The 144,179-nt window shown below is 36.5% G+C and overlaps 4 protein-coding genes and 2 pseudogenes across 4 annotated transcripts; 2 read left to right on the forward strand and 4 right to left on the reverse strand.

The window, feature by feature from the left end:
- Positions 1–22,326: 22,326 nt before the first annotated feature.
- On the reverse strand, positions 22,327–43,164 carry LOC148587663 (uncharacterized; annotated as a pseudogene).
- Positions 31,088–33,188, forward strand: LOC132162119 (M phase phosphoprotein 10-like; annotated as a pseudogene).
- A 6,428-nt stretch (positions 43,165–49,592) lies between the features above and the next one.
- On the forward strand, positions 49,593–50,371 carry LOC148587664 (kinesin-like protein KIN-14I). Its single transcript, XM_088512749.1, has 5 exons — positions 49,593–49,721; positions 49,818–49,961; positions 50,047–50,090; positions 50,144–50,222; positions 50,276–50,371. Exons 1-5 carry the CDS (start codon positions 49,593–49,595, stop codon positions 50,369–50,371), a joined length of 492 nt encoding a protein of 163 aa, XP_088368875.1.
- A 3,884-nt stretch (positions 50,372–54,255) lies between these two features.
- On the reverse strand, positions 54,256–54,750 carry LOC148587665 (uncharacterized). Its single transcript, XM_088512750.1, has one exon. The coding sequence runs from the start codon at positions 54,748–54,750 to the stop codon at positions 54,256–54,258; it is 495 nt and encodes a 164-aa protein (XP_088368876.1).
- Positions 54,751–106,664: 51,914 nt separating this feature from the next.
- LOC132184043 (endochitinase EP3-like) lies at positions 106,665–109,046 on the reverse strand. Its single transcript, XM_059597523.2, has 2 exons — positions 108,592–109,046; positions 106,665–107,223 (listed from the first exon to the last, which is right to left on the reverse strand). Exons 1-2 carry the CDS (start codon positions 109,007–109,009, stop codon positions 106,817–106,819), a joined length of 825 nt encoding a protein of 274 aa, XP_059453506.1. The 5' UTR covers positions 109,010–109,046; the 3' UTR covers positions 106,665–106,816.
- A 12,443-nt stretch (positions 109,047–121,489) lies between these two features.
- Positions 121,490–123,362, reverse strand: LOC132184050 (endochitinase EP3). Its single transcript, XM_059597533.1, has 2 exons — positions 122,904–123,362; positions 121,490–122,051 (listed from the first exon to the last, which is right to left on the reverse strand). Exons 1-2 carry the CDS (start codon positions 123,316–123,318, stop codon positions 121,645–121,647), a joined length of 822 nt encoding a protein of 273 aa, XP_059453516.1. The 5' UTR covers positions 123,319–123,362; the 3' UTR covers positions 121,490–121,644.
- Between the last annotated feature and the right edge of the window lie 20,817 nt (positions 123,363–144,179).

Below are 144,179 nucleotides of genomic sequence, written 5' to 3' on the forward strand. Positions count from 1 at the left end.
ACAACAATATAGACTCTGAACACGAAGAGGACTCTAAACACGAACAATCATCTTCAAGTAACAGTGCTACAGATTCTGAATATGAATCTGATGATGAAATGTGTTGAACACATAAGCTCAAATTTGGTGTAAGTACAAAGTGTATTAGCATATTTAATGAAATTGATGCTCTCTCTCTCTCTCTCTCTCTCTCTCTCTATATATATATATATATATATATATTGTGGTGTTTTTATTTTTTATTTTTTACTAGCATGATTATTGTATGTTTGTCAAAAATATTGAACATGCTATATGGTTATAAATTGACTAATATAATTTTGTGGTTTTTGACTTGTTAGCAGATTGATCATAACAATGACAACAACAGGACGCAAACGTGTTCCAGCAGCACGAGGCCGAGGCCGAGGCCAAGGTCAAGGTCGGGGCCTTATTGACGAGCATGAGAATCCGACTCTCAATTCTGGGTTTGGTGATACAGATATGCAAGTGTCGCCCTCGCCCCCCCTCCTCCTCGAGTCAGTGGATGGACATCCTTCGCATGAGTCTAATAATCCTATTCACTCAGTGGCAGGATTGGATTCACAGGGAGCCGCCCCTACTGCATCTTGTAAGTTCATGAATTTTATATTTATGAACTGTTATTTTTGTATTATTTTGGTTTGTTATAGACATTTGACAATATACTTTTCCAAATATAACTTACTATGTTACCATGTTTTGCGTAACAGCTACCACGTCTGTCAGAAGTGTAAGAGGTAAGGCCAAGTGTAAGAAGTTGAGTGACCACGTACTTAAGCATGGTCCCTTAGTGCTAAACATCCCAAATAGACACCGGGCACCTGTAGGCGAGAATGCATCATGGTTTGCAAGCAAGATTGGGGAGATTATTCGTAACATGTGCGAACTCCATCACGGTGAATGGAAAAAGGTCCCAGCTGAAGAAAAGAACAAGTTGTTGTTTCATGTTCAGGTATGAATATCAATGTAATGTTTAATAATATGTTTCGTATGGAAAATTAATGTGACACATTTTTTACCATTGTTTTCTTATCTATTATGTATCAGTCAAACTTCGCACTGAATATGGAACGATACGAGCACATCAAAGCTGTTGAACATAAATTGGGTCGTGCATATGCTAGGCTTCGTTCGAACTTGTATAGGGATCATTACAAGAAATATTTTGACGGCATTGATAAAGACGATGATGAGGGGATTGCCAGGGCTAAGGCTATTGGGAGGGAAAACGTGCCAGCAGGGTATGGTCCTCAACAGTGGAACCTAATATGTGACTCATTTGATGACGGTAAATGGAAGGTAAATATATATTATTATACTGATTAGAATATTCAAATTGATATAATTTGCATGCACTTGAAGACATTTTATGAATAATTGTGTTTTTTTTTTCTTTCCAAATTTCATAGAAAAAGTCTGAACGAAATACCCTAAACAGAAGCAAATTGGAAACAAATCACACAGCTGGGACTTGTTCATTTGTCAACGTCATTTACAAAAAGGTAAGTATCTCGTACCATAATTTAATGAAAGTAACGTTATTTAGTGTAAACTTTGATTATATGTATTATGTGTAGGAACAAGAAACAAAAGTGAAGCCTAATCCTGTTGAACTATATGAGGTTACCCATACAAGAAAAAAGGATAAATAGTTTGTGAACGACAAATGCAAAAGTCTATATGTAAGTAACTGTTTACGATCCGATTATTAAGTTGATTAGTGAAGAACATGAATAGTAAACTTGCATGAAGTATATGTTAAACTAAGGCCAACTATGACTTGTGCAGCTTCAAATGCAAGAATTAACAACCAGTGAGGCCTTAGAGGAAGGCAATGTGGAGGGAACAAGTGCGGATGACCGAATGCAAGAAATAGTCACACAAGTACTAGGGGGCCGACGAGCTGGGCACGTTAGAGGAATGGGATGCGGTCTTATTCCTACCCCTTTAAGAACTTCATCTCAAGCGTTCACCCACTTCGACAACCACGATGAGTGTAGGAAAAGACAAGAAGATACTCAAAGCGAGCTTCAACAGACTAGAATTGAACTTCATCAGTACAGAGAGAATTTGCAAGCCAACGTTGAGGAAACGAACAAATTAAAAGCCACTGTTGAGTTCTTAATGTCACGTATTGGAGGGTTAGTGAAACTATACCTATGCATTAATTTTACAAAAACACACATACTAAGTAATCGTTAAAAAGCTTATTGATCATTATATGAAATTTTATTCTCTTAGGTCTGGAGGGAGCTTGCTTGGAGGTGCATCAAGTGAAGCCAACAATTGAGGGAGCTTTGGAATAACTTTATTTAGGATGTACTCTTTGATAGCATCTATTTGTGATATATTTTTTGATACTATGTATTTGGATAGTTGTTGGTACTTTCTATTTGCTAATGTGTATTTGACTATTTGTTGATCGTGATCTGTTTGGTAATGTATATTTGTTGGTACTTTTTATTTGGTTTATATTATATTAAGATATTCGCAAAAATTTTGGTTCAACAACTTTTGAGTTAGTAAATCTCCCTTGACATGGTTATCAAGGTTAAAGAACTTTGAGTAAACAATGCAAGGGAGTAATAATATCTTTCTAAATTTTATTTTTAAGTGTATGCAGGATGACAAGAGTACAACAAAAGTTAAACCGCCCAAGCAGGTTCTCGCTTTAATATATTTCATGAAGAAACACATTTTTAGTATCTCTTTCTCTATCATTTTGGGTTTCATTTTCATTGTCTTTGATATTATATATTGGTTCATTGTGGTAGATTACTCAAATTGCTTATGAGGATGAATTGGCAAGGAAGAGAATGCAGATAAGTACTTTATTTTGGGTTTTGGAATTTTGCTGCCCATGAATTGTAAAACATATATTTAATAGTTTTCTCCCTTGGCAGGTTTGGTTAATGGGGCAGTTCTCACATATTTTTTATGATTTTGATGAGGTTAGTCATTTTGAGTTATGTTTCTTGTGGGCATTTAGATTAGTTTGATTATTTCATATATTAATTGATTCATCAAACAATGTTGTTGTGTACTTAAACATAAATGCAATGTTTCTTATAGAGGTATTCTACGTGCATTTTATTTGCCCATGCATGGAGTTATGTTTCTCCGGATAAGTTTTCCTGCTGAATTCTTTTAGTGTTGGTTTCTTCATAGTGAACTTTTTTTTTTGGCCTCAATCTTGTTATTAGGCGCACAATGCTTATCATGGTGTTGGCATTGTGAAATTGATGGGCCGTAGCAGTAGATATATAGCTATGCATGCATCCCTAGCTAGTGGACAAATTGACATATGTTTGATTCATGAGGTACTTATTACTAGCAATTAATTGGATAGTTATCTTTGTGAGCTGTTACTGATTCTACTGATATGCACATCTAAGGTATCTTTTAATTTGCACGGGCCTCATGGTGTTTTGAGTCATCTGAAATACCTGATTGAGACAAAGGGTTCGGCTGTTATTTGTGTCGCAGAGGGAGCACGGCAGGTGAGTTACGTAAGGAATTCATATTTTCGCTTTTGGGTTGAATACTATTAATTGATCAGGTGATTTAAATTGTGCAGTTCTTTTTTGGCTTCATGAAATACTGTGAAAAATTGCCTGTGTTCATTTCATTGCATTGCATAGATCTTATAACTTCTTCATTATATTTTTCCCCAAGATGAAGAGTAAAATTCAGTATGTTATTGTTTTTTGATGCAGAATTTTATTCAGAAAACTAATGCTAAAGATGCGTCTGGGAACATTGTATTTGGAGATTTCGGTGTCCACATTCAACAAGAGGTTGGTGGTTGTATTTTGACTAATTTCTTGTGGTCTTCATCTCTCCATGACTCTTGAGACAAGTTAAGTGGGTTGATAAATAATGAGCTGACTAAAAGTCTAATTTTTAACATCATTGATATGTGTTGCATGGATAAGAATGGACTACAGTTTGGCGTTTTAGTTGTCATTTGTCACTCTACAAATATGATATATTTTAAGCCATCAAGATCTTACTCTATTAGTGACTCTTTTTGCTGACTGATGATTTGTGTGAATTGTTGCACTTGAACTGGAAATCATTAGAAAACCTACTGCTGTTGCGATCGATCGCACTCCCAAGTGCGATCGATCCCAAAATTTCGAAAACCTACTGATGCTACGATCGATCGCACTTGGAGTGCGATCGATCGCAATTTTCCGAAAACCTACTGATGCTGCGATCGATCGCACTTGGAGTGCGATCGATCGCAATTTTCCGAAAACCTACTGATGCTGCGATCGATCGCACTTGGAGTGCGATCAATCCCAAAATTTCGAAAACCTACTGATGCTGCGATCGATCGCACACAAGTTTGCGATCGATCGCAGTTTTTTTTTTTTTTTTTAGGACTATTAGGGTCGACAAATGTGGACCCTAATGGTCTCCAAATTTTGAAAACCTACTGATGCTGCGATCGATCGCACACAATTTTGCGATCGATCGCAGTTTTTTTTTTTTTGTTTTAGGACCATTAGCGTCGACAAATGTGGACCCTAATGGTCAACTAATCAGCGTCCACTTCAAAGTGGCCGCTGATAGTCAATTTTTTTTTAATATTTTTGGACCATTAGCGTCCACAAATGTGGACGCTAATGGTCAACTATTAGCGTCGACTAATTCTTTTGTATACATCATCTTTAGAGTCAAACACATGTATCTTTTAGGGTCGATAAAGTGGACGCTAAAAGTCATCATTAGGGTCGACTCTAAGTAGACGCTGATAGTTAGTTTTTTTTTTTTAATTTTTTAGGACCATTAGCGTCCACTTTTGTGGACGCTAATGGTTTAACTATCAGCGTCCACTTTGATTTGGACGCTAATAGTTATTATTATTATTTTTTTAAAAGGGCCATTAGGGTCCATAAAGTCGACCCTAATGGTTAACTAAAAGTGGACGCTATTGCTTGACTATTAGGGTCGACTTTTGCTTCCGTTTACATCATCTTTAGGGTCCAAACATTGTGAGTTTTAGGGGCGATAAAGTGGACGCTAAAAGTGATAATTAGGGTCGACTTTTAAGTGGACCCTAATAATCAGACATTTGAGCATTAGGGTCGGACTATTAGGGTCGACACTTTTAGGGTCGAAAAGTGGACGCTGTTGGCAACAGCGTCCACTTTAGGGTCTTTAGGGGCGACTTAAAGTCGCCCCTAAAGACCTAATTTCTTGTAGTGAATTCCTAATTCCGAATTTGCTTTAGGTTTATTTTTTATATGGATGCATGCATGGACACGTGTATGAGAATAATCACATTACAGATTCGTATAATATGTTGCATGACTCACTATTCAGTACACTTGGATCCTTCTCCTATCTTTTTATTTTGTTGTATAAATTTAAGGATTGATTTTTAAACTGAGAGAATGGGAGAATATAAGCAAGCATTTCTCATATGTTGCTTATCAATCATAAATGTACATAATCGATGAAGAATATCAGAATATTACTCCCTATGTTTGATCCACTAATCGCTTGCATGATTTTTCTACAAAGTTACTCCAGACAAAAAACTATGCAAGACATTACTATACGTGTCTTATTTAATCACCCATACCAATCATGCATACGAAAATAACATTAATTTTTAAATAATAAATTGTAAATGCTAAGAAGATATATATATATATATATATATACTTAGGAAAATTGTCATCTTACTATATGTCTACTAAAATTCAAGACTTTTCTTTCCGAATTTATGAACATTTAGAAAATCGTCCTTTGATCATCGTCTAAATGTAATTTATATTAAAATACATTAATTTTTCTTGGATGATATTATATATATATATATATATATATATATATATATATATGCTCAGCCTTTCAAAAGATCGAAGACGTGAACATTGCCAGTCATATGTCCGATCTTCCAAAATGGTTTCAAAATACCACAAATATTTCATATACATTCCACGAAGCTCTCATGGTAGTCTCAATCAGTCCTTGTTTTTTTTTTAAAAAAAAAAAAAATTATAAAATATTTAAATTTTTTGTGTGCCTACCCACAAGGCCAAATTTTGATCTTCCTAAAATTTGACCACATGTGCAACTGATAAATTGGGACAGGGACAGAAGTGTAAGACGTACAAGAGCCCTCACCACCTTTGGATTAGTTTAATTTTATTAATGAAGGAATTAATATATAAGCTGGCTGGACTTTGTTGAAATAATCAATTTGGAAATAAGGAAATTGCCCAGGAACGACAATATTGTTGCTGTACCTGGTCGAGTTGTCGTAACAACGTACACCCGCCAACATTGATCAATTCAAATTTCTTAACCTTTGACTTAATTAACATGACACCCATAAGCAAATTTAGGCTTTTCACACTATTTCTTTCTTCACGTGATTGTTTAGAATTCCTATTCTTAATTTGACACATTTCAGCAATTTGGTATATTGATGGGAGCATTAATTCCCTTCCGGCAGCCGAGTACATGTTTAGCTAAAGAATACATTTTTTATTTTATTTTTTATTTTAACTATTTACTTTTTCAAAACACTTATATAACTCAACATTTTAATTATTTACTTTTACTATTCTATTTAAATTAAATATTTTTTCTTTTATCTATTTTTACATTTCTAAAAGAGGAGAGAGAGAGAGTCATTTTAATTTTTTATTAATTTAACTTATACATTGTTGAGCGCACTACCCTTCAAAATGCACTAAATGGAGGAAATGGAGGATTTTGAAATGGAGAGGATCCTTTTCCTAGTTGGAATAGTTAGTCGAATATTTAACCAAAGTGACTAGTCAGATAGGAATTTTTTATATAATTTTTGCTACAGGGCAGCTAGCCAAAAATAACCTTTTGACTATTTTGGCTAGCCGGATATGAATTCTCCCAACAAAATCAAGTCCATTATATTTCACCATAGCTAATGCTAGATATTAGATATATTTTCATATAATTATGATTGATAAGGATTTGGTGAGCATATTCATATTGGATTCACCTGCAACATTTTCGCTATAAAATGAATCGTTGGTATTATTGTAAATATTATCAAGAATAAGAGCGAAATGTAGCATCTAATGCTTTAACGTGTAGATATAGACCGTCATAGACCGAACCACATAACTTTTATGTGTTTCTCTCTCATTTGATAACTAATCACAATAATTTGATTATCAATAACAATTACTTGGAAATATATTCGTACGCTAGAAACCACAATTTTATCTTACAACTATTTTATGATGTAATGCGCCAATCCTCACTAACCTTTGAAATTAGTCTTTGTTAAGGAAAAAAAAAAATTAGGATCGATTGGTAATATAATTATGGGATAAAAATTGTGTAGAGTTGCACATTTCAGCCTATACATTAAATTAAAAAATCCTTGGTCAACAAGTAAGGCAGCTAAAGAGTGGGTCAAAAACCTCGAGTCCAAGACGACTCCATTATCAGACGTTCATATTTTCCCATACACATACACAACCAACACAGCGCTCTTTCCGAATTAAAAACACTAATTAAATTAACCTTCATTACTTTTTTTTCTTTTAGGAAAAAAAAAAACTCCAAATTTCAAAGCAATTGGGAGGCATTTTCAAAGACAGAGACTAGCACCATTTTGTTGATTGTTGTCCTCTTGAGTCTTGGTGGCCATTTTGTGCCACACTAGGCATACAAGCTCGACCGTTTACGATCGAGAAGACGAAGGCCAGGACCATTCTAAATTCTAATAATCAAACTCTTCAAACGTAATACCCCTTGACCCATTCATTCCTTGGAGCGCATGTGTTCCCTTTAACCAGCAAAGCCAAACTCTTTGAAAACTCCTAATTGGTCAATACGGAAGACCTCTGATGAGTCCAAAAAGACGGGGTACCAATTACTCTTAACATTATAAATACCTTCATGTTAGGAGTTTAATAATAGAGGTATTTTATGATTAAAATACCTTAGGATAATATGTTATCTTTATAGATAACATTAGATTAGAGATTCCCATTTAAATATTATAGATAAGTAACATTAGAGTAGTTAGTATAATTTAAATATTAGGGATAAATATTATCCGTAGTTTATTTTAATTAGTCTTTTATTTTATTATGCATTGTAATTGTCTATATAAAGACATCAAGCTCATTAATGAAAAAATCAGAAAATTAATCCAAAACCTTGAGTTTGAAAAGAGTTTTTTAGGTTCCCTTTGAATCTAAGGTCTAGGTTCTCTCAGAACCTATAATCTATCCCGTTACGTATTCATGTAACACTTCACCTTTTAATTCTTTGTTGTACACATTCACAAACACTCAAAACCTCTCCTCAAAGAGTGAAAAATACTTACAACTTATTTTGAGCAAAAGTTCCATCCATTCCAGCAGTTTCTTAAGATGAATTTCAGAAAGGCTATTACCCTTTTGATCATCTTTGTCATCTTTGCGGCCATCTTGAACGATGCCCGGGTTGAAGCAAGCAGAGTGTTATCAGAGGATTTTGCGACTGCTAATCACCTCGACACATATTCCTCTTTCTATGACAAGGCGAAGCGCAACATGGTGTATTGGCTCGAGCGGTTGCCGTCCGGACCAAGCCCCGGAGCCGGTCACTAGTTTTTTCTTATTTTGGAAAGTCTTATAGAAATACAAGGTTGTTGTGCCAAAAAAAACAAGCAAATGCTGTTACGTTCTTTTTTTCTTTTCTTTGTTTTTTTGTTCTTGGTCAAGTATACACTGACACTGTAACTTTTTTTTTTTTTTTTTATAGAATTTTACGAAACAAATTACTGAGCATGAGAATTAAGAGTTGATTTACTTAATGAAGTTGATATATGTTGTTTCTAATTCCTAATTTGTTTTTGTCTTTTTCTTTTGTATGGATGCTTGCATGGACACAGGGACGGAACCGGGAGTTCCTATTCGAGAGCTAGGGCCAAAAATTATACAAGCACGATAATATCATTATGACATTATTAATATTAGATAACCATAATCTCTTAATTACAAGAATCGCTTGCGTTGCGCGACTTCCTATCTAAGTAATTAATGATTAAATTTTTGGTCTGAGTGCATGTAAGAAGGGGATAAAATCAAAGAATTTTTAATAATGAACAATGGTAAGGTTTGTATTAAGATTTGTAAATGATATATCATATATGCAAAGGTTGAATGAATGGAAAGATTAAATATGAGGAATGATAGGGACCCAACTTTTTTGCCCAACAAAAGTCCAACTTTTGCCTTATTTATTTTTAAAAAATAAAATAAAATAAAAAATGGAAAAAATGTTTAAAGTAACCCTATCTATTTTTTGTCTTTCTTTTATTTGGTATTTTTTTGAAAAATGAAAAATGGTATTTTTTTCATAATAATGTCATTTTTTTTTAAGAAAATGTCATTATTATGAAGAAAAATACTATTTTTCATTTTTAAAAAAATACTAAATAAAAGAAATGCCAAAAATAGATAGGGTTGCTTCAGACATTTTTTTCATTTTTCATTTTGGTTTTTTTAGAAAAAAAATAAAAGGTAAAAGTTGGACTTTTGTTGAGCAAAAAAGTTGGGCCTTTAGCATTTCTCATTAAATATACGTGAGATGACTCGATCGGACAAGGATTCTGTATTGGAAATGAGCAAATTGGAGGGGCTCAACTCCATTTAAAAAAGGAAATTCTAATGAAATCAATATTGTTACAGTTTCAATGCCTAACTATCTAACAACCTCCTAAAAAAAAAAAAAAAGGGAAACTTCACTGTAGACCCTCAAATTTTTACCTGTTTTGAAATACACTCCATAAACTTTAAAATTTCTCAATTTAGTCATCTTAACTTTCAATTGCTCTTAATTTGGACCCCTCCGTCCAAATCAATCATTAGCCTCAGATGGAAAACAAAAAACATGACCTGCACGTGACTTTTTTCGCCTGAACTACCCATTATACCCTCAAACTCCCTCACCCTTACTAACTTAAATGTCCAAGAGAAACCCACTCGATTTGCAGGCCAAAATCCCACTTGAAGATGCACTCCAACACTGACGGATGACCTACATGAAAAACCACTGCAAATCTGAGGAAATCACAACCGCAACCCACGGCTTCCACCCTACTAAGGAAATTGCAATCGCAAAACAAATGTTTTGCAGCAGCAAAAGATCACGACCTACACTCGTTCCCCTCTGCTAGCAACGAGCTTAAGACGGTGAAAGAGTCCCACACCACGACGAGGTTACGACGGTAAAGATAGAGCACTCCGAGGGTTAGGTAAGCGATTTAGGATTGAGCTATCCATTTGTAAATGTGGGAGCAAAACAGTGATCAAAACAGCTTCCACAACTAAAAATCATGGTAAGAGGTTTTATGCGTGTGTAAATTATGTGGTAAGTTTAGGGTTTAGGAATTTTATTTGAATAGAAGTATAATTTTTGCTGTTTTAGTAATGGGTTAAATCCTAATTTGTGTGATTATGCAGAATGAAAAAAATCGAGGTTGCAATTATTTTAAATGGGTAGAACCAGAAATTTGTGTGTGCTATGATCGAGTGATGTCGATGTTGATGGAGTGGTAGCAAGATTTGAAGTATGAAAGGGCAATGGAAGTCTTCAACTACAAGATTGAAATTGCTTAGAACAAGTCGAAAATAGAAGCTGATGCTGCTAATTTTGTACTTAAACTTGAAAGGCAGAAGAATAAGTATCACAGCTTGCAGCTGAAGTTCCAAGTTGCACTTGCATGTTGTTTGTATCTTGTTGCTGTAATGATTTTTTATCTATTTTCTTTTAATGGGCTTACATCAAAGCTGATGTTGAGCAGATGAAGAAGATAATTGAAGTTGCATGTTTTTGTTGTCGTTATTTGTTAATCCAATCCAACTACTATCAAACGTGTAGTTATGTTTTATTTTGTAATTTTTTTGTATGAATTTTATTAAATTTGGAATATTTTGAATGTTTTAGAATGCTTTGTATGAATTTTGTTGGTACAATTTGACAAGCTGTTTTTGGGACTTGTTCACAAAATTGAGTCCTCTATTCAATCTAATGTCTATTAATTTCAACAGTTTAGAACTTCACAAGTTGAGTATAAAGTTTGTCACATGCTCGTAAACCCATAATTTTAAATAACAAAACAAGTGAATAACCTATAACAGCCAACCTAAAATTAAAGAATGTTTGGATAGAAAATGGCCCAAGCATCTCAAAAATAAAATATTGAAGTTGACATTGATGCTTATCAGAGTCCAACACTCACAACTAGATTGCATTATATTCTATGAGAGTTTTCAATCATGGAAAACAAGCATGACAACTTATCTTTATAAATAAAAGGCTATATTGTCAAAACAAGTTCAAAAAACCTGAATATGGACATATTACATGCATATGAACTTATGAATGTCCACGCAATTTTTGTGTCACTTTCCCAGTTGATAATCAATCACAATTATACGGAAATATATTCTTATACTAGAAATCACATTTTTTATCTTACAACTATTCTATAATGTTTATGTGGCAATTCTTACCAATCTTTGTTAAGAAAAAAAAAATTATGGATGGATTGGTACTAATTAATTATGGGATAAAAATTGTGTAGCATTACACATTTCAGCCTCTACTAATTCAAAAATCCTTGGTCAACACGTAAGGCCGTTAAAAAGTCGGTCAAAAACCTTGAGTCCAAGATGACTCGTACAAACTCCATTACTTTCGTCTTTCATAATATTTTCCCATACACATACACAACCAACACATGGCTCTTTCCAAATTAAGAACACTAACCTTCATTACATTGTCTTTGAGGAAAAAAATCCAAATTCAAAGCAATTGGGAGGCATTTTCAAAGATGAGTTTCCAAAGACAACGACTAGCACCTTTTTGTTGATCATTGTGATCATCCTCTTGGTGCCCATTTTTGTCAAATGCTTGGGTCAACCAGTTTAGGCATGCAAGAGTAATGTTGACAGGAAGATTTTTGTTTTCTTTGTGTCATCTCAAATGTGATATGGTTTTTCAAATCGGCAATAGATTCTCAAGTTTAATGATAATTTTAAAAGATATATCACATTTAAGAGGATAAATAAAGATCACGAGTCATACTTCTAACATTACTTCAACTGATCGCTAATCATCTCTAAGCACACTTGACCACTTACGATCGAAAAGGCGAAGTGCACCATGGTGTACAGGCTTCAATAGGTGCCGTTAGGACCCTGGTCACTAGTTCATCGAGTTTGTAAAATGCCTTGTTCAATTATTACATCGTTACACCCAAAAATGGAATCACAAACAATGAGCTTATAGGAACTAAAAAAACACACTAAGAGAGAGTTTGAAGCCTCAACCTATCAAATGCATGCTATTTACAACCTCAACCCAATTGATGGGGAGGAGCACCGGAGTAATGCATGAGAATTGCTACATATTCACTTGCAAGCATAATGCCCATCAACATCGACATCTGCCTAATACTATGCCAAACGCTATGGCAATGCTTGGATGCGGTACTATTTCTTATAATGTGCTTTTAAAAGCACGTGGAGGGGCGTGCCCACTATTGGGCCCTCCATTTAACATCTCCCACTTGCATACATTGGGGGCATAACCCAACCATGTATCTTTCAATGTGTTTTCCATCATATTCATTCTTGTATATAGACCGTGTGTATTACCCCAAACTAAACTAGGGTTAAAAACCCTTAATTACACTTAAAGATTAATAAGGAATCAAGTTTGATGCAAAAATTAGAAAAAATGGGTCTGAAAAGACACAATCCAATTTAGGGCTTGAGTGATCATTCAATAGTAGGGAGTGATTGATCAATCCTTGATGTTCGATCACCCCAAGTAACTATGTGATCGACCACTCATCTTTGGGTACTCAATTGGTGTCAAACAATTTATGATTTGATACATCCAAGACTTGTAGACACGATAGCAGGCCTATTTAAGAGAGAGAGAGAGAGAGAGGTAAAGTGATCGATTAGCACTACTATCCACGGATTGTGATCACACCTTACAGCATTGGTAATTGTGTGAATCACCCGAGGTTAGATAGCTAGTGATAATTAGCTATTACCTTACAGTAACACGCATAAACGTTACCGTAAGAAGGTTATAGGTTTAGACCATATGGAAGATAATTGTGTTGAATCAATCAAATATATGTTTTACATTGTTTCCCTCTTAATGTGAAAAGGCCACGTGTAGTACGTACTACCCTGCACCGATATTGAAATTGAAGTCATGAGCAAGACAATTCTAATAATCAAACTGCTCAAACGTAATAGCCGTTGACCCATTCGTCCCCTGGAGCGCATGTATTCCCTTTAACCAACAGACCCAAACTCTTTGAAAACACCTTGGTCAATACGGAATACCTCAGTGCCCACCATTATCCTCAGTCCAAAAAGACGGGTACCAACTCTTAACACTATAAATACTTTCACCTCTTAATACACATTCACAAACACTCAAAAGCTCTCCTCAAAGAGTGGAAAAATATAACAAAACCTCTCACGTACGACTTATTTGGAGCAAAAGTTTCATCAATTCCAGCCACTATTACCCTTAAGATGAATTGCAGAAAGAGTATTACCCTTTTGATCATCTTTGTCATCTTTGCTGCCATCTTGAACTATACGAGGGTTGAAGCAAGCAGAGTGTTATCGGAGGATTTTGCGACTGCTAATCACCTCGACACTTATTCCTCCATTTATGGGAAGGCAAAGCGCAGCATGGCGTATTGGCTCGAGCGGTTGCCGTCCGGTCCTAGCCCTGGAGCCGGTCACTAGTTTTTTCATATTTTGGAAAGGCAAAGCAAATGCTGTTTTCTTTCTTCTCTGTTTTTTTAATTTCTTTTCTTATTGGTCGAGTATAAAATGACAGTACTGTAACTTTTGTTATAGAATTGTAGCTATTTTTGGTATTTTAGCTATGCTATAATAACACTTATTCACTAGCATAAGAGAAGCTTAGACGGTGAGAACTGTCGAAGAGTTTTTATCAATAGTACATGAATATGCATATTTAAATACTACTCTAACCTAAAAGCCTAATCTAATACTCATAAGTTTGGGTCCGCTTAGGTATGTTAACTACTATTTTTCTTTATACTTTTTCAATGTGAGACTCAAACACTCACAAGTGCACTTACAATAGGAATTGACGAATCTCAGTCGTTTTCTCAAGTCTAACTAAACCATAACCTAACCCAATCCTAACAGAACTTCAATAAAAATCAAAATGGTTTACAGTAATCAGGCATTGAGATTTTCGTTATGAGATAATTTGAACTTATACCATAATACGTATCTAACCGCTTTAAAATTTTCTTGACAATTGAACCACCCTAAATGGTTCTAGCTATGTCTATTGATTTGGTGGTGACACACCACATAGTTTTGTTGGAGTCCCTTTTCAATTTCAAGTTTGCCTTCGTGAATAATGCAAGTGTCAAAATATGACCAGTTTCCAGCGTAAATAATTTGATTTTTCTTCGGGTCCTTTTGTTCAATCGCATGAAGTGGAGTCCACTGCAATTGGCCTCATTCAACCAAGCAAAGGAATCTAGAGCTATCGCTTTGCATTACTTAAAGAAAAGTTAAAAGGTCAACTTTAGGCTTAGCAATTAGGAGCCCACACTTGTACCTCAATCATTGAAGGCTTGTCTTGCTGGAGGGTGGCTAAGACAACAGGACTGTTAGAACAGTTTTCAACACGGTGGATGCGCTTTCTTCGGGGTCTTCAATACGTCGTCGTGCACTCCAAATCACTACAAAAAAGGCAATATTGTCAAGGGGGTCCCCGGGGAGCCGGGGACACTCCGATGCCAAAGTCAGAAAATTCTTAAGAGAAATATGGTGCTTCGGCGCACAATAATTCAATACGTTCAATAATATGTGTCAGGATATTTCAGAATTCAAGATCCCTTAGTACCTTGTGTCGGGGCCTATTTATAGGCTCGGAGAGATGAAGTAGACTTGGACTGGATCTTCTTATTTGAATTGGTTTGAAAGTCCAGAGTTGAGATAGAACTCAACAGCTATCATGTAGAGATAATCTTGAGTAGTCATCTTGTAAAGATAAGTAGGACGTCTTTATTCCAATATTATCCTAATTGGAATATAAGACTATCAATTAATTAAATAGTCCTTGCTATTTAATTAATATCTTCATGGGCCTATCCTTGGCCATTGGGCCCAGAATTTGGTGGGCCTATAGTGTGAATTTATTCTCAACAGTTACCCCCCAATTCCCTTAGCCAAGGTATTTGGGTAATGGGAATTTAGTCAAAGCCTTCTGGCGGCTTGTTGTTTGACCTTGTCCGAGACTCGTGTCTCCCTAGTGAATGTGCTTTGAGCTCGTTAGTTGGAGCTCTTCAGCTTTGTCTTTGGCATCGCCTGAGTTCCCGGGAGCACCCCCCAGCTCTATCCTTTGCTTGGGGTTAAACCCGTCCTAGTTCCGAGATACCTTTGTTCCCCGTTCGCCTTGGGGTGATTTCTTGTTTTTGTCCAAGGTTTTCTCCTTGTTGCCACGAGTACCCCCCAACTCTTTCCTTTGCCCGGGGGTTAAGCCTATTATATCCTTGAGACACCCGAGGATCATGCCCGATTCTCTCACAAATGCCTTTATTCCCCGTTCGCTTTGGCGTAGCTCCTTGTTTTTTACCGGGTTGTCTCCCGTTAATTGTTTTTACCCAAGGTCGTCTCCTTGTCCTTGTTTTAGAGGGTTGTCTCCCTATTCTTGTTTTTGTCCAAGGTTTTCTCCTTGTCCTTGTTTTAGAGGGTTGTCTCCCTATTCTTGTTTTTGCCCAAGCTTTTCTCCTTGTCCTCGTTTTTGCCCAAGGTTTTCTCCTTGCCCTTGTTTTAGAGGGTTGTCTCCCTATTCTTGTTTTTATCCAAGGTTTTCTCCTTGTCTTCGGTGGTGACATATTCGGTTCTTCTTTGAAATATATGGGGGTGATATACCCATTTCTTCTTTCAAATATCCGGGGGTGATATACCCAATTCTTCATTGAATCCCGCTTGACAAACTAAGCTTTAACCTACAGAATAATTTACAACCATGATATATGAATCTTTCAATAGATTAACCTTTGCTCACCTTTCACCTCGAAGTAGCTCATTGTTTTTGTCCAAGGTTTTCTCCTTGTCCTGTCTACCAAAGAGTAATTGTCAAAGGGGGTCCTCGGAGGACCGAGGACACTCCGATGCTTAAATTAGCATTACTCTTTATTCAAATCAAATTTATTATTGAAAGACAATCAAATAATAAAAGCATAAATAAACCAAACTCTGGGCGTACTACTGATAGTACTTCTTCAAATGCTCCACGTTCCTTGCTATTTCCTGTCACTGCTACACCCAATCCCGGAAGTAGTCTTCCTTGTTTTTATCTTCTTTTTGCCCCGGATGTCTCGTGCTATCTATTGCCTCCAGAACATCAGCCTCATTGATGAACTCTTGTACCTTGCTCATCAATTCTTGTAGATTGCTCGGTGGTTTTCGTGCCATTTTCCTCATCACCGGTTCTTTGGTCAAGAGCCCATGATAAATTGCCGAGTATATCAGGTCATCTGAGGGTTCTTCAATTTCTGTCTTCTCTAGGTTGAATCGAGTTATGAATTGCTTCAAGGTTTCATCATTGCGCTGCTTCAGAGTCAGCAAATAGGATGGTGGTTTCTTCCGGATCCGTGAAGTCATAAACTGAGTTAAGAATACCCGACCTAGATCTTCAAATTTGTCGACTGAGCCCGGGGGTAGCTTCCTGAACCAGTTCCGGGCACTTCCTGATAAAATGAGGGGGAAGGCCCTGCAAGCCACCTCGTCTGGGATGCCAAGGAGGCACACATGTGACCGAAAATCTTCCAAGTGTTCAACTGGATCTCCGACCCCATTGTAACTCATCATAGGAGGAGCCTTGAATTTTTCAGACAACCTATATTCCTCTACACGTGGGGAAAAAGGTGAACTGGTTCCCTGCAACATCTTCTCCACGAAGGTGTCCTTCCCTTTATTCTTTCGCTCCATCTCCAGGTTGGTGAACCTCTTGTCAAACTCTGCCATCCTCCTGTTGAGTTCGTCATGTCTATCTTGGGTACCACTGATTTTGCTATCATTCACCCGATTTTCCTCGTTTCGACTTGAATGCTGCTTGAAGTTCTCTTCGTGGTGTCCTCTTCTTGGTTGATTATGAGTGCCAACACGGCTGTTGTGCTCTTCTTCGTCCCGCCTACCACGGGTTTCCTTGCGATGAGACTGCTCTGATACTCGTAGACGGAGTTCTGCGTTTTGCCGTGTCAGGGCTTCGATTTGCGCTGCCATTGCCGCAAAGCGTTCAGGATCTCCCATTTCCGATCGACGGGGAGGTATGTTGTGTTGAACCGGTCCCTGCTGAACTATGGGATCAACAGGGTTGATGCTGATAAATGGATCTATTGGGTCAACCTGGCCGGCGTGGTTGACCGGTTTCGAATTAGGCTGGACCAATGGGCCAACATGGTTGGCCATTTCCGTTCGCGTAGCCACCATGGCAGAATTTTTCTTCCTTTTTGCTTTGTCCTTTTCTTCTTACCCGTGATAGAGTATCCCCAAAATGTAATAATTTGGAATAAGAATTACCTTATTCTCACAATCAATCAAAACCAAATTTGGAATTTAAACTAGAATAGCTTATTCTTAAACTAGAATAAGAATATAAGCTTAAACTAGGATAACCTATTCCTAAACCAGAATAAGAATATAAACTTAAATCAGGATAAGCTATTCTTAAACCAGAATAGGAATATAAACTTAAATCAGGATAAGCTATTCCAAAACCAAAACAGGAATATAAATTGAATAAGAAAAACCTGTTGCCAAACGCCAATTTTCTTCTCCAAATTCCTCCAACGTACTGCCCTTCACGTTTTTCTTTTTTTTCTTTACCGCGCAGCACCCTTTTCTTCTTTCTTTCTTTTTTTTTTTTTTTTTTTCTTTTTCTCTTTTTTTCCTTTCCTGCGCAGCACCCTTTTCTTCTTTCTTTTTTTTTTTTTTTTTTTTTTTTTTTTCTCTTTTTTTTCCTTTCCTGCGCAGCACCCTTTTCTTCTTTCTTTTCTTTTTTCTTTTCCTTTTCTCTCTCCTGCGGCCAGCACCTTCTCCTTCTCTTCTTCCTTTCCTTTTTTTCTTTCTTTTTCACAGGCCTCCCAGCACAGTAGCGTTTTTCCTTCACAGGTGTTGACAGATCGGAAACCCAGGGACCGCGGTCGGTGATGCTGCGGCTGAAGGTCGGCGATGCGGCAGTCCGGAGGTTGGCAGTGCTGCAACTGGAGATCCGCGATGCCGCGGGTCTGGAGTGCAACCGGTGAACGGCACTGTCGCGGGTCGTGTGTTTGGGTCTCCGGCAGGGGAGGTCACGCCGGCGTTGGGTCTCCTGCTGTGTGGGTGCGAACAGGAGTGACAATCTGCAGGGGCGCGGGTCTGCGGACGGCGGTGAAGACCTGCAGGGATCTGCGACGGGCGACCTGCAGAGATGTGTGCCGGCGATCTGGTGGTGAAGGAGTGAACGTGATTTCACTTGAAGCAGTGAACGTAAATCTGAGATGCGGATCTGTGCAGATTTGCTAGGGACAACGCAAATCGGAGAGTACTTCCGGTGGGTTGTCGCCGGAATGCGTGCTCGCACCGTGATGAATTTTATTTTTATTTTTTTATGAAAAACGAACTAATCGTTCCCACAGACGGCGCCAAACTGTTAGAACAGTTTTCAACACGGTGGATGCGCTTTCTTCGGGGTCTTCAATACGTCGTCGTGCACTCCAAATCACTACAAAAAAGGCAATATTGTCAAGGGGGTCCCCGGGGAGCCGGGGACACTCCGATGCCAAAGTCAGAAAATTCTTAAGAGAAATATGGTGCTTCGGCGCACAATAATTCAATACGTTCAATAATATGTGTCAGGATATTTCAGAATTCAAGATCCCTTAGTACCTTGTGTCGGGGCCTATTTATAGGCTCGGAGAGATGAAGTAGACTTGGACTGGATCTTCTTATTTGAATTGGTTTGAAAGTCCAGAGTTGAGATAGAACTCAACAGCTATCATGTAGAGATAATCTTGAGTAGTCATCTTGTAAAGATAAGTAGGACGTCTTTATTCCAATATTATCCTAATTGGAATATAAGACTATCAATTAATTAAATAGTCCTTGCTATTTAATTAATATCTTCATGGGCCTATCCTTGGCCATTGGGCCCAGAATTTGGTGGGCCTATAGTGTGAATTTATTCTCAACAAGGACCATCCTCCGATTCCTCTCAATATTGCTTTGTGCTAATATGTGTTTTTTTTCTTTTAAGAAAAAAGAAAAAAAAAAAGGAAACAAGGGGAGAGATCACTGGGGATCCTTGAAGATACTTCGGAGGTAAAGCTAGAGCTTCCATATATCCATGACGCACAAGCGATCACGAGCTCAAGAACTTGCTCAATTGTTGGCCTTCCGGGGTACATATATGGTAATGTCTTTGCAATGTCTAGTACTTGGCACAATACATGTATAATGTGGGCAGTACCGACCATCTTTATTCCAAATATTCAGTTATAATGTGTGTATATGTTGGAATAACACTTCAATATAATATCTTTTTGGAAAATCTTCACTTTACTCTCTTGAATTGTCATCACTTTAGCAACGTCGGCCACCCTAAAGTTCAATTTCTCTTAATTTAGTGTATCAATCTTTCAATTGTTTGCAGTCCTACCCTTCTGCTAACTTTTCTCAAAATACCTCCATTTGTTTTGAGAAAAATAAAAAAGAAAAAAGTTTCAAAGACTAAGGTGTTGATCCGAATTTAACGGTATTTGTAAAAATACCTATGCCTCAATCTTTACAAAAAAAAATTAAATTAAATTAAATATTTTTTCTAAAAAAAAAGGGGGGGTGTTTTGGAAATTTTGTTGAGATTTAACGGAAAATCCTAATAGGGGGAAACATTGAAAAAAAATTAAAAGTTCGATACCCTAAATTAAGAGGTTTTAAACTTTAGAAAAGATATTACAAAATATTTGACAATTCAAGAGGGATAAGTGAAGTTTCCTCTATCTTTGTTTTATGTAAGTAATTAATATGAGAAATACATGAAAACAAGGAAATAAAATGCAAGGGTGGAGAGCCCTAACAATCATCTAAGTATAGCCAATACAGTCCCCCGCCCCCCAAAAACAAAAAGATGGATATGGGCTAAAATATATTAGCTCAACCCAATGGGTTCTTGGCTCATAAGCCAAGAAAATATATTAGAAACCAGATTGATCAAGTCGTCAGGTGAGCTACTTGGAAAATAACCCATGGCAGTAAGAAATGAGACCTTGATCGTGGAAGATCACATTGGTATTACTTGGGCTTGAGCCACCAAAGAAGGAATCCACGTTGATATTGTTAAGCCATCACCCAATAATCAAGTAGATAATCACGCAGATTACCCCTTAATCAAAGGATGGCAATCAATGTCCTCTAGCTCAAGCTCAAGAGGTAAGTCCATCCAATTGCTTTCTAGCGCCTTACCAGGCCAGAAAAAAGCAATCGATAAGCCCATCACTTTTCTTTTTGAGAGCTCCTACCAGTCAGACCTTAAAAGTGGTGTTTTGCAGCATCCAACTATCTTGTGACACCTCATTCATTCAAGAAAAATGCAAAAAATAAAACTGAGAAAAAAAGCACCGGATCAAAATGAAAAAAAAAAAAAAAAAAATCCAAGCTGCCTGACGCATGCTGTGGGTCTGCCCAAACCCCAGCGTGGGTCCGGCAAGACCCATACCAAGGGTCTGGCTAGACCCCGGTGTTGGTTTGGCGAGACCCACGGCTAGACCCATGAAAACCCGCCAGAAAACCCACTTAACCAATCAGAAAACCCACAAAATCCAAACTAAAAAACTCATTTCTAATGCCCAAAATCCATTTTTAATGCCTCAAAACCTTAAAATTCGTTTATAATGCCTTAAAATTCGTTTATAATGCCTTAAAACTTGTTTCTAATGCTACAAAACTCATTTTTGGATTCAAATCTAAAACCTAGAGGTGAAAGGCTAACCCTAAAGGGATTTTATCACCCTAATGTCAGAGAAGATGACTGTTAAATGGAAGGTTCACTATTTCTCTGTTAAATGACAAGAAGAAGGAACAAGAAGAAATGGGAGAGGTTGTCTGTAGGAAGGAAGAAATGGGAGAGAAGAAGAATTGGAAGGAAGAAGAAGAAATAAGGAAAAATTTAGTGTTTTTGGCTGTAGGATAGTTTTGTGCATTTTGCTTATGTGGAAGTTGGTGATTGGGGGCTGCAAAAGTTGAGTTTTAAGGCCCATCTGCATTGAAGTTAAATCCCTTCTTTTTTTCTTTCTCTGGTGGTGGTGGGGATAGTCAAATTAACATCATTAGATCATGCGGACCTTGCAAGAAAGGAATGCCAAGCAATCTGTCATGCAGGAAAGGAAAACAAGGTTGTACACAACAAAAATGGGTAAAAATTGTCAAATGTATTTAACACAAGAACTTATGTAGTTTTTGTTTAATTATTTTTCAACGTAAAAGTAAAAGATAATATTGGAGACTTGAATTCTTTAAATGGTTAAAAACTCATCTATTACCGATTTCCTTTGAACCTGTACATTTTTAAGTAAGACAATAATTAAGTAAAGAGAGAGTAATTTGGTGTAAGTAGTGTCATTTTTGCTCAGTTAAATCGAGATATATAGTTGAGTATCATTTTGCTTTCTATAACAGTTTAAGGATTTAATCTTTCTTTTTTTCTTCAAAATATTAAATTCAATTTCTTTCATTTGCGTTAAGTCAAATACTATATTTCACGAAAAAAATTGATAGGAAATAGTTCAGATCTTCAAATATGTTCTTCATTTCTACTTGGAATTAAGATACGGAATTTATTCTTTTATATTAGCGAATAGTTATTATTTATTTATTTATTCTAATAACCTTACAGCCTGGGACACTAATAACCTTTGTGGCCTAATGAAACTCCTTCTTTTCTTTTGAAGGTAAAGTCCCAGGAATAGGTCGAAACTTATTTAGAGGAAATATATTGGATTAAGAAGTAATATATCTTTTGTCAAAGTAACCAAAAAATTTAGAAAAATAAAAAAATAAAAAAATAGAAAGCGTAAAAACATCTAATGAATTAGCAATTAGCAACATGAGCCAATTGCTGAAAATTCATCAATCATCCGTATAAGAAAATCAAAATAGAAAAATCATCACCTCCAATCGTTCGTCAAACATTAATGAGCCCCAATAAGGGTTTATCTTTTTAATCATAGGTATTCTTTCATGAGCAGCATGGGCAAAAAGACCATAAGTAGGTACATAATTTTGAGCGCTTCATTATTTTCCTATTGACGATACCTGGTTCGAAAGTCGAAATGGCCATCTCAACAAGAAGTGGGAATTGCATCCATATGAACAGGGTAACAGAAACACTTGCCAAACAAATGGCTGGAATGAAAGTTCATGAATATTCACGTAACATAATTCAAAGAGCAACAGAAAATGCTATCATCATGGTTGCAATGGAGAAGAAGAGTGGAAAGACCTATTATCATCTTTGACAGCAAGGATTTCAGGAAATCTTCCTCTAGGTAACGTGACGTAAGAATTCCCAAAAACATTAAGACTGAGGTCAAAGAAGAAAAGAGCGATATGGAATCGGATATTATGAATAGCATTAACAGTTTGTCCTTGGAGAACATTGGGGATCCTGTATTTTGGTTATTACTGCTTGGAACTGTAAATGCTGCAGCAAACATAATGGTGACAATAAGAGGGCCTACCACTATACAAGAAGTTTCTGTGTTCTTCATCCATTTCTCTCCCTTTTTCATCAATTTCTCGTGGCTCTCCGTAAACAATTCTTTGGGAGTTTTACCATCTTTGTTTTTTCTTTCCTTATGATAGGGACGGACAATGCTCTCCATCGCCTACATTTGTTAAACTAATCTTATAGATAAAGGCTCCCAAAATATAAATAAAATTACACTTGGTCAATATTCATATCATATTATTAGAGAGAATTTTATTTCTCGATGGAAGGAATAAATATAGTGCAGTACTAATTGAAGGTACTTAACATAACCTATAAATAAAGAACTTTTGTATGAGAATAAATGTATAATTAGACAAAAATTAGAAGAAACTTCTCTCTCTAAAATTTAACTTCGATCAGCATTTACGTAGTTAGGGATTTCTGTTTCAAATCAAGAACCAGCATCAACAAAAATGAGTAAAGGTATGTCTAAATTATTTTCCACTGCATATTCTTATGAATTTATGTTTTAATATGACATATCACCTTCATTCACTCTCCAAGTGCCACTCCCTCGACCAATAACCCATTCTCTCTTCCCTTTGCGACGTCGCTCAAAATTCAAGCTTTTGAGGAAGAAGTAGTACTATTCAAAGTCCTAATAGAAGCCTTATTGTTCCTAAAAGTCCTATTGTATCCGAATCAAACTGGGTGAAGTGGATTGGATTTTGAAGCCATTGTATGGGTATGTACTAAGTTTCATAGTTGATATATATATATATATATATATATATATATTAGTGTACTGTTTTAGAAAGTTCCAATGCTAATTTGTTATGAAAACTTCACTTGACTTCCCTGAACTTCCATTACTTTTACAATGTCTTCAAAAATTCAAAAACTCTTAAATTCGTAAAACAAACTTTAAAAAATTTGCAATCTTACCCATCTATTAAATACTAACAGATGGATGCGAAATTCTCAAAATTTCCTTGTATTAATAAAATTTTAATAATAATTTAAGAGTAATTTTGTAATTTTATTGAGTTTATAGGGGTATAATAGCAATTTTATGGTTTGTCGTTGTAATTTAACCCCAAATCGTATTGCGAGGGGTGAGATTTCAAAAAATTAAGAGTTTTAAACTTTATGAAAGATATTGCAAAAATGATAAAAACTTAGAATTGTTAAGTGAAATTTTCTCTAATTTGTTCTTTTACGGTATAATGCAAATATAACTAACTTAACTAGGTCATGGCCAGTGATGGATCTAGGGGGGGGACCCATATGCGCCCGCACCCCCCAAAAAAAAAAAAAAAAAAGTAAAAGTAAAATAGGGCCAAATTTGGCCCTATTTTTAATTTTTTTTGCCTTATCCAATAAATTTTTTTTGGCCCTATTCTTAATTTTTTTTGGGCCATACCCCTTAATTTTTTTTATTTTTATTTTTTTTGCTTTCAAATGCACACTTTTTTTGACCCTTATGGTAGTCTTTAGTTCATAAAAAACAACCAAAATATACTTTTTTTTAATAAAAAAAAATTTCTAAAGAACCCAAAAAAAAAAAAAAAATTGGTTGGCCCCCTCCCATAAAATTTCCTGGCTTCGTCCTTGGTTGTCGCAAATGTTGAGCTAGTCTAAAATTCCATGTGGTGCTCAGAGATGTAGCATATTATGATACTTGGGATTGGGATAAGTTGTGAACATATTGTATGAGCATATGCAAAGTCAAATTTTAGTTGTATTTTAGGCCAAACTAAGTAATATAAATAAAATTAGTGAGCTCTAATAATTAGTCATTTTGAGGCATCACGTAGATGTGTTTAACGAAGTCATCATATATGGTTTTAGAATCAATATAGTAATGCCATATGGACGATGGTACTGTAGCTCAGCATATTTAGCATGAGCCTTTAAAATGGCCTCAAGCATTTGTATGGGAGAGATAATGATATCTTGGATTGGATTGTACAGGTGTTGTATATAGGGGCACATTAATATTGACTTGTCCTAAATATCATATGTATGCCACAAACAAGATTAATATAAAGTGAAAATGTATAAGAAAAATATAAAGTGAGGGAGGTACCTTATACCATTGTAGTTCTTTTTGCATTTGAAAAGCTACACCAGCTGTGCGATTAACCAAAGTGGAAGGTGACAACTTTCCCACCTTATGTAGTATATTATTATCTTGTTTATCATAGCCATATGCTTGATTATTATTCTTGTCAACCCCACATATAAGGCTAAATATTTCAGCTTGACGATGAAAGATAGCTGCCCATAATGCATTTATAAAACATTCATCATCATTGCCGCTCCACTCAAGTAGTTGTGGACTTTCTTTGGCTATTTTATCAACAAATTTTAAAATCCCATCCTCCATAGCATAGAAGATGGCATCAGAACCTTTACTGTCCTCCCATTGATCAGAATCAAAATCTAACAACTGCTTGCAAATGATGCTCAGAAGTTCATTAGCTTGGACATGGATCAACTTTCTTTTTTTTTTTTGGTAACAAACTGCTTCATAGAAAACAAACAAACAGACAACAAAACACATCCCTCACTAAGAGGGGAGGGTGGGGGGTGGATCTTTTCCACTACAGATGGGGATGGAAAGGGGGGGGGGGGGGGGGGGGAGAAAGAGGAGAAAAAAGGTGAGAATGCAATCAGAGAAAACTCTAACCGCGGCCCAATAAGCCACATAATGGGCACAGAAGTTAGCACTTCTATTAACTTTCATAGCCTCCCATTGAGAAGAGGGAGGAAGAAGGGATAAAACATCAAAAATTAAACCATCTATTTGCCAATCCAAAACAGTGGAAGGTTGCTGTAAAGAGGAAATAACAATAGCAGAAACTCCTTCTAATACAAATTTTCCTAGCTTCAAAGAGTTAGCCAATATTGCAGCCAGCAAGGCTGCTTGTGCTTCACCATAGGTGGCCTCACAAGGGGGGCTGAATTGATACAAACTCTTGGTGATGTAACCATTAGAATCTCTGCATACAGTAGGTTGGACAGAAAATTGCTCTCTAGTAGCAGTGTCGAAGTTAACCTTGAAACTGCCTAGATGGGAGGGAGACCAACTTTCTCTCATAGGTTGAGAAGTGGTTTTCCAAGCTGCATAGTGATCTAAGGATAGCCTCATGATATTGTCAGCAAACTTAGAAGCTTTGCGGAAAACTCCACTGTTCATAGCTTGATTCCTGGAAAACCAAAGAGTATCACACAGCACAGTAGCAAAAATTTGAAAAAGATGAGTGTCAACTAAAGGGATACCAAAAGATTTGTTAGGAGAAAGAATTATGATGATCCAATTAGGAAAGGTAAGAGCTAACCATTTCATAGAATCAAGAGGCCAATGGGAAGATCTCCAAGAAATTCTAGCAAAAAAACATCTAAAAAAGAGGTGATGGAGGGAGTCTTCTTCTACTTTGCATAAAGGACAGATTACGTCTGCTTGGGAAATGGGAAACACAACATTGATCCTAGTCATGGAGGGGACAATGTCCCAAGCAACTTTCTAGAGGAATAATTTTAGTCTATCCATCAGCCTAAGCTTCCATAGGGCTTGCCATTGGGTGGGGGTTAAAGGAGAGGAGGCTGTGGAGATCCTAGGGGTAGTTATGAGCGTGTAAGCAGACTTAGAAGTGAACAGACCAGAGGAGGAAGGAGTCCATATGTAATCTTCAGAAGAAGAATGAGAAATCCTGATTTTCTGTATCTCCCTAGCACTAGAGGAATCAAAAAGGTAATTTAACAAGGAAATGTTCCAAGAGGCTTCAGAGGAATTAAGGGTGTAGGAAAAGAGGTCAGTGATCAAAAGATTAGGGAGAGGCTGAACCAGATGAGGAGAGGGAATGGGGAGATAAGAAGAAAGAGTGGGGATCCAAGGGGAGCTCCAGAAGGGGAGAGAGGATTGTTTGTGAATTTTGAGACAGGCACCTTTTGAAATGACAGAGATGGAATTTGTGATGCCTTTCCACAGCCAAGAGGAAGAAGAAAGGGATGAGGGGGTGAGGAAAGAGTTAGAGTGAAGATACTTACCTCTGAGCTGGGCCACCCACATCGTGTTTGCATTGCATAGGAGCTTCCAGCCAAGCTTTGAAACAAGGGCTAAACTGACCTCTCTCATTTCCTGATTCCCAATCCTCCCAAGTCTTTAGGGAGGCATAAGGAATCCCAGGAATCCCATGCTTGTAGAGATAGATTTCTGGACTTTGTAGGAGGGAAACCCCAACAAAATTTTTTGAAACTTCTATCCAACTGAGAGCAGAAGAAAGGGGGAAGCAAGAAGGTACTCATTGCATAGGAGAGAATGGTAGCAGCAACTGATTTTATAAGAACCAATCTGCCTGCTTGGGAAAGGGTTTTGGCTCTCCAACCCTCCATCCTACTTAACACCTTATCAAGGATATAATTGAAAGCACCTCTTTTCGAGTTTCCCAACAGAATAGGTAGGCCAAGGTAAAGAGATTTAGTGAGGTTGGAAGTGTATGCACTACAAGAAACTGACTCATCAGGGGCGACTTATTAGGGGCGACTTTATAGTCACCCCTAATACTCAACTATTAGGGGCGACTTTTAAAAGTCACCCCTAATAGTCAATTATTAGCGTCCACATAAAAGTGGACGCTAATAATGGGTCGAAAGGTTGACTATTAGCGTCCACTTTACAGTGGACGCTAATAATGGGTCGAAAGGTTGACTATTAGCGTCCACTTTACAGTGGAAGCTAATAAGTCGACCCTAATATACACGCGGGAATTATTAAAGGGGCGTGAAAAATTTAAGGGGCCAAAAAAAAACTTTTAGCGTCCACAATAGTCGACCCTGATAGTACACCAATAGCGTCCACTTAAGTGGACGCTAAAAGCTTAAAAAAAATAAAAAAAGAAAAAAAAAACAAATAAAAGATCAATAGGGTCGACTCTCAAAGTCGACCCTAATACTTAAGTATTAGGGTCGACTGTGTCGACCCTAAAGGGTACGTAGAAAAAATTAAAAAAAAAAATTAAAAATTAAAATTGATGAGCAATAACGCTGAAGATATATTATTAGGGTCGACTTTCAAAGTCGACCCTAATGGTTAACTATTAGGGGCAACTTTATCGCCCCTAAAGAGTAGGTAAAAAACAATTAAAAAAAATTAAAAATTAAAATTGATGAGCAATAGCGTCCACTAAAAGTGGACGCTGAAGACGCATCATTAGGGTCGACTTTCAAAGTCGACCCTAATGCTTAACTATTAGGGGCGACTTTATCGCCCCTAAAGAGTAGGTAAAAGAAATTAAAAAATTAAAATTGATGAGCAATAGCGTCCACTAAAAGTGGACGCTGAAGATGCATCATTAGGGTCGACTTTTAACTATTAGGGGCGACTTTATCGCCCCTAAAGAGTAGGTAAAAAACAATTAAAAAAAAAATTAAAAATTAAAATTGATGAGCAATAGCGTCCACTAAAAGTGGACGCTAAAGATGCATCATTAGGGTCGACTTTCAAAGTCGACCCTAATGCTTAACTATTAGGAGCGACTTTATCACCCCTAAAGAGTAGGTAAAAGAAATTAAAAAATTAAAATTGATGAGCAATAGCGTCCACTAAAAGTGGACGCTGAAGATGCATCATTAGGGTCGACTTTTAAAGTCGACCCTAATGCGTAACTATTAGGGGCGACTTTATCGCCCCTAAAGAGTAGGTAAAAAAAATTAAAAAAAAAAATGAAAAATTAAAATTGATGAGATGTGCTTGAATCTTCTGTTACTGCAATCGATCGTAGTAACAGAAGGTTCAAACCCAATATTCGAGTACTAAAATTGTGTATATATCACTGCATTTGTTTGATCGATCATGATAGGATCAAATGATCGATCAAACTTGAAACAATTGAAATTGAAAGATTGATCGAATATCCGATCAATCATAATTAATTAGTTCGATTGATCGTGATAGGATCAAATGTTCGATCAAACATCCGATCGAACCCAATGAATTAGTTCAATTGATCGTGATAGGATCAAATGTTTGATCAAACATCCGATCGATCCTAATGAATTAGTTCGATTGATCGTGATAGGATCAAATGTTCGATCAAACATCCGATCGAACCTCATGAATTAGTTCGATTGATCGTGATAGGATCAAATGTTCGATCAAACATCCGATCGATCCTAATGAATTAGTTCGATTGATCGTGATAGGATCAAATGTTGGATCAAACATCCGATCGATCCTAATGAATTAGTTCGATTGATCGTGATAGCATCAAATGTTCAATCAAACATCCGATCGAACCTAATGAATTAGTTCGATTGATCGTGATAGAATCAAATGTTCGATCAAATATCCGATCGAACCCAATGAATTAGTTCGATTGATCGTGATAGGATCAAATGTTTGATCAAACATCCGATCGATCCTAATGAATTAGTTCGATTGATCGTGATAGCATCAAATGTTCAATCAAACATCCGATCGAACCTAATGAATTAGTTCGATTGATCGTGATAGGATCAAATGTTCGATCAAACATCCGATCGATCCTAATGAATTAGTTCGATTGATCGTGATAGGATCAAATGTTGGATCAAACATCCGATCGATCCTAATGAATTAGTTCGATTGATCGTGATAGGATCAAATGTTGGATCAAACATCCGATCGATCCTAATGAATTAGTTCGATTGATCGTGATAGGATCAAATGTTGGATCAAACATCCGATCGATCCTAATGAATTAGTTCGATTGATCGTGATAGGATCAAATGTTGGATCAAACATCCGATCGATCCTAATGAATTAGTTCGATTGATCGTGATAGCATCAAATGTTCAATCAAACATCCGATCGAACCTAATGAAGTAGATCGATTGATCGTGATAGGATCAAATGTTTGATCAAACATCCGATCGAACCTAATGAATTAGTTCGATTGATCATGATAGGATCAAATGTTCGATCAAACATCCGATCGATCCTAATGAATTAGTTCGATTGATCGTGATAGGAACAAATGTTCGATCAAACATCCGATCGAACCTAATGAATTAGTTCGATTGATCGTGATAGGATCAAATGTTGGATCAAACATCTGATCGATCCTAATGAATTAGTTCGATTGATCGTGATAGGATCAAATGATCGATCTTAGGGAATTAGTTCGTTTGAATTGTAAACATTCAATTAAGCTATTAATTATTTATACAAAAAAAAAAAAAAAAAAATCGTGTGAATAGTTTTTTATTCCTTGAAAATGCCTTTTATATACTTAAAATTGTTATAAAATTTCAAATTTAACCTGCATTTAAAATTAAAATTACTTTAAAAAAATGAGAAAATTACGGTTTACTCTCCCAAAGTTGACAGCGTTTTTCAATTCAAACACCAAAGTTTCAATTTTTGCAATCTACCCCCACAAAGTTCCAATTTTTTTCAATTCGACCAATATTATCCCAAAATTCTCATATTGCCCATAATTTTTATTTTTATTTTTTTATTTTTTATTTTTTAAAAAAAAAAACAAATTTAGGGGTACAAAAATGGCTAGATGGCCAAAGGGGTGGCTACGGCTACCCTAATTTTTTTTTTATTATTATTTCATGAAAAAAAAAATATTAGGGGCAATATGGGAAGTTTTGGATACAATTGGTCAAATTGCAAAAATTTGAAACTTAACTTTGAGAGGGTGGATTGCAAAAATTGAAACTTTTGTGTTCAAATCGAAAAACGGTGTCAACTTTGGGGAGGTAAACTATAATTTTTCCAAAAAAATTGTGAGTATAATTTTTTTTAAAAAAATAATTACCCTAATCAATCAGCGGCGACTACGTAGTGTCGCCGCTGATTAAAACTCATTAGCGGCGACTATTCAATGTCGGCGCTAATTGAGGCTCAATAGAAAATTTTTGCGCCAACAAGTGGCGCGGTTTCTGAAATTTTCGAACAAAAAATTTTCCCCAAACCCTCAAAAAGACGAAAATCCCTAAAATTTTCCCCTCCCTCAAAAGCACTCAGCTCCCTCATCACTCTCACTCTCGATCTCTCTCCCGCTGCTCTCCCTCGCTCACCCTCTCTCTCACTCCGGCGAGGTCTTCGGGTCATACTGGTTTTGTTGTTCTTGTTCATTTTATTGTCATTGGTTATCATAAACTGCTCCAATTCGTTATAGTCATACTGGTATTCTTTAGGAAAATTTTCATTTTTCACAGTTTATGTAGTTGGCAAATGCAAATTCTTTAGAGTGATTCTGCTTCTATTACCAAGGATGCATCGTTGTAGTGCATGGGAGTGTATTTTTCAAACTCTAGACGAGAGATTTTCATTGGGAGTTTATTTTTGAAAATCTAGATGATAGATTTTCTTAATATTTCCCTTTTCTGGGCTTTACCCGTGGATATGTGGTTTTCAGTTATGGAGATTTTTTTGGTGCTAAGAAGAAAAAGGCTGCCAAACAAAAATAAAAATTGAAAGATGGGTCAGAAGAGTCAGACATGAATGATGAACAAGAAGATGATAAGGCATTTGAAAATAAGGTATTGTTTATTTCTTTACAGTTCAACAAAATATGTGTGTGTCTTGCTTATTAGTTGTGAAATCTCATTCACAAGCATGAATTTTAGTTGAAATAAATCTGATTTATCTATATTTTATCCAAAAGCCTGGACCGAGCAGGGAGATGTAATATTGTTATTTTGAAAATCTATTGTTAGAGGAACTTGCATGGGTTACAATTGAAGTGAATGTGGATATGACTCAAATCCTTGCATCTATGGTTTATAACAACAGGTAACTGCTGCAAGAAGGCCATTGAACAGTGCATTAGAAGTTGATCTTGATTTTGAGCACAACAAGAGACCTGCCCCTATAATAACCGAGGAGGTTACAGCAACAGTTGAAGATTTGATAAAGAAAGGATCATTGAGGTAGACTCCATTCGTTTAGTACATATTAGTTGGTATTCCACTATTATGTCATCAAATTATACTTTTATTTAGGCATTAGACAAGGTTAGTCATATGACACCAGGAAAAATAGGAAGACATTGCCTTCCGTTTTATTTGACATTACTTATTGCAGCATTAGTCGCTGTTGTGTACATCTCTCCAGGATGCTAATCAGGAGCAATCTTGCTATGATGTTTTTAAGGGCAATTTGATGATGTTCAAAAGGCTCCTGCGTTGCCCTCTAAAGCACCGAGAGAAGTTAAAGAGTTGGTAAATATTGTGTACTGAAATTAAGTCAATTTTGTGGTTTGGTTTCTATCTAGCATTAGTCATGATGTTAGAAATCACTTATTCAAGCACTTTTCCTGTTGAAATATATTTATGCAGGATGAGAATAAGTGCAAGAAGAGTCTTGCTGAAATATGAGGTTTGTATTTCCCGACATCATTCATTATGGAATTACTCTCCCTGCCCCACCTCTCCCTTTTGTTTTGCCTTAACTTCTAATTATGTACAACTGATCTGTAATTTGTAATCTTTAGTTATGAAGTCAATAATATGGTTTTTTCTTCCTTCAATTACTTAAAGTTGCAAGCATTATACATCTATCTTTTTAATTATTTGCAGGAAGAATATGTTCAAAAGACAAATCTGGGGTCTGATCCCTTGACATTAAAGGATAAACAAAAGCAAGAGGTACAAATGATGCTCTATGAAAGACTCGGACTTTGAAACTTCCCATTTAATAGTCTTGTCTTGTCATTTTTTTTTTTCTTTTCTCCTTCCATACTTGATTTTTGAAGTTGTTGTCTTTGATCAGGCAAGCATGTTGTTCAAGAAACTTAGCTTAGCTTAAAGCTGGATGCTCTTTCTCATTTCCGCTTTGCTCCCAAACTTGTATGCTTCTCGATCTCAATCATTTTAATGAACATTTTAGGCATTATGTCATGAACGTTTTGTGTCCATGTCTTTGTTTCTTATGTGTTGTTTTGGACAACTTATGGAGGACATGTCTATAAATGTAAATGTCCCTGCTCTAGCAATGGAAGAGGTAAGGAGTCTGCCCATCTTCACTTCAACATTTAATTTGCTCCTTATTTAGCAAGCAAGTAATACATGTAGGCATGACTTCCATTGGTCTCAGATGCCGCTATGCTGGCTCCTGAGGAAGTGTTTAGCGGCAAAGGTGACATTAAAGAAGAAGCTGAACTTACACAGACAGAGAGAAAGAGGAGGAGAGCTAAACAGAAAAGGGAATTTAAAGGTAAGCTTGGATATTAGGTTCTTTCTCTGATTCTTAAATGCCAATTTTCTGTCTTTCTCTTTTGGTCAAATAACTACTACTGGTCTTGACATGAATTTCCCTTCTTAATTTGGAGATAATCGATCAGATTGTTACCATTCATTACAACCTTTGTATAGTTTGATTTTATTGTCATTTCTTGGAGTGCGATCGATCTCAAAATCTCGAAAACCTACTGACGTTGCGATCGATCGCAGAATTTTATTTTATTTTTTGGATTTTTTAGGACGATTAGGGTCCACTTTAATGGTTAACTATCAGCGTCCACTTTAATTTGGACGCTGATAGTCAATTTTTGAAAATTTTTTTGGACCATTAGCGTCCACAAATTGGACTATTAGCGTCGACTAATTCTTTCGTTTACATCATCTTTAGGGTCAAAACATTGCGCCTTTTAGAGTCGATAAGGTAGACGCTAAAAGTGATCATTAGGGTCGACTCTAAGTGGACGCTGATAGTTAATTTTTTTTGAAAATTTTTTAGGACCATTAGGGTCAACTTTGTGGACGCTAATGGTTAACTATCAGCGTCCACTTTAGTTTGGACGCTGATAGTTATTATTATTATTATTTTTTTAAGGACCATTAGGTCGACAAAGTCGACCCTAATGGTTAACTAAAAGTAGACGCTAATGCTTGACCATTAGGGTCGACTTTCGCTTCCGTTTACATCATCTTTAGGGTCAAAACATTGCGACTTTTAGGGTCGATAAAGTGGACGCTAAAAGTGACCATTAGGGTCGACTTTTAAGTGGACCCTGATAATCAGACATTTGATTATTAGGGTTGGACTATTAGCGTCGACACCTTTAGGGTCGAAAAGTCAACACTATTGGCAACAGTGTCCACTTTGTCCACTTTAGGACCTTTAGGGGCGACTTTGAGTCGCCCCTAAAGACCTAATTTCTTGTAGTGATGGAAAGAGGGCTAAGATGGAGGAGATGGTAGAGGGGTTAGAATTTTTGCTAAACCAGATGGAGGACTTGGTTGTGTTAATCAACTAACCAGACCATCTACAATACTTCTCAAGGCAAGAGTTTATGCATATGGCTTCAGAGAGGTTAGCTCTACCAAAAATAAGCAAGTCGTCAGCAAAAAGCAAATGGTGAATAGCAGCATTGTTTCTAGATATCTTCAAGCCTCTAATAGAACCTGTTCTGTGCTCTCTGAACATCAGTCTTGAGAAAACCTCTGTGCCAAGGGTAAAGAGGAATGGAGAAAGAGGATCTCCTAGTCTCAAAACCCTCTCAAGGGAGAAGAAACCAAAAGGGCTGCCATTCAAGAGAATGGAGAAGGAAGCAGATGAGATGCAAGCTCTTATCCAAGTAATCCAAGTAGAACAGAAACCAAGTTTCTCCATGATAGCAAGAAGAAACCTCCATTCCATTCTATCAAAGGCCTTCTCCATGTCCATTTTGAGAAACAAAAACCTCCCTCTACCTTTCTTGCTCTAAAAAGTATGAAGGAGTTCATGAGCCAGTATGGTGTTATTATGAATATTCCTATTGGGGATTAAGGCCGACTGAGTTGGGGAGATAAATTTATAGAGAAGAGGTTTTAATCTATTGGCCAGGATTTTTGAGATGATTTTGTAGACAATGTTACAAATACTAATGAGTCTAAATTGATGAGCAGAGTGAGACCCACTAACCTTTGGAATGAGGGCTAAGAAAGTGTGATGTTGCTCCCTAGGAAGGTGATTATTCTTGAAAAGGTTCCAAATAAATTTCAGCACATCTTCCTTGACATAGCTCCAGTATTTCTTGTAGAAGAGAGCAAGGAAACCATCAGGACCCGGAGCTTTGAAGGACCCAAGCCTGGCCAGAGCTTGAATAACTTCCAATTCAGTGGGAATGGAGCAAATGGAAGAATTATCCTCCTCAGTGACAACATGAGAAAAGAAGTCCAGCATTTCTACTTCAATAATAGGGTTAGAGGTGGAAAATAGAGTGGTGAAATGATTGGTGAAAGTTCTCCCAATATCTGCCCTTGAGGACACCCAGGCACCAGAATCTAACTTGAGAAAGTTAACAGCATTAGATCTCCTTCTAATGAGAGTAGAGGTGTGGAAGTATTTGGTGTTAAGATCCTTACAAGTCAACCAAGAATCCCTGGATTTTGAACACCAAAGAGTCTCTTCATGCTTGAGAAGCTGCTCTAACTCAAGCTTCAATTGATTTTCCTTATCAAAAGAGATTTTACAATGAGGAGATTGCTGAATTAGATCAAGCTGAAGAAGAGTGGCCTTTATGTTTTTCTAATGTTTCCAAAGTGAGAAGCATTCCATTTCAGTAGGGCATTTTTGGTATGTTTAAGCTTTTTAGGAAGATAGATGGCTGGATTACCATAAACAAGAGATTTCCAAGCAGTGTCAATCACTTTACCACAAGCGGGGTCTTTGGACCAAAACTCGTCAAACCTAAAAGGTCTTGGGAGGAAAAAGGAGTGGTTGTTTGTGTTTAGGGAAATGGGGTTGTGATCAGAATTGAAAGCAGGGATATGAAGGAGGGAGTATTCAGGGTGTAAGTGAATCCAATTTGGGGAGGCTAGGCCTCTGTCTAGTCTTTCTTTAATGATAGCAGGTCCTTGTCTATGGTTATACTAGGTGTAAGGGTTTCTAGCAAACCCAAGATCAATCAAACCAAACTGATTAATAAAATTTCGGAAATAGCAATTACCAGAATTGACAACAGGCCTACCACCAAGTTTATCTGACTGATTCAAAATAGAGTTGAAGTCTCCTATACACAGCTAGGGGGCCTCAAAAAATTCACCAACAGAGGTGAACGAATCCCAAAAGGCCTGTTTGTCATTTCTGTTTAGGGCTCCGTAGACATAAGAGAGAATCCATGGAGAGTGTGGGGGATCTGAGTAACACCATGCTGAAATGTTGTTCTTGTTTGTGATGAAGCAATCAAGATCCACACCTGGCCACCAGGTAACAATTAGACCACCACTAGCACCACAAATAGCAACTTGAGACATAAGAAAGAATCCATGTCTGTTCAAAGTAGCAGAGACTTGCGGGGGGGAGATTTGGTTTCAGAAAGAAAGAGAACATCTGGGGAGTGATCACAGATTAGCACTCTCAAGCTACGAACTGCAGCAGACCTGGAGAGCCCCCTGCAGTTCCAAGATAGGATCTTCATTGATGCTGGGGAGGCTTGACACAGCCTCCCTTCAACTTGACATCAACTTCAGCAGCCTCCACTGCTGTAACCATTTTATTTTTACCTTTTCGAGCTACTTTGAACATTGTTCTAGCTGGGGTCTTTCCAGAAAGACCTGGAGCAAAGGGCAAAGAATAGTCTTTTGGTTGAGGTGTGAGAGTTTCTTGCTCAGAGGAAAACCCAGGACCTTTTTTTGAAGGGGTGAGCAGGTCAATGGTTCTCGTTCTTTTCTTGTTCTTTGGAGAGGAAGAGGGAGAGCTGGGGGAGGAAGTGGGGGAACTGGGGTTAGAGGGCTAGGTTTCATCTGTGATGGTGAGAGAGGGTATTTTAGGGGAACATAAAGCTTTTTTGGAGGAAGAGAGGAGCTTTTTGGCGGGAGTGACCAAAGGTGCTGCGGCTGTTAAAACCATTGGGATAGGAAAGGAGTTTTGAGTAGGCTTAGGCTGAAGATTTTGGGTTGAGAAGTCTAAATGGGCTATAATGGGCCTAAGAGGAGTTAGATCCATTAAAGAGGGATCAGGTGGTTGGTTGGATTCCAACGAATTGTTAACAAGGAGGGGCATGGGTTTTTGAAAAAGTGAAAGAGCATTTAATGGAATGTGGAAGGGTGTGTCCATGTTTTTGGTGGTAGGGGAGGTGGGATTGCTGACATGTTTAGTAGGATAAGCAGTTTGTGAGAGGTGGTGAGCTGACTTTGGCGTGTTTGGGGAGGGCTTGGGGTATTAGGATGTCAGGTTAGAGATAGGTTTGAGGGAATGTTCAGGTTGGCTAGCATTGGGAGGGGTGCTAGATATTTGGAGCTGGGTTGACTCATGGCCTCGGTGTAACTCGTGAGAAGAACCAGGTTGGGGTGTGTTTACTGTACGATGATCAAAGGGTTAAGTGGGAAGAAGATTGGAGAGTATATTGACTTTGAGGGAGGATTTGTACCTGGCAGGAAATCTATCAGCTTGAGCTGTTAGGCAAAAGAATTGTTTGTGCCTAATCAAACCATAATCAGTGCAATAAACATCGAGCCTTTCATACTTAAGGCTCACCCATGTAATTTCACTATCAGGTCTAGTAAAAGAGAAGCCAGGTTTTAAAGGCTTCGAAGAATCAATCTCTACCAAGATTCTGAGGTAGCTACGAAAGGTGGAGGAAGCACCATTGACCTCATCTACTTTCAAGAGATGACCCAAGCCTTTCCCAATGGCTACAGCATTTCTGGAAGTCATGTTGCAGAGAGGCAGCCCATGCACTTGTATCTAGAAAGGAACATCTTTCAGGGAAAGTTCTCCTATGGTAGCAGTTGGAGACCATTTTTGAAGAGCAAGAAGTGAACCATTGACATTCCAGGTAGTCTGGTCGAGTATCCTGGTGATATGCTTCTGTTTTGAAAATTTGAAAAGGAATAGGTTTGGTCCTAGCATAGCAAAGGAGAAGGGAACGGTAAAGGGCCAGGCTTTGATGAGAGAAGCATTGACAGATTGATTGTTATGGGTTTTCTGAGAAATGATATGCCCTACAAGGGGAAGATATTCATCAGTAACTTGCTCAAGGGGAAGAGTTTCTAACTGGGGGGAAGGGTCCTCCCAGGATAAAGCTTCTGTTTGGGCAATGAGAGATTCCATTTCTGTTTGTGGGGGATCCATGAAGGAGGGAGCAGGGTTGTGAGTAGACTGAAAAGTTTAAGGAAAGAAGAAGAAACAAAGTTTCTAGAGGAGCTCAAAGAGCGAGTTTTTTACGAGAGAAAAATTTACCCTCACAAAACTTAATGAACATGGATCAACTTCATGTCATATAAATCCTTGATTCCTTTGTCAATAATCAAATCAATGCCAATTTAACTATATTAAACTATAAATAAAATCGACAAATAAAAACAAATTCAAAAAATTAGTAAAGATATTAATCGAGTGGATGCAATTCCCTTTGTTTGTATTTGCTCAAATTAAAAAAAAAAAAAAATAAATAAATAAAAAAAAAGGAGGTATACCAAATATTTTAAGGAGCTTCACAACTATATAGTTGGTGCAATAGAGCTAGCACTGCAAAATAAAAATGAAATTTGCTCAACCAAACACTTTAAAAATGAACAATGTCAATATGTTTATTATTCAAAATAGAACCGACCAATGTGTAAGTGTTCAAAATTACATTTACTTTTTCTAACAAATTAAAATATCTAAATAACCTCAAATTTTGCTGCAAAGGAAGCATACGAAGAGATTAAATCTACCAACACATTTGACAAAATATATGGTGGCATGAAAAATTATTGAGAAGCGCAATAGAAACAAAATATCCGGATTTCATTAAATTGACTAAAGTACCCTTGCAAAGAACTCCCTCTTTTTTTCATGTTTGAACCATAAAAAGACAATTTGGACATTTCAAGTCCAAAATTTATACTGTGTGTCATGCGCTTTTTTCCATTATTTTTGTCACCAGAAACAAATGGAGGAATCTCTTTCCACCAAAATAGTAATGTCATAAATGTAAATAGGATATTATTTCTAGGTGCAGGACGAAGCCGGACATTTTGATGGGAAGGGGTCAAATACAAAATATAACAATCACAGAGTTTATCTCTTCTGTACAATTAAAGGAGCTCTGTTTTATTAAAATGATTAAATCTCATATGAAGTTAATTAAGATGAATTCAGTCATCTAATTAATATTCTAACAAAAGTTACTTTAAGGAACTATGACCAAAGTAATTTATGCATTTATATTGCCAATAGAGAAAGAAAGATAGTAATTCAATTATTCTTAACTTTGATGGAAGTACTGAATCATGATTTTAATCATCATTTAAAGTAATTATGACAAGAGATAAAAAATGAAGCTAATTCCTTAGGGAATTAAAGAAAGTTTAGGCACCATCATACATGATTCGAGAATTTTTACTGGATTACTTTGGCATTTTTCCACGCTTTGATTAATATTCATACGAATTTCCTTGATGGCACGAGCAGGTCGAATGTGTATACCTTCCACCCAATAAGGTCAATGAATATCAAGTAAGAAGTCAGTATTACAGTTTATATGTGTCTCGCATGAGCAATTTAATTTCTTTATAGCAACACAAAGAGATTAAATAAATAACTAATAGACCTCTTACATTTGGCTTTGCCCTATTGTCTATATATGTACTACCTCTCAAGGCGGAGTAGCTTGTCTACTCGGTGCTTTTTTGAGGCTAATTAATCCCAGTATATTAAGTTTAAAGAAAAGCAAAGAAAAAAAGAGATTGTACTAACACTTGTGGATCCATCGTTTCCAAAACACCAGCCAATTTTCACTCAAGAATGCAAAAGGACTAGAAACCAATGCATACAAAGGTCTGCGATCATCTTCATCCCTAGCAAGAGCCAAACTTGGACAACGCTCAATTAAATCCAAAGCAAAATCTGGGGTGTAGAAAAAAAAAAATCAAAACAAAAAACAAAAGGTGAAGTATATATATTGAGAAGATTTTGAAATATCATCCGAAATAGTGGGCCAACATATAAATAGACGGAGAATTGTTACCTAAATTTCGGGTGTATATCGGTAGTTTTCCTTATCAATTGCATCAACTAGAGCTGTGTCCCCATATTTATCTTTTACTTCCAATTCTTGTTCCGACATTATCGCCACTAACTTCTCCACTATATGCTCATGCTCAACATCAACAGCAACGTGAAGAGCTGTTTCGCCGAATTTGTGATTTTCAAACCCGCAGAACCGGGATGGCGCATAAGGAATTCCTCTACAGTGATCCAATCAGCCCTCCGCACAACCTTTTTGAAGTCCTTTTGGTCAACATTAATTTGGTTCCAGTTTTGCGCAGCCTTTTGGAAGGCCTCACGGTCAACATGAATTTGGTTCCATTCTGAGATTAATATCTAAAAGGTGATTAGAATTAGAATTAGAATTAGTAGCACTATTAGCTCAAAATTTAAGTATGATTTATCTAAAATCTAATGGTGATTTTAAAAGACACATCAGCTTTATAAGGATTTTAGGAAGATTTTAGGAGGATAAAAAGATTGTACTTAGCATTATTCGCTGAGTAATTATATTTTACTAGATAATTATTCATTACCCGACCATAAAACCTGGGAGAAACAATTGTAATAAAGATTTTAATAAAAAAAATATTAATAAAATCGACACATTGAACAAGATTAAACAACAATATTAATTGTTATTATTCTAAGTGTTCCAGATGACTTGAATACAATTCTAATTATGTATATATAATCTCATGGACACCCTTAACCATTTTCTTGCACCTCTATTATACTACGTGGCAATTTTTTTTTTTTTTTTTTTTTCATGTGTTTTAGCTGTGTTTGTTTAAAGACACCACTAATGCTACTTGCAATTAGCGGGAGTTTCGATTAACCACCACTAATTGAAATTAACAGCATTTGCTAGAAAAAAAAAAAATGTCCCAAAAATGTGGTTGAGTATATAATATTTTTTTAATATTTAAAAAAATAGGCGAAAGTCTACCTACCTCCTTTAAACTAACACTCAATTTATAATATCCCTCAAAACTTTCAGTACTGATAGTATCCCCTTAAACTACCAAAAATTGTCAATGTTCCCCCAATGACGAAACTACCCTTAGTAAAAAAAAAAAAAAAAAAAAACTTAAACATCTAGAAAAAAACCTAAAACTAAAATAAATAAATAATAAAAAAAACCAAGGGGTTGCCAAATCTAAAAAAAATATATATATATATATATATATATATAAAGAAAAAAATTAAAATTTTCGATTATTTTGTTTTATAACTTTTCTAAATAAAAATTCTGCTTAAAAAAAAGTTCGTTTAAGAAAATAAAATTTTTGTTTTTTTTAAAACAGAATTAGTAAAAAATCGTTTTTTTAAACAAAAATTTCCGTTTAAAAAAAAAAGTCGTTTTAAAAAAGTATTCGTTTTTTTAACAATTGTTTTTTTTTTTTTAATATAATTTTTTTTTTATTATTTTTTCTAATTTATAGGAGTATTTTTATCTTATTGAGAAATATATAGGGGCATTTTTATCTTTTTGCTAACCTTGGGAGAACATTGACAATATCTAGGTAGTTTAGAGGGACATTATCACAATTGAAAGTTTGGGAAGGGACATTGTCAATTGGATGGTAGTTTGAAGGGGGTATGTGGGCTTTATCCAAAAAAATATTACATTTATATATACACTTTAGTGGCATTTATAAAAAATACTGCTAATTTTATAAAATTTTAAAATAGTATTTTTCAAATGCAAAGAGTGTAAGCCAGTGATAGAATACGTACAAGATGTAACAACAAAGAATCAATATAATTAATGGCAAAAAGTGATCGATCAACTAAACCAGATTATGAGCTTACAACAAATTCATTCATGCTATTCAAATTGAATGATTTTCAACAAACCAGATTATGAGCTTAATAACACATGCTAAAACCGATTGAACTAACGGTTTTCAACTTGTGTAATTAGTAGTCTTCATGGTGAACCCCCAAGTGTTAATGATTAAAGGAATCATCATTAAATTTCAAGACCTTATTTAACAAGATAAATATTATTTTTTTAATACATGTTCATAATTATTATTCACTTGTAGATTTTTTACAAAACACTAAAAAAAGAAAACTCAAAACTTCATTTACCTTTATAAATGCTTTTTCAACCAAAACACATAAACCCCCACTTAAGAAGGGTTATCAATAGACATCATATTATCCTCATTTCATCCTCAAAACAAATGTGGCATGCATTAGTACATGAAAAATCGATTTTTTGATTGGAGAACCACCTTACATCAATTTTAGAAGATGAGAAAGTGATATTGAGATGACTAATATAGAATTACTTTATCAAACAACACCAAAGCTTTCTTTGACTAACTTTTAACAGGTCACGGTTTCAGGGTAGAGCTTCCAAAATTTTAGTTTTTTTTTGCGGTACTACTCATTTTAATACTAGAAAATGTGTCCCTTCCACATGAAATCTGGATATATAACATGTAAGGCCATGAAGTTCTTTTTGCTCCCAAGCCTTAATAGCATCATCTTCATGTCCATAAGGTTTGCTGGTTTCTTCAACTATGTCCCAAAGATCATGGGCCATCAAATGGTCTTTTACTTGAACACTCCAATTCACATAATTATCTTTGTTAAGAACTTGAAGAACATCTGCACTCAAAGCCATCTTTGTTTTGAGCATGTATGTGCATTAATGAAAGAGAGAGAGAGAGAGAGAGAGAGGGAGAAAGGGAGAGAGAGAGAGAGAGACCTGAGCTAGTATTTTTATGGAGATACTTTTTTGCCAAAGTATTCCATACAACTTTAGCAGAACGAATCTCCCTAATCTCAAGTGATGTCTCCGGCTCGCATGAATTCTTGATCACATGTAAAGCCTTGGAATTCTTCTCACTCCAAGCATGACAAACAATGTAGTCATCTTCTTGGTTAGGAAGTTCGGTGGTTGCTTCAGCTATGTCCCAAAGATCATGGGCCTTCAAATGCTCTTTTACTTGAACACTCCAATTCTCATAATTATCTTCATTAAGAACTTGAAGAACATCCGCACTCAAAGCCGTCTTTGTTTTGAGCATATATGCATGTGCATTAATGTGAGAAAGAGAGAGAGAGAGACCTGATCCAGTATCTTTAGGGAGGTATTTTTCTGTCAAAGTATTCCATGCAACTTTAGCAGAACTAATCTCCTTAATCTCAGATAATGTGTCTGGCTCGCATGAATTCTTGATCACATATAAAGCTATGGAATTCTTGTCGCTCCAAGCCTTGAAAGCAGCTTCACCATCTTCTTGCTTAGGAGGTTCTGTGGTTGCTTCAACTGTATCCCAAAGATCTTGGGCCACCAAATAGATTTGTACTCGAATACTCCAATCCACATAATTATTTGATCCGCAAAGATATTCAAGAATAGCTGCACGCAATGTATCCTTTACTTTCATGTTTAATCTGTTGGTACCCATATCCAAATGGTGTTAGGATCTAATGATCAATTAAAGACATTAAGAGGAAGATTGATGATAAAATATTTGTTGGGAAATACCAACTTCAAACCGTTACATGAAATGTCCTGATGGGTGAAAATACATATTTCTCATATATTTCGCTCTTCCTATTTAAAGCTTAACTCAAATTCTGGGGCAGAAGAAAATTATAATAAATATAGACTACAAAGAGAAAAATAAAGGGAAGCCATTATGCTTGCCTCCCGGACAACATTCACTTTTTCTTTAGGAGTTTGATCACTACTTTTGTTGCTCTTCTAAAAATAGTGTATAATTTTTTTTTATCTATTTTCTCCTTACTCATCTAGTAAACCAAAAACCTTATAATGAGATAATTAATTTAACTATACAAACACAAAATTTGATGAAAAAGATGAAGTAATTACTTACGGGGCTGGACGGGCTGTCTTCCAAAACTGTTGCTTGTAAGTTGTAAATCTCTGTGTGAGGAAGTGGTCGCATAATTCTACGAATTTAAGGAAAGGATTGGATAACAAAAGTGGTGATGCCTAAGAACTACATTCTCATTTTAAAGGGCAAGATGCTTAATTAATGTCGTGTGGTGCCTTGATTTTATTGCTTTCTTTTTTGTCTCTTTATTTTACTTCATAGAGAAGTCTTGTTTCACTTTACCTCATGGTGAAGGCTTCCAACATTTGGGCATTTTATGAGAGCAAAAGCAGCAGCAGCAGCTTCGTGTGCGAGAGAAAAAGGAAAAAGAGTGACTTATAATGTCAGAGGCAACGTCTTTTGTGTAAGTGAGAGATACACCATTTTATTCTAGTTCCACGAGGAGATTTGGGTTGAACGTGGTTTTTTGGGTTTGATTGGTTTATTTGTAAATTTTCTTCTAGTTGTCTATTATTTTGATAGTAACTTTGTTTTGAGTTGTCCAATAGATATAAGTTTGTTAAGCCAAATCACTTAATTTTTGGTATTTTGTATGATTGTGTTATTTCCTATCCTACTATTTTTTGTTTCATTGGGATCCTTAAAATTATTTTATCTCAACAAACTCATATGAGAACTTTGAGTAATTTTAAAAGTCTTTTCTATATCACTTTTACGTCTCTAAAAAAATAAGTGGCTTTAAGATTACTATTTGATCCAAAATTCAATAATGATCAATTACAAGTCTAATGATAATTTTATGAGCTATATTATTATTAAAATGACACAAAAGTAATACAAAAGTAACTTCTAGCATTACTTCAGAACTTGTGTCTTTATTTTGCGAGATGGTCCACAGTCGAATCTTCGATGAAAATTAAAAAGTTGGATACTTTGGTTGCTTTTAAATAAAAAGTTTTAAACAAATTTACGGAATGGTTGCATTAATATAAAAGTAGTTAATGCTTAGGAAAATGTATTTTGAATTTTAAAATTTTGAGGTAGCACAGTTACCTTATTACGTGGCGACGTGTGCCTCAAGCCGGACTTTGCCAGGTGGGCATGCTTGTTGGCAGGCATGGGTTTGGGGCCTTTTTGGTGGCCCAAAACTCGTGCCTAGGTGGCTTGGATATTGGGCCAACAAGGTTATGGCCCTGCCATTCCAGTAGCCCCCAATTCCGTAGGACTACTTGGCTGAGCTTGTTGTCCTATGGGAATTAGATGGGGGTGCCCTTAGGGCACTAATCCCCTTCCAGACGTAAAATTCTATTCTCATTACAGAACCTTTTAAATTCATTAATAGTACATTTGGTTCCATTATCAGTTTTCAAACATTTAATCTTTCTCACTGTTGGTTTTCCACGACAGCCTTAAAGTCTATAACACATGCAGGAAAAACATCACTCTTCCTTTTAAGCATGAATTGTCAACAAAAGAAATAAATTAATTCGAACCACAAATAGATTCAACAAGAAACTCTCAATTATGAGAATGAATTAATCCAAAACTTTTAGTTTCCGGTTTTCTCTAGACAAATTTGTAGCAATATTCGTAAAAATAATTGTTAGATTTTGGAAGGTTTCCTTTGACAACAAATATTTTCATATTTTCCAGAACTGCCTTTTGTTGCGCATTTTTGCATGCCCGGGTCCTCTGTATTCTCTTATGCCTTTTTCATCCTCTTATTTTTTTTTTTTTTTTTTTTTTTATAAAAAAAAAAATCAATTATAAAATTTTTAGGACCTATATATACCAACAAAATAAGAGTATAGAAAATATTAAATAGCATTAGGGAATAGGATTCTCTACAATTTTAAAGAAATTGTATATTCTAGAATTATGAAATTCAGGTTGATTCTTGCATCAAACTACTTGAAAAATATCACCTACTAAAAAGAGACATATTACGAAGTCATCTAAAAACAATTCATCTCTCAAAATGCTTCTTTTTCATTTTTGCTTGTAAGGACAAGACACTTCTTCATAAAACAAAAAGAAGGAGAAGAAGTGGTCCAATATGACCATCTAATTAATGATACACGGTCATGCTAAATTGATTACAAAACTGGAAAGTGTCTCATGTGACACTATAAGAAATTTACTCATTGGGGGCGACTTATAGTGGCCCCTAATACTCAACTATTAGGGGCGACTTTGAAAAGTCGCCCCTAATAGTTAAGCATTAGCGTCCACATCCAAGTGGACGCTAATAGCCGACCGAAAAGATGAATATTAGCGTCCACTCTACAGTGGACACTAATAACTCAACCCTAATGTACACGCGGGAATTATTCAAGAGGTGGGAAAAAGATCAATAGGGTCGACTTTCCTAAAGAGTAGGTAGAAAAATTAAAATAAAAAATAAAAAAATAAAATTGATGACCAATAGCGTCCACTCAACGAGGACGCTGAAGACACATTATTAGGGTCGACTTTGAAAGTCGACCCTAAAGAGTAGCTAGAAAAATTAAAAAATAAAATAAAAAAATAAAATTGATGACCAATAACGTCTACTAAAAGTGGACGCTGAAGACCCATTATTAGGGTCGACTCTCAAAGTCGACCCTAAAGAGTAGGTAGAAAAATTAAAAAAAAAATTAAAAAATAAAATTGATGACCAATAGCATCCACTAAAAGTGGACGTTGAAGAGCCATTATTAGGGTTGACTTTGAAAGTCGACCCTAATGAGTAGGTAGAAAAATTAAAAATAAAATAAAAAAATAAAATTGATGACCAATAGCGTCCAAGTCGACCCTAAAGAGTAGGTAGAAAAATTAAAAAAAAAAAAAAAAAAAAAAAAATTGATGACCAATAGCGTCCACTAAAAGTGGATGCTGAAGAGCCATTATTAGGGTCAACTTTGTCAACCCTAAAGAGTACGTAGAAAAATTAAAAAAAGAATAAAAAAATAAAATTGATGACCAATAGCGTCCACTAAAAGTGGACGCTGAAGATTTATTATTAGGGTCGACTCTCAAAGTCGACCCTAATACATAAGTATTAGGGTCAACTTTGTCGACCCTAAAGAGTAGGTAGAAAAATTAAAAAATAAAATAAAAAAAATAAAATTGATGACCAATAGCGTCCACTAAAAGTGGACGCTGAAGAGCCATTATTAGGGTCGACTTTCCTAATACTTAAGTATTATGGTCGACAAAAAGAGTATGTAGGAAAATTAAAAAAAATAAAATTGATGACCAATAGCATCCACTAAAGTGGACACTGAAAACCCATTATTAGGGTCGACTTTTAAAGTCAACCCTAATACTTAAGTATTAGAATCGACCCTAAAGAGTAGGTAGAAAAAAAAATAATAAAATAAAAAAAAAAATTGATGCCCAATAGCGTCCACTAAAATTGTGTATATATCATTGCATTATTTAAAATTTTCAAATAAAGTGACACAATATGCACCATTAAATATAACAAAATAAAATTTTAACCGTAAAAGTAAAGCTCTCCCTTTCACTTATTCCATATGTACAGTTGTTTCAATATATATATATATATATGTTTTTTTTTTAAAAGAAAAAAAATAGAAAAATTCTTCTATTTCAATTCCATCCTCCTAAAGAAAGATTTTAATTTGTATATATTTGCCATTTGGTTAAGAGTTCCATTTGGAGGATAAAGTTTTCATTCGGACTAATTTGAAGACTTAATTCCCATTTCATAATTCATATTAAATTTTACAGATCTAATAGTGTATATATATTATATGATGAATATATTGATACCTTATGGAAAGATTTTACACTATTAAATATAACAACATAAAATATAAACCGTAAAATCTAGCTAGTGCATTTGTTCCATCGATCGTGATAAGATCAAATGATCGAACAAAATTCAAACAAATTAAATGTTCGATCGAACATTGAATTGAACTCTATGCATTTTATATTATATTAGTGCATTACTTAAATTGATCGGGATACAATCAATAAAACTTGACATGATTGAAGGTTCAATCAAACATCTGATAAATTAAATCAATTCCGATCAATACTATTACATATTAGTTTGATTGATTGTAATGGGATCAAATGTTCAATCAAACATCCGATCGATCGTAAAGAATTAGTTCGATTGATCGTGATATGATTAAATGATCGATCAAACATCCGATCGATCCTAATGAATTAGTTCGATTGATTGCGATAGGATCAATCGTTCGATCAAACATATGATCGATCATAATAAATTGGTTTGATTGATCATGATAGAATCAAATGTCCGATTGATCCTACTGAATTAGTTCGATTGACTGTGGTATGATCAATTGATAGATCAAACTGGATACAATTGAAGGTTCAATCGAACATTCAATTGAACTGTTAGCTTTTTATATTATCTTAGTGCCTTAGTTATATTGATCTTATCGGATTGATCAAATATCCGATCAATCATAATGAATTAGTTCGATTGATCGTGATAAGATCAAATGATTGAAACAATTGAAATTGAAATTGAATTAATTCGATTGATCGTGATAGGATCAAATGATCGATCAAACATCCGATCGATCCTAATGAATTAGTTCGATTGATCGTAATAAGATCAAATGTTTGATCGAATATCCGATCGATCCTAGTGAATTAGTTCGATTTATTGTGATAGGATCAAATGATCGATCAAACATCTGATCGATCATAGTGAATTAGTTCGATTAATCATGATAGGATCAAACATTCGATCAAAAATCCGATCGATCCTAGTGAATTAGTTCGATTGATCGTAATATAATCAATTGATCGATCAAACATCCGATTGATCCTAATGAATTAGTTAGATTGATCATGATAAGATCAATTGATCATTCAAACTGAATACAATTGAAGGTTCAATTGAACATTCAATTGAACTATAAGCTTTTTATATTAACTTAGTGCATTAGTTATATTGATCTTATATTATCTTTGGATTTTGTATTGATCTTATAATTAATTATAAGATAAATATCAACTTAATGATCTTTATTCTTTAACATAAAAATTTATTAAACGGAAATTATTAGTTAATATTATAATAATAAAAACATATTACAGGAGAAAATAAAGAAAAACAAAAATAAATAAAAATTAAAAAATTATAAGTATAATTTTTTTTAAAAGAAAAAAAAAATTGAGGCTAATTAGGGTCGCCCTTATTGAGTGCAAAAAATAAGCGCCATCCAGTGGCGGGGTATCTGAAATTTTTGGACCAAAAATTTCATAAACCGCGTCTTTTTTTCCCCAAACCTTCAAAACACCAGAATCCTCCCTAACACCCCTCTCACTCACCTCCCTCATCACTCTCACTCTCAATCTCTCTACCGCTGCTCTCCCAAACTTTGACCGACGAAAGCTTTCATACAAGGCTTTGCTAAGAAGCTGGAAGAGGGAGAGAGAGCGAGGGAGAGAGAAAGAAAGAGAGAGAGGGTGGATCGTTCGGGGAAGCCAGAGAAGAAAAAGAAGGGGAGAAAAATCGTCGAGGTAACCTCTTTAAACTTTAAAATTTTTGTAATTTTTGTGGCCGGTGTTCTTCTTGTTGTAGAAGTTTTGGATTAGTTTTTGATAATATTGAATTTGCTTGAGGTGGATTTCGGTTGCTAAGAAGAGTGGTGTGAGCTTGATTTTTATTATTTCTCATTTTTGTTGGGTTAGATTTTGTAGTTGACTTTGATTTGTGTTTGGAGATTTATGTTGAGTATCTCAAATCTGAATTGGGTAATTCTAATTTGGAGTTGTCTAGTGTTTGGGTTGTGATAGATCGATGAGTCTAGAAAAGCTGAGGAAGCTGGTATTTTATTATTTTTATATTATTATTTTCTTTTCGTATCTTGTTTCATTTTCTCAGCATCCAAATAGAGGAAAATCAGTAAGTTTGTGTTAGTTGTGGTGAATGAATGGGAGAGATTGGTTGATGGGTTTTTTTTTTGTTTTGGTGATTGATAGCGTCGAGAAGGAACGAAGCGGCGGGGTGGCTGAGGAAGATGGTGGGAGTAGTGGGGGCGAAGGATTTGCCGACGGAGCCGTCGGAGGAGGAGTTCAGGTTGGGATTGAGAAGTGGGATCATTCTCTGCAATGTGCTCAACAAGGTTTACTCTGGAGCTGTGCCCAAGGTTAGCCTTTTCCTCATCCTTATCTTCATTTCAATTCTGTGTCTTTTTTGTTTTTTCAATTTGGGATGTTTAAGCAGTAGTTTGATTTCTTTTCAGGTGGTGGAAAGTCCATGTGATTCTGCTCTGGTTCTTGATGGGGCCGCATTGTCCGCATTTCGGTACTTTGAGAATGTGAAGAATTTCCTGGTGGCTGTGCAGGAAATGGGAATTCCTACGTTTGAGGCGCCTGATCTGGAACAAGTATGTATTCAGGGATCAAGATTCTCAAAGAATTAGGGAATTTAGTATCTCTGTTTTTCATTAAAATAGAAATTTCTGCTTTTAGCCCATTTTGCACATACATCAGATGCTGAGGATAGAACATATATGGTTTACGGATAGAAATTTGTATAGTAATTCAAAATAAATTTGTTAAATTTCAGGGAGGGAAATTTGGTTGAATCTGTGCTAAGTAAGGTTGTGGAGGAGTTTGAGCATTGCATTTCAAGCCAATTTGAGCTGGTATGTTAGCTTTGGTTATCCAAAACAATCATTTTTCTTTCTTTATTTTTCAGCAGAAGGAAACAATTTGGGCAGACAGATCCTTTTTCAATTTGGAATTTCCTTCAGGCTTTCGTCATGAAGGTTTGAAGCATCGATCTGTGGTCTAATGTTTGTTGGGATGCTTTGCCTTTAGTTGCATTAATGGATGCATTGTATCTGAATTTTGTAATACTCTTTAGCTTGTGATATATATATTTATTGATGCAGCCTGACTTTGTGGGATGCAAAGAACACAGTAACAAGAAGAAATATAATTAATTTTAGATCTTGAGTTTATCAAAGATTTGAGAATTCTTTTCAAAACTATAGAGTCTATCTATGGCTTGAAGGAAAATATGATGAAAACTCAACTCTGAGGCTTCTTATTAATGAAAAACTGAAATAATAATGAAAGCTGCATTCTTAGGATTACAAACATATATTTATAGCCCCAAGACTCCAAACCCTAATTGAAATATGAAATAAAATCGGAATTGAAAAGCTACGATGGCCATCCGGACGGGACATAACGCCGTACAGACAAGCATGGAAATAAAATAGGAAAAAAAGGAGAAACTAACATAGCCGTCCGGAGGGGACATAAAGTCATTCGGACGAGCACGAAAATAAAACAGGAAAACTAGGAAATTAACATAGTCGTCTGGACATGCGTCAGACGAGCAGCGGACGAGGGCTCTCGGGTTCTTGAGATTAACCTTTTCCGAACAATCCTTCTTCAGAGGCTTTATGTTCTTGGCAGGTTAAACTTGAAAAAGTGCCTTAGTTATGCTTGCCAAGTTTAATCTCGGGAGAGCTCTTTGGCTTTATTCTTCAAACTTTGAATGCTATTGTAATCTTGGGAGACTCTTTTATTTAATGAAATGAAACTTACAACATAAAACGGGTCCCATTATTACAATAACTTAGACAAAGTATTTTTTGAGGTACTCGGCACTCTATGGCCTAGGGAGTGCTTTTCCTTCAGAATCTTCGAGGTAATACGCTCCCTCTCTTCGGCTCTCGATCACCTTCTAGGGTCCTTCCCAGTTTGAAGCTAGCTTCCCTTCAGCTGGGTCCTTGGTAATGATGGTGACTTTTCGTAAAACTAGATCTCCCACCCTAAAGCTTATATGCTTGACTCTCTTGTTGAAGTACCGAGCCATTTTTTCCTGGTAAGCTGACATGGTTACTTGGGCTTGATGCCGTTTCTCCTGTAGCAAGTCCAAATGCAGTTTGATACCCTCATCATTAGTGTGAGGCCGAAAGGTTTCTACTCGAAAATTGCCCAACCCCACCTCGGTTGGAATGACTACCTCTGTTCCAAAGGCTAAAGCATATGGGGTCTCTAGGGTTGGAGTTCTTTTCGTAGTTCAGTACGCCCATAAGACTTCTGGAAGATCATCTGCCCAATTTCCTTTACGATCTCTAAGTTTTTTCTTCAAAATTTTGAAGATCGTCTTATTGGTGGCTTCTACTTGTCCGTTAGCCTGGGAATGCCTTGAAGATGAGAATTAGTTTCTTATGTGGAGTTTGGCACACTATTCTCATAATGAATCTTAGTCGAATTGTTTTCCATTATATGTGACGAATGCATGCGGAATGCCTTATCGACAGATGACGTTCTTCCATAGAAACCGCTCTATACTCTTGGCTGTGATGTTAACTAGGGCTTTTACTTCAGCCCATTTGGTGAAATCATCCATAGCCACGACTACAAATCGAACACCCCCTTTCCACGAGGTAATGGTCCGACTATATCTACCCCTCATTGTGAGAAGGGCCATGGTGAGGAGATTGAGCTTAATTCCTCAGGGGCTGCTTGGTAACGTTGGCGAGGCGCTGGCACTTGTCAGAATTTTGGACATCTTGACCGAGTGTCGACTCAAGTTCGGCCAATAAAAATCTGCTCGGATTGCTTTGTGCGCCAGCACTCTTGCTCCTGAATGATTGCCGTAGATGCCCTCATAGATCTCATAAAGGATGTAATCACCTTCTTTCCTGTAGACACATTTGAGGAGTCGTAACGTGAAACCCTGTTTGTATAAGGTCCCATTTACCATGGTAAATCTAGCAACTTTAGTCCTCGATTGGGTCACCAGTTTCTTTTTTGACGGGAGGGTTCCCCTCTCCAGGTATTCCACTATCTCCTTTTGCCATTCGAGTATCACCTCGGTTGCCGATACTGAGATTGTCTTAGCTATGGTAGGTTGTGTTAGGATCTGGACTTGTTCTTTAGGTTCTCCCATGTTGTCACTTGTCGTCGACGCCATCCGAGCTAGATGGTCGGCTCTTTCGTTCTCCTCCCTTGGGATCTTTATGATGCAGAATTTTTTGAAAGAGTTCTGCATATCTTATACTTTCGATAAGTACAGCTTCATCTTCTCTCCCTTAGCTTCGAATTCACCTTGGATATGTCTGACAATTACTTGAGAGTCGCTTCGTAATTCCACGAATTCGGCTCCCATTTCACGAGCCAAGCTAAGTCCTGCCAAGACTGCTTCGTACTTGACTTCATTGTTGGTAGTCTAGAGCTCCAACTTCAACGATACACAGCTCTTCTCCGTTAGGTGTGATTAACACTACTCTGGCTCCGCCATGTCTTCTTGTTGATGACCCATCCACATAAATCACCCACGTCTCATCCCTTAGCCATTCTTCAGTGTCGGTCAAATTGGTGAATTCTGCTAGAAAATTCGTCAATGACTGACCTTTGATGGCATTTCGTGTGAGGAATTTAATATCAAATTTCCTGAGTTCAATCGCCCAATTAGCAGATTTGCCAGATAGATCTAACTTCTGTAGCACTTTTTTCAATGGGTACTCGGTTAGAACTCTTATGGTGTGGGCTTGAAAGTATGGCCGAAGCTTCCTTGAGGCAATAGTTAGAGCGAAGGACAACTTTTTCTAGGGATACCTTTCCTTGGCCCCTCTCAAGGCTCGGCTGACAAAGTATACTGGCTTCTGTATGCCTTCTTCTTCTCGGACGAGAGTTGCATTGATTGCCATTGGAAAGACAGCTAGGTACAAATATAATGCTTCTCCGAGAACAGTTCAGCTCAACAGAGGTGGACTAACTAGGTACTTCTTCAGATGTTCGAAAGCTTCTTCACATTCTTCAAGCCACTCAAAGGCTTTCCTCAAAATTTTAAAGAATGGAAGGCATTTGTTGATTGAATGAGAGATGAAACGGTTAAACGCCGCAAGTCTACCTGTTAACTGCTGAAGCTGCTTCGTGTTCTCAGGGGATTGTATATCCAGGACTGCTTGGATCTTTTCAGGATTGGCCTCTATTCCTCGGTTTGACACCATGTAACCGAGAAATTTTCTTGATGATACTCCAAACACGCACTTCGCGGGATTCAGCTTCATCCCGTACTGCTTCAATGTCTTAAACGTTTCTTGTAAGTCATATATATGATCTTGCGGTAGCACACTCTTGACTAGCATGTCATCAACATAGACCTTCATGTTGCATCCGATCTGGTCTTGGAACATCTTGTTTACTAGTCTTTGGTACGTCACCGCTGCGTTCTTTAGGCTGAAGGGCATGACTTTGTAGCAGTATAAGTCTCGGTTCGTTATGAACGCGGTCTTCTCTCGATATTTTGGATGCATGTAGATATAGTTGTAACCATAAAAGGCATCCATAAAACTAAGCAAGTTGTACCCGGCTATCGAGTCCACCAACTCGTCAATACGCGGTAAGGGAAGTTGTCTTTCGGACATGCTTCAATGAGGTCGGTGAAGCCCATGCACATTCTCCACTTCCGATTGGATTTCTTAACCAATAAAACATTGGCTAACCAATGGGGATAGTAGACTTCTTCGATGAACCAAGCTTAAAGTAACTTCTCTACTTCTTCAGCTATAGCCATAGTTTGCTCTGGAGCAAACTTTCTTCCCTTTTGCTTCATCGGCTTCATACTCGGATCCACATTGAGCTGGTGAAGATGTCCTTAGGGCTGATTCCTGGCATGTCTTGATGAGTCCATGCAAATACCTCTATGTTTTCTTAGAGGAAGGTGACGAGACCGTCTCGAACTTTTGGGGTGACTTGTGTCCCGATCTTCACAACTTTACCTTCCCCCACAACTACATCCTCCAATGGTTCAGCCAATTCACCTTTCGGTTCATCCTTGCTTCTGCTACCCTCTGCGCCGATTGTTAGAGTGGGGTTCGAGGCCTTCTTGAGAGAAGTGTTGTAACATTTTCTTGTTGCCACTTCATCTCCTTTCACTTCTCCCACTCCCTCTTTTGTAGGGAACTTCATCATCAGGTGATAAGTCGAAGTTGCAGCCTTCAACTTGTTCAAAGCTGGCCGACCAATGATTGCGTTGTAGGGAGACGGTCTGTCAACCACCAAGAAGTCCACCATAACAGTTGATTGCTTGGGGAATGTTCCCGCTGTTACAGGGAGGGAGATGAGTCCTAGGGGTTGGACTTGCTCTTTTGCAAATCCGATCAAAGGTGAACCAAACGGTTTGATCCCGTCACGATGAATGCTCATTTGTTTAAAAATTGGCCAATAAAGAATATCGGCCGAGCTTCCATTGTCCACTAAGATTCGATGGATCACATGGTTAGCTACCGTTAATTTTATCACATCATCATGGGGCATCACTACTCCCTGGCATCTTCCTTAGAAAAGAACAAACAAATGAATTCTTCTTGGTGACCTTAGGAGGCCTTTGCAAAGAGAAAACCTCTTCGTGTTGCATGCTTCTTGCATGTGCCTTCCTTGCTGAATTAGACTTTCCTCCACCAGCTATCCCTCCAAAGATAGTGTGGATCTCATCTACTACATCCTGATTTCGAGGCGGTGGATGCGCATCCCGATTGTTTATTGGTTTAGCCTGCCGATTGTGTATCGGCTCAAGGTACCGATCATTCCTCTGACCAGCATCCTATCTCTGCCTCATTGATAAGTGCTAAAATATTCATATTTTCAGCCCTTAACTTGCATGTTTTAATCATTTGGTTTTAGTTAATTAGGAAATTTTAATTCATTTTTGTGTTTTTCATGCTTTTACGGCCTTTTAGAAGAAAATAAAATAAAACTAGGTGATTTGGGCTCAAAAGAGAAGATTGAGAAAATTGGAGCTCCATGACACTGTGATCGATCGCAGGATCCTTACGATCGAGTGCACGACTAGAGAAAATATGCATGATGCGGCTACGTGCGATCGAGCGCACAACAGTGGAGGCTCGATTGCAGACGTGCAATCGAGCGCACACGGGTTGCGATCGATCGCACCCGTGCACAGGAGACAAAGTCAAAAGTGCGGCCAGCTTGTTAGTATTTCCATATTAGGGTTTTCCAACTTCAACTTGTAATAGGATTAAAACCCTATGACATTCCTAGGTTTACTTGTGTAACAAGGACTTCTAAAGCCTATAAATAGACCTCTTAGCCTCTAGGAATTGGTGTGGAGAAAAGAGGCACAAGCTCTGGAAAGGAACTGAAGGTTGAATTAAGAGGAGTTTGGGTTTTTCTTCTCTTCCACCTTTTATCTTTGTTATGTACTTTATATTTTATTTAGGGCTAGATTGAAGCCCTAGTTATGTTTAATAAATATTTCAATATTGGCGCCTTTGTGATGATCTTGTTGTGCTATTTAACTTGATTAATACCTGCTTGCATGAATTCCTCACATGTGTATGCCTAATCAACATATGCATGTGGTATGAACTAGTTAGTTAAATCAATTTGGATGACCAAGTCCTGGGTTTAACATAATTAACAAGAGATATCCACGCCGGATTCTTGGGTTAATCAACATGAGGAACCAGGAGTATACACCCATGCCCTAGGCCTCGTGTGTTTGTCGATTTCCATAGAACATATGCTTTTCTAAAGAACAACTTAGTATATACCATGCTAAATCCTTTAGGGAAGAAAAGAGTTAGAGTATACACCATGCCTAACTCGTTGCTTAGGAAAATCTCTAGCTTAAGGAGTATACACCATGCCCTTAGGTTGACAAACATTAGATAGACATAACTTGATCAAAGCATTGGCATATTGATATATTAGCTTAATATAATTAGTGGTGGATATCAAAACCCTAATCCTTTTAGTTTTTGTTTATTGAATTCAATCGTGACAATTGAATTTTATCTTTTAATTAAATAGGAATTTACTTCTAAACATAATTTACCAATCCTTGTGGGAATGATCTCGTATTTGCCTACTATACTACTGTTTTGATCTAGTGCACTTGTGAGTTAAAAGGTACTAAATATTATCTATTAATTTAGGTAGTATTTTGCACATCACTCATCTCCTGGTCTCTGAGAGCCTCTCGGTTTCCTTCAAGCAATGGGAGCTCCTGAGGGTTTCTACCCCTATTCCTCTCATCTGCCAGGAATCTTAACAGCTAACCACTCCTGATCTGGTTTTCAATCTCCTAGCGTAGGGTTACGCATTCCTCAATTAAATGACCGTGGTCGTGGTGGTATTCACAGAACTTTTGAGGGTCACGTCTTCTCAGACCCCCTCTCATTCTGGTTGGCCATTTGAAAGCAAGATCTCTCCTGATCTCCATGAATATCTCGGTCAAACTAGTGTTCAATGGGGTGATCCTCTGGCCTTGCATTCTCTGAGGCTCCACCTATGGAAAAGAAGGAGCAACTTTCTTCCCTGACTTCTTCAGGTTCTTCTCTTCTTTTTTCCCGGAGCTTACTGGTACTACCTTGTCACTACTGGTTTTGACATGGGTGGGTTCCTTCTGAGACTTCATGAGAGCCCCAACAGTTTCTTCCTGGTTGATGTATTCCTCAACCTTATTTAAAAACTAGCGAAGAGTTAGATAGGTAGATTTCTTCGTTAGTTTAGCCATCAATGGCCCCTCAGCTCTCATCTGGAGTACCATGAAGGACAAAATGTGCGCGAAGACTTTCCATATGCTTCGCAGAATCTCCGCTGCCATCATATTTATCTATATGAGACATCTTAAACTTGTTAGGTAAAAGGTAGCTCATCACTCGATCAGTGAAGGGTAGATTGGTACTCTCCATGAGTTCCAATGCCATTGATTTATCTCCATCTCCACCATCAGCCATTTGGCAGGCCATTTCATCGTACTTCCTCTTTAGATCTTCCACATCGGCATTAACGTTGGTCTCGTTATGCCTGGTATGGTGAGATCTCTCGTTTTGTACAGTCGTATGATGGCTGCCATGAACAGAACTTGCATCAACTTCGTGATGGTTTTGAGCCCGCTTCCCTCTACAGATCTCTTCGCGTCTCTCTCTTTCACGTCACTCTTCATGCTCTTTCGCTCGCCTCTCTATACGCGCTTGATCCGTCCGGCTATTATGGCCTTCAGCGATCGTGAGCCTTGTTGCAAGATCTTCATTTTGCTTCTTCAGTACATCCATGGATTCAGTCATCTGTTTCATGAATTCGGTGAAAGTATGAGGCGTTCCAGTTGCGCGGGGTGCACCGGCTTGAGTCTCTGGTTGAGGATGTGAACGTGTAGTCACCATTTCGGATTGTAGATGGTAAGAATTGATAAAAATTGAGTTCCCACAGACGGGGCAAAACTGCTTATGCACAGTTTTCTGAGGGGTAACGTGACACACTCGCTAGAAATCTGCTACTGTGGCCGAGGAGGAGTCGGGCTCCAAAATGAACAAACAGGGAAAGAATCAAGGCTACCAGCGGTTGCTCCGACGGGGAAGCTCTGATGCCTAAATTAGTATTTTGGAGGAAGAAAATATAAGCAACAAAGAGCTAGAAAGTAAGAGTTGCGATCACCTGAAAGTTGAGATCTGACTTGCATTTTATAGGCATTCAGTAGTTGTAGTTCCGTGATTGATGACCTCCATATCCCTCAGTATTTGCTGTACAGTTATTGGCGAAGGATATAGGTTGTTAGCCGTTCCTCAATCTTAGGAGTTTGAAATTATAGGATAAGAGGTTTTATCTAATAACCTCATATTTAAATGCTTGAGTTGTTCTCGGATAATCATATGGGCTTCTATGTTGACAACTTGTCCACGTTCTGATTGAAGGTGGATAGCCTTTTCAAATATGGGATAAGATTACCCGTTTATCAAGAGTGTATTGATATTTGCATTGTAAAATGACCGACCTATCCTCATCACAAGACCGTTTTGCCCCAAATGAGTTGGGTCTCGGACTGGGCCGTCCGAGACCTAATCAGGCTAAGTTGTTCGAAGCCTTAACAATTCTGTTAGCTTGCTGGATCGGGCCTATAAGTCTATTGGGCCTTATGAAGCTGATCCATGACCCAACAATTCACGAGAAAAAATCTTGTCACTGATAGAATTTTGACACAAACAAGGATGGAGGTAACAATTAGTATCGACAAGACCTAAGGGCCAAAAAATTTAATTAGTAAGGACCAATAGGCCAAAAAAAAAAAAAATTACCTGGTGAATTTGGGGGAGGCCATGGCTTATACCGGCTCTATTCCTCTGTCTCTGGACACAAAGATGAACCCATGATGATTTTGATGCTATAGACCGAGAAGATTGGAATGACAAATAAGATGGTGTTTGTTTATCTAAACCGGTTCTTTTTTTAATTTTTTTTGTGGATGACTTGGTATACTTATTTAATGATGTGGCATTGATATTAAGTGCTAACATAGAGGCTGGGATGTCAAATGACATGAACGAGGCACATGATAAACCGTTAATTTTGATGATAAAGTGACAAATTGATTTATTTAAAATTTGAGCAAAACCTAAATACCTTATTTTTGAAATTGAAAACTCAAGTACTAAAATTCAAAGCAAATAATGATTTTAACAGTCTAAATTGTTTGTCTCTCATATGAAAGTTTATTAAGTAACATTAATAAATTAAATTATAAAATAAAAATTATTTTTTTCTATTACATCATTCACATCATTTTAATTGTGTTGGGTCAAATTTCGGCTTACTTGGGCCCAATTCTGATCTATCGGCCCATTCCTCATACTCGGTCATTTTTACTATTTAAAACAAACTCATGTTCGGTAAAGCAGCTTTATTTGATTGGGCTATTGATACTCAACTGTCAAGCTTGGTCAACCGAGCTTAAGGCAGGTACCGAGCATTACTCTTAGAAATATTAGAATGTCAGAAATAAATATCTTGTTTTAGTATATTGTCAACACGTGGATACTCGGTAAATCCACGGTGTTAGATGAACAGGAACAATTCGATGCCTATAAAAGGGGGGTCCCCTCTCATTATTTCGGTAACTTCTTTTCACCCTCTAAAGCTGAATACTTTGCTTATCCTTTCTTTGATCTATAATCTTCAAGTTCATTTTTCCCTTAAACACTGTGACTAACTTAGGCATCGGAGCTTCCTCTGGCCGGACAACGCCGGCAGCCTTGATGCTTTTTTCCTCATCTCTTATTTTCAGCTCAGCTTTCGGTCATCAACTATTGTGCTAACCCCTTTCCGCGTCATCATTCGGAAAACTGCTTCAACAGTTTGGCGCTGTCTGTGGGAACGATATTTTATCGGTTCTTACTAAATCTCATATACTCCGATATGGTGAACACACCTCCACACTCTGGCACATCTCCTCATATCATCCCAAACATCCAAACAGATATACCCGGAACCTCACATGATCCAAATCCACAAATAGCTGTCATGGTGAATTTTATGAAGCAAATAGCCGAGTCTGTTGAGGCTATGAGGAAGCAGAATGAAGAGATCGTCTCTAGGCTACCTCCTAGAGAAGACTCGGCACAGAAGAGAAGACGAGAAGAGTCTCACAGGAACCTACCACCATCAGCCCGACGTCAGTCAACCCAACCAGACACTAGAAGCTCAATACAAGGCAATTCTCATACTGTTCGAGCTAAAGCAAACACTAGTCGACAAGAGCTTGCCAAGCATTCACAGTCGGTTGGCAGGTCACGCCATGGCGAGTCCAGCCATGCCAAAACCCACCACGGTAACTCTTAGTGTAGCCATTCCCGTCATGTTCGGTCGTATCTTGATAAGCCTACAGAGACTGCTGTGCACAAAGACATTAAAGATCTCCAGCAGAAGGTCGAAAAGATGGCTTTCTTAATTGAGAATGGGGAAAATTGGTCTGCTACTGAAGATCTAATGCAATACACCAACTTACCTTTTACCGACCGTGTGATGAGATTCCCCATGCCTGGTAATTTTAAGGTTCCACGAGTTGGCGAATATGATGGAAGTGGAGATCCTTCCGACCATATGGAGAGTTTCTGAGCTCATATCATCGTTCATGAAACTCTTGATGAAATTGCTTGTCGAGCCTTCCCTTTAACTTTAAAGGGAGTCGTAAAGGAATGGTTCAGAAGTGTGAGCCCTAAATCGGTTGACGGCTTTGATTATCTTGGGCAACAGTTCCTGGGTCAGTTTTTTGCCACTAGAAGAAGGAAGAAGAACCCGGTGTATCTATTGTCTCTAATGCAGGGAAAAGATGAATCCTTGAAAGAATATTTGTCGCGATTTAATCGGGAGAAGCTGACAGTGGAGAGTACTGATGAGCAAACCATTCTCTCCGCATTGATGCATGGTATACAAACCGAAGTGCCTCTGATGGCCGAGTTGTCAAAAAGGCCAAAAACAGGAACTTTGCGACAGTTCAACAGCAAGGCCAAGGAATTCATCAACCAAGAAGAAACTATCTCGGCATTGCTGAAATCTAAAGCTGTTGAGAGTAAGTTTGCTACTGATCCGGTTATGACAAAACCGAAAGTTATAATCGAGAAGAAGAAAAAAGACGGTCAAAATCTTAACATTCAGGATAAGAAGGCCGGTCTTTTGCCTCATCCAAACCAGCATCAACAATATGTGGGATGGACGCCTTTGAATACAACCGTTTATAAGGTGTTCATGGAAGTTAAGAAGGACCCGAGTTTCCGATGGCCAGGAAGGATGAAGTCCCCTCCCCAGCACCGCAGTACTCAAAAGTTCTGCGAGTATCATAACTATCATGGGCATCAGACCGAGGATTGTATCAGTCTTCGGTTTGAGATTGAAAAATTTCTGAGAAATGGGAAGTTACTGAATTTCTTGGCTGAGGAGAACAACAAAAAATAGAATGTTCAGGATGTACAGGGACAGCATTCGGGTTAGGGTAACAACCGATCACGTAACCAGAGGCAAAGGCGAGATGGGCCGAGGATTACGCAGAATCAACAGCAAAATCCTTAGAATCAAGCTATTATTGGCGAAATTCACACCATCTCAGGAGGTCTGGCTGGCGGAGGAGAATCAAGCTCGGCAAGGAAGGCTTACGCCAAGCAAGCTGGAATGGAAGAAATCTTCACACTGGAAAAACCCTCCATGATTCAGAAGAAGGAACCGAGTGTTCTAACATTCTCGGAGGAAGATGCAAAAGAGGTCTCGATGCCACATGATGATGCTTTGGTGATCATTCTAACGGTAGCTAACCATGCCATTCACCGAGTCTTGATAGACAATGGAAGCTCGGCTGATATTATTTATTGGACAGTTGTTCAACAATTGGGCATTGGCCGAGAAAAGTTGAAGCCTTTCTTGTCACCATTGATAGGATTTGCAGGTGAGCATGTCCAACCTATTGGCTTGATTTCTCTTCCGGTTACAGCAGGGACTGCTCCTAGACAATCTACTATCATGGTGGACTTTTTGGTCATTGATTGACCATCGGCTTACAATATGATCATTGGTCGCCCGGCTTTAAATCAACTGAGGATGGTCATTTCAACCTATCACTTGAAAATGAAGTTTTCAACCATTGAAGGGGTCGGAGAGGTTAGGGGAGACCAAGTTGTTGCCAGAAAGTGTTACAATACATCTTTGAAGAAGTACCCATAATCAGCACTATTAACGATCGGTAGTTTAGCTGATGAGCGAAAGATGCAGTTAAGGAAGGAGCCAGTTGAGCCACTGATTGATATACCTATAGCTGAAGGAAAGGTTGTCAAGATTGGTTCGCGGCTAGCTCCTAGAGTTAAAGAAACTCTTGTTCGGTTTCTCCGGCAGAACCTTGAAGTTTTTGCATGGTCTCCAGAAGACATGCCAGGGATTGACCCTAGGGATATTGTTCATCACTTGAACATCGATCCAAAGGTCAAACCAGTAAAGCAGAAGCGAAGAAAGTTTGCCCCCGATAGAAACATGGCGATAACCGAGGAAGTAGGCAAACTACTGAAGGCGCAGTTCATCGAAGAGGCACATTACCCTGATTGGCTATCCAACATAGTAATGATTAAAAAGTCCTCTGGGAAGTGGAGGATGTGCGTAGATTTTACCGATCTCAACAAAGCTTGCCCAAAGGACAGCTTTCCATTACCTCATATTAGCTCCTTAGTTGATGCAACAGTAGGGTATGAATTGCTGAGCTTCATGGATGCCTTTTCAAGCTATAACCAGATTTTCATGCATCCATTTGATCACGAGAAGACAGCCTTCATTACTGACCGAGGCCTGTATTGCTACAAGGTCATGCCATTCGGTCTGAAGAATGCCGGTGCAGCTTACCAAAGGCTAGTAAACCGGATGTTTCAAGAACAGATTGATAAGAATATGGAGGTTTATGTTGATGACATGCTGGTCAAGAGCAAGCTGCAGATGAACCATGTTACCGACTTACAGGAGGTGTTCAAAAGATTGGAACGTTTTAAGATGAAGTTAAACCCTACAAAGTGTGCATTCGGAGTTTCATCTGGGAAGTTCCTCGGTTATATGGTGTCTAGCTGAGGGATTGAGGTTAATCCAGAGAAGATCCAGGCGGTATTGGATATGCAATCTCCGAAGAATGTGAAGCAAGTACAGCAGTTGACAGGAAGAATCGCAGCCTTGAATAGGTTCATCTCTCGGTCAACAGATAAGTGTCTTCCGTTTTTTAAAATTTTACGCAAGGCTTTCGAATGGTCTGAAGAGTGCGAACACGCGTTCGAACAGCTTAAAAAGTATCTGGTTAGTCCACCTCTTCTCAGCCGAGCTATTCCTGGTGAAACATTGTATCTATACTTGGCAGTATCACCAACTGCTGTCAGTGCGGCTTTGATCCGAGAGGAAGAAGGAGTTCAAAAGCCAGTCTACTTCATCAGCCGAGCGCTGCATGGCGCTGAGGGAAGATACGTACAGATGGAGAAACTCGCTTTCGCCTTAGTAATTGCCTCTAGAAAGCTCCGACCGTACTTCCAAGCTCATACAATCAATGTCCTGACCGAGTATCCGTTAAAGAAAGTACTTCAGAAGCTGGATTTGTCTGGTCGGCTGGTCAACTAGGCAATCGAAATGAGTGAATTCGACATTCACTTTGTCCCACGTAATGCTGTCAAAGGTCAAGCCTTAGCAGACTTTGTGGTAGAATTCACTAACATTCAGGACCAGGAAGATTGGCCGAAAGAGAGCACATGGGTAATTTATGTGGATGGTTCGTCTACCAAAAGAAACGGCAGAGCCGGGGTCGTAATAATTACGCCGGATGGAAGAGAGTTGAAGAGCTCATTGAGGTTAGAATTCAAAACTACCAACAACGAAGCCGAGTATGAAGCTGTAATAGCTGGGCTCGGTTTAGCTCAAGAGCTAAAAGCAGAATTGGTGGAAGTTCGGAGTGATTCGCAAGTTATAGTCGGCCATATTCGTGGCGAGTTTGAGGCTAAAGGCACCAAAATGAAACTCTACTTGTTCGAAATTCAGGGTATGCAGAAGTCTTTCAAGAAGTTTTGCATTGTTAAAATCCCAAGGGAAGAAAACGAGAAGGCCGACTATCTCGCCCGTTTGGGCTTTTCAACCGAGTGTGAGGTGGGAGAATCTGATCAGATAATACAAGTTTAGCAACAGCCTTCCATTGCCGAGAAGGTTTTTATTCTAGCCATCGAGGTTATGCCTGCTTGGGCTAAGGAAATTGTTGGTTTTCTTGAAAGAGGAATTTTGCCTGGGGAAAGGAAAAAGGCTGTACAGTTAAAACGAAAGGCTGCTCGGTTCACACTGGTCAATGGAGCTCTTTTCAAGCGAGGTTTTATGTTACCACTCCTTAAATGTGTCTCAAAGGAAGAGGGTAATTATGTTCTTCAAGAGATTCATGAAGGAATCTGTGGCAGTCACTCGGGACCCCGCATCTTGGCTCACAAAGCAGTAAGAGCAGGATTCTTTTGGCCAAGCATGAACTAGGATTCCATAAATATGGTCAAGACTTGTGATAGCTGTCAGCGCTTTGCCAATGCTATCAAACAACCCCCAGAAGAATTGAGCTCGGTTTCATCACCATGGCCATTTTCACAATGGGGGGTGGATATAATAGGGCCATTACCTACAGGGAAAGGAGGAGTCCGGTTCGTGGTGGTCGCTGTAGACTATTTCACCAAATGGGCATAAGCCGAAGCTCTGGTGAATATTACCGCTAAAAACATCGAGAAATTTCTTTGTAGAAATGTTATTTGTCGATATGGGATTCCTTATGCATTTGTCACTGACAATGGTAAGCAGTTTGACTGTGAGTCCTTTCGAAGTTGGTGTGCCGGACGTCATGTTTGGCAATACTTCTCATCTCCGAGACATCCTCAAGCAAATGGGCAGGTAGAAGCAACGAACAAAACCATATTCAAGATTCTAAAGAAGAAGCTCGGCCAGCATAAGGGTGAATGGTCAGAAAATCTTCCCAAAGTTCTATGGGCATACCGCACAACCAGAAGGACTCCAACCGAGGAAACTCCTTTCGCCTTAGCCTACGGAACCGAGGCTGTCATCCCTACCGAGGTCGGATCAGGAAGTTTTCGCGTGAACACATTCAACCCTGATTTCAACGACGAAGGTCTAAAATTACATTTGGACTTGTTGCAAGAAAAACAAGATCAGGCCCAGGTTACAATGGCAGCATATCAACAAAGGGTAGCTCGGTATTTCAACCGACGAGTGAAGCATCGGAGTTTCAAAGTCAGAGATTTGGTTTTGAAAAAAGTCACCTTGGCAACCAAAGATGCAACCGAGGGAAAGCTCGCACCAAATTGGGAAGGACCATACCAGGTGATCAAATGTGGCAAAGTAGGAGCTTACCACCTTGCAAACTGCGAAAGAAAACAACTCTAACGACCATGGAATGCCGAACATCTTAAGAAGTATTTTGTATAAGATTATAATTCTCAGAGCATCACTTTTGTTATATTCTTTTTATAGTTGATCGAGATATATCAATGAAGGATTTTCTAAGATTATAATCGTGCAAAAATCTTAAGTATGTGGCAGACCACGCATTTGATGAAAAACTGCCCTAGAATTATCGAGCATCACTCGATTGGTTCTTTCCAAGGCATTTTCATTAAATCAAACGCAAATCTTTTATTAAAAAAGATTTAAGCTCGGTGAAACAGAGTTGGAGAAATCACCGAGTTTCGCTCGGTCCAAACTTCGCTAAAGCACTTTCCCGAGGAGGAAGAATGTCTTAAGTATGCCGATCTCAATAACTAACAAACTTGCGATTCAACGCTTCGGAAAATATAGCTGCACTAAGCGCTTTTCCGAGGATCATCCTTTGGAAAGTATTTATAACACTTTCCAACCCTTTGGCGAGATATAGCCTGAGACTTTCCCGAGCGTAACTCGGCGATACGTTGCTAGGGCGCTTTCCCAAGGAAGAGTTCGGAAATATAGCTGAACAAAGCGCTTTCCGAACTTAACCTTTATTCAAAGGTTCCTCAATGGAGAAATATAGCTAGAGAAGTTCCCGAACGTATTTCGGTAAGCTTCACTAAGGCACTTTCCCGATGATGAAGTGCATATATCCCTACAACTACAAAATCCACCGAGCATTAAGCCTTCATACCGAGCATATTCCTCAAACGAGCATACATATACCAAGCATTTTCCTTAAGCAAACATACACTTATCATGGTTTAACATAATTTGCTCGCAAACAGCGCATCCTCGGTTGAACATACGGCGTATTGTGATATTAATTCAAGTTTTACACTCGGTTCAAAGTCTTTTACGCCTCGTTAAGATTCCCATCGGTATAAATTACATTTAGAAATTGTGGGAATCGGGGGGGTATACATAGTATGTTATATGTTATGTTTGCAAATATTCATGTGCAAGTTTAATATGAACCGAACAGAACAAACCAAACATAAGATTTTCTCATGGTGATTGTTAAAAATTTCTTTCATTTACAAAAGTTCGTATAAATTAGATACAAAAAGAGAGATGTTCTCTCGGTATTTACAGTTAGCAGACTTAAGAAGAGGCGCAATCCCATTCATCGTCAGATGCAGCCACCGACTCCTCCGAGTCATCCTGAGCATCAGCATGCTCGGCCGCAGTAGAAGACTCTCCAACTTGACACCGAGCAAATGGGTCAAAACCAAAAATTGAAATGCCTTTGCAGTCAGGCATTTGCTCTTTGCCAAGTACGGAGATTTTTGAAATGTCTTCTTCGGTGGGAGGAACATCTTCAGGTTTTATTGTGTTAAGGCCGACACCTTCGGGAGGATTCCTCGACCATCTTCGGAAAGTTTCAAAACCTGAGATGAAGCCCGTGCCCCAACCGTAATCTCGGGCCCAGGAAGCGAAGGAAAGCTGCTTGTAGAAATCCCGAGCTTTGTTTTTGTATTTGAACACTTGTTCCTTCGTTCGCAGGAATTTCCCTTTAAGGCCCTCAGCCCTCTTAGCAGTAGCTTTGGCTTTCTTCTTATCTGACTTCCGTTTTTTCTCCAAAGCCAGAAGCTGCCCTTTGATGGCCATCACTCTCTCTTCGGCCACCTCGACTCTGGAGTTATGAAAGGCCGACTCTTTCTGAGCTACTTCCAGCTCTTCAGAAAGTCGTTTAACTCGACCCTCGGCGGCACGATGTTGAAACGCGGCCTCAACACGTTTCTTTTTATAAGAATTAACCTTGTTCCCCAAGGCCATGATGTCGAGAAGTAGCTGCCTAATTCGGGATCTCTCAGCAATCCCCTGGACTTCCTACTTTCGAATCCTAGAGAGGTTCTGAGAGCATTGAGCCTCCAGGTCGGCCACTTTTCGCTCGGCCTCCTCAAGCTTCCTCTGGGTGCCTTCGGGCTCTAGAGCCGAGAGTTCGTCAAGATTTTTCCTCAGAAGGGTTGTTCCTTCCTAAAGGGTCGAGAAGTCAGCCTTTAAGCTGGCATGCATTGTTCGTTCCGCTGCAAGCTCGGATTCCAACTAGCTTGACCGAGCAACAGCTTCCGCGCCTTGAGCTTTCAACCGAAGTATCTCGGCTTCGGCCTCTTCAAGTTTCTTTTTAGCACACTTAGCTTCTCGAGCTTGGTTCTCAGCAAATTTTCTATAGTGAAGGTAATAGTTCATGCTGTTCATCGAACCCTACAAATGGAAAGAAATTTATTAGAACAAAAATACTACCATCAGAAATCAGGTGTACGGGAATATGGTTACCTCAAGCTAATGGTATAGCATGTGCTCTATCACTTCCTTCGAGAGCTGAGTATTGACTTCCAACGGGCTGTTGCCCGGGATTGCACCAAATAGGAGAACGAAAGGGTTGGCCAACCATTTGTCACTTAGCCGAGTGAGGGGCTCCCCGAACGACCAATGAATCGAGTCAGGTGCGCGTTCTGCAGAGGAGCCCGATGCCCACCACGACCCGGCAGGGTTCTCCTCAAAGACGAACTTTGGAAGCTCAGAAGGACCCTCCATTGGCATGGTCGGCAGCCCACTCTCCGTTGGATGGGATGACTCCCCAAAATGTGGGAGTTCGCCGCTAACTGAGAACTTGAAGCCAACCTCTTCTTCAGCAGTTCCGCCAGTAGCTGCAGCAAATGCTGCGTCCATCTGCTCGTTATCTGTGGACACTTCAACCAGCCCTTCGGCAAAAGCTTGCTCAGCAACTATTGATCCAGTAGAAATTGGTGCTCAGTCAGCAACCCCAAAAACCGAGGGACCCGAAGCTGCCAATTCTTCGATGATAGGTTGGCTATTTGCAACCTTGTCAGCCAAAGGCTCGGTTCGGTCAACATCACGATGTTCGGAAGAACTTATTTGCACAACCTCGGCTGGAGTTGAGGGATGAGCAAAGACCGAGGGAGGAGTTGCTTCCGGAGCCTCAGAAAGTAAAGCTTTAGCTTTAGCAGGCGCGCGAGGAAAAGTTGGAGGAGTTTGTTGTGAAGGAAGAGCATCTTGAGCCGATCTTTCCTGTCTATTTAGGAACTCCCTGACCCCTCCAAGGACATTGGAATATGCCCTAATATGTGGAGCGATTGTTACAGACTCGAGGATTTTCGAATCAGATGCACCTCCACTTCTCACTTCTTTAGATGCAGAAGCTGAGTGTCCCGTCACCCCTTCTGGTGCGGGTTTGGTCGCAAGTTCAGCTGTCTGCGAGCTATCCTCGGCAGCCTTTGTTTTCCTCTTGATTCTCCCTGCCAGGGTCTTTATCCGTTTCCTACTCTTTTTTGAAGAGGGAATGTGAAGGTCTTCAGGATCACCAGCAGTAGTCACTGAGACTCTTGCGCTAGTCGTTAGCTTCACCGATTGTTTTTCGAGAGGAACATCTTCGGCTTTCCTCTTGCCTTTACCTTTGGAAGGCTCGGTGGTCTTCACAGTCTTCTTCCTTGATACTTTAGCAATTGGTCTTCTCGGCACCTCGGCCACTGGGGCTCTCGGCGGAGGAGCTTCTACAGCTTCTACCAACCTTGGAGGTGCCGGGGTCCACAAGTACCGAGCTTTGTTCTCCTCGGTCATAACCGCATCATAATCCATTTCTAGTGGACTACGCTCGGCATGCCGAAGTATCTTACCGACATGCTTCTCTTCACTGTTGGTCAGGTTTGGTTCTTGTTGACCTGGAAGCAAGTTCTAGATTAGTTTCGCCAAGAAAAAAAGAAGAAAAGAGGCAAAAATGAGTAAAACTAAGCTCGGTTCATACCTTTGATCGACGGAGTAGTAATCTCCCGAGGAACACTTGGGTCCCTTATAACTTCAACAGGTGAAAATTCCCAATCACCTCGGATAAAGAATAATTCTTCCTTCCATCCTTTATTACTCATATAAGTAGATCGGAAGGTAAGAAGTTTATTCTTCTTCCGGGTTTGGAAGGTAAACAGAAACTTGGTTCTGGCGCATTTGGTAAGTTTATGAACCTTGAGGAACTTCGGCACTGTCAGGGGGTGGTCTTCCCCAAGTATGCTTGGCCAAGCGATCATGCTGGCAAAGAACAACCTCCAGCCATTCGGTGCTAGTTGGTGGGGAGCAATCCGAATGTAGCTCAACAATTCCCGAACTACCCTGGGGAAAGGAAGCCTCAGCCCTGCTCAGAACATCTCTAAATATACGCAAATTTCATTACTATTTGCATCCGCTATTGCTCCGACACGGTCAGTGTCGAAGTGTAGTTGAACCAATTCTGGGATTTGCCATTCTTCACGTATCTTTGGCTCGTCGTGTTCGAAGATCTTTGCCCGCCATGTAACCGGGTGTGATTCGCCCAGTTCCATGGGAACTTCTTCAGCCTCGAGACTCATTTTCAGAGAAGTAAAGTGTTAAGAGAAGAAAGAAGATGAAATTTCTTGAAGACAGAACGGTTTAGAAAGATGAAATGCCCAAAACAAGAGGGACAAACTCAGCCGAAATTCTGGAAAAACACAGTTTTTGGAAAAAATATATTTGGGCAAAAATGTTTGGTAACAAGAGAGAAATCAAGTTAAGAAGAAAAGAAGAAGGTCGATGGAAATTCTGAGAAACAACAATGGCTTCTGCGAGACGACAGTAGGGTTTTTTAAACGAGGAAGGAGGAGGGTTTTATAAAGGTCTGAGAAAGGGGAAAGCCGAGCGACGCATTTAATACCCTAGGGCCTAGGGTTCGGCGAAGCAGCGACTTTACGTTTTCTCGCTCAGTGTAGAAGCCTACACGTGGTTCTCAAAAGGCGGGAAGCCACGCCTTTACGTTTCTCGCTCGGTACAGAAGCTGACGTATGGCCATGACGGGAAACGTAAAACCACCCAGAAGCCTACACGTGGTTTTCGAAAGGCGAAGGTGAAATATCTCAAACGCTTCAGTTTATTTTTTTTGAAAATTTGGAGTTTAAAAGCCCGCTCGCATCGTTTTACCGAACGACAAATCCGAGCTTGTAGAAACTGACCTATGTTTGGTTTCCTACATATAATTTCCTTATTCTGTTAAAAAGAAAAAGGAAATTGGGGGGTAACTGTTGGGTCAAATTTCGGCTTATTTGGGCCCAGTTCTGATCTATCGGCCCATTCCTTATACTCGGTCATTTTTACTATTTAAAACAAACTCATGTTCGGTAAAGCAGCTTTATTTGATTGGGTTATTGATACTCGGCCGTCAAGCTCGGTCAACCGAGCTTAAGGCAGGTACCGAGCATTACTCTCAGAAATATTAGAATGTCAGAAATAAATATCTTGTTTTAGTATATTGTCAACACGTGGATACTCGGTAAATCCACGGTGTTAGATGAACAGGAACAATTCGATGCCTATAAAAGGGGGGTCCCCTCTCATTATTTCGGTAACTTCTTTTCACCCTTTGAAGCTGAATACTTTGCTTATCCTTTCTTTGATCTATAATCTTCAAGTTCATTTTTCCTTTAAACACTGTGACTAACTTAGGCATCGGAGCTTCCTCTGGCCGGACAACGCCGGCAGCCTTGATCCTTTTTTACTTATCTCTTATTTTCAGCTCAGCGTTCGGTCATCAACTATTGTGCTGACCTCTTTCCGCGTCATCATTCGAAAAACTGCTTCAACAAATTGTATGATATAATTACTCTTTTCAAGTGAACTTTTTTTTTTTTTTTTTAATGTTAACATCAAATGATTGTTGGTATAATGTGTCGTGGCTGCTATTAGAGTGCACTTTGTGAAAATGCATATTGCATGGGACACGCAACCAACCGAGGGAATAGGTGTCGTGAAGTGGCAGCGAGTATCGTTGCACGTGGTAGGGGATTGTGCAACAGCCTTCCCCCTTTTTATTTTTTATTTTTTTTTATGTCATGCAACATATTGCTACTCAAATGGCAACATAGCGAAGTGGGGATCTTACAAACCCTGGAGACCAAAGACCAAACGACATAATGATCATTAAAAAATGGTCAGCTGTCTCGATCAGTTCTTTCCTTTAAACAATTTTCTCTAGTTTTCGGCATAGTCCATTCAAAAGTAAAGACTTGAATATTTCCCATTAATCTTTCAATTTTGTTTAAGGAAAATATGGCTTCAAGAATTGGATATGAGTATTATAGCATCATCACTTGGCCTTGAAGGTAAAGACTCTTGATATTTTATATATTAGTTTGAAGAAAATTCATACCCAAGGACTAATAAGTTATAGGGTATAATAGTACTGTTGAGGATCTTAGGAAACCGTACAAACCAAACAAATCAAAATGTGAAAAAAAATTAATGAGAAATGTTTGGTTTCATTAAAAAATTTATCTTTTAGCTATTTTAATTCTAAGTGGCATGGTCCATTTTTCAAAAAAAATATTAATTTATTGTTTAAAATCTATTAATTTTAAAATGGACCATATCACATTGGATTAAAATGGCCAAAAAATAAACTTTTTAATGAAATCAAGCATTTCTCAAAATTAAAAACAGACCAAAGAGCATTATGGCCATTATTTTAGAGAAATTAAACACGTATCATTTGGTGATTTTCTCAAACAAATTACTTGGTTTATGTAGAAGTCGAAGAATTACAAGACAAGCGATCTAAGTCGATCTATTCAAACTTTGGACTGAATTAACCGGCCAAATCATATTTCAGTTTTACAGAGTTACCCACTTAATTACCCGCCGGTCAAGTTGGTTAAGTAAATAAATTGACGAATGCTTTTTCTTGCTCTCCACCTATATTGACTTCTTGTGATTTCACAAGGCCATTTTCGTAAATTACAATATTCATGGTAAATGATTCAGCCGTTGAAACATTCATACTCGGGAGGTGGGGAGCCCATGTATGAACTTTACCCACCAAAACCAAGTCCCTCGATCATTTCAAAAGTCAAAACTTGTTGGTCAACACGAAATCCCCACTGCCGGTTCAAAACTCTGCCACTATATATAAATCCTTTCGCTTATTCATACTTTGTCATTTACTTCCACAAGTACTCATCGAAAGCTCTTATTTATACCAAATATCGATTAAGTTCATTCATTCCACCAACTTCTTCCCACCCAAGATGAATTTCAGAAAGACGAGCACTCTTTTGATCATCTTGCTCATCTCTGTGGCCATCATGAGCCATGCCAGGGTTGAAGCAGCCAGAGTGTTATCCGAGGATTTTTCCGGTGCTAATCACCTGGAGACATATTCCTCCATCTATGAGAGGGCCAAGCACAGCCTGGCTTATTGGCTCGAAAGGTTGCCGTCCGGTCCTAGCCCAGGAGACGGTCACTGATTTATTCAAATTGTGAAAGCTTTTATAGCAGGTTTACACCCAAGAAAACAAGCATAGACAAATTTTTTCCCTTTTTTTTATTTTTGTTGCTCGAGATATAATGTGGCTTTTGCTATATATATATGGATTATACCGAACAATTGTAAATTGAAAATAAGATTCATTTATTTATTCAAATATGATGATAAGTCATTCTTTATATTTATAATTCTCATATTTTGTTTCGAGTATTAAGGGTACATTTAATATCGGTTAACATGATGTGTTATAAGTATTTTTTATTTTTTATTTTTTTTTTCATTTTTTTAAAGCAGCTAACATGAGAAGTCACTAAAAAAAAAAACATGCAGAGTAAGCCATATGCATCTTACTTAAACTACATGTACCCATCTTTCTAATTTATGTGTGTATTCACATACTTTTATACTCAAAGATGCTCATAACTTGACATTATGTAAAGAACCCAAACGAGTTATAAGGTGTTGAATGGCCCGTTCGAAAACATGATAAACTAGGGTTTTAAATTACATTCCCTTTAAACAATTGAACGGTACTATGTTGCATAAAACAATTGTTCGTTACTTTAAAACAATTGAATGGTGGCACTACATATGCAAATGAAATGGGCCGAGGTTGAATCCTAGACCCCCATTTCCCCGATTTTCTGATATTCGACCTTAGACATAGAGAGAGAGCGAAAGGCCGCTTTTAAGAGTGTACTCCTACAGCTTGGAAAGCTCCCACCTTTAACATATAAAGCTTAACGTAGTCCTAACCTATGGTTTACCTCTTCTGTTTAAGCTATGGTTTTATCTCTCATAATTAAGCTGTGTTAAATTGCAATAATAGTTGTCTTTCCATTATTAATGGTTTAAAGTTAGGTCATTTAAGTCTATAACGTTAACATTTGCATGAAAAGTGTAAACTTTAAAGTCTAGCATTCTTTTAACTTTAAAATAGTGTTAAAATAGCATTCATTTAAGTCTATATTGGTCTGGGAATCCCGACAAGTTGTAAGGGTTGTTTGGTCACTAGGATTCACCAGGAAGTGAATGGCCAAGAATCTCAGCAACCCTACCTACGCCTGTCTCCAGCGTGGGAACTTGGTGCAATGGTGGAACCATTTGTGGGTACCAATATGAACTAGTGCAAGGATAGTGATGCAGATTGGATAATAGTCAATCATTTGGTACTGCGATCTAGCGCTCGGTCTGCGATCGATCGCCCGCATGTTGCGATCGAGAACACGCGGGACCATTATGTTATTTCCTACGTTTTAATTAGGTTAAGCAGTCTTTATTTCCTTGTTTTAGTAGGATTAGGGTTTTGAGAGTCAATATTTCGTTATTTTATTAGATTTTGGGTTTTAGGGGTATTTATGTTATATTTTATTAGGTTTATGAGTCTTTGGGCTATAAATACTTGCTTATAGCTTCTAATTTATCGGTTGTTGTTTATTATTGATTTTAGTAATGAGAATATTCAGAGTTGAGTTTATTCCTCTTTTCCTTCAAAACCTAGAGAGTATCTAGTTTTGTCAAGAAGAATTCTTAGATCTTTGATAGAATCTAAATCTGGAGTTATTTATCCACTGCTTATTGATGTTCTTCGCTGCAGCCCACTAAGTCATGTTGTATCAGTTGGTATCAGAGCTCAATTACTTTCCATGAATGGGGAGGAGCAACCGCTTTACAGACATGAATGAGGTGCACGTGCGCACGGAGGTAGAACGTAAGGAGCAACCGGCGATTCGTTTGAGGCACATGGATGAGAGGTTTGGTGGTCTAACCGTGCAGAAGAAGAGGCATGCGCGCACCCAACATGGGGTCCCTACCGATCACTTGACCGATATGGATGGTCCGAGCGTTCGTTGTCGTCAACCAAGATAGCGGTATGCGAGGGCGGGAGACAAATTTATCATTGAGGATGAACCTGTCAATCCTTATGTGTGGCGCGGAGTACGGAAGGAATTTCAAACGGCACAAGCCCATGCTATATCATGGAACGCAGGCGTCAAGCTCGACACCCAAAAAGAAAAGATAGAAAAGTCCAGAAAAAAAAAAAAAAAAAAAAGGGTGCCTAGGGAGGCGACGGAGATGACGAATCAATCAGCGATTCGTTGGCAACGCATGAAGGATGATGTGAAGATACTACAGAAACAAATAGAGGTCTTCATGACCCAAGTTAACAAGATGGGTGGCTTTAAAGTTTGTCACCATCAAACAATCCCACGCTTTGTGGATGAAGAAAATGTGGTTGTCACTTGTAGGGCGCAATCTCAATGACAGAGGGCATGGATTGAGACGGAGATGCCGCGACAGGCCAACTTGACCATTATTCGCGACCCTCAAATCCATCAACCAAATTCATATTCTATGGACGAGGAAATAGAATTTGTGGATGAAGAGTTTCAAGAATCCGAGTTCATTGATGAAGAGTTCACACATGAAGATGTTGAAGATCCTTCGCAAGGATTTGTGGATTGGAATTCTCCACCAACCTATGATGAGAAGCTCGAAGAAGATGACTCATGGGAAGAGGAAAGACCCACGGAGGAGCACGAAGAAGATGGGTTATTTTCCATGTTTGGCGGTTTCTATCCCGAAGAAGATGACCCATTGGAAGAGGAAGAACACATGGTTCACATTGGCGATTATAAAGAGGTTGAAGAAGATCTTCCAGGTGAATTACCTAATTTTAGTGATGAAGAATTAGGTTAGTTGATTTCCTTGGTGTAGACAATATCTTATCCGATTCTCATAACAATGATTGTGGTGAGTTTTATGCTGATGAAGAAAATTATATGCTCACAAAGAAAACAATGGTTGACCTATTCTTGAGTATTTTCATGGCACGTGGAAGGGAGAAGGAACGAGAGAAGTACGGCAAATCCTAGATATTGCAAAGTGGTGTGTGGGGCTTTCATGACAACCATCAAGGTATTTCGATGAAGAGAAGTGTCACGTTTATTTTGGGGTGTTTCCTTTTTGTGATTTTAAGAAGGGGCGAATAGAATGAGTTGACTAGGCATCCGAAGGACCGTGGAAAGAACCACCCGAATTCGAAGACGAATTCTCTCCAACCAGGGGAGAATGATGCAGATTGGATAACAGTCGGGCGTCTGGTACTGTGATCAAGCGCACGCTGTGACTGCGATCAAGCGCTCGGTCTGCGATCGATCGCCCGCGTGCTACTATCGAGCACACACGGGACCATTATGTTATTTTCTGCATTTTAATTAGGTTAAGCCGTCTTTATTTTCTTGTTTTAGTAGGATTAGGGTTTTGGGAGTCAATATTTCATTATTTTATTAGGTTTTGGGTTTGGGGGGTATTTATGTTATATTTTATTAGGTTTATGAGTCTTGGGGCTATAAATACAAGCTTATAGCCTCTAATTTATCAGTTGTTGTTTATTATTGATTTTGATTAATGAGAATACTCAGAGTTGAGTTTATTCCTCTTTTCCTTCAAAACCTAGAGAGTATCTAGTTTTGTCAAGAATAATTCTTAGATCTTTGATAGAATCTAGATCTGGAGTTATTTATCCACTGCTTATTTATGTTCTTCGCTGCAGCTCACTAAGTCACGCTACATCAAATAGGGTTTGGAGGATGAGAATTTTGGGATATAAAGGGTTTGAAAGTTTTTACTAAGAGAACATTAATATACATATTTGGACACAACTGTAACCTAAAAGTCTAAACTAATGAGCTTAAGTCCACTTAAGTATAGTAACTACTATTTTTCTTTATATCTTCTCAAAGTGTAACTCAACACTTACAACAAATGACCTGGAATGAATTTTTGAGGTTGGTTTGGCCATCCCCAATATGACAAATGAGGGTAGTGGGCTCCACCATGTAGTACTCTTCCAACTTTTTTTTTTTTTTTAGTTTATAATTTTTATAAATCATGTTAAAAATTATCATGCTAAGATCATGTTTAATAAAGTATCAACCTCCTCATAAAAAGCCAATATATAATATTTTGATTCGTGAGCTTAAATCATGTTAAAGGTGTTAAAGGATATTGATACTTGAGAAAAACTTCAGGTTAATTACACCTCAGCTTAACTTGATCAGTTATCATATTTTTAATTTGACTGAAGCTGTAAAGATTGACTTTTAATTAAGCTGTGTTGTCACTGCTTCCATTTTCGAGTCTTAATTTCTTATTGAAATTCAAGCCACGAGCAAACGCCACTCTAATTATAATAATCAAAGTTATCAAACTGCATGTTCAAACGCTATAGCCGTTGACCCATTCGTACCTTGGAGCGCAATCGCGCATACACGTAAGCCAAACACCATGGTCAACACGGAAGTTGAAGACGTCAGTGCCTACCAATGACGGAAGACGTCAGTGCCCACCACCACCCTGATGAGTCCAAAAAATCGGGTACCTGCAGCTCTAACACTATAAATATATACCTTCACCTGTTAATTATACATATCCACAGACACTCAAAATCTCTCCTTAAAGACTACAAAAAAAACATATAACAAAACTTCTCACGACTTATTTCATATATTTCACCAACATATATAGGGCGTTAATTTTTAAGATGAATTTCAGAAGGAGTATTACCCTTTTGATCATCTTTGTCATCTTTGCGGCCATCTTCGACCATGGCTGCAGGGTTGAAGCAAGCAGAGTGTTATCAAAGGATTTTGCGAGTGCTAATAACCTTGATACATATTCTTCTATCTATGAGAAGGCAAAGCGCAATATGGCGTGTTGGCTCGAGCGGTTGCCGTCCGGACCAAGCCCGGGAGCCGGTCACTAATTTTTTCTTATTTTGAATGGCCTTATAAAAATACACGGTTGTTGCGCCAAAGAAAACAAGCAAATACCGTTTTCTTTCTTCTCTTTTTTTAATTTCTTTTCTTTGTCGAGTATATATATACCGACAGTAGTACTGTAACTTTCGTTATAGAATTTTAGGAAACATACTAATGAACATGTGAATTAAAAGTTGATTTATTTAATGAAGTTGATCATATTGTTTCTAATTCCGAATTCGTTTTATGCTTTTCTTTTATATTGATACATGCATCGACACGTGTATGAGAGTCATCACGCTACAGATTCGTGTCATATGGCGCTTGTCAATCATAAATGTATATGATCGATGAAGATGAGAATATTACTCCTTATCTCTAATTCAGGTTACATGTCTTATTTAATCGCCCATAATAATTAGGCATGTAAAAATAACATTATTTTTTAAATAATAAATTCATTAAGTCGGTTTTTAAGGGCAATAACAAGTACTGCAAAATTTTTTGTTATATATATATATGAAAGGATCAAATTGATCAATTGAAGTATAACGCTCGATAAAGATAATGTCAACAATACAATTTGGAGATTTCTCAATAAGGATTCGTTCCTCACTAAGAGAGAGTGCTTCCTTTGCCATGCCTCATTTGCTATATATGCGTTTGACATGCATGATTGAATAACTATGTTATAATGTGACACACCAATCCTCAAAGGTAGGTACTGTGATATTAACATTGTAATATAATTATGGGATAAAAATTGTATAGCATTACACATTTCAGCCTGTACATTAAATTAAAAAATCCTTGGTCAACAAGTAAAGCCGTTAAAGAGTGGGTCAAAAACCTCGAGTCCAAGACGAGTACTCGATTACTTAGACGTTCATATTTTCCCATACACATACACAATCAACATAGCGCTCTTTCCTAATTAAAAACACCAATTAAATTAACCTTCATTACTTTTTTTTTTCTTTGAGGAAAAAAAAAACTCCAAATTTCAAAGCAATTGGGAGGCATTTTCAAAGACAGAGACCAGCACCATTTTGTTGATTGTTATCCTCGAGTCTTGGTGGCCATTTTGTGCCACACTAGGCATACTAGCTCGACCGTTTACGATCGAGAAGACGAAGGCGAGGAGTCGAGGACCATTCTAAATTCTAATAATCAAACTCTTGAAACGTAATACCCCTTGACCCATTCATTCCTTGGAGCGCATGTATTCCCTTAAACCAGCAAAGCCAAACTCTTTGAAAATTCCTAATTGGTCAATACGGAAGACCTCTGATGAGTCCAGAAAGACGGGGTACCGATTACTCTTAACACTATAAATACCTTCACCTTTTAATTCTTTGTTGTACACATTCACAAACACTCAAAACCTCTCCTCAAAGAGTGAAAAACACTTAAAAAACTTATTTCGAGCAAAAGTTCCATCCATTCTTAAGATGAATTTCAGAAAGGCTATTACGCTTTTGATCATCTTTGTCATCTTTGCGGCCATCTTGAACGATGCCAGGGTTGAAGCAAGCAGAGTGTTATCAGAGGATTTTGCGACTGCTAATCACCTCGACACATATTCCTCTTTCTATGACAAGGCGAAGCGCAACATGGTTTATTGGCTCGAGCGGTTGCCGTCCGGACCAAGCCCCGGAGCCGGTCACTAGTTTTTTCTTATTTTGGAAAGTCTTATAGAAATACAAGGTTGTTGTGCCAAAAAACAAGAAGCAAATGCTGTTACGTTCTTTTTTTCTTTTCTTTGTTTTTTTGTTCTTGGTCAAGTATACACTGACTGTAACTTTTTTTTTTTTTTTAATAGAATTTTACGAAACAAATTACTGAGCATGAGAATTAAGAGTTGATTTACTTAATGAAGTTGATATATGTTGTTTCTAATTCCTAATTTGTTTTTATCTTTTTCTTTTGTATGGATGCTTGCATGGACACAGGGACGGAACCGGGAGTTCTTATTAGAGAGCTAGGGCCAAAAATTATACAAGCACGATAATATCATTATGACATTATTAATATTAGATAACAATAATCTCTTAATTACAAGAATCGCTTGCATTACGCGACTTCCTAACTAAGTAATTAATGATTAAATTTTTGGTCTGAGTGTAAGAAGGGGATCAAATCAAAGAATTTTTAATGAACAATGGTAAGGTTTGTATTAAGATTTGTAAATGATATATCATATATGTAAAGGTTGAATGAATGGAAAGATGAAATATACGTGAGATGACTCGGACAAGGATTCTGTATTGAAATGAGCAAATTGGCTCAACTCCATTTAAAGAAGGAAATTCTAATGAAATCAATATTGTTACGGTTTCAATGCCCAACTATTTAACTACCTCCTAAAAATAAAAATAAAAATAAAAAATTACACTTTACCTCCACAAAGTTTTGGGAGATTTACAATTCGACTTTCAAAGTTTCAATTTTGACAATTCACCCTCCAAAAGTTTCAAATTTTTGCAATTCGACCACTATTACCCCAAAATTCTTATATTACCCCTAATTTTTCTTTTTTCTTTTTATTTATTTTATATATATATATATATATATATATATATATATATATATATAAAAGGGAACACGTTTGGGAGTGCAAAAATGCCAGATGGCCAAAGGGGTGGCCGTGAATTTTTTTTTTAATTTTTTATAAAAAATAAAAAAATTAAAAATTAGGGGCAATATAAAAATTTTTAGATACAATTGATCAAATTGCAAAAATTTAGAATTTTGGGGAGCTGAATTGTCAAAATTAAAACTTTAAAGGTCAAATTGTAAATTGTCCCAAAACTTTACGGGTAAAGTATAATTTTCCAAAAAAAAAATAAAACTAAACAAAAAAAACAATCTAAGTACTACTTGGTCCAATCGATAAAGTTGTCTAAAACGCACAGTATTGACTAAGTATACAAAACGCATAGCTACGAAATGAAACGCAATAGCTCTCTTTATTTGATTGAAGTGGATGCCAGCTACTCCTTGTTATTTGTGCTTATGAGTTCTGACTTGTGAGACATCATTCTCAATCACTTGCCCGCGTGTTCGGCAAAGGGTTTGAAAAATAAAGTAACCCTGGAACTGTAATAAAACTTGATTGTGGGAAGAAAAAAGTAAAAAGTATTTTGTATAAACAAATAAACAAATATTTATTTGTAGTAATTTTTTATTTAAATAATAATAAAAAGTGATTAATGTAATATAAAAGTTAAGAATATTAAAATTAAATTAATTTTGAAATAAATTTTTTGTGGCTTTCGTGCGATCTAATTCACTCCTTTGCCAAACTCACCCGCTTTTCCTTACTCCTCGCCCAATTTCCCAAACTTCCCACCTAATTTCCTGAGCTTTCCCTCTGATGAACTCGGATACATTGAGAACATCTTTCTCTTTCAAGGTTGGCCTTGTAATCCTCTCCATCGCCCCTTCGAACAGTTTATGGAGCTTCGGCGTGGCTTATATGGCCAAGTACTGCTAATGTCCTTTTACCCATCTCAGCAATCTAGGTTATGTCTCATGCAAAACACATGTACTTGGTTCAAAAATTAGGAACAACTAATTTTCGAGTAGTGCAATAAAGTTACACTAGCCCAAAGATTCACAACCAAAGGTATAAGAAATATCAAAACTAAAGAGAAAAATATACTTCTTATTTATGAAATATTACAACCTTGTATGTGATGTTCAAGTACCAATAGCACATACAAGGTCGTCATTGTCATTTCATTGCCACTATGCGTAAGCGAAGTAATAATGTGTTCTCATGATAGTGGAAAACTATTAAATATGATTGTAACTTGCATTTTGTTAGAGAGATCAAATGACCCGTATCAAATAACTCATTTACGATCAATTTCTTAAAAGGAGACACAAGATTTTATATAATTCGGTCTATATGACATAGCCTTAACGATTAGATAACAAAATGAGAATAACAAAGAAAGAATGTTTTGTATTGTAAAATCATCATATATATATATATATATATATATATATATACAAAGTAATGCAAAGGGTCATAAATCTCATTAGAGTGTTTTTTCACACACCCATTCCCAAAAATATACAACTCTTCCAAGAATTGCATCTCAATCAAAAGACACTTCTCATGGAAACCTATGACCCATATATAGAAGATAATTGTATATATATGTGAAAGTTCACACTATTAATATAGTGTGATCATCCCCACATAAACCTTCACATACCATTCAAGCAAAGAGAGAGAGAGAATTTTGGTCATCCGCGTACATCTAAGTTACTACTATGACCAAGCTCAGCACTGACGTGCAAAGACCATAGAATTAACGTGGGTGATTTTCCCAAAAACATTTATAATTTTCTCTGTCGTCCATTCAAAAACAAGAACAAGACTAGCTAGCTAGCAAGCAATCCAAGTCAATTAAAATTTTCCAAACCTTGAACGTCTGAATTAGTATGTGTCGACCATGCCATATCAAATTTATGTTTTACATTCATACCCTTTTAATCAAAAAAGGCCAATATTGAAATTCATGTCATCATGAGCAACGCCATTCTAAAAATCAGACAGCTCAAACTTTATAGCCGTTGACCCACATTCCTACATTGGAGCGCATGTATTCCCATTAACCAGCAAAGCCTAACTATTTGAAAACTCCTTGGTCAACAAGGCTACCCTCAGAGCCCGGCCACCAACACCCTCATCAGTCCAAAAAGACGGGTGCCAAGTTACCAACTCTTAGCACTATAAATAGCTTCACCTGTTAATACATTAAAACACTCAAAGTCTCTCCTTAAAGAGTACAAAAAACATATAACAAAACCTCTCACAACTTATTTGATTCATTTCAGCAACTTAGGGCGCTTCTTAAGATGAATTTCAGAAAGAGTATTACCCTTTTGATTATCTTTGTCATCTTTGCAGCCATCTTCGACCATGGCTGCAGGGTTGAAGCAAGCAGAGTGTTATCAGAGGATTTTGCGAGTGCTAATCACCTCGACACATATTCTTCCTTTTATGACAAGGCAAAGCGCAACATGGCGTATTGGCTCGAGCGGTTGCCATCCGGACCAAGCCCCGGCGCCGGTCACTAATTTTTCCCCATTTTGGAAGGTCTTATAGAAACACACGGTTGTTGTTGTGCCAAAGAAAACAAGCAAATGCTGATACGTTATTTTTTTTTTTTTATTTTTATTTGTTTTTTTCTTGTTCAAGTATACACTGACGCTGTAACTTTTGTTATAGAATTTTACGAAGCAATTACTAATAAGTATGAGAATTAAAAGTTGATTTATTTGATGAAATTGTTGATATTAATGTTTCTAATTCCAAATTAATTTGTTTTTATCTTTTTCTTTTGTATGGATTCATGCATGGACATGTGTATGTAAATCGTCACGCTACAGATTCGTATCATGATATGCCACGCATCAATCATAAATATTGTAGATGATCGAGGAACATCACAGAATATTACTCCCTATCTTTGATCCATTAATCAACGCCTCACCGGCATAAGTTTTCTACAATGTTACACCTGACAAAACTCTGCCTCGTTAAACAAAAACAAAAATAAAAACTATGCAAGACATTACATGTGTTAATATTTAATCACCCACAATAATCATGCATGGTTCAATAAACATTAATTATTAAATAATAAATTGATAAGATTGGTTTTTGATCAGGGCATATAATTCTAACAAGTAGTACTACTGGTTCTAAAGGCTAAGAAGATACTAATTAGGAGGGTTGTGAATCTTGTGATCATCCAGTAAATTAAACTCAAGGCTATCGTTTTCCAATCTACATACGTCCTTAGACCGTGAAATCATTTTTCTAAAAATGAAATGATTTCAGTTAAAAGTATTTTCGGTATTATGATTATACAAAAAATAAACACATATTTTTTATATTTTCATTCAATCATATTAACCTATGAATATCAACTTTTATTCACAACATAAAAATATTAATATTATACAACTGAAAAATATAACCTAAAAGTTATGTTTAATTAAAATACACACATATTGACTAACAATGGTTATATATTTGCGTATAATTTGATGAGCTACAAGGAAGAGAGAGACCGTGAAAAGAAGTTGCAGAGGAAAAGGGTATGAGAAAATAGAAGGCCTTTTAAGGTGGGATTGAGATTCAGTATAATTGTCTGCTCGTATTGTTTGCAATTTTGGTAGACAATTGTGAGCAGGCCCTTGTAGGCTTACGTGCCCAAGCAAGTGTTTGGGCAATCCGAGACCTATCAAGCAGGTAGGCCCTATAAGAAGCTCTCTCACTCGAAATGTGGGAGAACACCAAAAAATAATTTATATAGATGAGAAGTGTGAACCATTTTACTCCTCATGAAGGTTCAAAAGTTGAATAATGCCATTCACATGGACGATCTTCCATGGTTTCAAAATTAAAATATTAATAAAGGAATTAAAAAGCTGGTTGGACTTTGTTGAATATTCAGTTTGGAACTAAGGAAATTGCCTCGCAATCGAATTTATTTATAACTAAAAGCGTTTGGAGGGAAATATTGGTCATTCACGTAAAGAAGGAAATTTTGATTAAGGATGTCATGTTAATTATTAAGTCAAAGGTTAAGAAATTTGGATTGATCGAGCGGCGGGTGTATATATTGACTTCCATGTCAATACTCATGCGTCATGGCAAGGGCAATTGAGTAAATTGGTTGTTTAGATTTCCTAAGCTTTGACACGTTAGGTTTTGCCAACCCACGTGTAGCTGTAACCGAGCAAAAGTCAACACGTATGGGTGAAAAAGTCAGCCAACATATACATGTGCAACAGAAGTTTGATTGGAGAACTGTCTACGTGTTCATATATGACTATATGAGTCATGTGCTATACTGATCAATTAAATCCACGTTCTCTTAAAATGTTAGATCTAATCCTATATGTAGTGGCGGCGGGGAGCGAGATTTCGGTTCAAATTAAATAAGATTAAGAAATAGTTGTACAAAAATTTGTTAAAAATATTAAACAATATAATTAACTAAATAAATACATAATTTCACCAAATTTAACTAGCATTTAAAACATATAAACTAAATTTGTAATTATTTAGTTATTTTGTAATTATGATGTAAAACATATATAAAAATTTAATTTACATAATAAATATTTGCACTAAAGTAGCGGCCTTGTTATTAGAGATTGTGTAAATTGAGAGCAAAACTATTTAATTGGTAAGAGACAGTAGATGGGGTAGTTGAAAAAAAGGGAAAAATATTAAAAAATCCTTTCAAACTACCCGCGGTTTGTAATATAGCCACCCAATGTTGAAAAGGTAGTAAAATAGCCCCTTAAACTATTAAAATGTATAAAAAATGTCACTTATTTTTTTATATTCCTATAATACGCATATTCTTTTAACAAATAAAATAATAAAATAATTGTTAAAAAAAACCCAAACAATTTTTTTTTTGTTTTAAAAAAAAAACCCAACAATTTTTTAAAAATACAAGAAAACCAATGGGCAAATAAAAAAAAAATAGAAGTTTTTTGGAAAAAATAATAAATAATTAGTCATTGTAGTTGGCTTAAATTACAAATTGCTTTATGTCGTATTAAAGTCAAATCAATTTGGTAGTTTGATGGGCTACGTTAGTACTTTTATTTTTTAGAATATCTCAAGAACCAACATTAAGGGGGTTATATTGAAAACAGCTGGTAATTTAGAGAGCTTTTTTTATATTTTTCTCTTGAAAAAACACTACATGCTAAAAGGGGGAAAAAAAAGAAGTTCCCTCTGTTTTTATTTTTTATATTGGTATATGAATAATTGGGGATGCAATCGAATTATGCAAAGTCAACGTTTCTTACCCCCAGCTGCTCTTTGTGAAACTTTTGATTTTGATATCTTGTGTGATCAAACAACGGAACAATTAAGGTCGCATGGAATTGTCCAAACGTTTGTTTTTTTGTGATAATTTGTAGCTTTTAGCTCTATAGTAAGGCTCTGCAGCAACCTTTTACTTTTGACAAGTATGAAAGCTATTTCAATTTTACACTACTTTTTATACTCACCTTATAAGGTCTCATGTTTTTTTTTTTCTAAAACATATATAAAACTCTTGTATATATATAAAAGTAATTTCAGTTACTGATGTTAGGGGATCAATACTATCATTTTGTATAGCAAGGTTTGGGGCATTTAAGTGATTGAAGTCAGTAGTCAAATTACATGGGGCATTTTTTTTTTGCTAAGGGTTAGGAGGATAGCTATGTGTACGTATATGTAAGCGGTAGAGAGTCATTTACCCTCTCTCGACCCTTTTTCTCTCTAGTGACTACACATTTTGGCCTGATCTTAAGCCCTGACTCACCTTCTATGTGTACCTTGCGGAGGAGTCCTTAAATTGATTTTGAGTCTTCTTAATGGTAGGAAATCATATGCCTAGTGATTTAAAGCCCAACATTGCGATCAGAGATCGGATTTACTGAAGTTGTTATTGGTCGCAGAACAAGCATGAAACTCGAATGGAAGCCAGAGGTTTATCATAGTTAGTACCAATAACGGTGAAATAATCACTCTTTGTCAAAAGCACATTCGTAGTTAATTAATGCTTATTCTCCAACTAATAATGTTATGCACACTCTCATTCTTTCACTCACATTCTAGAAGAAAGTAATCGAACCCTTTATAGACATCTATTATTTTTGGGTAAAGTCCACATACCCCCCTCAAACTGCCATCCAATTGACAATGTACCCCCCAAACTTTCAATTGTGACAATGTCCCCTCTAAACTACCAAAATATTGTCAATGACCCTCCCAAGACTAGCAATAAGACAAAAATGCCCCTATAGATTTCTCAATAAGACAAAAATACCCCTATAAATTAAAAAAAAATGATTTTTTTAGAAAACGAAAAATTTTAATTTAAAGATAATATTTAAAAAAAAAAAAAACAATTTTTTTTAAACAAAAATTTTTATTTATTTTTTTAAACGGAAATTTTTATTTAAAAAAAAAAACTATTTTTTTTATTTAGTTTTTTTAAAAAATTTCATTTTATTAAACAAAAATTTTATTTTTTTAAACGTAAATTTTTATTTAAATAAAATTAAAAAAAAAAATTAAAAAAAAAAAAAAACTAAAATTTTCAATTTTTATATAAAAAAAAAATTGAATTTTAAAAATTTTTTTCTTATAAAATTGATTTAAAAAAAAAAAAAATTGTCCATCGTTTGGAGATTTTTTTTTTTTTTTTTTTGGTTAGTTTTAGGTTTTTTTTTTTTTTTTTTAAAAAAAATTTACTAAGGGTAATTTCGTCATTAGGGGGAACATTAACAATTTTTGGTAGTTTGAGGGAGGACATTGTCACAATTGAAAGTTTGAGGGGGAATATTGTTAATTGAGTGGTAGTTTGAGGGGGTTATGTGGACTTTTCCCATTATTTTTTAACATAAATTTACATACCATGTTGCATAATTATTTCCAAGTGACACGTTAAAAAGGTTACGTGTATGATACGGCAAAAATTCATCAGCCATGACATTGTGATCGAACAAAGTTCTCAACCTTGGACTTGATAAACATGACACATTGACACCCAAAATCAAATTTCAGTCTTTGACTTTCTAAGATCTGTTGAGTATTGGCACCAATATTTCCCATTGACATAAACCAATTCAGACTTCATATATATATATATATATATATATATATATGAGGGTATCCTAGTTTCACCTATGGGTCAGGCAGTACCTAGGATCTGCCCTACTTTGCGTGTCAGCTGCAATCACTAGCGTAGAGGCCCAATCAGGATCTACCAGACTAATCCCTCAGCCCAATACCCCGCACCACTTAAAGCATTGAACGTTAAATCGCAAGTCTTTGGTTAGGGTGGCTGACCCCAAAAAAGAGGTAGCACCCAATAAGATTCGAACTTGAGATCATGAGTGAGCACACCTTAAGATCTCAAGCTTTTCACCATCTGAGCCAACCCTTTGGGATTGAATTCATACATATTTCTCCTTGGCAATTCCACTTAACATGGCTCCCTTTTCTTTCGGTCTGCATGACTCTATAACATACAACTCCTTAGTCAACACGTAACCCTAGCTAAAATCCCACAAAACATCATTTCACGAAGAAAAATTGACACAATTCTATCACTATAAGTTCACCTCTCCATTCCTCCTGACTCATAAAAACCTCCAACACTCCCTTCAGATCAATAAAATTCTAAACTTGCAGAGATGAATTTCCGCACTCTTTTGTTCATTTTTGTAATTCTGGCGGCCAGCTTGAGTTGCATTAAAGGGGTGGACGCAAGCAGGGTATTGTGTGAGGATTTTGGTAGCGTTAATCACCTTGAGAAACGCTCGTCAGTCTACCAGAAGGCGAAGTACAGCATGGCATGTTTGCTGGAACGGTTGCCATCCGGACCAAGTAATGGAGGCGCCGGGAACTAATTCGCCTACAAAAGGAAATAGATGCAGGGATAGAGATCCGATTTTATGTAAGCCGAAATAAATTGCTTTGATTAATACTTCAAATTAATGAGTAATCGGAGTTTGTAATCTTCTTTTGGGTTTTGTTTATTTATTCATCTTCGTCTCTAAATTTATTTTTCGAATATATATATATATATATATATATATATATATGTATGCGCGTTATTGGTTCAGCATGGAAGCTCTTATGGATCCGGATCCTCAACAATAGTTGGGGAATTGTCCTTTTTTTGTAGTGTCGCCAAGTTTTTTGTCAATCTGGACCGTCTAATTTCATCCAACTATCTAAAACTCCCCACGTATCCCACTCAATATAAAATAATAAAATTATTTAATTTTAAAAAAATAAATGTAAAATAAAATAATTAATTAATTTTTTTTTTTTAAAAAAAAAAAATTAAAAAATATGGGGTGGCTGGCCACCCCAGCTTAGCCATAGGGGTGGCTTCGGCCACCCCCAACCGGCCCTTGGGGGTAGCCGAAGCCACCCCCATGGGATGGCTGAGTTAGGGTGGCCAGCCACTCCATATTTTTTAATTCTTTTCTTATTTTATTTTTCATTTTTTACAAAAAAATTAAATAATATTTTATTATTTTATATTGAGTGGACACGTGTCGAATTTTAGACGGGTGAATGAAATTAGACGGTCTAGATTGACAAAAAATCCGGTGCGTAATTCTCCAGCTATTGCTGAGGATCCTGATCCAACTCTTATGGGATTGAGTTGTGATACAGTAAACCTAGCTAGGGGGTTGCCCACATACCAACTTGGAGAAAATAATAATTAAAAAAACACTTTTAAAGTTTAAACACTTTTACAATTGTACTTTGAAAATTTAAAAAGTTGAAATGCCTTATGTTATGCTGTTAAATCAAATAGTATATAAGTGAAATGACCTTTATACCCTTGTAAACCTTATAAAAATACAAAATTACCCTTTAACTAGAAGATTACAAATATGAAGAAAAAAAAGGGGGGGGGGGGGGGGGGGGGGGGGGTGGGGGGTGAGGCCAGGGGTTTGGGGTTTTTGACATCCTCCATTAGAATTTAATGGAAAATAGTAATGAACGGGGTAACATTGCAAAGTTTTCAAACACAATGACCTCACATTCTAACATTTTAAACTTTAGAGATACAATTGTATAATGCCTAAACATCATAGGGATAAGTGAAGTTTTCAAAATAAAAATAAAAATGATAAATTTGTTTTGGCACGCAATTATCTCAATATTTGAGGAATCGTGTCCACTTGATATATCCAAGTTCTCCATGTATAAGTCCAAGTCGTCTGCATGTCACCATGTGGACCTAAATCACATAAACTCATCATATGTCAAATGAAGATAAAGTTGCGTATTCAATCTTTTATTCAGGGTGTTTAAAAAACAAACCATATGAAAAATCTTTCTTTGGATTAGAAGTAAATAAAACTAGTTCAACAAAAATTGGTTGAGCAGCCCGCTTGACTTGCCCAGATGAACCCAAAATTTAGAGTTTGGGTGAGCCAACCTTGAATGACCCATTCAGTTATTGGGTTGGGCTTCGGTAATATCAAACTTTCGTAAGTTTAAGAAATGCTTGGCACTATTCTACTTATAATTTTCAAAAATTACTTTTTTTTAATTAATACATGTGATTGTCCTTAAAGGATAGTTCAATCAACAGGAAAAACTTTTGTTATTGGGTTAGCCATACACTTCACATGTTTCTAGCTATTCACATGACATCATCATATGATCAAGTCTTGAATAATAATCTATAGTGCCTCTCTCACTTTCATTTTACCATTGTAAGTATTCTCTTTGATTTCTTTTTTAAAGTCTTAAAATTTCAGTAAGTATGTTGTCTTGTTTAATCTTTTCATTTTCAGGAAGGGCCGAATTAAACATGTAGAGGATTCTTAATAGTTTTAAATGGCCAAATGCATGAATAGTTTTTGTTAGCATATAAAAATAAATGCTATCAAATATGCAGCAAAAATAAGGATTCAAAATTACCTTCAATCATGTTTGCTCGATCAAGCAAATTAGGAACAAAAACCCTACAATAAAAAAAGAGAGATCTTCTAACCACGTGTACCAGTGCCAATGATAGAATACACATATTTTATTTATAAGTAGGTTAGAAACCCTCAATCTGAATTGTTACCTTATTTTACTACAAAAAAAGTTAATTTTTTTTTTTGACGGCCCGTTAGTGATATGTTAAGCCTGTTGACATGTCACTAACGGTTAGTGACATGTCATTAGCAACATGTGTGGCGGGTTAACAAATTGGAAGCCACTAATGGGACATTAGTAACCTGTCAAGTTTCACACGTTACTAAAGTTTAAAAAATAATTTAAAAAAATTCAAAATTTTTTCCGGAATTTTTTTTTTTTTCAAATAATATAATGGAATCTGATTTTCAAAAATCCAAACCCAACAGCAAATCAAAATTTAATTGAAAAAAAAAAAAATCAATTGAACCCAACAGCAAAAATCCAAACCCAGCAACAAAAATTAATTTAAGCAAAATTTTTCAAAAATTTCAATAGATCAATCAAAAGTTTTGAACTTGGAATCTAATTTTACTACTCATTCACTGTGTGGAGTTGGAGAGTACCCAAAATCAGAAATTTGCAACACTAAAAAACCAAAAAAATCAATATGTTTAAAAGCTAAGACAAATGACAGAAAAATCAACCAGAAAAATTAGAAAAATTACCCATTAGAGTATACGATGTCCGTTCCCCAAGTGGATTTAACCTAAAAAATCAAACCAAACCAACTAGAAAAATTTCAAACACCCGAACCCAGCAGCAAAAAAAATTTCAAAATCTCAAACCTAGCAAAAAAAAAAAGATCTTCTCTTCTCTTTTTCATTTTCTTCTTATCTTCTCTTCTTTTTCTCTTCTCCTTTTCTTTTTTTTCTTCCCATTTGAGAGAAAGGGAGCTGGCGTGGGGGGTATATTGGGCGTGAGAGCGCAGAGACAAAAAGAGACAAAAAGAGAAGTAGAAAGAAGAAAGTAGTGCGCGGCCGGGAAGAAGAAAGAAGAAGGAAGAAGAAAGAAAAAGAGAAAAAGAGGGAAGCAACTGGCGTATGTTTCCAATGCCCATTGGTGACATGTGTCTAGTTGGCACGTCACCAATGGGGTGACGTGGCACTTGTGCCATGTCACTAGTATCTTAATTTCAAAAAAAAATTCTTTTAACAAAAATAACACTTTGGCAACTTTAGTATCATGTCAACTTTGACAAGTTACCAATTCGAAAACTAAAAATTTGACAACTTTAGTAACGTGTCAACTTTGACACTATTGTTACCGTACACAATAATTGATAAACAATATAGAATCAAAAAGAGAGAGATTAAGAGAGAGAGTCGAAACACAGATTTAACGTGGTTTGGCAATTAATTTGCCTACGTCCACAAAGAGGTGACTGTATTTTTACTCGTAATGGTTCAGAGTTACATCATACATATATATAGGAAAAACCCTAAACCCTACTTGTGGCTTTTCGGTTGTTTGATATGAATGGCTTTCCCATTGTTTTATATATATTTTTCCTCAATTTTCTATAGCAACCAAATAGAGGTTTGCTCATATTTTAATTGCTTCAATTTTATTTTTTATTTTTTATTTTTTTTATTTTTTTTAATTATATCCATGTAGAAGTGTTGATGGCCATTTTATGTAATGCGTTGAAATTAAGAAATGAAGTGGATTAACATATTGTATGAAGCTTTGCTACTAATATTTTATTTTTGGTTTTTCTTTTTCTAAAAATTGCCCACTTATGTGCAATTAAATAAATTAAGTATATGAACAATTTTTTTGTCCAAACCATTTAGCATGCAATATTATATTATTATGGTCATATGATTAATCCACATTTGTTTCGTGTTGTCTGTAGATCTATCATAGCAACTAAAAATGGTGATAGGCCAAATCCAAGGTCAAGGCCGTGGCCAAGTTCAAGGCCAAGGCTGAGGCCTATGTCATGTCGAGGACCATGACAGACTGACTCTCGTTGATGTAGTTGACGATACGGACATGCTATCACTGGTGCCCCCCGAGTCGGCGGAGGGCGATCCTTCCCAAGAGCCGTCTGATCATGTACACTCAACGGGAGTTGCACCCACTACATTCTGTAAGTGAATATACGGTCTTTGTCTTATTAATTTGTTGTATACACTTTGCAAACTACTTTGCCAGATAAAACTATGTTTCCATATTTTGATTAATAGTTAGCACGCCTGTTAGACGGCCAAGCGGTAAGAACAAGAATTTGAGGTACAATGCTATGGTAGATAAGGATGGTCCTATAACTTTGGAATTTGATGATAAGTATCGGGTACCTCTAGGCGAAAATGCCTCGGCGTGGTCGAGTATAGTTTCTAAGATTGCGTACGACCTCCATTATGATAGTTGGAGCAAGGTCTTAGATGTAATGGTGAAGAGTTTGGAAGAACGTGTGAAGGTATAAACGAAACCTCATTGTTTATGTGTATTATGTCACTTGCTACAAATAATGTGACGAACTTTTGATCATTGTTTTTGTAATTACTATGTCTCAGGGTAAGTTCGCTTTAGATATGGGGCTAAAGAAGCACAAGGAGGCCTTAAAGCGTCAATTATGTCTTAGCTATGGGAGGATTCACTTCGATTTGTACATAGATAACTACGAATTTTATTTTGAAGATGTGGAAAGTGAGGATTTGGCAGCAATGGCCAATGCTAAAGTCAAGGCGAGGGCCAATGTTCCTGATGGTATTTCTCCGGACCAATGGCCTGCTATATGTGATTCATTCGAAACCGACTCTTGGAAGGTAAATATATCTTATTCAAATAAATAGTCAATTATTATTTCTAAGATTTGTATTCAGCTATAAAAAATGAAATGAATATGTTTTTTGGTTGAATTTTTGCAGAAAAAATATGAGCAAAATAAGAAAAATTGAGTAGAGATGAAAACAAATCATCCCGCTGGCACCTCGCCGTTCATCAATGTTATTCACAAGTAGGTAAGAATATATGGTGTTAAGGTTTTATAGTAATGTTCTTCAGTGTAACCATTAATTATATGCATTATGTGCAGGCAAAGATTACTAAGGCCATACCCAATCCAATCGAAATTTACAAGGACACGCACATTAGAAAGAATGGGCCTTTTGTGAGTGACTACAATTAGAACGCATATGTAAGTGAATGAAATGTTTACTGATGATGAATATGTCTAATGAACTTGCATGACTTATTTACTTGAGGTTTATATGGCTTGTGCAGAATGAAATGAAATAAATATCAAGCTCCGACAACGTGAATACCAACCAAGAAGACATTGTCTTAAAGGTGCTTGGTGGACACCACTCAGGACATGTTAGGGGAAAGCGTTGTGGTGCCATACCTACTCTGTTAAATTCCTCATCAGCCCGCTTGGGGGAACTAGCTGAATCACTAAAGAAATGTGAAAAGTTGGAGGAATCACAAGCTGCTGCGCAGACAGAAATTAAGGAATCACAAGCTACTATGCAGGTAGAAATTAAGGAATTAAAAGCATCTCTAGCTGCTCTGTAGGCACAAATGGATAGGCTACTAAAACATATTGGAGGGTATGCAAGAATCATAAGTTGCTATGCAGACAGAAATTAAGGAATCAAAAACATCTCAAGCTGCTCTGCAGGCACAAATGAATAGGCTACTAAAACATCTTGGAGGGTAAGAGAATCTTGCCTATCACTTCTTTTTTATATTTTTTTTAATTTTAATTTTTTTATTTCACACACACATATCAAGTAATTGTTAGAAAGATCACTGATTATAATATGAATTCTATTATTCCTAGGCTTGGAGCGAGCTCTTATGGATTTCAAGCAAGCAAAAGCAACATCTGAGGGAGCTTTTGTTGTATTTTGTTTTTGACTTTGTTTTAATATTATAAAGATTATAACAAACTTGGTTTGTATTAGAGGGCAAGAACTTCAAATAGTTTTTTTGTTTAAGAACTTGGAAGGAGCTTTGGTTGTGCTTCGTTGAAGAAGTTGTTTTAATATTATAAAGATTATAACAAATTCGGTTTGTGTTAGAAGGTAAGAACTTCAAACAGTTTTTTGTTTAAGAACTTTGAGTTAGTAAACCCTCTCTTGACATGTTTATTAAGTTAAGTAAACAATATAAGAGAGTAATATTATATAACAATATTTCATTTTTAAGTGTATACATGATGGCACGAGAGGAAGATATGCAAGGAGTTGTGGCACTAAAGGACTCAAATAACAATGGGTAAGTTAATAAAGAGGAGAGCATTTGTATGGCATCTTCGACTCAATGTCATTTGTCTTAATTCTAAGAACCTAAGACTTTGCTCCTTTCTTTCCCTTTAAAAGAAGTTATATATCAAGCAGTATCTATGAAGTGATGCATACGTATACAGGTTTAGAGTTAGGAACTGATTTCTTCATTGTTTGGTTATTCATAGTGCCAGATGTTGAGTGACAATTCAATTTTTTCTTCTCTAGATTTTAGTGTCAAGAGTTGGCTCAAAGGGGATCAGTTTTGTTGGGAAAATTGTCCAGTTCAATGTTCTCTTTGTAGGGGAAAGCTGAAGTGCCATATTTTATGGTCAGAAATTTCCTTTACTTACTGAGCATTAACTTATATATTATTCCTTTACTTACTGCAGGTAGTTCCAAACCTAAGAGCTGGTCTTGCTCTTGCAGAACGCGCATCTTCAATCTTGCCAGCAACAAAAACATACCATCTGGGTCAGTAAAGGTTCATGAATGGCGTCAAAGTAGTGGGAATTTGGGGATGAGGGTGTTTAGAAATTTTGTTAAGCTTACTGCTTTTCAAGTTGTCCCCTTATAGCGATGATAGCTGGCTCTTTTACTCACTTAGTTTAACCACCTGATGTTAACTTTTATCTATCAAGTGTTCTTTAAGACTAGAGTTCATGTCTCTCCAGGTTTTCAATGTTATTGACTACTTCGGTGGTTTTCTTTATGTTTTGCAAATAAAGGGATAAGTAGAGACGAAGAGACACTTCAGCCAACAATATATCTGAACAAGAATTCCCTGTCATTGAAATATAATTTTTCTTTTATGCCTTTGAATGCTGAAACAAGAGTCAAGAGGAACTTTTCATATTTATTCTGTTGAATGAAGCATGATGCAGTTATTTTTCATGATAGTTCTAAAATTGATGAATCAGCTCTATTTGAATGTTTGGCATGGTTTGGTACTTCTTGAAGATTCACTGGATTTTGTCAAGTTCTGTTCATAAAAGGAGTGAGAAAAATCATTTGAATAATAGGCGTTACTTGGCCTACAGCCATCAAATCCTTTCTCAACCATGTCATGTGCACCAACAGTGCCAAAACAAACTTTGTTAAGGATCACCAAGATGGGCATTTGAAATTATGTCATTATTCAATTGCCTCTTCATAGGATGTTATGCTTAATGATAAAAACATAATGGATGTACTCCGTTTTTAGGCTACAATAGGAAATCAGCTCACAGGAGACTATCCAGGGATTCCAGGATGGGATGATAATGCAGCCACATTTGAGATGACGCGCGACAATATTAGCAAATAATTTGCATGGGGATTACCAGCTTATTGTAAATGGATATGGACACAAAGAGGCCCAAGAGGTTCTTAAGGTAAGTCCATATTTTCTGAAACTTCTTTGTTTATGTTGTGACAAATGCAAATCCAATGTCACCAAAGAAGTAGAAAAGTGCATAATGGAAAAATAACACAACCACACAAGACACCAAGATTTAAGTGGTTCGACTTAACAAGCCTACATCCACTGGCGGAGACGATCCAGGAGAAATTTACTAACAAAAAGTGGAGTGCAAAGAGTACTAGTACAAACAAAACCACTCAAACCCTAAAGCCCCAATACATTCCAATCTCACTCAACAGAGAATTAGATACAAAAGAGAAAAATATTTTCTAAAATTCTCTAGGCATTTCAGCACTCCAAAAGTGAGATCAAAATGAAGAAAAATGGTGTATCTCTTTTTCTCTACAGCACACAAGTCTCTCTCTCTCGGCAAGCTTTTCTTTTCTTCTTTCTCTCTTTTTTCTTGCTAAAGTTGCTGCTGCCCTCTCCTCCTTCTTGATGACCGAATCGCTTCAATAATAAAACAAAGCCAGCCTTTTCTCAAAGCTTCTAGAAGAAGCTCAATAGATGGAGAGAAAGAGAGACGTGTGGGAGAGAAAAAAACAAGACAAAGAGTATGGGATGCCATACTGCTGTGGGGCCACGGTAAGACTTGTGAAAACAAGTCACAAAATCTGACAGTTTCTTTTCTTGAAATTTTTTTAAACTAGTGTAATAGGTGGAAAGGCACCCTCTGTATAATTGATCTGCGCATTCTCAAAATTAGGTATTTTCAAAGTTGTCAGGATCCAAAAAGCCAAAATTGTAATATTAAACAGAAAACAAAATGACTCTAAACATATTATGAGTAGAATCTAGCACTTGAATATTTTTTATATGACTAATTCAATGAATATTAGTGATAACAAAGGGAAAAGATCAATCATAACATGTCAAATATTCAAAATATCATTTACCAGTGCAGCAACAGCATTTGCCATTGCTTAAGTATGAGCATTAAGGAAGACTGCTTTTGAGTACATGTTCAGCAATTAATGCAATCGATTCCTAGTATGTTAGCCATGTGTTTATCATCACATCTTTGTCTGCACTTATCTGACATATTCAATGAATATTAGTGATAACAAAGGGAAAAGATCAATCATAACATGTCAAATATTCAAAATATCATTTACCAGTGCAGCAACAGCATTTGCCATTGCTAAAGTATGAGCATTAAGGAAGACTGCTTTTGAGTACATGTTCAGCAATTAATGCAATCGATTCCTAGTATGTTAGCCATGTGTTTATCATCACATCTTTGTCTGCACTTATCTGACATATGTGCTTGACTATGTGATGTATTTTTGGCATGCTTTAGTATTCTTGTCTAACTATCTTAGGATGAACTTTGTTAAATGGTCTGTATTATATGGTGTAAATCATGATAAACACATGTAGGTCTTGTATGGCTTGAAGTTTATGATTCTCGTTTCTGTAGACATTGTTTTATTGGATATAAATTTGGGGACATGAAATTGAACTCATGCTTAATCTCACTGATATTCTTTCTTGTATACAGATCCATCAGCAACAACACAACAAGCAGATGAGCTGCCCTGCTATGGGTCAACTGCTCTCTAACACCCTCTATTATAAGACTTTTTTTTTTTTTTTTTTTTTTATATGTCAATAGCGGCGACCACAAAGTCGCTGCTTATGACATGTCATTAGTGGCGACCACTGAGTCTTCACTAATGGACAATCATTAGCGGCGACCACCTAGTCGCTGCCAATAACATATCATTAGCGGCGACACAATTAGGCCCATGTCAAACTATTTTTAGCATCGACGAAAAAAGTTATTAGCGGTAGAAAAAGTCGTTCCTGTTGAGTGATCATTAGCGGCAACACATAGATGTAGCCGCTATTGATCATTACCATCGGATTATTTGCAACCACAAAATAACGGCAACAATAAGTCGCTGCTAATGAGCCCTAGTCTTGTAGTATACCATTATCAATATATTATTAGGAGCCTCAAAAATAAAATCCATGACACATTAAAGATATGAAATTACCTTTCTATCCGAGTCACTTTAGATATTTCTAACAATCTTTCTTCATATGCCACTTTTCTTGCAAAAGATCAAATATCCTTGTTGCCATTACGCTTGATTGGCACCTCTATTTTTTTATTTTTATTTTTGTGCCTTGAGCGGTTAATAACCTTAATAATCGCTAACTGCCTTTTAAATAATTTTTTTTTTTTTTTTTTTTTTTTTTTTAAACAAGGTTAATTTTTTGTTAAAAAAAAATCAAAACGACGTCATTTTTATGGTAGTATGATAATACTCTACTACATATGACATTGATTCATGCTATGCGGTTGCTAAATTGAGGCAGCCTAGCATCGGCCAAATATTAAAAAAAAAAAAAAAATGCTGTAATTTTTTTTTGTTAGTTAAATTTCTATGAGCTAATATTTAGGTTCTAATGCCTTAAAATTTGTTTTTGAATTCAAAACTAAAACCTAGGAGTGGAAGGTTAATTAACCATTTAGGGATGGTATCACTCAAAAGGAATTCGATCATCATAAATTTGGTGCTAATGCCTCAATTTTGGTGCTAATGCCTCAAATTTGGTACTAATACCTTAAATTTGGATTCCCATTGTAACATATTTCTTCTTCAATTAAAACAACAACAAAAAAAAAAAAAAAAAAAAAAAAAAAAAGGAAAAATGGTTGATGCTTGGCTGACAATTTTGGCAACCGGAAATCTCTACTCTATGACATCATTTCTAAATTTTTACATATATTTAAACACAAATGACGTGGTTTCATGTGTGTGTATATATATATATAAAGAAGGTTCATGGTTAACGGTTAGCGGTTAGTGGTCTTTTTAACTGTCTTCAAAGCAGTTAGCAATTTGTGCGGCCCTCCTTTTGACCTGTAATTTTGTCAAGGAACTAACCTTCTTCGAGCCCATACAGTTAGGGATTAGATTTTATTTAAGATTAGTTTAGATTAGTTTTGTTATTAGTAATATTAGATTAGAGATACTAAAACATCAATTTATTTATATTTCAATTATCTAGTTATTTATTTTAGAATCAGTTCTAGGGGTTTATCTCCAAATGAGTGTTTATTCCAAGTCTAAGTTGTTGTAATGTTTTCATTTAAAGGATGCTTAATTTAATAGAAAGAAATCAGAAAATTAACATAACACATACTAAGTAAAAAAAAAAAATGAAAAGAAAAAACAAATCTTTTATCACGACCCAAAAAACGCTAATCATAATATGGTTAAATAACCGCTTATTCTAAACTAATACGCAATAATATTGACTACTATTGCTCATCCAATGCTACGAGCTGCTCAATTAAGTGGTCGTGCTTCACAGATGAGGCAAATAAGATTTTGACCCCCAACTATATATACCTGCTTCTTAGGCTTTGAATAAGCTCATTTCTAAAAGTTACCTACACTAGGCAAGTAATAACTCGCCCGAGTGACACCGGTTTGATTAATATTTACAATTATTATTATTATTTTTCTTTTTTTCTTTTTTTAATTAATTGATTAACATTTACAATTGATTGTTAGCTAGATTTTTGAAGGTATGGGTGAAAAAGCAGTTGCGATAAGTGGTTATTGCCAATAACTGCTAATCGTAACCGCTTAGGCAGTTACTAAATTTCACTAACCGCATTTGTTAGGCAGTTAGCGTTAGTAAACATATAATCACCCGCTATAGCCATTTTTTTCAAAGTTGGGCCGGACCAATTTTTTTCAGTTTTTGGCCTTCCTTTGATAAACCACATTGGGCCAAATTGCTCCAAAATGAGCCCATATTGAAAGAAACTAAAATATTTGACCTCAAATTTATATTAATTTACATTTATTTGTACTTCAAAAAAAAAATAATAAAAATTCCCTAAATGTAAATCATAAGTTGTTACGAAGACAAGTTATATTAATAGCACTACAAAAAATCAATTTTTTGCTGACACAAGTTTCCTGACGTATTAGATGGTCTAACACGTCAGGAAATCCTCTTGACGGGACATTTTTGACGTGTTTCAGGCGTGAAGAATATGAGTGTCAGGAATGGAAAATTCCTGATGTGCCAATTTTAACACGTCAGAATTTTCGGACGTGTTAAAATTGGCACGTCAAAAAAATTTTCTGACTTGTCACTTTCTGACAAGTCAAAAAATTTTCTAACATGTCAAATTTTGACACGTCAGTAAATATTTTTAATTGAAAAAAAAAATCTAGAAAAAATTTGAAAAAGAAAAATTATTTATTTTGACACGTCAGGAAATTTAAAATTATTAAAAATAAATAATTTTTCTTTTTTAAAATTTTTTCTAGATTTTTTTTTCAATTAAAAATATATATTTTTTTAATTCTGGAATAGTAAGTTCTTCTCCCTCCAGCTCTCTCCCTGATCTCTTCCTTCCTCCATTTTCACTCTCTCTCTCTCTCTCTCTCTCTTCTTTCTTCCATTTTCACTCTCTTTTCTCTCTTTTTCCTTCATTTTCAAAAACCCAAACCCAAAAAATCTTCAAAAAATCAAAAACCCAAATCAAAAAATAAACCTTATCCTTCTTCGATCTTCTTCTCTTCAAATCAAAAACAAAAAATCTCTCAAATCAAATCAAAATAAACGAAATCAGAGATTCTTCAAATCAAAAATCTCTCTTCTTCGATTCTCTTCTCTTCTCCTTTTTTTTTTTCCTTTTTTTTTTTTTTCTTTTCTTTTCTGCTGCTTCTCTTCTTCGATCTTCTCTTCTCCTTTTTTTTTTTTTTTTTTCGCTGCTTCTCTTCTTCGATCTTCTTCTTTTTTTTTTTTTTTGCTTCTCTTCTTCGATCTTCTGATCTTCTCCCATTTTTTTCTTTTTCTTCTTCTTCCTCGATCTTCTTTTTCTCCTTTTCTTCTTCCCTCTAGAGGAGCTGGTGGCCAGCTGCATGTGCAGAGAGAAGAGGCTAGGGAGATTGAGAGAGGAGAGAGAGAGCTGAGTTTGGAAATAAAAAAAAAGGGATTAAAGAAGATGAATATATAATAGAATTATAAAGGGAAAGAAGAGGGAAATTAAGAAGATAGAGAAAGATAGGGAAAAAGTTGAAAATCCAGCTTGTATTTTGATATCAGGTTTCTGACGTGCTAGAATTAGCACGTCAGAAACCTGATAGAAAAAAAAAGAAAATAGATGAAATATATATAATATATATAAACTTGATATAAAATATATATATATATATATATATATATTTTTTTTTTTTCATTTTTGACGTGCTAAAAACAGCACGTCATAAATTTTTGACGTGCATATATATATAAACCTGATATAAAAAATATTTATTTATATTTATTTATTCCTGACGTGCTAAAAATGGCACGTCAGAAATTTCTGACGTGCCATTTTTAGCACGTCAGGAATGTGACATATAAAAAAACAAAATGTAAAATATATATATATACAAAAGACATTGTTAGATAATGTTTCTCATTCAAGTAATCTTGCAGGAAGTGTCAATGTAAAATTGTCGACTGTGTAAAAAAAGATGAAACCTGGATGCATGATTTTCTTCCGTTGTGAAAGTTAGAAAATGGAATTCTTCTTGGTAGGCTAAGCTCCCAATCTTCATTAATGAATAAATAAATAAATATATCAGAATATCATATTCGTGTATATTTCATCTTCTTTTTTATTTTTTTTTTATTTTTTTTTATTTATTTATTTATTATTTATTTATTTATTTATTTATTTTATGCATGATTCCCGAGCTAAAAATAGCTCGTCAGGAATCATGCATAAAAAAAAAAAAAAAACCCAAAAGATGAAATATATTGACGTGTCAAAGTGACACGTCAATAAATATTTAAATATTAATTTATTTAAATAAAATTTTTAAAAATTAAATTAAATTTAAATTTTTTGACGTGTCAAATATTGACGCGTCAGGAATTCCTGACGTGTTGAATGTAACACGTCAATAAATATTGACGTGTCATATTCAACACGTCAAATAAAAAATTGTTGACATGCCACTTTTGGCATGTCAATAATTACTGACGTGGCAAAATTTGGTTACTGTTTGCCACGTCAGTAACCATCCTGTTTTTTGTAGTGAGAAAAAAAAAAAAAGATAATATGATTATATATATATATATATATATATAATGATAATACATTAATACTTTAATTGTGGTTATAAGTAACACATTTATGCTCATATGGGAGGAGCTTCTTCAACACCTAAACATAAAGGACATGGAATTAATGGCGTTTGTTGTACAACAAATATAGTTTCGTCAGAATGCCTTTGTACATAGGAACAAGATAAGTCCATCTATCAATGTGGTAGGGAGTGTTGTGGAGTCTCTCGAGGCTTATCAAGAAGCAAATTCTCGGAAGAATAAAGTAACCAAAAGGAGAAATACACAAGATCTCCGCTGGGAAGCCACGAAAAATGACTTTGTTAAAGTTAATTGGGATGCCGCAGTAGACTTGAATAGAAAGAAGATGGGGGTCGGGGTGATCATAAGAAATGGGATGGAAGAGGTTTTGGTGACTCTGTCATCGCTAAGAGTTTACATTATTGAGCCAAATATAGCAGAGGCAATTGTAGCTTTGAGGGCTGCCCATTTTTGTCATGAGCTAGGTTTCTATAGGGTGGTTATGGAAGGCGATGCTCTCCAAGTGGTGCAGGTTATCAGGAAAGATTGGAGGAGTTGGAGTCAGTATGGTCATCTTATTGAGGAAGCTCATGGGGTCTTAAATGGCCTTCAAAGTTAGGAAGTTAATCATGTTAGATGACATCTTAATGAAGCAGCCCATTGTCTTGTGAAAGAAGTGCTTTTCCTTACCGTGGAGTAAGGTTCTATTGGGGAAATCCCACATTGTATTTTAGATATTATCTCGGTGGAACATTGTGCATAATTTTGTTTTGCTATTTATAAAAGTCGCTCTATTTTACTCAAAAAAAAAAAAAAAAAAAGTAACACATTTAATCTGATATCAATTACTTAATTTGATATTATATGAATCACATTATCATTGTACATGAATATTATGATTAATTATTTTAATTTAATTTGAATCATATGATTAGGTGTTGATCTTATACATTTATATTATTCAATATCCATATATGTATAATTATAATTTATAACATATATGGACTTATAAGTTTATAACATACATTGGAACTAAGTCTCTAGGTAGTTAATTGTTGTATTAGTATGAATTTGTATACTTATAAGTTATGTCATATTATATATGTATAATTTGTTATTATATAATCATTAATTGATCATGTGATATAATCATATAATTATAATGATACTACGTTAATACTTAAATTGTGATTTAATTATCTCAAAAAAAAAAATTGTGATTTAATGATCAATTGATCATGTTATATGCATAAATATTATTATTATTATTGTTATTATTATTATTATAAAAATATATAAATATATATTATATAATATTGGGTCATGGATCAGCTCTTAAGGCCCAACGGATCCCAAACCCGATTTCAGCAAGTCAACATACCAGATAAAGCCTCGGACAACTTAGCCCGAGGAGGTGTCAGACACTGAGGATGTCTCGGATACCGAGTCCAAGACTCAACTCCTCGGGAGCAAAATAGTCAAGAGCCGATGATAGACTAGTCATTCCACGTAGAGGATATGTAGATATTCAGCTTAAAACAAATGATCTTATCCCACATTTGAAAAGGCTCCCTACAACGTAGTCAGTATATCAATTATCCCTATACAAATAGGATAGGTAACTATTCAAATTCAAAAGGTTATCAAACTCAAACAGAAGCCTTATTGCTTATCCTGGGATCTTAGGTTACTACGATCATAAAGTGGCGAACAAACCCTACCCGTTTCAAATAACTACGAAATAGATATTGAGAGATAGGGAATCCAAGAAGTACGGGGAACAAACTTTGCTTCATGCTTATAAATACAAGTCTTAAATTAAACCAAAGGTAAGTGCAATCTTGGCTCTAAAATGTTGGTTGCTTATACACTCTTCCCTCAAAACTCTAACTTAGGTATCGGAGCCTTCCCGTCGAGGCACTACTAGGGACTCTAATCCTATTATTCTTTTTTTGTGTAGCCTGACGCATCCTCGCAACTCCCAAAACCTCCCGGAAGGCGTGCCAAGTCACCACTTGGAAAACTGTGCATCAACATATAATAAAGGTAGTTAGTGGTTAGTGGTTAACAAATTCAATAATCGCTAACTGTAACTACCTAGGTGGTTGAATAATTTTAGGAGGCCTACTGTGTCCTACTAAGAATGATATGGCTATTAAAATCACCATTGGGCTTATGATTGATCATTATTGAATTTTGATCAAATAATAATTTTAATAGCCACATTATTCTTAGTAAGACATAAGTAGGACTTCTAGAATTACTCTAGGTGGTTAGAGGTTTTTTATTAACTACTTTTAAGGTGGCTAGCAGTTATGGTGGTTAGCGATTAACTATCTGCCTTTTCACCCCTAATTAAAGACTTTTCAAGGATAAAAGTTGCAAGAAAATACACGCAATCATATGAAAGTATCACTTGTTATTATGTTAATATTGACCATTGACTTGATTATTACCCTTAGATGTAGGATATACCTTTTATTTGGATAATTTCGATTGTCCATTACTTAAATATCACATATAACGAAGGATAACTATATATATGATATTTGGTATGACACAAACGTTTGATAAAGTTTTATACAAAGTTCAATCTTGATTCATATATATACCAGAGTGTGGTTATTTACATACTATTAATCTAAAACTTCACATTGAGTATTATTAGATTAACTCCATTATGCAAGACTACATTTATCAATATTTTAAGTGAAAACAAAAAGGACAGAAATTTCTTTCAAACCGAGGAAATATCTTTCAACCCGTTTAAAATAGTGTCAAGTGTCTATAAATATTTAAAAGGGACATTAAATTTAGTCAAAGTTAGTAAATTGTTATTAATGACGTTAATAATTTATTATGCCTTTGAAATGTTTGTAGACATTTGACACTATTTTAAATGGGGTTGAGGATATTTTTTCTAGACTGATTTGGATGAAATTTCTATCCGAACGAAAAATAGGAAGAATGTCAAAAAGCATATTAGAGTAATGTTATTTGATCAGAATTTTATTTGTTCTTAGACAATAATTAAAAGTATAGAAGGAATTTTTGTTTTTGTTTTTTTTTGTTTTTGTTTTTGATTTTTGTTTTTGTTTTTGTTTTTTGTTTTTGTTTTTTTTTTTTTTTTTTCAGGATCAGTGTTGATTGTTAACCATATTTTCTTGACGCGAAAGTCAATTTTATTGATTTTCTATTTTAAGTTAGGATCTTACCAATTATTTTATTTTTCCATCTTTAGTTTATTTTATTTGCTTTTAAGATTTAAGATTTTGTAATATTTTCCTTACGTGATTTAGTTGCTTATTAGGTTTCAGGGATAATTACCTTTTAACTATCACGCTTGGTCAATATGCCCTATGAACTACCACACAGCCACATCAAACTATCGTTTACTTACCAAAAACCCCATTTCATCAATCAACCACATTAAAAAAACTTGAAATGAAGCAAATACTCTAACTTTATAAACAAAAATTACATATAATACCCTTCAAATTAAACAAATACTAATAAAAAAAAAAAAAACATATTATTAATGTATCAATACCAGTTTCAATAAAAGAAAAATTCAAAAATTAAAATTAAAAATAATAATAATAATAAAACAAAAAATATAAATATATAAAATTAAAAAAAAAAACTGATAAATTAATTTTAAAAAAATTAAAAAGTCAATATAAAAATAAAAAATAAAAACTAAAAAACAGTTAAAAAGGACTAAAAAAATGTAAATGAAAAATCAGTCGTGGTTGACCTAAATTACAAATCCATCCATGTGATATAAAAATTAAAAAAAAAAAAAGTAATTATAGGAATAGGCCAAAATAACAATTTAGTTCATGTAATCAAATTCCACAAAAATACTTGACGGATTCCATTACTATAGCATGTCATCACCAATAGAATGATGATACCTCTGTCATTTGCCACTCTCTCTCCTGTGGGGCTGGCAACCAACCACTATATATATATATATATATATATATATATATATAAAATTAGGGGAGGGGTTGATCAGGTTGTCAGGGGTGGTCATGCGCCACCCCAACCACCTCTAGTGGTGGCTTGTTGGCCTCCCCCTCCTCCATGTGGCCGGTAACTACCCCCAAGTTCCTTTTATTTATTTTTATTATTATTATTAATATTTTTTAAATTAATTTAAAAAGTGTATGTTCTTTTATTTTTTATTTTTAAGTTCTATATATATATATATTTTTTGTTTTAATTTTTCAATTTGGGGTATTTATATCTTTTAATGAGATTTATTGCTGAAAAGAGAATATTCCATTCGATTTAATGAGGTTTATTGATGGAATGAGGTTTTTGGTAAGTAAATAGTAGTTTGATGTTGTTGGGTGGTGAACATCATAATTCAATTCATGGGGGTATATTGATGGAGCATAGTAGCTCATTGGGGAAAATGTAATTACATACCCCTAGGTTTTAGTATTCGCAGTTAGAATATTATTAATATGTGCAGAATTATCTTTATTTAAATTTTATCTTTTAAGCTTTGTATTTTTTATTTAAAGAGGGCTGATTGTATATAATTAGAAAGTTTGCAACTCTGATAATGAATATTTGAAAAAATAGAGAGATTTCTGTGTATTTTTATCTTTTAAGCTATGAGTAGCCTGTATTCTTTATAGAATTGAAGACACAGTGCTTCTATTCTTTTTATCCACACTTCTCCAGCCGCATCATCCATTCAAGCAAAATAAACTAAAAGGGCAAATTTAGTATGGATTTAGATTTTCCAATGTATGAGCTCCACAACCTGTTTCTTATTACCTAAATTTTTGTAAAATTTGAAAAGTCTAATAATAAGAAATCTCAATCTTACTGAGATCTCTAGTAATTCGCTGTTTAAATTGTAAGATAAATTTGGATCTACTGGACAACTTATTCGGATAAGTGGCCCCACTTGAGAGATCATAAATGATCTATAGAGAAAACCAAAGACTTTAGGGAGCAAAAATTGATAGATGACCATAGAAAGCAACCACTGCAAAAATAAAAAGCAAATGAGAATCCTCTTTATTTCCTTTATTTATGAGGCCATCGAATGCCCATAAAGACTCTGGGCAATACAAGAAGAGATAGTTCTCTTTCATCTAGTTTGTTTAGCATTCTTTATTTATCTAAGAAAAGAGAGATTTATGGATCCTAGCAACTGAGATTATCACCAGGAGCAACACCCAGTTGGCTACAGTATTGATTGTAATAGTTGATACGAGATTGGACAGCACCAGGGTTTCCACCATTGCATTCAATTGCACCGTTAATCGCCCGAATAGTTGCCCCAAACCCTTGGTTTAGGACTTGGTGACAATTGTTCATCCAAAACCACAAGGCTGTTTTAAATGAAATAACGACATCTGTGGCCACTGTTTCAGGAGAGTTTAATCCGTCGAACCCAATGCTATTTCCAGCTGCTCCGTAGTTGTAATTCCAGGTTAGCTGAAGTGGTCCACGGCCAAAGTATTTTTTGGCTGGGTTGCATGGATACTGTGTGTTACTCTCGTCACAGTAGTCCTGGGAAGCACCATTTATCTCTTCTATGTAGCACAGAGCTGCCAAAAACACAAACAGTTTGCTTTAATATGTGATTCTATAAAGAATTAAACTTTGGCCCGGATGGTCTACAAAATGTCCCTTTTACAGCCCTCAATTAACAATTGCCACATTAGCTAAATCACAACAATTGCACAGAATTAAAATAAAACCACATTCATTGAATGATAAAAAGAGAAAGAAGAAAAGAGAAAGAAGAAAAGGGGGTCTTGCAGAAACAGCCATGGCCGTGACCCACAGCTGGCCCGGCCTTTAGGGTGATAAAATCCCTAAGGGTTAACTTTTCACCTCTATGTTTTAGTTTTGAATCAAAAAACGAGTTTTGAGTCATTACAAACAAGTTTTGAGGTATTAGAAACGGATTTTAAGGCATTAGAAACGAATTTTAGGCATTATAAATGGGTTTTGAGGTGGGTCACAGTAGGTTTGAATTGGGTCATGGCGGATTTGAGGCTTAGACATGTGGGTCACGCCCCACATCGTGGGTCTCTGGGTTCGCCGGTGATTTTTTTTTTTTTTTTTTTTTCGTTTTCGTTTTCGTTTTGATTGGATGTAGGTGATCTCAATTTTATTTTTTGCATTTTTGTTAAATGGATGATGCGGCAATTGTTGATTGGGGGCTGTAAAAAGGGCCTTTTGCAAAGCATCCGGACCATAGATGCTCTCTTCTTTAATTTCTTTTCACAGTGTAATATATAGCTCAAGTTGCACATCCCATTGAAATCCTTTGCGAATTACTTGGTAATAATTTATGTACATAGGCGTTTTCATTCCAATTAAATAAATCATATATAAACAATAATCTTTTATGCAATCGTATGTACTACTTGATATGTAATTTATCTGGTCATAAGGAAATGACCTTACGTTTTTGTGAGTAGTTATGAAATAAGGTCTATTACTATAAATTAGAGATTAGAGATGCAATCTAGTATCGTTTAAAGTGACATAATGAATATGAGATGATTTAGCCTAACAACTCAGATGACGTCGCATTAAAAAAAAAAAAAAAAAAAAGTCTCCTGTTGTTTTTTTTACTTAAGTACTAATTCAAAGTTTGATTTTTAGTACTACATATAGCAGTCTATTAAATAACATTATGATCATATAAGAAATGAGTAATACTATTTTGTAAACTGTTAAATGATTGTTATACAAATGAAATAACGCGGCAGTGAAAATTAGTCATTAGATCAGTATTTGTAAAAAAGAAAAAATAATGACCGAGACATGAATCGTATAACAATCTACTAAATAATATTATTCATAAGATATTAGGATGTTTAGGTGCATGAAGGTTAATTTTATGAAGTGAAAACATGTAGAATTGAATAAGTTATAGAGAGAAAGAGTAATTAAGATCTTACATCCAGTCTCATGGGTGACATGGGCAAAGAAAGCTGCAATCTCACGCTTAGAATCATCAGCAGTACCAGTTGTGCCAAACTGAGGGTAGGAATTAAGAGCATCAAGGAAAGCAGCCCTGGTGTAGAAGCTCTTTCCTGGACAGTCTCCAGTGGCCTGATTAAGTATCCCATTAAAGAAATCCTGTGTCACAATATCAGCCACCGAAACACCACTTGAAGGTGGAGCAGGGGATGTAGTACAAGGGCCTTCTCTGCACCCCTGCCCACAGTATTCACTGCTGGTGCCACAATACCCAAATTCGCTGCAGCATTCGTTTGCTGCACATCCACAATTTTGAGCATTCACATATCCTGCTAAGATTAATGCGACTACAACAAGTGTTAGAAGGTTTTTTTTCACACAAAGTGCAACGTCCATCTTGGTATTTTACTGTGAACAATGAGTGAATGAAGAAGATGATTGTGTGGTGAAAAACAAAGTGAGCATGCATCTCATATTTATAATGCAACATAGCTTGGACTATTTCAAGATCTTGCTTGGAAAATGGTAGTTTCCGTGTAAAATCTGCATTCTTGGTAACAAAAAGGCTAAGCTATATATGTATGACATCTAAAGAGAGATAATTAACCACCAAGGTGGTAGTTGAGTTGGTAAAGTAGTAAGGGGGAAGTCCCCCCTTCTTTTCATCCTAATGGTCGCGTGTTCAAATCCGCTTGTGGTAGTAGATGCGTGAACCAGATGCTACTATGAAGGGGCTTATTGGCTCAAACCGGACATTCTACAGCGGGTGGGAACCCTGATGGTAACGCCCAAGGGAAAAAATTACACTGGTTGCCCCTTCCCTAATTAAAAAAAAAAAGAAAAAAAAGAAAAAAAAAGAGAGATAATTAGATTACATATTAAATGCATAAATTCAACTGCTGAGTATTGGGTCGGCTAGATACTATTTTTTAAATTTCCACTGTATGCCCCAAGCTAATATCGTCTTATCTATCTACCATATTTTTAACGCGTAATATTCAACCACTCCAAGCGTTGAAAAATTTCGATTATAGTACATAAATATGGTTTTTGTCCCTAGTTGGTTGTCCATGCATGGACCTTGGCCATTATTAAGTGAATTGACAAAATAAAAACTCAACAATTTAGCAAGATTAAAAATAGTCAGAACTAGCTAATTACAAATTAAAAGATATGAATCTAGACCTAGCCATGGGACTCCTCAAAAGATTTTTAAAAAAATTTAATTTAGAGGTATTTTGATGTTTTCCCATGTCTCATTGCGAGTATAACAGACATTTCACGAGTTTTTCGTCTAAGTTATCAGAAAATCCTAACAACGTGGGTTAAGTAAAATGGGCTAATGGTTTGACGGGTCAATCACAAATTAGGGTTAACTTCACAAAGGCCCCTTCGAATTTTTAGGCGTTTTCAAAGATTCCCAAAGTTAAAAATCTCATAGTCAAACTTCTAATTTGATGCAATCTACTCCATTTGTTAGGATTTGGCGTTAAATCTTAACGGAGGCTATGAAAAATACCAAAATACTCTAAACTTTTTTATTTTATTTATTTATTTTTAATTTTTAATGTGAAATTAAAGGTAAATTTAAAATTTTATAAATGTTAGGGGTATAAAAGTTATTTCATTTATTTCAATGTCTGTTTAATGCCAAACCCTAACGGAAGGGGTAGATTGCATCAAATTAAAAGCTCGAGGAATGAACTTTATGAGGTAAGCTTCTCAAAACGCATGAAAATTGAGGAAGCTTTTGTGAAGTTTCTCCATAAAATTATTTTAGTTTGGTGAAAAACATTAGAAGTGTGGTGAAAGTTTAAGGAGGTGGCCAACAATCGGGCCGGGGTGGCTTACTTGTTGAAAACCAATAAGAAGAGGGGCTTAGAAGGAAAAATCACATGCCCTCTCCCAAATTAGTTAAATTATAGTCTGAAAGTACTATAATAAACACCTAGCGGGTGTTTGTTAAACCCCCTCACATTCCCCCACATCCACCACGCTATTCACTTCATTTTTTTCCCAAAAAAATATTCTTACTTTTATATCAAATCACTCACTTTTTATATCACATTATTTACTTTTTATTACTATTCAAATAAAAAAATCACTACAAAACAAAATTTTTTACTTCCCAATACCACTTTTTCATTTTTCCATACCAATTATTATTATTATTATTATTATTATTATTTTTATCCATGAACAGTGCCATGGTCCATGAACAGTGCGGTGTGGTGGGGTGTTGTTTAACAAACACCCCCCTAAATTAGAAATAATATGAAGCCATTCACATGGTGAGAATCAACCTTAATCAAGCCTTATCACTCACCAAATCACTTGAAGAGGAAGGAGCAGGCTTATCAATTCAAGGTTGGCATGAATTAAGATGAAGGCCATAATGGAATTGAGTTTTTTTTTTTTTAATTAATTAATTAATTTTTATTCAATAATGGGACAAGGGTTACATGGACAAACACAAATGAAACTGAGTGGGTTCCCCAACATAATGGAATTGAGTTTTAATCGTGTACGGTAGTGACCGCCATCAACGGCTAAATTGATTGCTTGTCATGAAACCGGGACAATTAATCGCATTGCTCGTTGGAAACTGCTTGTCATTTGTCAACAATGTTACTCTAGTAGGGGTGCAAAGGCCGTTACGGTTAGCGGTTAGTGGCAATAACCGCTAACCGTAACCACCTTAGCGGTTAGTAGATTTCACTAACCGCAACCGCTAATCGCTTAGTGGTTAGCGGTTAGCGAAATAGATAACCGCCCGTTAATCACTTTTTTAAAATTGAGCTTTTTTTTTTTGGACTTTTTGGGCTTATTTTTTACCCTCATTTTTTTTTTCTTGTATTTTTAATATCTTCTTGGGCCCAATTGCTAAAAAGAGCCCATATTGAAAAATCAAAAATATTTGACCCAAAATTTAGGATCACCAATCCTAAATTTATACATTTGTTATTGTTTTTGTTTTGACTACAAATTCATATGCAAATGTTTGACCCAAATATTTGGGTCAAACAGAAAAATCAAAAATATTTGACCCAAATATTTGGGCTTATTATATAATCATATGATTTAATGATCAAGTCATCATGTGATATAATCATATCAATTATAGTGATAATATATAAATGACTAAAACTATAATGATAATACATTAATACTTAAATTGTGTTTATAAGTAACACATTGGTCATTGTTTAATCCAATGTCAATTACTTAATTTGATATTATACGAATCATATCATTATTCTATATTAATAATATGATTCACTTGAAGTCTTGAATAAAGTATTTGAATTGTCATTGAATCATACGATTAAGTATTGATATTATACATTTATATTATTCATATGCATATGTAGACTTATATAGACTTATAACATATATAGACTTATAAGTTTATAATATACATTGGAAATAAGTCTCTAAATATTTAATTGTTGTATTAGTATGAATTGGTATACTTATGAGTTATGTCATATTATATATGTATAATTTGCTATTATATAATCAAATGATTTAATGATCAATCTCATGTGATATAATTATATAAATTATAATGATAATATATTAATACTCAAATTGTGATTTAATTTTTTTTTTTTTTTTAAATTGTGATTTGATGATCAAGTAATTATGTTATATGTATAAATATTTTTATAATTATAATTATAAAAATATATTATATAAAAAGGCGGTTAGCGGTTACGGTTAGTAAACCCAATAACCGCTAACCACTAACCGCTAACCGCTAGGAGGTTATAGCGGTTAGGCGGTTAGCGGTTAATACGATTAAGCAGTTAGAGTGGTTAGCAGCTAAAGCAGTTAGCGGTTAGCGGGCGGTTTTTAACCACCCCGCCTTTGCACCCCTAGTTACTCCAAAACCATGTAAACATAACAAAACTCCGGTCCAACTTCACCAATACAAATTGATCAATGCAGTGGCGGCTACATCAATGTAGCGGTGGCTACATCAACGGCTAAAAGAAAGAAAGAGGGTAAAGTTCACGTACCCATTCAAACTACCACCCAATTGACAATGTCCCCCCAAACTTTCAATTGTGACAATGTACCTTCAAAACTACCAAAACATTGTTAAAGCTACCAAAACATTGTTAAAGTTCCCTCCCAAAGCTAACAAAAAGATAAAAGTGCCCCTATATATTTCTCAATAAGACAAAAATACCATTGTAAATTCAAAAACGAAAATTTTAATTTAAAAATAACGATTTTTTTTTTTTTTTTTTTTTTAAAAAAAAATGATTTTAAACGAAAATTTTTATTTAAAAAAAAAAAGGTTGCAGCAAAGAACAACAATAAAGTAGGTAATTCTAGATCTTGAGTCTATCAATGATTTGAGAATTCTTCTTAAAAAGTTAGATACTCTCTAGGTTTTGAAGGAAAAAGAGGAATACACTCAACTATGAGTGATTCTCATTAATAAAAATAAATAATCAACATAAACTCCCTTTTCTCTGGAGGTTATAAGCATATATTTATAGTCCAAAACCCTAAACCTAATAAAATATGACATAAATACCCCCAAAACCCAAAACCTAATAAAATAACGAAATAAAGATTCTCAAAACCTTAACCCTAATAAAATAACAACATAAAGTCGGCTAGAAAATAAAACAAATTGACGGCGCCCGTCCGAAAGGGACATATGGGCACCTGGACAGCCACGACAAAAAAACATAAAGAAACATAGGTCATCCGGATGGGACTCTGAACGGGGTCTTCTGCTAGCCTTCTAGAACTGCACGTTCGGACGACCACCCGAACGCCCCTGCGGACTCTTCTGTCCGAATTCTTGAGCGACCTGATCTGCATCATCCTCCCTTGGTTGGAGAGAATTCGACCTTGAATTTAGCCGGTTCTTTCCACGGTCCTTTGGATGTCTTATCAACTCGTTCCACTCAACCTTCCTCAAGATCAAAACAAGGCAACACCCCACAATAAGTGTGGTGTTCTTCATCAATGAAATACTTTGAGGGTTGTCGTGAAGGCCCTACACACCATTTGACAATTCTTAGGATTTGCCGTACTCCTCTCGTCTCTTCTCCCTTCCACGTGCCACGAAAATACTCAAGAATTGGTCAACCGTTGTTTCCATTGTAAATATATAATTTTCCTCATCCATATAAAACTCATCATAACCATTGTTAAGAGAGTTTAAAATATCTTCAACACCAAGGAAATCAACATAATCAACCTCTTCACCATTAAAAGTAGTATATTCACCTGGAAGGTCTTTATCAATCTCTTCATAATTGGCGATGTCATCCGTAGGCTCTTCCTCTTCCAATGGGTCATCTTCTTCGGGGTACGTAGATGCCGTCAAACAAAGGAGACGGCCCTTCTTCTTCGTACTCTTCCTCTAGGTTGGATGGCAAAGGTCTTTTAATGGGATCTTCCTCACCGACATCGTCATCATAGGTTGGTGGGAAATCCCAATCCATGAATCCTTGTGAAGGATCTTGATCAATGCCAAATATTGCATTTTTGGATTCCTTCATTTGCATTTGCTAAGCCTTTAGTTTTATTAGTTTCTGATGTTTTGGTTAGTTTTAGTGTTTTCTAGATTGCTAAGGGAAAAATGCGCCTTTAAACGGAAAAATGCAACTCATTCCATCAATTATGGGGCTTAAGACACTTTGGAAAGCATTGGTAGCAAATTTGGATTAAGCGATTATTCGCACCCGACGAGTCCCACTAAAATGGTCATATCTAGAGTTGTAGAGCTCGGATTGAAGTGATCTTGGTGTCATTAGAAAGCTAACTAAAAGATCTACAAAGTCATGTTAGAGTTGTCTAATTCTGAAGGTAGTGCAATCGAGCGCACATTTAGTGTGATCGAGTGTACACGCGCCCATCGAAAGTGGAAAGTGATGCACGAGTGCGATCGAGCACACTCAGCCAACTTCGCAGCGTTGAAACCCTAAAATTACTTTATACATATCATTCTTTTCTATTGTAAACATATGGAGACGCGCCGGAGGAGCCATACTTTGTCAAAATTCGTGTTTTCTGGGTTTTTGGAGATTTGAGCTCCAATTCTATTGTAAGTTTTACGTTTTTTCATGATGTCAATCCATTTTGTTATAACTTTTGTTATCATGAAAGACTAAAACCTTCAATTAAGGTTGAAGATGAAGCCTCGTCATTGATAAACATTCATGTTCTTGTCGTTTTATGTATACAATGTGATTTTTAATTAAGTTGTTGCTCAAAGTCAATTCAATTGTTTGATTAATTTCATTTGATTGAATGGTGTTCTTTTATTCATGCTAAATTTTATATTCGTTGCGTTTCGTCCGGGGGTACATCGAATGATTGGATTGAGACTAATATCCATTGTGATTTACGGATACAATGGATGATTTGATCTCAATTAAATATTCGTTGTGATTCTTTTAACGGATGGATTCATCGAATGATTTAATATGCGTGTTTACGACTTTTGAACAATGTATAAACTTTTTGGTTGTCTATTGTGTGCATAAAATGCAAGAACATGTTTGATTTGGTGAGGTGGATTTGGATAACCTTAGTATTTTTCCATTAATTGTTTTAAAATCATTTAGTTTACTTTATGTTTTTGCACGACAAAAATACGAAATTTGGAACTAGGTTAAGATAAAATTGGTTTAAATTAGAAAATTGATTTTTACAAATACGACTCCATGTGGATTCAACCTCGCACTTGCACACACACTTTACTGCACATGACTCGTGTGCTTGTGAGTACAATTAAATTTGTACGTCAAATTTTGGAGCCGTTGCCGGGGAGTTGTTTGTTTGTAAAAAATGATTTTATTTTTCTACTAGTTATTTTCTTTTTACAATTTGTTTCTTTTTATTTTTTTTATTTGTTTATGTTTACAGTTACTAACAAAAAAAAAGGGGGCGGGGGCGGGGGCGGGGGGGGGGGGGGGTAGGTTGGTTGTTTTTGTGTTTTTTTTTGCAGTGTCGGCAAAAATCAGTCCTTGCCAGTGTGATCGATCGCACCACACCTGCGCTCGAGCGCACTCGAGCACCCTGGCAGCAGGTAGTCGCACCTGTGCTCGACCTATCTCGCGCCTGCGCTCAATCGCATTGCACACTTGCGCTCGATTGCATTCATCTGTGCTCGGGCGCACTTCCAGAATTAGCCTCAATAGACCAAAAGGTGCTACGTAAAAAGAAAAAAAATTTGCAAATTTTTTTTGTCCATTTTGTGTTTTGTGTTTTGTGTTTTTATTTTTATTTTTTTATATTTTTGTTTATTCTATTGTCCAAAAAATAAAGAATAAACACCAAAAAAAAAATATTTATATTTGGTTATTGTTTCACGTGGGATATTTGCATGTTAAATAGTGAGGGTAAGTATGAATTTTCCGTTTAGTAATTTTAATGCTACCCCTAGTTGTAGGACATTCGCTCCTACCAACTTCCTTCACCATTTCTACCCACATGGACCATGTTCATACTGCTCCAGCCCTTATTATAGTTCAGGTAATTGTCCATCCTGGGGACAATTTTCCAAATTTTCATATGAGCAGATGAACACCAATTTCTCCAGTCCGGGGTCTGAATCAACTTCCAATTTCTATACCCCAGACTGGAGCAACCATTCTGATTTCTCGTGGCAAGCTCATGCTAGGGGAAATTTTGGTCCCCAATCTCATGAATTGCACCATCCTGAATATCCGCAGTTCAATAACCATTCTTCCATGCCTTCACCTTGCAATTACCCTCTTCAAGAGTCATTAGTGCAACATTTTCCAATTGCTCATGTCGATGACTTAGAGGAGAGAGTAAACCAACTCATAGCAACTAGGCGTGCCCATACCCAACCTCCTTACACTCACGCACCTTATAAGTCATGCTCATATTGTTATCATCCTTCTCATCAGATAGATGATTGTTCATTCGTTAACCATTACATGATTGATGAGGAAGATGCTAGCAAATCTGCACATGAGCATGTTCAAACCACCACCATACTTGGGAGTGATCAAAAAGATGAGGAGACTGTTGATGAGCCAAGTCTGGAGGACCCATTGGGAAAGTGCTTTGCTCAATTTGGATGTGACCTAGACCTTGACAAGTTACTTGCGCAAGCTGATACCTTACTGGACTCCACTCCTAAGATGTGAAATGAAAATGGGGAAACCACTGAGATATCATCATCTAAATCATCTTCATCAACAGCTAAGCCTTTCACTATGGATAACCATGAGGAGGAAGAAAAAGAGGAGCAAGTTGAGCACATTGAGCCCCCGTCAACTCCAAATCTGTCCAGTGACAAGGAAGTGAGTACCGAAGCTCACTCCTTCATCAAAATCCCTCTTGAGACAATTCATGAACCCCAAACTTCAATTCTTCAATGTCTCAGAGAGCTGTCTCATGCTGAAATTCTCAAGGATCTATGCACAAAAGGTCCCAAATCTAGGAACCATGTTCCTAAAAATATCCTTCGAAGCGAGCAATTAGGCTAGGTGAGACGGCTAAACATCCTTCCAGAGGGTTATCAAATTTTTAAGAAGAAAGGGTGGAAGGGATTGGTCAGACACCCAAAAGATCGGGAAAAGTGCGGTATTTTGTATTTTTTATTTTCCGCATTTTATTTTTGAGTCTTTTTCTTTTGTCATTTTATTTTTGTGTCATTTTATTTTATTTTATTTTATTTTTGTTTCTAACAGCAATTAACCTTTTGATGCTAGTTACTGTAAGAGAATATTGCTATTAGTTTTTGACAGATGTTTTGGTGTTCAAGTTTGGAGGACGCCCTGACCTTTGCACACTCTGATTGCCTCATCCCATGGTATTGTATCTCTTGACAGACATTGGAGACAATGTGTCATTTAAGTTTGGGGGTGTAGAACAATACTCTGTTTGTTTGTTTGTGTTATTTGTTTGTTTTTATGTGCTAAAATATATATATATATATATATATATATATATATATATATATATATATATATATATATATATATATATATATATATTCTATGTTGTTGATTGAGCATGAGTTACATCATAACCGTGGTTTACATGTCATTGGTTTGTTTAACTTATTGAACACATCATGTCATTAGAAATCAGAGTCATTTGACTCATTTGATTTGATTAGAAAGACTTCACATGTCTAAGTTGATCATCACAAGCACACTAGTATAGAATCTGTGAGGTATGAGATTTGAATTGAGTAGGGTGTGTCTTGAGATTCGTAGGATGAATTTTTGAGGAAACCATGGCTTTAAAAAAAAAAGAAAAAAAAAAATCAGTTTGAGCTTCTCATTGAGTAACCGGACCTCATGCCTCACTAAGCATTGAGTGTTCTCGTAAAAAGATGAGAAATTCAATTTGGTTGATTGTATGGCTAGTTTGGCTTTGTAGCCTTGTTGATTTGAGTAATTAAGCCCTTAGGGGTATTTCTACATCTAAAGCCCTAAAACCATCTGGTTTGGGATTCACTAGCCCAACACTCGTTACATAGGTCAATTAGAAAGCTTAAGGGAGCCGAGCATTGCACAACCTACACAAGAAAATGCATGCCTTGATTTAAGCATGGGTTGTGTTCATTTGAGTGAATTTATATAACTTTTGAGGTACACCTAACTTTGAGAAAAATTGAAGCCTCATGATTGTATGTTTGTCTCACATTGCACTTATTAGAACATATGTTGTCTTAAAAATTTCCATCTTTGAGTTGAATGATTTGTGGTTGACTTGATAATGTGATTGTGGTGTTCACTTTGTTAAACCTATTCATGATGTAAGAACCATGTATTTGTGTGAAAATTTGTGTTTGTCAACGACATAGTGCTAAAAAATGTTAGTGGGTATCATTCCTATTAAACCCTTACGAGACTTCACTCGTCCTCTAGGGATGCTTAGGGGTTTAAAATGCTTGTTGCATACACTAAATGCAATCGTCTCTCCCACAACAGTGAATTTATGTTTCATTTTTTGATTTTGTTTTGCTAAGGGACTAGCAAAATGTAAGTTTGGGGGCATTTGATCAGTCACAAAATATTGCATATTTGGACCCCTTCATTTGCATTTGCTAAGCCTTTATCTTTATTATTTTCTGATGTTTTGGTTAGTTTTGGTGTTTTAGTGTTTTGTAGGTTGCTAAGGAAAAATGCGTCTTTAAAGGGAAAAATGCAACTTATTCCATCAATTTTGGGGCTTAAGACACTTTAGGGAACATTGACAGCAAATTTGGATCGAGGGATTATTCGCACCCGACGAGTTACACTAAAAATGTCATATCTAGAGTTGTAGAGCTCGAATTGAAGTGATCTTGGTGTCATTGAGAAGCTAACTCAAAGATCTACAAAGTCATGTTAGATTTGGCTAATTCCGATGGAAGTGCGATTGAGTGCACATTTAGTGTGATCGAGTGCACATGCGCCCATCCAAAGTGGAAAGTGATGCACGAGTGCGATCGAGTGCACTCAGCCAACTTCCCAGTGCTAAAATTCTAAAATTAGCTTATACATATCATTCTTTTCTATTGTAAACATACGGAGATGCGGGCGCGGGGGGGGGGGGGAGCGCCGTTCTTTGTCAAAATTTGTGTTTTCTTGGTTTTTGGAGCTTTGAACTCCAATTTTATTGTAAGTTTTACGTTTTTTCATTATGTCAATTCATTTTTTATGATTTTTGTTATCATGAGAGGCTAAAACTTTCAACTACGGTTGAAGACGAAGCCTCATCATTGATAAACATTCATGTTCTTGTCGTTTTATGTATACAATGTGATTTTTAATTAAATTGTTGTTCAAAGTCAATTCAATTGTTTGATTAATTTCATTTGATTGAATGTTGTTCTTTTATTCGTGCTAAATTTTATATTCGTTGTGTTTCGTCCGGGGGTACATCTAATGATTGGATTGAGACTAATATCCATTGTTATCTACGGATACAGTAGATGATTTGATCTCAATTAAATATTTGTTGTGATTCTTTTAACGGATGGATTTATCAAATGATTTAATATGCGTGTTTACAACTTTTGAACAATGTATAAGTTTTTTGGTTGTCTATTGTACGCATAGAATGCAAGAACATGTTATTTATTTTTATTTTTATTTTTGTAGGAATTTTCTATTTTTCTTGTCACAGTCATAGACCATTGTCTCTAATTTTTTGATTTTTGGCCCATGGTATACTTATGGGGCAAGAAGGCGACTCACATGTATTTCAATAGTTTATCTCAACTATTGATCTTCAATTTGCCTTGCCATATCCTATTTTTTGCTTCAGTTGTTGCCACCATGTAGCAATTCTTCTCCGGAATGTGTGTACCACCAAAGAAACTCGTCGTTCATTGGGCACCCTTTTAAAGTCAAGAACCTCTTCAATAGCCAACACCCAATCCAAAAATTCTTCTAGTTGTAGATCCCAGTAGAATTCCGAAATATTGAGTTCAAACCCGTTTACCCACCTATTGGCATGAGTTTGCGCATGGTGCTGACGTCCGTGCATTCCGCGCTCCGCAAAATGGTTTTCGGATCCATTCCCATGTTGACCACACCAGTCGGATACTTGGGTAGTTAGGTCTTCAATTTGATCCCTCATAGCCCTAAGTCGATCCTCCGTGTGTTGCCAACGTTCAGTGACGGATTTGCCTTCCGCCTTCGCGAATTGCGGTCTTGGTTGGCGATGACAACTGTTCAGCCTACCACTCATGTGCCTCAAGCGAATTGCCGGTTCCTCCTTACGTGCTGTCTTCGTGCGCACGTGCACCTCGTCCATGTCTGCACAACGGTTGCTCCCTCCCATTCATGGAAAGTACTTGAGCTCTGATACCAAGTGATATAGCCTGACTTGGTAGTTTGCAGCAAAGAACAACCATAAAGTAGCAGATAGGTAATTCTAGATCTTGAATATATCGTTGATCTGAGAATTCTTCTTGAAAAGCTAGATACTCTCTAGGTTTTGAAGGAAAAAGAAGAATAAACTCAACTATGACTGATTCTCATTAATAAAAATCAATAATTAACATAAACTCCCTTTTCTCTAGGGGCTATAAGCATATATTTATAGTCTAAAATCCTAAACCTAATAAAATATGACATAAATACTCTCAAAACCTTAAACGTAATAAAATAACGAAATAAAGACTCTCAAAACCCCAACCCTAATAAAATAACAAGATAAAGTCGGCTAGAAAATAAATCAAACTGACGGTGCCCGTCCGGATGGGACATATGGGCGTTCGGACGGCCACGAAAAAAAACATAAAGAAACATAAGACGTTCGGACGGGACTCCGAATGGGGTCTTCTGCTAGTCTTCTAGAATTGCAGGTTCGGACGGCCGTCCGAACGCCATTGTGAATAGACGCTTCTATCTGAATTCTTGAGCGACCCAATCTGCAACAGTAGGCAATGTGGGATGCCACAATCACTCCCTCTTGGTACCCAGCATTCTCGGTGGCGACCCTCATGGGATTATCCCATTCTTGACATTCCAGTGAGTGCCCACTAGCGACCCCAATGGCTTGTGTACGCTCCCTCTATCTCATGTTGGGGAATGATTTCCACAACCTTTCTTTTAGGCTACTTAAACTTTTGTGAAAGTCAAAAAGTCTAATATGAAGAAATCTCTATCTTACTTGGCAAGCCCTTTGTCATGGAGGATATATATATATATATGTGTAATGAAGATTGAGATCTCAAGCAATTTGCTGCTCAAATTGTAAAAACCTATTTACCCAAATAAATCTTGAGTTGCTTAATCACTTACTCGGATAGATAGCCCATGCAAGCTCTCTCACATTGTTCAGAAACGATCTATATATAAAGAAAACCAAAGACTTTAGGGAGCTAAAATTGATAGTTGACCATAGAAATTTGCAAACACTGCGGAATAAAAGCAAATGAGAATACTCTTTATTTCCTTTATTTATGAGGCCATCAAATGCTCATAGAGACTATGGGCAATACAAGAAGGGATAGTTCTCTTTCACCTAAGTTATTTGACCTTCTTTATTTCTTTGTATCCAAGAAATTAAGGTTAAGCATCCTAGCAACTGAGATTATCACCAGGAGCAACACCGAATTGGTTACAGTATTGAGTGTAATAGTTGATACGAGCTTGGACAAGATCAGGCCTTTTACCATCACATTCAACTGCACCATTAATCGCCCGAGTTGTTGCCCCAAACCCTTGGCCAATAACCGAGTGAACATTGGTCATCCAAAACCACAAGGCTGTCTTAAACGAAACAACGGCGTCTGTAGCCACAGTTTCAGGAGCGTTTAATCCGTCGAATCCGATGCTATTTCCAGCTGCTCCGTAGTTGTAATTCCAGGTTAGCTGAAGTGGTCCACGACCATAGTATTTTTTGGCTGGGTTGCATGGATACTGTGTGTTATTCTCGTCACAGTAGTCCTGGGAAGCACCATTTGTCTCTTCTATTTTGCACAAAACTGCCCAAACACAAACAATTTGCGTCAATATATGCTTCGTTTTACAGTGCAATATATAGCTCGATCAAGATGCACATTCCATTTAAATCTTTTGCAAATGACTAGTTAATAATTTATGTACATAAGCGTTTTCATTACAATTTAATAACGATATATAAACAATAATAATATATATATGCAATCATATACTTTATATGTTTTTCTGATCATAATGAAATAACGTCATGTATTTGTGAGTCGTTTTGAAATAAGGTATACTATTATAAATTAGAGATGCAATCTAGTTTAGATTAAAGTGACATGCATCAATGAATATGACATGACCAATGCTATTTAATTAGCCTAACAAGTCAGATGACATCGAACTAATAATCAGTTTTTTTTTTTTTTTTTTTTTTTTTTTTTTTTCAACAAGTGCTAATTCAAAGGTTGATTTTCAGTGTCGCAGCACCAGGTTATATGGCAGTCGTATTGCTGTAGAGACGGATTTAGAGGGGGACCGGCAGTGGCCCTGGTTCCCCCCAAATTACAAGGAAAAAAAATTTTAAGGTAAAAAAATAATTATATAAGGTATTTTTTGTCAATTGATCCATCCCCAAAATTTTTTTGTTTTTGGGTCCCCCATAAATTCAAAGCTAGCTTCATCCCTACTATCCCAGTATATTAGTTAAATATGATCATGAGATATGAATAATACTATTTTGTAGACGGTTATATGACTATCATGATACAAGCAGAAAAACGTAATAATAAAACTAGTCATTGGATCATCTCTGGTATAAGTGCATGATGGTTAATTTTATGGTGTGAAAACATAAATGAATAAGTTAGTGAGAGGGAGAAAGATCTTACATCCAGTCTCATGCGTGACATGGGCGAAGAAAGCAGCAATCTCACGCTTAGAATCATCAGCAGTACCAGTTGTGCCAAACTGAGTATAGGAGTTAAGAGCATTAAGGAATGCAGCCCTGGTGTAGAAGCTCTTCCCTGGACAGTCTCCAGTGCCCTGATTAATTATCCCATTAAAGAAAGCATCTGTCACAATATCAGCCACCGAGACACCACTTGAAGGTGTAGTAGGGGATGCAGTACAAGGGCCTTCTCTGCACCCCTTGCCGCAGTATGCACTGGTGGTGCCACAATACCCAAATTCGCTGCAGCATTCGTTTGCTGCACATCCACAATTTTGAGCCTTCACATATCCTGCTAAGATTAATGCGACTGCAACAAGTGTTAGAATATTTTTTTTCACACAAAGTGCAGCCATCTTGGGATATTGTTGCTGTGAACAATGAATGAATAAAGAAGATGATCGATTGTGTGGTGAAAAACAAAGTGAGCATGCATCTGATATTTATAATGCAACATAGCTTGGACTATTTCAAAACATCTAGAGGGCGTGTCTAGTACGGGTCTTGACGATGTTACAATATTTGACCTTTTAGTATATGGGACAATTGATTTCGGTGTTACTTGTGCATTTGGTCATATAATTTTCAAACGTTAATTATTTGGTAGTCTCCATTCGCTGCATATTGGCCGGTTCATTCGCTAGTTTAGACGGTGTTTTTGACTTTCTAGTTGTGATGTAATGTAAAAGATTTTGAGTGTCAATTGTTTGTTATAGAGTTTTTCTTTTTTTGGTTGCTAAAAAGTTTTGCCAAACTAGCCTAATTTTTAATTTTTAGATCCATTAAGTTCACCATACCTATGTGGAAAATGGTACTTTCCGTGTAAAGTCTGCATTCTTGGTAACAAAAAGGCTAAGCTTTTTATGACATCTAAAGAGAGATAATTAGACTACATATTAGAGGCATAAATTCAACTGCCGAGTGTTGGGTCGGGTAGATCCTATGTTTAATTTTCATTGTATGCCCCAAGCTAATACCGTCGTCTTATATATCTACCATATTTTTTAACGCATATTCAACCACTCCGAGTATTGGGTCGGGTAGATCCTATGTTTAATTTCCACTGTATGCCCCAAGCTAATACCGTCGTCTTATATACCTACCATCTTTTTTAACGCGTATTCAACCACTCCAAGTGTACACATGTAATTAATTGAACCGACAAAATATGGTTTTCGTCCATAGTTGGTTGTCCATGCGTGGACCATGGACCTGCAGGTCCATGGCCATTAATTGAACTGGCAAAATAAAATCTCAACAATTTAGCAAGCTTAAGAATAGTCAAAACTAGGTAATTACTTTTTCAAAAAAAAAAAAAAAAAAGCTAGCTAATTACAAATTAAAAGATATGAATCAAGACGTAGCCGTGGGTATTTATTTATTTTTTTAAAATTAAATTTAAAGGTATTTTGGATGTTTTCCCACATCTCACTACGAGTATAACGGACATTTCACGAGTTTTTCATCTAAGTTATTAGAAAATCCTAACAACATAGGTTAAGTAAAAGGGGCTAATAGTTTGAAGGGTCAGTTACAAATTATTTTAGTTTGGAGAAAACATTTGAATTGTGGTGAAAGTTTAAGTGGGTTGACAACAATCCGGGTGGCTTATTTACTTGTGTATTATCATAATAGTATTTGCTCGTTGGAAACTAGTAAGAGAAAGGTTCTAGAAGGAGAGACTGTTGCAATTTATTTGTAGTCTGAAATCAATTTAACTATAGTCTAACCTAACCAGTGGCTACGACCCTGCATAAGTTCTTTTAAGGGAAAAATATAAAAAGGTACTAAGTAGCCCATCAAACTGCTAAAGTGTGTTAAAAATGCCACATATTTTTTTATATTCTTATAATACCCCTATTCTTTTAAAAACTAAATAAAACAAAAAAATAAACTAAATTATTTTCTTAAAAAAAAAAAACCAAGGGGCAAATAAATATAAATTTTGTCTTTTTGGAATAAATAAAATATTAGTAATTGTAGATGGCTTAAATTACAAATCGTTTGTGTGGTATAAAAAAATATAGATAAATGCAAAATCAAACCATGTGGTTGGCTCAATTGGCAACCACCCCTTTCATTTTTTTCATTTTTTGCTTTATATATATATATTTTATTTTAAAAAATTAATTTTTAATTTTTTAATTTTGTTACTTTATTAATTTTTTATTTTAGTTTTTAAAAGAATGGGGGTATTATAGGAATATAAAAAAATATGTGGCCTTTTTGACACACTTTTGTAGTTTGATAGGCTACTTTAGTACTTTTTGAACATTGTAAAATTCTATCGCAAACGGTTGTTAATTTGGAAGAATTTTTTATATTTTTCTCCTCCTCTTAAAAAAATTTATTCATGAGGTTCAAGAGCTATATGTATGTTTGACTTTTCAAAATGGCCGCCCAAATAAAAATTCTGAAAAAATTTTATTTTCACACTTTCATCAAAATCTTGAAACGAAGAGTAAAAACAGGTTTGTAACTAATGGCCCACATCTTGTATTTTTTTTTCTTTCCTAGGAGGATAACTACAAAGAAAAATAGTATTTAGAGGCATTTTTTAAACATGGCTAATTGTAGAAAAAACGTTGTGAACTTTTTCTTGGCGTTTTCATTGGGCCTACAATACCTGTGTTGGGAAGTTAATTTTCTCAACACAAAGTGAAACACCAAAAATATTTTTTAAATATTCTAAAAGGCCACAAGCTGCAATTTTTTTTTTTTTTGATGATTTTGTTCTTTAAAAGACAGCAATATGCAATTTTAGAAATTTTTGTATATCTCTTTTAAATTTATATTAATGTGGACATGTTACCTAGCTTGTTGAGATATCAATTTTGAAACATATTTAATTACTTTTATAGATATATTTTTTGTTAAACATATATTAAGTGATAAATTATTTCATTTCTGTCATAAATTGTGTTTACCATATTTTTAATTTAGCTCCTACAATAATAATTTTTGTGACCTATAATAAACACCTAGTCGGTGGAGTAGAAATAATCAGAATCAACCCTAAGACTTATGACTCACCAAATAACTTGAAGAGGGAGGAGCAGGCTTATGAATTCAAGGTTGGCATGAATTAATGGAATTGAGTTTTAATCGTGTACGGTTGTGACCGCTATCAACGGCTAAATTGATTGATTGTCACGAAGCATTGCTCTTTGGAAACTGCTTGTCATTTGTCAACAATGTTACTCCAAAAACACGTTAACAAAACTCCGGTCCAAAATCACCAAGACAAACAGAATGCAGTGGCGGCTACTGGATAATATATATATCTCACAAGAAAGACCAAAATTGAGCACATTTTCAAGCCCGTAACTCGCGTGGCAGGATCCTCGTATTATGGGCGGCGTGACTTTGAAAACACCCCGTTACGAAATCTAATCCCAGCTGATGAAAATCTTATTTTTTTTTGTATTATAATTTGTGCTCTAGGATTGGGAATTTCTCTCTGCCTCTCTCTCTCTTTCCTCTCTAATTAACAGCACAAACAGACCGTGAAATAGCTTTTAATATGCTGGGCTATAGCAAATTAGATCATGAATAGAAAAAAAGAAAAAAAAAAAAAAGATCATGCTAGGTTTTGTTTCTACTGGATAATTCTTCATTGTATATATTGAAAAATAAATAAATGCTAAAAAAAGAAAAACAAAAAAAGACAGAGCTAGGAGTGTATATGCGGACCAATATTAATTGCATGCCACATCCACTATCTGCAACTATCCATTATCTGCTTCCGCACATAGTTAACAAAAATCACTATATGCGGATGCAGATAACGGTTTTAGGGTATGCTTTTTTTTTTGTTGGTGGAATCCTTCATATTCATTTCTTGAAAAAATATCAAAAGCATAAAGCTGTGGTAAATCATAGCCAAAGCTATGAGTTTACAACACTACAAGAATCAATTTTTTTGGTCACGGACCAGTAGTAACGTGTATATAGTGTTAACACATTACTAAAGTTTAACAACGTGTCTATGGTAACGTGATTGATGGGTTGTGAAATTGGACGTAACTATTACAACGTACTTTTGTAACATGTCAGATTCTGACACGTTACCATTTGGTAACGTGTTAGAAAATGACAAGTTACAATTCCATTGGAACATGTCAGATTCTGACACATTACAATTGGTTGTAACGTGGCAGATACTGACATGTTACCACATGGTAACGTATTAGAATCTGACACGTTACCACACATGGTAACATGTGAGATTTTGACACGTTACCATGTGGTAACGTGTCAGTATCTGCCACGTTACTAAAGTTAACAGGTAAATTTTTTTATTTTTTATTTTTTCTAATTTTCTCCGGTCGTTATACTAGAATTTTTACCGCTCAACACCTGATATACGAGTTACATATAATGACAATTCAATAATCTAATCCAAAATCCAATAATCTAGTCTAACATCATATAGATAATCACAATTATCTATCAATTCAACTATATATATCCACAATCCAACTACCACAAATAATCCAACTCTAAATGTATATATACACATCAACGAAGGAAATAGTAAAATACAATACAACTAACGTTATACACAAATATAAAAAACATAAGCCTTAAACAAACACTGGAGACCAAAGCTGAGTGAACATCATCGTGACCCCATACGTCTTCTCGACTTCTCCGCACTAACTGCAAAAGATAAAACAAACAATCAATTAGCTAATTGACATTTGTGATATAATATTTTAAACTCCTAATAGATGAGCAGTGTCAAAGTAAGTGAGAAGACAATCGAATAATTGTCACATATACAACCTCGACATACATATTTGCACGACCTATGCACAAACACATATACATCTACATATACATTTATTCAATGAGGCGGCTTCAACAAATATGGTAAGATTAACTATACAAAGCTCCAATCACAACCAAACCAACTAGGAACAACAAAGTAGATTATTTTGAGTTTATATATATATATGCTAGATTATATATATACTCACGAGGTGCCTGAACGACGGGTATAATATCTTGACAAACAAGACTTCTGTCCAGCCGGCGTCTGGTGTTGGGTTTCATTGTGATCATCGTCCTCAGCTTTTACTCTTACGTTGTCTACACATATTACGTTGCAATTGTGTTATATACAATTGTGTTAGATACGTACAAAGTTTATTTACCAAACAAAATTACTAGTCCTTAAAATGATATTCATCTCGTAAGATAACCGTGTTAATCAAATAGAAACAATAAGAATATATTGTTACCTGATCGGCTATCAACTGAGGATCTTACAATCACTCGGGCTAGGGACTCTGCATCTTGCAGATTCTTGATAGTCGTCACCTTCGGCTCTGACCCCATACATCTCGACCCCTCAAGGCTGTGAATCCGGGCCTCATACGCCGCCATCTGAGCAGCCATTTGCTCAGCCATCTGAGCAGCCATCTGCTAAGTCACCCGCGCGCGTCACTACCATAGTAATCTCCTCACTCTGCTGCGCCAACCTCACATCCATTTGCTCCCTGTACTTCTCCCTCTCAGCTTCAATGGCTCTTTCAAGTTCTTTATGCAAGACCATCGTCCCGCCACGGTTTTACGACCGTGTTTGGGATTGTGTATAGTATGAGTAGATGGTGTCGCGTGCAGGCAGAATATTCTTACTGACCCCTTGAACACGACCCGCAATCTCAGGCTTATTGTCGTGCGCCTGAGCATAAGAGTCATTCGGAGTCCACCTAATTGTCCCTTGGGGCCCATCTACCTGCTCCGCAGGGTCATTTTCCAATAACTCCTCCATCCGTGCCTATACATGAGCATTGTTATATATATAATTCTTAAAACTCAATAAGTTAATACATAAATAAAAATTCATGACAAGGTGTCTGCCACTTACAATTCTCGCTGTGGCCACCGGATTTGGGCAACTACCATCTTTCTTTATATGGGTCTTCATATACACCTTCATTCGCGTAGGAGCCTTGCCCAAACTAATTACCTGCAATAAATTCAAACCATCAATTAAATGTTCGTATATATACTACACAATATATGACAAATATATATAGTTATGGTAAGTTAGAGTAGAACGTCCTCATGTGCGACCCTTGCAAAGCTCTTCGAGCCGGTGTAGTGTGGTGTTTGATTCTGTGCTCGTATGTCTTTCATGTGCGCACAATAAGCCTACGAACACAATATGTAGACATAATTAATCGCTAAGCCATCGAACAATTATAATTAACGAAATACAAATAGTTTGAAGTCATGACCTACTTGATAAGCGGGATCACACCATTTCACCAATAATATTTCCACATCTGTGGGGTTGTACTTTGAAATGGTCTGACCCATCCTTGCCACCACTGTCGCAGGAGTGTCGTCGCTCTGAATCAAGAGCTTTTTCCTTAACTTGTGCCTCAAAAGCTTTTGCTTCTCACCTATGTCTTTAAAAGCATATTTTTTAATTCCGTCATATCCGACCCAGGCATGATGTAGAAGTAATTCTGCATCAATTAAAAACTAGGGTATTAAAGCACTTGTTGTTTTACAAAATTTAATATACAATTGCTACAAATCATAAATTACGAACATCTAATCTACACTTACCATCAATGACTCAAATAAATCTTCCTTGCTTTGTTTTGGTATATCCTTCTAGTTGTCGGATAGCTTGATAAAAGACCCGGTCTTGCAAGTCTTGCCCATCATTCGTCTAAATTTTTTGCCGCTTTGTCCTACGGGCTGCCACGCGCCATTATACTCCATGATGACCCTTTTTCCATCAGGAATGTCCCACAACATGTGCGAGTCATTTACGGTCAACACTTCAAAGTTACCCGCTCTATCTGCAATGATGAAGTATATATTAACACACAAATGGTTAAACATATATTATTTGAATTTATGTACTAATTAACTACATGTACCATCATGCGTAAATATGTACATATTTATGGTTCGGAATAGCATACATACATACCTATCGCGCGAACCTGGCCAATAGTCTATACTGGCCATGCAGGGTCATCGTGTGGCTCATTGTGCGCATCACCTATCCCATCATCCATGTCTTCGGTGGCCTGTGTCTCACTATCATCCACAGGTGCGCCGTTGTGTGGCTGCTGATCGAAAAAGCCATGCGGCAATATACCCCTCTGGGTCAATGTGGGTGGCGAGGATGGCAAATGCATGGAGGCCTCATGGTCGCGAGGACTAGGCTCATAGCGATACCCAAACTGGGTAAGGCCTGTCGGACGGGATTGTTCCGCGAGTTTATGGGCTATCTCAGTCGAAGTGCCGGGAATGTCTAAGACATAATCATCTCTCGCAGGTATCTGCCCTTCTACATACTCCGAAAGTATCGATCGATATCCTGATTGCTGCTGGAGAAGCATTGCAGCTTCTTGCGACTCACTGTCCGTAAGGCCATGACGCAATCTCGACCTAGAAGATTGTGCCCTCTGATACCTTAATTGCTGCTGGAGTAGCATAGCATCTTCATGCGACTCACTGTCGGTGAGGCCATGGTTTGATCTCGACCCAGAAGAAGCTCCCCTCCGTCCTTTTGACTTCCCCTGAGTACTTATATCAACCTACAAAATACAGCACGCATCCAATTAGTTATGTGTATAGTGTAAGAAATATTCACAGCGTATATGACGAAAAATTGACAATCGATGCACAAATAAATAACAACAAACCAATAAATGTAAAATATTTAATTCATATGGAATGATGTACGCCTCGATTGGTGTGAAGCCGGGTCAGACGTATTGGATGTCATCATGCGGATCGTACAGTTGATTATTGTTTAAAGTTAGTGGCTCACTCTCGTGCATGATCATCATCAGGCGTTTGACCCTGACCAACGTCGTATACGTTTCTAGGTTTCGTTCTCACCGCGCAAGCCCAATCTAGGTTCCTTTCATCTTCGACGTAAAAAACTTGTTCCACTTGGGAAACTAGTACATACGGCTCATCACTAATCAGCTCCTCCTTATGGACAAGGTTTTTGAAGTTGACAAGCGTTATGCCATACTCATCCACCTTGTATCCCCTGTCCCTTGTGGTGTCCACCCAATCATACTTGAACACAACATACTTTGTCCTGTCGTAATACTCCACCTCAAGTATTTAAGTTACCTTCCCGTAGTATGTTTCACCATCAACAGTCGGCACACACACGTCACTATGCTGAGACCTCTTTCCCACATCATGTTCGACAGTTCGAAAGAACTTTCCGTTTACCACATATCTGTTATATTGGACTGCTGAGACCATTGGCCCTTTACAATGCATTACTACTTTGGCACCCATATCCTTCCTGCGTCGATCATCCGAACAATCAACCTACGAGTCATACACAATGATGAAGTGTTGTTAGTGCAATGAGGAAACATTATGAAATTTACAAGGTGTGACATTAGTCTTACGTAGTCATGGTACCAATCACAGAATTGCTCAAAATGTTAGGTTTCCAAATGATTGTCCATGATCGTTCGCCCCCTGTTTGCAGTTTGTCTTATCGAATCCTTGTGCAGCCTACATTTTGAAATAAAATCAATTAAATTTAATTCACAACTAACAATGTTGCAGGATATGAGCATGCATATCTTCATTACACAATACTCACGTCCGCAATTGGAGGAACCCATCTGAGTTAAACAGAATGTAACGGTGAATCTGTGTCAACATGAGTCGGTCGAGGACGACTCGGGTTCCAGCCCCTTTAGGCCCATCCGGGTTTCATTACAGCCTATTGTGGAATGTCGGTGCGTTCTCTAAATACATTGAACAGAACGTCACCAACTCGGTTGCTATGTAGGCCTCCGCAATGCATCTCTCAGGAGCCGCTTTATTGCGCACACTTGATTTGAACCCCCCGAGTGTGACAATCTTGAGTCCCTTCAGAGTATTTTTAGTTGACTTGTAGATTTTTTTTTTTTTTAAAAAAAAAAAAAGAAAAAAAAGGTTGGCTTAGGTTAACAATGAGAATGGACAAATTAATAATAATAATAATAATAATAATAATAATAATAATGATAACAATAATAAGTAAATAAAATAAAAGAGTAAAATATAAATAATAGTAATAATATATATATATATATATATATATATATATATATATATATATATATATATATATGGGAAGCCCTAGGCATCAACTAAAACAAAAAAAAAAAAAAAAAAAAAAAAAATGAAAACCCTAAAGTCTAAGCTCCGCCTATCTTTTCTCCTCTTGCCAAACTTATTTATACAAATAAGACAAACCCTGGTACTACGTCTCTCTCTCTCTCTTAGTAATCCACGCACACCAAGTCTAGGTGCAATTTCCTCCTCAACGTGAGTGTCAGCCCTGCAGGTATGACCTTGGACTCACAAGTTTTCTTCTTATTATTACATATACTCATTCAAAAGCAAGTGGAGTGAAAGTTATTGTTCATTGTAGCCTTAGTTACCGTGTTGACTTGTAGTGGGGAAGAGGGATTGATTTTTTACTCTATATGTGATTCCATTGCATGTCTCACACCTACTTGTCCTTAGAGAAAATAAAGTTATGACAATGTGCCAAACTCATAGTTTTTAAAAACCAGCCCTCTTAATTGTTGTTTTAACAAGTTCTCCCATTAATATTATTTTCTTCTTTTCCACTCTAGCCGTAGACTCTCACTGTCAGCTATGGTTATGTATGAAATATATATATATATATATATATATATATATATATATATATATATATATATATATATATAATGATTTTTAATATATACGTACATCTAGATTGTTCCAAAATATGTAAATATATATAATGAGTTGAAGGATTTCAAATATATGTACATCTGATTGTTCAATATATTTATAATGATTCAAGGTATATATATATAGTATGGAAGAACTTAAAGTATATATATAAAGGAGTAATACTAAATAAAATAAATTATGGAAATTTTATGAGAAGACGTACCTAAATACCTAAATAAGTTCATTCTCAATTGATTAGCAAGCCAACTCATAATAGTAGTAGAATGTTTTGGTTGTGACATGTATGAGGGTAGTAATGTGTCTATATTTCCTTCAGGAGATTAGTTAACAGTCAGAGGAAATGTTTACTGCAGTCAAGAGGTAAGTGAATTTAATATCCCTTCCAGAAAAATTATCATGTCATGCTATTTATGCAAATTTTGTTTCAAACTGCAAATGATTATTTTGTTTATATTATAAAATTATGCTGCATGTATGACAAGTTTGAGAAAAATAAACTTTGTGAAAATAATGATGTTTATAAGAGATTTTGAGAAAATGATGATAAACCCTCCTACATGTTGCCCTAGAGAAGTACGAGAAATGAGAAAAGAGTGTTATAAAATGAGGGCACATGTAGGGAGGAGTGTATTTTTGGCCCCAAGAGAAACAAGAGAGAAGTACGGTACCGATGCTAAGGATGGAGGCGCAACCGCTGAAAGAGGCTCTGCCAGAACGTGGTTCCATCATAGTTGTTTTTTTTTTGCCATGCTGAGTGCAACCAGAGTTAATCGGCTGGCCAGGGGACGGGGCTGCGACCACAGTATCTCATCCTAAGTCGCAAGGACCGCGCAACCCTAGTATACGGGGGTAACAGTATACATGGGCCCTAGCATGAGATAAAGATTATCATAAACTTTATTGATGATAATATATTTTATTTGCTTTCTGTTTTCTTTAAAAATATACTAAGAACATATGTAGTTATGAGTTCCATTTTTCAAAACGAGACAAGGAGTAAAACTGCTCATGGTTGTGGATTTCACTTACTGGGCCCCCTTTGGGCTCATAAGTTTTTATTTCTTGTTTCAGGTGGTGACCAGGCTGCACTAGGAGGCCGGAATGGGGGCGGGCGTATTTAGGATTTCTTATGATTTCATATTAGTCAAGTTAACAAGTGCGTTGGCACAGTTTTCTTTCAGAGATTGATAGATTTATTTTAATAAGGATCTCTATCTCATTGTGAGACATATTTCTGTTAAACAAGAATATTTCAGTTTAGTTATTATCTTTAGACATGATATTCTAGACTTTCATGCATTCATTGTTATACTAGTATTGTTAGTTGATAAACCTTATAGATCTTTGCGAGTAAGAAAATCATTAACAAACCTAAACTTAACGGGCTGGGGATGTTACAATTTTGGTATCAGAGCAAAGGTTATAAGGTTCTGTAGAATTTAAGAATTAGAACTATTGATAGAAGTAGTGGGGTAATGGGAAGCCACATTCCAGCCAAGTAGAGTCTGTCTTTGTAGTCACTTATAGATAGTACATGAATACATTCTAATTGCTTATTATTTTCTTCTCTTTTACCTCGGTCATAGAGCAATGGCACCCCCGACTCGCAGCCGTACTAACAACATCGAGGAGGGTCATACCGAGGGCAACGAGGCTGGGAACGGAGGAAACACCACTGCCAACCAGCAACCGGAAGCTTTGACTGCGTTGGCGGCGCAACTTGTGAGCTTACTGGCAATGGGTACCAATACCAAGGGAGGAACAGTGAAGGGCAGCAAGGGTGTACTTTCGGAAAGTTTAATCGGCAACGCCCTCCTGTTTTTTAGGGACAACACGACGCAATAGCTGCCGAAAACTGGGTCTTACAAATAGAGAAGCTGATGGATGTGATGAATTGCACCGAAGAACAGAGGGTCAAGTATGCTACCTTCTACCTCACTGAGGGAGCTGAACGGTGGTGGACCACTCAGAAGGAACACCTGCAACAACGACTAGGAGCAATCATTCCCTGGATGGACTTCAAGGAGGCGTTCTTGGAGCGATTCTTTCCTCAAACTACTCGACAGGCCAAGGCCCAAGAATTTACAGATTTGATTCATGGATCAATGACGGTGGAGCAATATGCCGCCAAGTTCATTGAACTTTCTCGCTTCGCGCCTTACTTGGTGTCCACAGAAGAGTTCACAACAAGAAGGTTTGAACTAGGGTTACAGCCGCGCATCATGAATCAGATTGTGGGATTCGAGATTTGCAAATTGACAGACTTGATCAACAAGGCGGCAGTAATTGAGCGGACATAGAGAATGAACTCGGAATACTTTAATCAGAAAAAGAGAACTGCACCGCAAGGAAACCGCTCAGGGGGACAATCATTCCATGCCAATAAGAGGAGACTTAACCAACCAGCAGAGAGGAGTTACACACCTCAGCAATTCCATAACCAAAGAGGGGGCGAGCAACACCCTTCCTGCCAGAAGTGTGGTAGGATGCATAGTGGGAATTGCCTCTACGGGCAATCAGGCTGCTTTAAGTGCAGGAAACCTGGACATATCGCGAGGGACTGTAGGACTCCTACCAACAACCAAGCCAATCAGAACCGCTCAGAGGGACAGAGAACCATGGCACCTACTCGGGTATATGCTTTGACACCAAGCGATGCAGCGGCGTCAAACGACGTAGTAACAGGTACTCTTCCTATTTCGTCTGGTATAGCTTCTGTTCTTTTTGATTCAGGGGCAACACACTCGTTTGTGTCGTATTTCTTTGTTAAAGCCTGTTGTCTGGAGTCTGAAGCCTTAGATGTAAATTTAGCAGTTGCTACACCGATAGGGAGTACAATTTTATGCACCTTAGTAGCTAAGGATTGTCCTATTTTAGTTGAAGGCCATGTCATGCCAGCGAATCTCGTTATCTTTGAGATGAGCGGGTTTGATATTATTTTAGGCATGGATTGGCTATCCATGTATCATGCTTGCGTGGACTGCTTCCACAAAGAGATCGTGTTTAGACCACTGGGAGCAGCAGAGTTCAAGATACGGGGGAATCAGAATACCGGCACAGTCAAATTGATATCTGCACTACGGGCGACCAAATTACTGAGAAGTGGGTGTTCAGGATACTTGGCTTGCGTGACAGAAGAAAAATCGGGATGGAAGCTTGAGGAAATACCTATAGTACGAGAATTTGCAGACGTTTTTCCAGAATAGTTGCCAGGGATACCGCCGGACAGGGAGATCGAATTCACCATTGACTTATTACCAAACACTACACCCATATCCAAGGCTCCGTACAGAATGGCACCGTTGGAGCTCAAGGAACTCAATGATCAGTTACAAGAACTTCTGGACAAGGGTTTTATCCGCCTTAGTGTTTCTCCATGGGGAGCACCGGTCCTATTCGTGAAGAAAAAGGATGGGTCGATAAGACTATGTATCGACTAACGGGAACTGAAAAAGGTGACAATCAAGAATAGATACCTATTACCGAGGATTGATGACCTCTTTGACCAGCTCCAAGGGTCACAGGTATTCTCAAAAATTGACCTTCGTTCTGGCTATCACCAACTCAAGATTTAAGAGAAGGATGTACAAAAGACGGCATTCCGAACAAGGTATGGGCATTATGAATTCTTAGTTATGCCTTTTGGGTTAACTAATGCTCCGACAGCTTTCATGGATATGATGAATCGAATTTTTCAAGAGCTTGTCGATCGGTGTGTGGTGGTATTTATCGACGACATCTTAATCTACTCAAAGAGTCGGGAGGAGCATGAAGAGCATTTGCAGATGGTGTTGAGCGTCTTGAGGAAACACCAACTCTACGCGAAATTCAAGAAATGCGAATTCTGGTTGGACAATGTGGCGTTCTTGGGGCACGTTGTTACCAAGGATGAAATTGCAGTAGACCCAGGGAATGTGGAGGCGGTGGTCAATTGGGTGAGGCTGTCGAATGCCCATGAGGTGCGAAGTTTTCTGTGTCTTGCCGGCTATTATAGGAGGTTCGTTGAAGGGTTTTCTCAGTTGGCAGCACCATTGACCAGACTTACAAGGAAGAACGAAAAATTTCAGTGGTCGGAGGAGTGTGAACAAAGTTTCCAAGAATTGAAGCAACGTTTAGTCACTGCACTGGTCCTCACTCTCCCATCAGGATTGGATGGATTTGTAATTTATAGTGACGCCTCACATAAAGGGTTGGGTTGCGTACTAATGCAGAAAGGGAAAGTAATCGCCTATGCTTCGAGACAGTTGAAGACTTACGAGCGCAATTATCCGACTCACGACCTTGAGCTTGCTGCGGTAGTCTTTGCTCTTAAGATATGGCGACACTACTTATACGGGGAGTGTTGTGAAATCTACACAGATTATAAAAGCCTGAAATACTTCTTCACCCAGAAAAAGCTCAATATACGCCAAAGATGTTGGCTAGAACTCCTAATGGACTACGATTGTACGATCAACTACCACCCAGAGAAGGCGAATGTAGTTGCTGATGCTCTCAGTAGAAAAACTATTGCTGGAAGCATATCTGCCATGTTCACCATGCAAAAGGAACTACTCCTTGACTTGGAGAGGGCCAGAGTAGAGATGATGGTGGGAGAGATCCAGTCTTACATGAGTAGCCTAAGCTTGGAGCCGACCTTAATGGAGCAAATTAGAACTGCCCAGTTATCAAATAACGAAATTATTAGAAGCCGTGAAAAAGTTGAAAAAAGGGTACAATCGGATTTTCACATTGGTTTAGATGGGATATTAAAGTTTCGCAACCGAGTGTGCATTCCCAAGGACGCAGAACTAAAGAGAGTCATCTTGTCAGAAGCCCATCAGTCCCTATATACAGTCCATCCAGGTAACACCAAGATGGACGCAGAATTGAAGAGAGTCATCTTGTCAGAAGCCCATCAGTCCCTATATACAGTCCATCCAAGTAACACCAAGATGTATTGGGATTTACGTAGAAATTATTGGTGGAAAGGAATGAAGAAGGATATCGCACGGTATGCAGAACAATGCCTCACTTGTTAGCAAGTTAAGGCGGAGCACCAGAGACCTGCAGGACCTTTGCAACCCCTACCTATTCCTGAGTGGAAATGGGAAAGTATTTCGATGGATTTTGTGTCAGGCTTTCCTCAAGCCCCTACTGGCCAAGATACAGTATGGGTCATTGTTGATCGATTGACTAAGACTGCGCACTTCCTACCCATCAAGATGACCTACAGTATGGACCGACTTGCCGAGCTTTACATCAAGGAGATCGTACGATTACATGGGATTCCTGTGTCGATTGTGTCGGATCATGATCCAAGATTCACCTCTAGATTTTGGAGGAGTTTACAGGAAGCATTGGGAACAAAACTAACCTTCAGCACAGCGTTTCACCCTCAAACAGACGGACAGATTGAACGGACGATTCAAACCTTGGAAGACATGTTGCGACTATGTGTTTTGGACTTCAAAGGAAGCTGGATTCAGTACATTCCATTGATAGAGTTCGCTTACAACAACAGCTATCATGCTAGCATCGAGCTGGCACCCTATGAAGCCTTGTACGAGAGGCGGTGTAGGTCGCCATTATACTAGGACGAAGTAGGAGAGAGAAAACTACTCGGACTAGAGATCATTCAAGACACCTATGAGAAGATAGCAGTGATTAAGCAGAGATTAGCAGCTCAGAGTAGACAGAAGAGCTACGCCGACATTAGACGACGAGAACTGGAGTTCGAAGTCGGAACAAAAGTCTTTCTCAAGGTCGCCCTTATGAAAGGAGTAATGAGGTTCGGAAGAAGAGGAAAGTTGAGCCCCAAATTTGTGGGTCCCTTCGAGATTCTCGAGAAGATTGGCACGGTGGCATATCGTTTGGCACTACCACCAAACTTGACAGGAATTCACAATGTATTTCATATATCCATGCTAAGGAAGTACGTACCGGACCCCACACATGTATTGGAAAGCGAGCCCCTGCAGATTCAATCCAACATGACTTATGAGGAGACATCGACAAGAATACTGGATAGAAGGGAACAAGTCCTCAGGAACAAGACTATCTCTTTAATGAAAGTCTTATGGAGTAATCACTCCATGGAAGATGCTTCATGGGAATTGGAGGAGAGCATGCGGGAGAAGTACCCGTATCTGTTTGAGTGAAAGCTGACAAGCCTCAAAGCAACTCTAGCACATCGGGTACTTCCTATGGTTAGTGGGTTAGTTGTTCACCAAATTCCAAGGACGGAATTTTTATAAGGGGGGAGGATTATGACAATCCTGAGTCCCTTTAGAGTATTTTTAGTTGACTCGTAGATTTTTTTTTTTTTTTTTTTTTTAAGAAAAAAAAGGTTGGCTTAGGTTAACAATGAGAATGGACAAATTAATAATAATAATAATAATAATAATAATGATAACAATAATAAGTAAATAAAATAAAAGAGTAAAATATAAATAATAGTAATAATATATATATATATATATATATATATATATATATATATATATATATATATATATATATATGGGAAGCCCTAGGCATCAACAAAAACAGAAAAAAAAAAAAAGAAAAAAAAAAAAAGAATGAAAACCCTAAAGTCTAAGCTCCGCCTATTGATAAGTGCCAAATATTGCATATTTGGACCCCTTTATTTACATTAGTTAATCCTTTAGCTGTGTCGTTATTTAATATTTTGTGTTAGTTTTGTGTTTTTAGTATTTTGTAGGTCATTGAAGAAAAACTACAGGTTTAAAGGGAAAAATGCGAAGTTTGGAAGAAAGCATACTTTGAGAAGACCTAGATGATGTGGTTAAGTCTAACCAAATCCAAGAAAAAGGTTAAATCAGATTAAAGTTCAGATTGGATAAGATTTCGGATCGGATTCAAATTCAGATTCTGCATACGTCTTAGTATTTTGACCATAACTCTCCGCTCAAATATCGGATTGAATTGATTCAAACGGCATTGGAAAGATAGCTCAAAATAATACAATTTGTTGTGAAATAGGATTTTCGTAATTCGTACAGTTTCTATGCCAAAATCGCCCCGCAATTAAAGGACACAAATCTGGACGAATCCTATTCCGATTTCAGACTTCTATTTTAACTGGGAGACAGACCTCCGAATTATCTAGGTTTACTTGGGCTTCTAGGACTTCCCTAAGCTTATAAATAGACTTCTTTGCATTCAAGAAAATATACACAATCCCAGAGAGCAAAATTCTTTTGTTTAGTTTTTCTTTAGGTTTAGGTTTAGGTTTAGATTTTATTTTTATGTGGAGCTAAATTCCCAACTAAGGTTGGGGATGAAGCCTCACCGATGAAGAACAACATCACCTTTATGTAAGTTTTTATTATTCTGATTTTATTGGGTTTTTTATTTCAATTGTTTTACTTTTAATCAATTGTATTGATTGATTCCTGGATATCTCTTGTGATTCAAGGATACATGTGATGATTTGAGATAATTTCATATGATTGATTGCTTGGCTTTTAACTCATAAAAATTGGATATCCCTTGTGATTTGTTCTACGGATACATCTGGTGTTTCAATTGAATTTGGATTCCTTTTGTGATTTGGTCAATGAATGGATACATGGGATGGTTTTGATTAATTCTTTGAAGTATAGTAAAACATATTTATGATTTAATTTGTGAGAACTTCGGATTCATATTGATGAACATAAAGTATGTTGTTATGATTTGGTGAGTGTGAATTCCCAAACCTTAGTACCTTTATCCTTAGATTTACTTATTTTATTTAGTTTATGTTTATCCTTTAATTTTCAAAACTCAAAAGTCAAAACCCTTTTGGAACTAGATTAGGATTTAATTAGTTTAGATATAAATTGTTCTTTCAAAAATACAATTCTCTGTGGGATCGACCTCGCACTTACAATCCATTAAACTACAATTGATTCGTGCACTTGCGAGTTAAATAAATTTGCACAACAAGTTTTTGGCGCCGTTGCCGGGGAATTGTTCAATTTTTTAAACCAATTTATTTCTAAATTAGTTTTATTCTTCTACTAGTTATAATTAGGATTTTATTTTTCTGCAATTTGTTTTGTTCTCCTCTTGCCAAACTTATTTATACAAATAAGACAAACCCTAGTACTACGTCTCTCTCTCTCTCTTAATAACCCACGCACACGAAGTCTAGGTGCAATTTCCTCCTCAACGTGAGTGTCAGCCCTGCAGGTATGACTTTGGACTCACAAGTTTTCTTCTTATTATTACATATACTCATTCAAAAGCAAGTGGAGTGAAAGTTATTGTTCATTGTAGCCTTGGTTACCATGTTGACTTGTAGTGGGGAAGAGGGATTGATTTTTTACTCTATACGTGATTCCATTGCATGTCTCACACCTACTTGTCCTTAGAGAAAATAAAGTTATGACAATGTGCCAAACTCACAGTTTTTAAAAACCAGCCCTCTTAATTGTTGTTTTAACAAGTTCTCCTATTAATATTATTTTCTTCTTTTCCACTCTAGCCATAGACTCTCACTGTCAGCTATGGTTATGTATGAAATATATATATAATGATTTTTAATATATACGTACCTCTAGATTGTTCCAAAATATGTAAATATATATAATGAGTTGAAGGATTTCAAATATATGTACATCTGATTGTTCAATATATTTATAATGATTCAAGGTATATATATATATATATATATATATAAAGTATGGAAGAACTTAAAGTATACATATAAAGGAGTAGTACTAAATAAAATAAATTCTGGAAATTTTATGAGAAGACGTACCTAAATACCTAAGTAAGTTCATTCTCAATTGATTAGCAAGCCAACTCATAATAGTAGTAGAATGTTTTGGTTGTGACATGTATGAGGGTAGTAATGTGTCTGTATTTCCTTCAGGAGATTAGTTAGCAGTCAGAGGAAATTTTTACTGCAGTCAAGAGGTAAGTGAATTTAATATCCCTTCTAGAAAAATTATCATGTCATGCTATTTATGCAAATTTGTTTCAAACTGCAGATGATTATTTTGTTTATATTATAAAATTATGCTGCATGTATGACAAGTTTGAGAAAAATAAACTTTGTGAAAATAATGATGTTTATAAGAGATTTTGAGAAAATGATGATAAACCCTCCTACATGTTGCCCTAGAGAAGTATGAGAAATGAGAAAAGAGTGTTATAAAATGAGGGCACATGCAGGGAAGAGTGTATTTTTGGCCCAAAGAGAAACAAGAGAGAAGCTCGGTACCGATGCTAAGGATGGAGGCGCAACCGCTGAAAGAGGCTCTGCTAGAAGGTGGTTCCATCATAGTTGTTTTTTTTTTGCCATGCTGAGTGCACCCAGAGTTAATCGGCTGGCCAGGGGACGGGGCTGCGGCCACAGTATCTCATCCCAGGTCGCAAGGACCGCGCAACCCTAGTATACGGGGGTAACAGTATACATGGGCCCTAGTATGAGATAAAGATTATCATAAACTTTATTGATGATAATATATTTTATTTGCTTTCTGTTTTCTTTAAAAATATACTGGGAACATATGTAGTTATGAGTTCCATTTTTCAAAACGAGACAAGGAGTAAAACTGCTCATGGTTATGGATTTCACTTATTGGGCCCCCTTTGGGCTCATCAGTTTTTATTTCTTGTTTCAAGTGGTGACCAGGCTGCACTAGGAGGCCGGAATGGGGGCAGACGTATTTAGGATTTCTTATGATTTCATATTAGTCAAGTTAATAAGTGCGTTGGCTCAATTTTCTTTCAGAGATTGATAGATTTATTTTAATAAGGATCTCTATCTCGTTGTAAGACATATTTCTGTTAAACAAGAATATTTCAGTTTAGTTATTATCTTTAGACATGATATTCTAGACTTTCATGCATTCATTGTTATACTAGTATTGTTAATGGATAAACCTTATAGATCTTTGCGAGTAAGAAAATCATTAACAAACCTAACCTTAACGGGCTGGGGATGTTACACCGAGGCTCCTACATATCAAAACTAGTCAATGATTATATCTAATAATTGTTTTTGAATAAATAAATGGCAATGAAATTTTAGTTTTAATTTTTTATGGGAAATGTTACCTCTCTCCCGGATACATCCACCTATACTGTACCGGTACACCGAGTCAGCATTCATAGATAAGATGCATCCCAACATGCACCATGCTGGTGAAAAAACTAGGGGGGAATATCTGTTCCATCTTGCACTAGGTGATATAGATGCCAGCCTCAAGTTGGGCCATATCCTCTTGGGTCAACGTCGTTGAACATATGCTCCTAAAAAATGCAGACATCTCAACTAGCGGTCTAATCACGTTATCGGGCAGTGATCCACGCAATGCAATCGAGAGAAGCTGTTGCATTAATACGTGACTGTCATAACTCTTCAAACCCGATATTGTCCGGTCCTTAAGTTTTATACATCGAAAAATGTTCGAGGCATATCCGTCTGGCACCTTTATATTTTGAAGCACTTTTAGAAAACTAGTTTTATCCTCTTTCGACATCGTGTGGCAAGCATGAGGCATATACATTCTCCCATCATCACCTGTGAAAGGAAGAAGTGCTGGTCTCAAACCCATTTCTTGCAAGTCTTTACGGGCTTGAAGGTTGTCCTTCGTTTTTCCCTTAATGTCGAGTATTGTGCCAATTATATTGTCCATCACATTTTTCTCTATGTGCATGACATCAAGGTTGTGCCGTAATAAATTATCCTTCCAGTATGGCAACCGAAAGAAAATACTTTTCTTCTTCCACAATACATTATCAGTCCTATTCCTCTTTGCATGTGAATTAGCAAAGTTAACTGACTTACCGGTACTCTCATCCCCAAATACCATCAATTCTAACTGTTTTAGGATTTCATCTCCATCTGGCACATTGGAGGCACATTCTAGTTCTTGGTTACCATCAAATGTACTTTTATTCCGCCTCCACGCATGATCCATGGGCAAGAATCGCTTATGCCCCATAAAGCAAAACTTACTTCCGTGTTTTAACCGTCTAGATCTTGTTGCATGCATACAGTAAGGGCGTCAAATATGTACCCAACCTCAAGTATACGTACATCACTTAACGATTACCTGCAAATGATAAAACAAAAAAAAAAAAATATTAAATTACAAACCTATATCTAACTATTTTGAAAGTGTAAACCTATATATAATTAGATTATATTACAAGTAACTACGATATGAAGATCTACACATACTTTGTGATGATCCACGATGATCGCCTTCTGCATCAGCTGCATGCTCATCTTCATTTGTTAATCCATTCTCACCTATATATAAATAGATGCAAATGTATATTTTGCAATCCTATATATGTTTTTAAGTCAACGCTAATGAATTGTGTTTAAGCAGCTAGTTCCCCTATAAAAGGATAAAAGATAAAGGAAGAACAACATAAAATAATTTTTATTGTGTTTAAGTTATATAAGCTAACATTAAAGGATAAAAGATAAGCAAACATTAGAATTTCAAATTTTATGTTGTTCTTC

The sequence above is a fragment of the Corylus avellana genome, chromosome 2 (genome assembly GCF_965113065.1).
Source record: "Corylus avellana chromosome 2, dhCorAvel1.hap1.2, whole genome shotgun sequence".
NCBI lineage: Eukaryota > Viridiplantae > Streptophyta > Magnoliopsida > Fagales > Betulaceae > Corylus > Corylus avellana.

Excerpts from the sequence above, each read along its gene's own strand:
- LOC148587664 (XM_088512749.1), top strand. The coding sequence starts at position 49,593 with ATGGTGGGAGTAGTGGGGGCGAAGGATTTGCCGACGGAGCCGTCGGAG. Across the intron at positions 49,722-49,817 it reads ACTCTGGAGCTGTGCCCAAG|GTGGTGGAAAGTCCATGTGA; the intron begins GTTAGCCTTTTC and ends ATTTCTTTTCAG. Across the intron at positions 50,091-50,143 it reads CTGAGGATAGAACATATATG|GGAGGGAAATTTGGTTGAAT; the intron begins GTTTACGGATAG and ends GTTAAATTTCAG.
- LOC148587665 (XM_088512750.1), bottom strand. The coding sequence starts at position 54,750 with ATGAGCATTCATCGTGACGGGATCAAACCGTTTGGTTCACCTTTGATC.
- LOC132184043 (XM_059597523.2), bottom strand. The coding sequence starts at position 109,009 with ATGGACGTTGCACTTTGTGTGAAAAAAAACCTTCTAACACTTGTTGTA. Across the intron at positions 107,224-108,591 it reads TGTCACCCATGAGACTGGAT|CTCTGTGCTACATAGAAGAG; the intron begins GTAAGATCTTAA and ends TGTTTTTGGCAG.
- LOC132184050 (XM_059597533.1), bottom strand. The coding sequence starts at position 123,318 with ATGGCTGCACTTTGTGTGAAAAAAAATATTCTAACACTTGTTGCAGTC. Across the intron at positions 122,052-122,903 it reads TGTCACGCATGAGACTGGAT|TTTTGTGCAAAATAGAAGAG; the intron begins GTAAGATCTTTC and ends GTGTTTGGGCAG.